Source organism: Mchenga conophoros, linkage group LG15 (genome assembly GCF_057382185.1).
Source record: "Mchenga conophoros isolate Kocher_MC1m ecotype Shallow Benthic linkage group LG15, M_conophoros_male_GT1.1, whole genome shotgun sequence".
In the NCBI taxonomy this organism is placed as follows: domain Eukaryota; kingdom Metazoa; phylum Chordata; class Actinopteri; order Cichliformes; family Cichlidae; genus Mchenga; species Mchenga conophoros.
The window spans coordinates 34,176,831-34,320,239 of NC_140540.1; the positions used below are offsets into that span (position 1 = coordinate 34,176,831).

Sequence of the window (143,409 nt, forward strand, 5' to 3'; positions counted from 1 at the left end):
CTGGGTGGGTTTCTTTGTACTTTGCCCAGTTGGGGTCCATTTAGTTCCCAGATTTTACCTATATAACACCGAGATGGGCTTACAAAATGGGGCCATTATGGAACCCGCGGACAATCCCACTTAAAACCCACTTTTTAGCCTATGTGGTACTCACATGGTACCCACAAAACAACTTGAAAGGTGGGGCCCGGGTGGGTTTCTGTGTACTTTGCCCAGTTGGGGCCCATTTAGTTCCCAGATTTTACCAATATAATACCGAGATGGGCTTATTAAATGGGGCCATTATGGAACCCGCGGACAATCCCACTTAAAACCCACTTTTTAGCCTATGTGGTGCCCACATGGTACCCACAAAAAACTTGAAAGATGGGGCCCAGGTGGGTTTCTGTGTACTTTGCCCAGTTGGGGCACATTTAGTTCCCAGATTTTACCAATATAACACCGAGATGGGCTTATTAAATGGGGCCATTATGGAACCCGCGGACAATCCCACTTAAAACCCACTTTTTAGCCTATGTGGTGCCCACATGGTACCCACAAAAAACTTGAAAGATGGGGCCCAGGTGGGTTTCTGTGTACTTTTCCCAGTTGGGGCCCATTTAGTTCCCAGATTTTCCTAACATAACACCTATATGGGCATTTAATATGGGGCCATTACGGAACCCGCGGACAATCCTATATGGGGCCCATTTTTCAGCCCATTTCCAAACCATATGGGCCCCACATATAAATGTTGGCTGGGATGTGTCTGTGAGCGCTAGGAGGGAGAAAAAGGGGAGTGGAAAGGTACGAGCAGTCATCGAGCAAAAACGGGAGCTGGAAGCAGAGGTGGGACCAAGTCATTGTTTTGCAAGTCTCAAGTAAGTCTCAAGTCTTTATCCTCAAGTCTCAAGTCAAGTCTCAAGTAATGTCAGGCAAGTCAGAGTCGAGTCTCAAGTCACTGGTGTAAAAGTCCGAGTCAAGTCACAAGTCTGAAACTTTGAATTTCAAGTCCTTTCGAGTCTTTAAAAAAAAAAAAAAAAACGAAAAAATAATGTTGCAGTTATGCTAAATGTAAATATTAGACCATGTAATTTTAAAATCTGTGTTTTTCTCAACACATGACAAAATAGTGAACTTAGAAAATATACACAAATTGTGAAATTGCACCTCTTTAAAATGCAGCTCAATTAAACCTAGCTCCAAGAATAATTTTCACCGACGGTTCTGAGATAAGCTGCATGTTATTCTTGGATGCGGTTGTAGGACCGGCTTTAAAATCGCATGACAAAAATATCATACACATTTAAAAAAACTGTATCACCAACGTAGCCTGGACAACATTTGCTAGTTAGATGAAGTCAGCTATCTCATCTTAGCATATTTATATGCATATTTATAATCATACGGTTCTTGGAGTGAGCGCATACGATCATGAAGTTTAGTAACTTCAGGTCACTGCAACAAGCCCAGGTACAGTTTACCGACGGATGGGTAGTAGTGGGATGGGTAGTAGTGGAAATAATTTCTGGTACGCGTTACAGAAATGTAGCAGTGACAATAATACTGTATGCTGTAATCGCACTGGGCAATTAGTGATACAAAAAACCTGTTTTATCCTGTGAATAAAAGTATATGTTTTTGTCAATGTACCATAATAACAGAAGCGAAACGCAATATTGTGTCAGGACAATTCACTATTTATGCACAATAAACAAAGGAGCATAGCGCGACAATTTCTGTTCAGCGCCAGACTTGCTTGTAACCTATATCACTAATTATGTTAAGAAAAATGACGCATTAACTACTACAGCAGACTGACCTTTGTGTAAATGCTTGGAGCAGACTAACCTGTGAGCTGGAGTGTTCTGGGACGTTATATTTGGTCTTTGAATGGCTGCAATCCAGTCGCCTCTTTGTTACTTCGGAAACACGGCTCGAACAATTTCTCTTCAACGACGTAATCCGATAACAACCGATCTCTTTACCCGTCGGCTTCCCGTGGCTGTCATTCGACCGGCTATTGCAGTTAATAATACAACAGCTTCTTGACATTTTTGTGTTTCTTTTTATCGCTGTATAACTGATTTTAATTGAAAGCCTGCGTGCGTTAGTACCGCTTGCCACGAGTTCCCAGAATCCTTTGCGGTTCTACCCGTGAATGACGTCACATTTTCAATCTCTATATAATATGCATGTTAAATTTTATATTTGGGGTAAAATATCAAGTCTTTTCAAGTAAACCGGTTCAAGTCCAATTCAAGTCCCAGGTCATTGGTGTAAAAGTCCAAGTCAAGTCACAAGTCTTAGAACATTTTTTCAAGTCAAGTCTAAAGTCATAAAATTAATGACTCGAGTCTGACTCGAGTCCAAGTCATGTGACTCGAGTCCACACCTCTGGCTGGAAGCATGTAAATATAATAATAACCACTGCAGCCAAGAAGAGTGCCTGACGAGCCCAGTTGTAAGTAAGCTATTAAGACTCGACTGTACACTGTGTTCGTGTTTTCCTCCGAAAACAACAAGTTCCGTTGGAGCAGCCTTTCAACGCCTCTCTCTGTCTGTCGCAAGAAAAGTTGACCCACACAACAAAGTAGAGCTATTTTTCGGCTACCAGCCGACAGGGACCCCGCCGTATTATGCTGGGCTTACACTGTGCGATTTTTTCAGTCGCGCGATTCAGCTCCTGCTCAAACTGTACGATTGACTCGCAGGAGTTAGAAGTTCATAGGTCACGATGCAGGGTCTCACACTATACGGCCCGATGCTCTGATGCGACCTGAGTGCTCACACTGTGTGTTATGGATAGGCGTAGCTTTGGGTCACGTGGTGTCTGTAATAGTGATTGCTATATCACCTGTTCACGGCCCGAGGGAAATTTTGTGAATGAGTGGGTGATGGGGGAAGTCGACTTTTGCTGACCGCTCAAGCTTAGAATGTTTTTGTTCACTGTTTTCTACGGATTTTAAGGATTTAACAACAAATAAAGGAGTTTTAACTTGGAACTTTGACTAACGTTTTAAACAGCGGGCGCGTCAACATTATTCCCCTATTCAGCTGCTCGGCGACTCAAAGGCTTGACAGTCGCCAACATTTGTCAGCAAAAAGTGCGACGGCAATGGACCGTCCCGCAATCAGCGCTGAATAAACGCCGATGCGAGCCCACACACCGCCGCCACTACACCCGTAAAAGCGGCTAGACCGACAGATAAGGAGAAGACGACGGTGGTATGTAAACTGTGTTTTTGTGCTGCGTATTGTTTGTTTGAACGCAGTTTGGATTCTGACCATACGAAGATGTTTTTGTGACACGCCCACCGCTACGTTTGCTGTTGGATTTGGTGTGTGTGAGTTGTGGCTCTGCAGGCGTTCAACTGAGTTTGAAGGAATTGCTGTTGCCTTTGTTTTGGATTTTGGCATGCTGCTTATGTTGAATGCTTAAAATGAGTGGATCACAGGCTGCATCTGTTGTTGGAAAAACTGAAAAGGATAAAAGAATAACTTCCCTCACTGAGAAAGCTCTTGCAAACAAAATTGAAACCATCCAAACAGATCGGAAAAGGCATGTAAACAAAATGAAAAGTGTTATTATGTCTATTAAAGAGCTAATGAAAGATGATAAAAATCATTCACAAGTCAAAAAACAGTTTGATGAGTTAACACACCTGTTTAAGGATGCCAGTGCATTGCATGAATCTTTACTTTCTCTAATCTCATTTGATGAGAAAGATAAACAAAATACATGGTTCTCAAGCATCTCTAAATACAATAAAGGGTTTATGGAGGATGTTAACATATGGCTTTCTGAAACTGATAAACATTCAGGGAGGCCATCATCTGACAAGGCACAGTCACAGGAAACTTCCCTGGGAGGAGAAGTGGAGGTTCGAGAGCACACTGGAAAAGAACCACAATTATCTCTTAATCCTCAGAATGATGTTAATGATGACGTGTTGCCATCCGACAGTGTGTCAAATCAAGGCAGTAGGTCAAGCTCAAGAGTATCATCTACTTCATCTGCATGTCTCAGGGCAGAAGCTGAAATGGCCGCCTTGCTCGCACGTCAACATATGCTGAAAGAAAAACACTCTCTTGAAGAACAAGAGGAACAATTGAGGAGAAAGAAAGAACAACTTCAGCTTGAAGCAGATATAGCTGCAACTGTTGCAAAGGTGAACGTGCTGAGAACTGGATCCACTAAGCGGAGCGTCGCTTCACGGAAATCTAATGGAATGGAATCATATTTTAAAACAAAGGGAAACAGCCTTGAAATTCTTAATGCTGATGCAGAGACTTTTGTTCCTCAGATGCTTACAGAAGGAAATGCAATCACTGGGAATGCAGAGCTTCAAGTAAAAACAGTGCAACAGAATATGAAAAGGGAAAGGCCTGCACCAGCTCTTATGGGGCTTTCTGACGCTTTTGGATCAATTCCACCTTTGCCTAAGCCACAAGCTGCTCTTCCAGTAGCCAATGAAAATCTGTTGTCCATTATGGAAAAACAAAATGAATTAACTTGTATGTTGGTCCATCAGCAAAGTCTTTCTTCACTGCCCAAAAGGGAGATTCAAACCTTTGATGGTGACCCTTTACATTTTCAGGCCTTTATGCGCTCGTTTGAACAGGTCATAGAAGCAAAGACTGGCGATGCTGGTGACTGCCTGCATTATCTTGCACAGTACACCAAGGGGCAGCCCAATGAACTTGTTAAAAGCTGCCAACATATGTCTGGAAGTGCTGGATATGTAAAGGCAAAGACTCTGCTGTATGAGCACTTTGGGAATGGACATGTGATTGCATCTGCCTATTTGAACAAAGTTCACTCATGGCCACTGATTAGATCGGAAGATGGAAAAGCTCTTCAGGCATATTGTTTGTTCTTACGTGGATGCTGCAATGCAATGGAAGAGATTGATGATCTCTCTGAATTAAATACACCTGCCAATATGCTTGCTGTGATTAGAAGACTGCCATATAAGTTAAAAGACAAATGGCGAACAGTAGCATATGACATTCAGGAGAGGCAACATCGCAGAGCCGCATTCATTGACATTGTTTCCTTCCTTGAGCGTCAAGTTAAAATTGTAACAGATCCCATCTTTGGAAATCTATGTGACGTTCCAGCAACACATCTAGCAGCCAAGGGCAGCAATGGAGGGAAATGTTCTCCACATCTAAAAGCTAAAGGAAGTAGCTTCGCCACAACAGTCTCTGACGTCGAGAGACAGAATCAGATAGAGGCTCAAGATCGTCACAGCACTGTGAAGGCTTGTTTTTTCTGCAAAGGCGGACACACACTGGAGTCGTGTGCTCTGCTTGATAAGAAACCTCATGATGAGAAGATTTCTTTTCTTAAAAAGAACCGCATTTGTTTTGGCTGTTTGTGTACTGGGCACATAAGCAAAGAATGCAGAAAACGCCTTTCATGTAAAATCTGTGGCCTCCGACATGCAAGTATACTCCATATTCACCACAAAGAGAAGAATGAAGTCAAACCTAATAATGAGGCAGATAACATTCCTGTTACGATCCAGACTAGTGGTCTTACTGGGGCTGGTGAACAGGACTGTAAGCTTGCCATTGTGCCAGTTAAAGTAAAATCAAAGAGAGGTCAAAGAATAGTGGAAACGTATGCCTTTCTGGACCATGGGAGTTCAGCATCCTTTTGTACAGTGGGTCTTATGGACAAGCTGAATATTGCTGGGAGGAAGACAAAGATTCTCCTGCGCACCATGGGACAGGAGAAAGTGGTGGACAGTTTCATTGTACCTGAACTTGAAGTTGCTGGATTGGACAGTGACATGTACTGTGATATGCCTAACCTCTTCACTCAGCATAAAATGCCTGTAGATGCTGGTAACATCCCAAATCAACAGGACCTGGATGACTGGCCACATTTGAAGCACGTTCATTTGCCAGAAATTAAGGCCAATGTTGAGCTTTTGATTGGCATGAATATGCCCAGAGCTCTAGAACCTTTGGAGGTCATCCGGAGTGTAGGTGATGGACCCTTTGCCATTAGGACTGTGCTCGGCTGGACTGTGAATGGGCCACTTAATCGAGAATGCTGTGGAAGGCCAGGATGTTTGGCAACAGTTACCGCCAACAGAGTTTCTGCTGTCATACTGGACAAGCTATGGAAACAGCAGTTCAAGATGGATTTTCCTGAGAGCAGCAATGATGAACAGATGGGGCTGTCAAAGGAAGACTTGAAGTTCCTGGAATTGGCCAGCAAGACGGTGACTTTGGGGGATTGGCACTACAGCATTGCCCTGCCACTAAAAGACCGAGACATAAGAATGCCTGACAACCGTGCAATTGAGCAACGAGCCTTAGGTTTGAAGAAAAGGTTCATCAGAGATAAAGACTTTCACAAAGACTACACTGCCTTCATGACAGATCTTATATCTAGAGGATATGCAAAGAGAGTCCCAGTCACAGAATTAGAGCGCCAGAAATGGGGAAGGATTAAACGCAACTTCGTTCCCGGAGATGTGGTCCTTATAGTGGATGATTCTGCACCTCGTGGTTCCTGGATCATTGGGAGAGTCACCGGAGCTGCACCAGATGAAAAGGGGCTTGTGCGTCAGGTCTGGATTAAGACCCCAACCAGCCATGTGTGCAGACCCATCACAAAGATATGCCTTCTTCAGGAGACTTCTGACCCATGATTATGACATTTTGACACAGTGTGACATAACTAACTTTGAATTGACTTTAATGTTATGAGATGTACATTACAGACTGACTATATTTAGGCTAAGTGCTGGTAACCTCTGGCCTATGACTGACTGACCATGTGCAGACAGAAGAGAAGACATGAGAAAATAACTTTGGTGGACTTTTTGAGTATGTTATGTTGTCTCACTGGGTGTCTGTGATATGATGACGTGTGTGTTGTGAGTTGTGGTGTTGGATGTGTAATTATTACTGTAAGAATGTAATAATTAGGGGCCGGAATGTTATGGATAGGCGTAGCTTTGGGTCACGTGGTGTCTGTAATAGTGATTGCTATATCACCTGTTCACGGCCCGAGGGAAATTTTGTGAATGAGTGGGTGATGGGGGAAGTCGACTTTTGCTGACCGCTCAAGCTTAGAATGTTTTTGTTCACTGTTTTCTACGGATTTTAAGGATTTAACAACAAATAAAGGAGTTTTAACTTGGAACTTTGACTAACGTTTTAAACAGCGGGCGCGTCAACATTATTCCCCTATTCAGCTGCTCGGCGACTCAAAGGCTTGACAGTCGCCAACACTGTGCGTCCATAAAAATGAAGGTTATAACAGAAATTCTGTCGCTCGCTCTCCCTCTCCGTCTTTCACTCACACAGACACACCACCACCATCAACTTTGCTAAATTGCTAATGAAAAACATTGGTCAGGCAGCTGTGATTGAGCAGCAGTGTCGATCCAACTATTTTCACGGTTGTTGTGGTCGTGATAATTTTGTGAGGCCACATCGAAAGGGCTCGGATGGTTCTACAGGTTGTGCCTCCATCGCTTGTGTCCAGATCACACGCTGCACTGCCGTGCTACGCCGTCTTTTTCGCTGACATTTGTGTTTGCGCGTGCGCAGTGTGGCAAACTGCGGTGACACCCTCACGACCAAGCGATTGATGATCGGGAGCTGGTCGTGAGGTGTCAATCGCTTCTCGTTACCCCACGTATACTATACGATGCACGACGCACGATGAAGGCCAAAATCGGGCCGATCACCAAAACGATCGCACGACTCAAAAATCGGCTCAAAATGGGCCAAAAATCGCACAGTGTGAGCCCAGCATTAGTCAGGTCCCTTTACTACAGTTCGGAGTCGCGGACCTTCAGTAATAGTAATAAATCACACAGCAATAGTACATTCACGTTGTTGTAAAAAGCATGATAATATTGTAGCGGGTCAGGGCTGTTCGGGGTTCTGCTTGTACAGTTATGTTTTGCGTATGTTGCCATGGTGACGGGTGACGCCCTCTCGCTGCGACGGTGTGTCCTTCCGGGGTCAGAGGGCGCCCTATGTGTGTTGTGGTTGCCGTGCTGAGCAGTTAGCTAGTGGCAGTGTGTTCTTCTGCAAATGTAATAAACGGCTGTGCTCCCTGGCTAGCTCACGGGAAGCAAGACCAAACGATACCTCCGTCTCCTCCTTGTCTGAACTCGCCACAATATATTAAGTAATCCAAAGTATTCAGAATACGTTACTGTCATTGAGTAACGTAACGGAATAGGTTACAGAATACATTTTGGGGCATGTATTCTGTATTCTGTAATGGAATACATTTTAAAAGTAACCTTCCCAACACTGCACTCGCACGCCTAGACCCCTTCGGGGGGGGGGGGGGACGTAACAACTTAACTTTAAAAAATGTTTAAAATACACAAAAGGAATATAATCTTGACACAGTGAAGACTTCATATTATGGTAGGTTCTGCAAATCACGTACTGAATTATTCTGAATTTATAAACAGCGAAACACTATTCTACTGAAACTGCCATCTGAAATGTCTTATAGAAGTTATAGTATATTATCTATAAACGTACCTGTCCGCTTGTTAATTACTTAATCACGTGGAGGCAAGGACCTCGCAGCACAAGCATACTCCCAATCTATTGTAAGATTGTGCTGTACATTATTATATATATAGTGTATTTTTTTTATTAGTAAAAAACGAAGTCACAAGCAAAAGGAGAAAACACCATGGCACATGTTTAAACAAGGAAAGTTTATTCATCTAATAAAATAGACATAACATTATTTTTTTTCACCCAAAAAACATATTCAAAGCACCATATCAGCCCGATATCACACAGTACTGTCACATGAAACAGAAGCTCTGCAGAGCGGCCAATCATAATGAAGCAGCTCATTATTTGTTCTTGATTTAAGCTGTTCTTCATATTTCTAGCCACCAGATCTCGCTAAAGAGGACAGTTTTGAAAAGCTTCGAGAAGCTTCAGTACTTCGGAACGCTTCATTTGGCCATCACCAGTATTATATCCAAGTCTTTCACTTTCCTGTTGCTAATAAAATTCTAATTCTTTGGTAATGATTTACTTCCAGACTAATGCCATTACCGTTTCTAACAGTGATGTGCGCACTCCTTGCGTAGCCTCAGATTTCACTTCCTGTTTACGTTCCGTAAATGACGTCACGTCGATAAGGTTAGAGAAACCGTTTCAAAACCTAAACAGCAGAGAAGTTGAAAAATATCCCATCATTACTGAAACACGTTCTGTCTCACTTGCAGACTGGAGCACCGGTGCGAGAGCGGGACCTTCGGTTTGAGCTGTATCGCTCAGATTTAAGAACGAAGCAAGCTACCCGGGCTGCTAAGCGAAGCTAACGCTAATATTTGAAAGCTAGGTATTTGAAAACGAAAACAATACAACTTCAAGACAGTGCCCAGTTTCTTTAAGGATGGAGAGCAAATACAACCTTAAGAGTCCAGGTAAGCCTGATCCCAAAACAACTTCTACAGCTTTCAGAACCCTAGGATAAATCCTACAGCTAAAATCCAACACTTTAATGTTTCTTAATTAGCTTAACTGTTATTAGCCTCCGTCCCAATCTAAATGTTTACACTGGCACCTTTATTTGGTATTTTTTCTGAGTTCTTTCTGTTGTGTGGGATGCTTTATTTATTTTTTTTAAACTCTTCGGTATTCAGAGCAAACCATCTGTCTGTTGAAACTGTACCGGCTGGCTCTGTCCCTGCACTTTTCGTGTTGCGGAGTTCTTTGACGTTACACACGTAATTAAGGACACGTCTGCGTGTTCAGCGTTGTCGTTAGCTGCTTGTGTAATATTAGTGATCATGGGGACGATTTAATCGGCTGATTTTGAAGGTTGACTTTAAGAAACATAGCGAGCATGCTGGTGGTGTGCAACCCACAGCAATAATACGTAATGTTTATTTAAAAAAAAAACGTTTTAAAACAGTATATGTATTTTTATGACTTTCACTTTCGTAAGAAGAAGATTTAAATGAGTCACGGAAATGGGAATGAAAAATATTGTGCACTTTGCAGTATATTGCACAAAGTCTTTAACGCTGAATATAAATCATGTCTTATGTCTGTTGTGATTATGATAGTTGCATTTTGCGTGCATGGCTCAAAGCTGTTCTGGCAGGGTCAAAACTTGGCCAGCTGTCCAAAACCTTTTCACTGATCCCTGATAATGAGTGTTTAGAGGTGAGCCTTATAGTTTCTCAGTTTTCACTGGGACAGAAATGAACTGAAATCAGAAACATCTTTATTTGTGCCCACAAACAAGGAATTGGACTCCAGTGTTCCAGGTTAACTGGTTTTTACGTTAACTCTCTATGTTCCGCAGATCAAATGGTCTTCTCACTTTGCCAGTGTGTCTTGCGGTTTCACAAGAAAGGGCAACATCTCCAGCTCGTACAAATGCCTATGTGTCTCAACATTAGCTTCAGGCAACAATTAAATTATCTCAATTAAAAAAAAAAAAAAAGAAACATAACTAACAAGCTGACATTTTCCTTATGACACCACCGATCTGCTTGAAGGACCCTCAGTCATGCATGCATCCTGTTCACCTGTCAGCTGTCTAACGTCTGCTGCTGATGTAGGAAACATGCCCACATTAACTGGTGTTAGACACAGTTTAGTGGGCAGCTGCGTCCTCAACATAATGTAATGTCATCACAATGGCTTGTTTCCTGAGTGCAGAGCTGCTGGAGATTGTGTTTCCCCTCAGAGTGACTGATCTGGGTTAAAAATGAGATTTAAAACGAGGAGCGATGAACACTGAGATAACTACAGAGCACTTCATAAGCGAACTTGTTGCTTTAATGAGAATTTGTTCTGCCACCGATTTGATCAAATGGACTAAATAGCATCCTCTCAAGATGTGAGTATGTTCAGGAAACTCACCCAGGTTTCCTAATAGACACATAGGTAATAGACACAGGCAATTGATGGTTATTTTGAAAAAGAAACCCTCTTTAAATCTCCACAATGCTGAGTAAGTGTATTTGTAATGTTTTAATACATCAGCAGGTTGTGGCATGAAGTGCTAAATGCACTTGTAAATGACCATTTCTGTGAAACTTTGGTTATTATGTTGATGGGTTTTCATGAATGGTAGGATGATCCATTGCAATGAATTATGGGACAGCATTGTTTCTTCTCCCTTCACAACAAATGACTGTAGAAAAGATGCATGACCTGGCTGCACTTCCTTCCATAGTACAAAAATGAAGTCAAAATTTCCCACTTGTGGGAGCTGCCGTATTGCACGTTTGGAGTCAGTCTGTGCAGTAGTGACTCGAGGTGGAATAGCTGTGTCACCTGCTGGATGTGACCGTGAACACGCCCCCCTTCACTTTTTACGTAGCCCATCTTCTCCAGGTTATCTGCTGATGGGTTTACTGCGACTAACGACTCGTTAAATTAAATACAACCACAAAGTTTTGTTAGTATAAGCTTCTAATGAAGTGTTATTTTTAGCTGGTGAACTGGTGACTCACTGGACTGACAAGCTGGAGTCAAACGCACTGTTTATATATTTACTTTTTCCTCCCTCGTCTCCTCATCGGCCAGGTATACAGAGCGATGCAGTCAACTTGCAAAGCAGTCCACGACATGCAATCGGCTGTATTTTATGCAATAAAATGGTGTCGTCTTTGTCCCAAGCACACCCAAACAATTTAAAACATGTGGTTGCTCCATCACACCGCAAACATAACCGGGTTTCTCACTATAGAATGATCAGGAATCCTGGCATCCATCAGCGTGTACATAGAAACAAAAATCTCCACATCAGTCTTGTTTGCTTACATTTCTGTACCGTCATAAGATGGTACTAAACATGCTCTAAATCTTTTAAACAATTAGAGCGTTAAACCTTTGACGGTTTTTGAGAGCAGGTCTTTATACCTGTAGCGCTTTAGGTCTCCTTTTTTAGCTAAATGCTATAATAGTAGTGACAGCGGTAGACGTGCGCACAGTCTGGAGATGCTTTTTCTTTTCATTCTCTTGTCTATGCCTTTCACGTCTTTGGTGTTAGCTTGTTATTATGTAACAGTGTCTCTTTTTATCCCTTTGGACCTGGTGTGAGTCATTCCTAGTGGCAAATAGTCAACATTTGTGTTGCATAAGATGATTTGGCATATAAGGATTATCACCTTGGGCCTGTTACTGGACTTCTGCAGAGACAGTTGTGTGGGAAAGGCTTTTCTTGTCATCTCTTCCTACTATGGGGGTAGTTGCAGTTCTGGAGGTAGAGCAGGTTATTTACTAAACGGATAGGTTGGTGGTTCAATCCCTGGCTGCTCCATTGTGCATGCCAAATCTGCTTGGGGCAAGATACTAACCCCATGTTGCTCTCTGATGCATCTATTGGAGTATGTGTCTGAATGTTGGATAGAAAGCGCTTTGAGTGTTCAGTTTGAGGAGAAAAGCATCTTACAAGAACCAGTTTATGTACCATTTAAGACAGAGCCAAAAATGGAAAATGAATATGAAACTCAGCAGGCAATAAGGAGCAGTGTAGTTCCTGTCAGTGTCTCCAGGCACAGATACGTTAAATGAGAGAATGTCATAATGAAATCCAAGAAAAACCATGTTAATTTCACTATCATTTTCGTTGTCATTGCATTGTCAACTCTAACTATCACCACCTTTGAATTCTATCTTATCTTATCTTCCCATCTTTAGCTTGCATGTAACAGAGCTTTTTTTTTTTTTTTTTTGGGAAGATAAATTTGAAAAAAGATAATTTTCCAGAAATTGTGTGGCGACATATCTGAATGAATGCAGTAGTAACTATAAATATAGCACTATGTTTTATGCTTTGTAGTGTTTTGGACTCAACGATATTGGCAAAAAATGAAATCATCATTGATCACAATTTCTTTGAGTGCCAATGCAATGGTAGTGCAAGAGGATTTTGTTGTTGGTCAGTTATTTAAGACCTGAGCAAATATGGAATTTATATTATAGTATTGGCCAAAAAAAAAAAAGTCGCCACCAAAAAAAGGTCACACACTCTAATATTTCATTAGACCGCCTTTAGCTTTGATTGCGACACGCATTCTCTGTGGCATTGTTTCAATAAGCTTCTGCAATGTCACAAGATTTATTTCTATCTAGTGCCCATCACTCTGGAACAAGGTAAATCTGGACTCACCAGACCACATGACCTTCTTCCATTGCTCCAGAGTCCAATCTTCATGCTCCCTAGCAAATTGAAGCCTTTTTTTCCGGGTTGCCTCACTGATTAGTGGTTTTCTTACGGCTACACAGCGGTTCAGTCACAATCCCTTGAGTTCCCTTTGCATTGTGTGTGTGGAAATGCTCTTACTTTCACTTTTAAACATAGTCCTGAGTTCTACTATTGTTTTTCTTTGATTTGATTTCACCAAATGTTTAAGTGATCGGCAATCACGATCATTCAGAATTTTTTTTCAGGCCACATTTCTTCCTCGAAGACGATGGGTCACCGCTATCCTTCCACTTTTTAATAATGCGTTGGACAGTTGTTAACCCAATTTTAGTAGTTTCTACAATCCCCTTAGATGTTTACTGTGCTTGAAGCATGACAATGATTTGACCCTTCTCAAACACACTAATATCTTTTCCACGACCCTGAGTTTTGTGTGTGTGTTATTGATATGTTGAACTGAGTAACGATATCCAATGATACTTAGCAAAAAATCATGCAAGTCTATGCTTCTGGGGTTAAACACCATTTATACACCACACCAACTGCCTTGCTTGCTATCTGGTAATGTGATAGTGTCGTTACCATTACAGTATTTGCATGCTACAGTGTTAAATAATAATGTTATACTTTTACTGGTTATAAATGAAAGTTTCTTATTTGTTTACCGTAACTACCATGTTAATAAGTAATTTCATTACAGCCAGAGTAAAAATGCTAAGCTAAAACATCAAACAACACAGTAAACAAAGCTTACTGGAAGATGTTGATGAAGCTGTTAATACCTCACTTTCATCATCATCATCCATACAGTTCTTAGAAACTGACATACCAAAGTTGGCTTTCAGGCTGTCAGCCTTTAGATATACATTACATTGCCAAAATTATTTACTCATCTGCCTTCAAACATGAACTTGAGCTGCATCCCAGTAGTAATCCAGGATTTAATACAATGTCGGTTCACCCTTTGTGGCTCTAACTGCTTCAACTCTTCTTTGGCAAATGTTTAGCTGGCTTAAGCACATTTACTCAGGGCCTTATTGATGTGATATTCTTCTGCTGCCACGGCTGTGTGTCTGTGAAAAAGGCGTTTGCTCTGTGTTGTGGTGTCCTGATGACACACAATTTCACGAGACTCAAACCTTAAATACTGATTCATAGACATTGTCCCCCATTAATGATGGACATTTCTAAGTCTAAGAAAACTAGCTTGTTATTTTTCATATTCTCCGCAAGTCAAAGTAAATAGTTTTTAAAGGTGAAATATAAAAGTAAAATCAGATGTAGTCATTTATACATTTGACTCCAGACGGCTGATAAATTTGCAAGAAAGAAAGATTAGGTCATTGTGTGTAGAGTTTTGAGGTGAAAAATGAATTGAATCGGTTTAGGAATAAGGGTGTAACATGACAAAACATGGTACAAGTGAAGTGGTGTAAATGCTTTCCAGATGTACTGTAGCTTTCCGTGCAGGTGGTAACCTTTTTTTTTCCTTTTTCTTTATTTCTTTTGATGGAAAGCGGTGAAGAGGCTGATGAAGGAGGCTGCTGAACTGAGGGATCCCACAGAGCACTATCATGCCCAACCACTAGAAGTAAGTTTGGCATTTTTATGCTATTACTTTACTCTATAGTCTAACAATGCATGACAATGAAAATATAAGCAGGCAATGCAGCTACTTTTACGCTACTTTTACACTACTAGGTACTACTAGTTTTGATAGCCTTCAAGTTACAGTGTGTACAATTTTCACCTATAGATATCAGTTGCAGTTTGTAGTGAGCTTGACTGCAGGTCAAAATTGGTGTGAAATCAAAGACGTGACCTGGGATTTTCAAACTGATAGAATATGGTTATTAAAGTTCTCCGAATTCTCTTTGAATTTTGTGACCTCACGGTCAGAAGTCAAGTTTTCTGAAAATCTTTTATATAAGATAACCCATACTTTTAGGCCTTTTATATCTCACTATATATCCCTGTCTTGTCTCAGCTGGGGTCCTCATTTAGTGTCACAATCCTCAAGCTAATACAAACACAAACACACTCCAGTAAGTTCATTGGATTTAATACTTAGTTTCACTTTCATAAGTGATAGATATACGCTGGCTATGACTTCTGAAAATATTTGTCTAGTGGTCAATAGAGATGTTTAGCTCTGCAAGTCACTTTTTATTTCTTAGCATATTTTTTTCTTATTTCAAATCAGCTGATAATATCAGATAATCAGCTGTATAAAGCCCTCTTGTTCCACAGTTGCGATAGGGATCATGTCTTTAGTGATATAATAGGCTACTGTGGCTTTAAGATGGTTTGTTTCGGGGCAGGAGGCTGGGAAGACGTCGCGGTCTGGGATACAGCACGCAGGTTCAAGCACTGTGGCGCTGTTGTAAATGGTGAAAATGATTGGTAGAGCTCGAACCTTTTGTCGGGACGCTTTTTCGTCATTCTCTACAGAATACATTATTCTGCTGCTCATCTGACACTTTGAATCCAAACCATCTCCAAATATTTGAGCCGTTGTTTTTCTTTTTACCAACCAGCTACTCTGCGATAGCTACTGTGTCCATCTGGTCGCTGCCTGCAGGTGAAGCGATGGGCGAGTTGTGTTCAATGAGAAATAGAGGCGGGGCAGAGTGACGTGTAGAGACAAGCCTGGACGAGAGAGACTGGCTCCACAAGTATAATTATAGCAAACGTAGACTATATCGATATAAATGATAGTGTCACATCTTATATGTCGTATCAAAGTATATGGATTTTTTTTTTTTTAAAACTTGATATTTCGCCCAGTCCTACCTTCTGTTGTCTTCTCAGACAGAAATATGTTCTTAAAATTAGGGCTGGGCCATATCACACCGTTCATGGTAATACCGGTATAATGTTGGGCAACGATAAGAAAATGAAATATCGTGATAGAATATGGGTAAAACGTGCATGCGCAGTGCCTTTGTTTTCATACGCACATGGCGGCGACGGAGAATGAGAAGGGCGAAAGCGGATCGTTGAATGAAACAGATGAACCAGAATTGGTTTGTAAAAATGCTGCAACTTCAGTGGTGTGGAACTGGTTTAGCTTTCATCCGTCAGATACACAACAAAGCACTATTTTTGGTAGAGCATGCTAGCGGGCCGTCGTTATTACCGTGTTGTTTGGAAAATACAGCACACTTTAAATCAATCCTTTGATTTTTCTGAAAATCGACAGTGTCCTTTATAATCCCGTGTGCCTTATGTATGAATTCTGGTTGTGTTTACTGACCTCGAAACGATTTTATGTACACGGCGCTCGAAAATCTGTCAAACGTTTTAGTACGACTTTGCTAAGCTACGAACCCGCACCGCTTGATGGATTGTCGGAGCATTACGGCTATCGTAGGCAGGAGCCTGGCGGAGTGATACGTACTGTGCTTCAACATAATGTTACCGTATTGTGTGTGTATAACCTCTTTTTAAGTTTTGTGGATATTATACATGGTTATGCTGAGGATATGTCGGCCTTTTGGTTAAACTGTCAGCAAGGAATTTGCATTTGCACTGTTAATTTTTTATATAACTTTAATGCACATAAAAAAACAGCTGCTTGTTTAAGTGAAAATACATTGATGTTTTTTTTTCTGCACCCATAAAGTTGTGGATTTGTAAAGTGTTTTGTCTAGTGTCAATTATATCGTCAGCTATGTCGTTATCGCAAATTTTCAAATATATATCGTGATAAATATTTTTGGTCATATTGCCCTGCTCTACTTAAAATGATATTTCCTTCTTTCTGCAGGACAATCTCTTTGAGTGGCACTTTTCTGTTCGTGGTCCTCCAGACTCTGATTTTGATGGTGGGGTTTACCACGGCAGGATCATACTTCCCCCAGAATACCCCATGAAACCTCCCAGCATCATCCTACTCACAGTAAGATGCAGATGAAGATCACATCTTAGCTGCATTTGATTATTCTCCTGATGCAGCAGATAATCAAAAAGCTGAAAAAGCAATTTTTAAGAACCGACAACTTTCCCAACCTTATACACTGACCATGTTTGGCTTCACACATAACTGCAAGGCACATTCTCTAAAATGAACATTATCAAAAATAAATATCGTTCTAGGCTTACCAGTGAGCATATGTATGGCCCTGATTCCATTCAAGCCCAGGCTTACACACCTGGAGGAACAAGCTAGAGCTCAATTTTCTTTTGAAACAGTCAGGGAGTTGAACGTAATAGGGGAAGAAGTGAGCTTCCAGAACAGTTCAGGTGTTAAGATTAAGGATGTTCCTGGCCAGGCAAAAATGAGACTGACTGACTAGTCTAAAACTATGAAGTTCAATTTTAAAATCGTTTCATGGAAATTTCAAAAACTAATAACAAAGGCATTGTAAACAATTTACCACATTCTTCAATAATGAATCATGCCGCTTAACTTTTCGTTTTGTGCGTTATCAACATTACACGTACATTATATTCAGCATTATACAACATTATACTTTAAACAGTTAAAACAAACCTGCTGCAACAGGGAAGCCCAAACCTCCCTCTTGCTGCCACCTCCAGCTTATCCGAGGAAACTTCAAGCCTTTCCCGGGCCGGCCGATAGATGTCGTAAGATCTAGAAATTTTTAACAATTAGATTCAATTGCTAGTAAGTAAGGTTGGGTGACTGGACGAATATATTGCCCATCGATGATAGACTGAGCCTTTCACCGATCGTTTTTACAAGACCAATTTATTTATTTGCCCGTGAGTAAGTTTGCTGATAATGTTGACTGAAGCTAGGGAGAAGCAGTCAACAGAAAAAATAATAGCGCCCATCAAAAAGTCTGCGCCTGCGTGAGTATATTGCCTTTTGTCGGTTATTGGACCGGCGAATGTCAGTTGGAAAATTTTTACATATCGCCCAACCTTAGCAGAAAGTCTGGTACCGACTAGTGACAACAGCGACCATTAATCAAACATTAGTAGAGTCAAGATGTAAAAGAGAACGAGGGACATTCAAGCTTCTCCCTTTATTGTGTTTTTCACTTTAATTAAAACATTGAATGCATAACTTTTAACATTTCATTTTTTTCTCTTATTTTAAAATCCAGCTCTAATTTTACTTATAAAACAGGGGGAATCGATTAACTCGCACACACAGTGGGGGAAATTTAATTTTATCCCATGCTGAATTCCTCTCATACAAAAAAGAATAGTTTCATATTTTAATGGTAATTTCATTTTAATGTTGAGAGATGGAATGTCAGTAAAAAAAATAAAAAATAATAATAAAAAAGTTGAAAATGGATTTGAATGTCATTGAGTGAAATAAGTATTTGACCACCAACCAGAATCCTCACGTTGGGAGGAAGTCCTGTGGTCAGGAAACCCAAATCAAGGCTGGACTAGGCTGCATGACCATAAGGAAGGCGCTTATTGAAAACGGATCAAATATTTATTTCAGTCAGTTATAGATCTTTATGTAATGTGTGGATTTTTGTTTATATGAAACAACCACAAAAATGAGACTGTCGAAATTTAAAAATTCACAAGATCAAATCATCCTTTTCCCACTATATTCAGGCAGCTGTGCGGTACATGTTTTAATGACTGATAAAAGTTAGAATTTGTTGTGAGAAAACTGTGTTCACATGTTTTCACTGACACCAGCTACTATTTTATTGGTTCTTTGTTGAACCAAATTTTTAATTAGATTTTTGTTTGAAAGCTCTGACATTTGCACAGTAGTAGCCTCATTTTTATTTGTTAATACTGCTCAAAACTTATGTCAGTTTGTGTTCATAGGTTTTGAGAAATATGTGCTGTGCCTCTGTTTTCCCATACGTACCAATACCACTTTCTTTTTATTCCCTTCCATTAGCCAAATGGGAGATTTGAAGTTGGGAAGAAGATTTGTCTGAGCATCTCTGGCCACCATCCCGAGACCTGGCAGCCCTCTTGGAGTAGTAAGTATAGGAGACAAGATCCCAGTTCTCCATACGTATCTTATTCCCTGAGGTAATCTAAGTATTTAGAGGTTGCATTTGGAAATAAGCTCCACAAAAGAATTTGTAGAGCTGTGAAATGAGATGTGTAGGAAAAGTACTGAAATGATCATCACTAATTAATAGCACTGATGTCTTGCATGCAAAACCATCCAGGTAAGCACTGATGCTCTAATGCTGTTAATTGGTACAGAAGTATTCCTGATTTCCTATTTTTGTTGTATGTTTGTCACACTTCAAAGTTTCAGATCATCAACCAATTTTAAATGTTAGACAAAGATGACACGAGTAAACACACTATGCAGTTTCTAAATGAAGGTGTTCATTATTAAGGAGGAAACAGAGGAACCCACCCGAGGGATTAATAAAGTTCTATCTTATCTTATCTTATCTTAACAATCCAAACCTACATGGCCCTGTGTGAGAAAGTGATTACCCGCTAAACCGAATAACTGTTTGTGCCACTTTTAGCAGCAACATCTGCAATCAAGCGTTTTCAGTAACTGGCAATGATTCTTTTACAGCTCTGCCCACTCATCTTTGCTGAATTGTCATAGTTCAGCCACATTGGAGGGTTTTCGAAAATACACCTTCTTTTTAAGGTCATGCAACTGCTCCTCAGTCAGATTCAGGTCAAAACTTTGAATGGGCCACTCCAAGGTTTTCACTGTGTCAGTAAGTCATTCAGAGATGGACTAGCTGGTCTGTTTTGGATCATTGCCTTGCTGCAGAACCCAGTTGCGCTTCAGCATTTTCTCAAGGTCATCAAGGCCGAGTTACATGAACAAATTGGAGTCTATTAGATAGATATGATAGAAACCACCACAGTGCAGTACCTGTAAAACCTACAGCATGCTCTAATCATTCTAAGAGAATATTATGGTCTACAGCACAGGTCTCGGACTCCAGGCCTCTAGGTGCCGGTGTCCTGCAGGTTTTAGATGTGTCCTTGATCTAACACAGCTGATTCAAATGGCTAAATTTCCTCCTCAACATGTCCTGAAGTTCTCCAGAGACCTGGTATTGAACTAATCATTTGATTGTGTTGACCTAGGGTGAGATCTGGAACCTGCAGGACACCGGCCCTCGAGGCCTGGAGTTTGACACCCCTGGTCTACAGTATCTAATGCTGCACTGAGGTCTAGGAGGACAAGCACAGAGACAAGTCCACTGTCAGAGGCCCTTATGATGATACATGTGTTTGGTTTTGCTGCTGGCGGCTGCAGTTTGTCCTGATGTGGTGTAGTGCGGTGTAGTTTTTGTGTGTGTCGGTGGCATATTGACTGCTGCTCTTATCTATCCGATCTTCACTGACGGGTCAAGATACCTCATTCTCCTGTGTCAGCGTTTACCACCAGTTCCCCTGTCATTCAGCAAAAGTTAGACATTTTTCTTCGTTTGAACTACAGCTGATTAGAGTCAGGTATAAGACCTTTTTTTTTTTTTTTTTTTTTTATTGTCCTGTGGTGTATCGTCCATTTTTAAAGGCATTCAGTGACTTATTATCCTCCACTATAAAGCTGCCCAGACTCCTTATAGTTGGAGATTTTAACATTAACGTAGACGACAACTCTGACCTCTTTGCCAGAAGCTTTACTGGCATCATGGATTCTTTTCATTTCACTCAGTTTGTGTCTAGTCCCACACATACCAAAGGACACAAACTGGACCTTGTTTTTACTTTGGGTTTAAATATTGATTCTATTTGTTCTGGGGACATTTTTACTTCTGATCATCACTGTATTACTTTTAACTTGTCTTTCTCCTGCTTGCCGTGTGGTCAGCACTCACACCTTAAATTCCTCTACTGCTGAGAAATTCTCTGATTCTTTTAAGTTGTTCTTATCCCCTTATGATCTTACAACAAATCTTTTTAATAATTACTGTCTTACTGAAATTAGCTCGTTTCCAAATTCTCCCTTCGCATAAATGAAACCATTCGCTGCTTAAAGCGTTCTTGTCGATAAGCTGAGCACATGGTCTAATAAAGGATCTTTCTTTCAACCGTTCAGTTAGAGATGCGAGAGTGCCTATTTCTCACATCTGGTTACAAAGAGCAGAGGTAATCCTCAGGTGTTATTTGATGCCATTAGTAATATTGTTACTCCTGCTCCACCTGCCACCCCAATCTCTTCAAATAAAGGTGAAAATTTTCTGTCTTGATAGAAAAATTGATAATAGAAGAATTACTATTTCTCCATCAACATTTACATTGTCTGTTCCTGCTCTAGCTCGGCCTGTTATTTTAGAGTTGAAAACTAAAGTAGACTTTTGGCCCCCAGACTCTGGAACTCTCTCCCCCTGAGTTTGAGATCTGTGCACTCGGTGCTTTCCTCTAAGAAAACTAAAATTAAAACTTTTTAGACTTGCATTTAGTGTCCTTAGATTGCTTGCTTGCCAAAGTCAGTATGTTAAATGCAAAGAGATCTTTTTCAGTACTGCATGAACTTTGTATGTGAAACATTTGTTTTCTAATATAAATGACAAAGCTCACTCCAGTAATCTGCTTCTGGCCTAAACAGTATTGCACTTTGGGTGCTGGTGTTGATAGATGAACTTGTGCTGAGGGTCTTGATATAAGAGTATTTTTATACACCTCGAGAGTAAAAACGAATAATTTATTACTACCAAGAACTCCTCATTAGTTTGTAACTGGCGTTTGGTCCGTTTGCTGAGTTCTGCTTTCATGTTACTTCTCAGCATGGAACTTTAATCAGTGGAAACTCAGTGGGAGATGCTGCATCTTCCTCAAAGCATTTCTCTCTACTGCCAACCTCTCTTAAGTAAGAAGAGTTTCAAATCAATAACAGAATTAAATCAAAGACAAAGGTTGCTCCTAACTTCTTTTTACCAACAAACTGTAGGTCACATGGCCAGCTATGCCTCAGAGATTTGACTTCCCCTGCTGGGTTTTTAAAGTGTTGGCTCTAAGTTGTGTCTGATCCTGTTTGCAATGACCACAGGAGGCCTGACTTGATAATTGAACAGTGCTTCCGATTGTCACAGACAGGCCAACTGTAGGGTTCCAGGTTTATGCTCACTACTCTTGGTGGCTGCTTTAGTTCATATGATATGCCTGCATATTTAATAAAGCATGCTTCAGATAATTAAACATTCCCTCTGATGTCTCTTTGGGAAATATTTAAATTTGTATTTTTTACATAGGCTGATTTATTTAGATATGGTATCGTTACTCATGAATATCTTGACAAATGTTTTTCCTCAAGCTGTTTTCTGGTCTGTCTGTACTTAATACTGTTTATTTTTTAAAATGTAAGCTGAAGTGTATTGTGTGTATTGTTTATAGCCCAGCTATTTTCACAAACTTTGGTCATAGGTTATACACACAGTTAGAGATAGCAGGTCATCAGAACTGAAGTATGACAGTTTGCACCAAAGTGACTTATTTCAATAGACTGGCTGCTGTTAAAATTTGCTGCTTCTTCTTGTCTTCGTCCTAGTGTCTTTTTCAGTCACTTAAATGAAATTTCTCTCTATTTCTATCTATTTCTCTATTGATCGATGGAGCAATAGATCATCGCCGTTTACGAATAGGAACATAGAAAAGAGAGACCTAATGTTTAACAATCCATATTTAACAGCTTTACTCTGGTGCAGTTGTGGATACTATATTGTTCTTACTTTGATTTTTTTTTTTTTTTTTTAATTTATTTTAAATTGTATTTTTGATGATTTTTCTTTTGGTTTTTTTGGTGGTCTGCGAGCAGATAGCCGCTAAAAAGAAGGGGTTTTGGGGGGATTACAGGAAGAGAGAAGTTGCAGAGAGGTGTGTAAGACTGGTCCCAAGTCTCAGTCACATTTTGGGGGGTTTAATAAATTTCACCAGATGTCTAGAAATGGGAGCTGCTCCATCCAAAGTGGGATGGATGTCGTCTCTCCTAATAAGATCAGGTTTTCCCCAGAAAGTTTCCCAATTATCTAAAAAGCCCACGTGATTTTTTTTGGACACCACTCAGACAGCCAGCAATTTGAGGACGAAATGCATCACTCCAGGTCCGACTGGGCAGAGGACCAGAGAAAACAACATAGTTTTTGCCAAAGTCACACACTGTTTCAATATAATTATAGTGAACTCTGACTGACACAACCCGATGTTATTGCTGCTGATATGAATGATAATTTTTTTTACCAAATCTACATTTACAAGCAAGATGTATTTAAAGAACAGACAGTTCAGAGAATAATTATAAACTGGACAATTAACAGGTTGTCATGGCCAAGTGAGGCTAACAATGAATATCAATAGTCAATACTCAATCAGCTTTATTCGCCACATGCAGGTTGTCCTGCAGTGGAATGGACCCGCCCCCCGACCTTACGTTGTGTTTTTCATTCACTTGCTATTTTCTCCTCATTGTTTACACACTCTCTCTCTCTTTTTTTTCTTCCAGTTCGCACTGCCCTCATAGCTATAATTGGATTCATGCCAACAAAAGGAGAGGGTGCCATTGGATCTCTCGATTATACTCCTGAAGAGAGAAGAGCCCTTGCCAAAAAGTAAGATTTAGTAGATACAAAAATCTTTTCAGTCTGTCCAGTTGAGAATGGTAATAAGGTGAGTATGGCATATTGCTGCATCTTGTATGAAATAATGTTACAACCTCAAGTAGCAGGCAAGCAGGAAGTGGATATGATCCTCATAAAATATTCAAACAGCCAAGTCCGTTCAAACATGTAATAGAAGCACCTGAGCTCGAGTCGACATGCCTCATTGCTAATTACTGGTCTATCACAATCTGAAAAGAACATTTCCAGGCCAGTCCTGGTATTGAAAGATGACAAGTTCATCGTTGCTGTGTGCTGCCAGTCTCCAGAGGACGCGTGAGCAGACACTCAATTTTCATATCACACTGTGTTTTCCTCAGAGAAAATGGTACAAAGCCAGCGATGGTAAAGTTCAAGCTAAAATTGCTCTTCTATTAGCAGATGAGATGAGTTTTTGATCATCCGGTTATTTCATTAGTTCATGGAGATGAAATGGATAGGAAAACACACTGTGTGATGAATACAAGGCTGCTTGTCTCCATGATGGCACCTCCACCCCTTCCCAACACACACACACACACACACACACACACACACACACACACACACACACACACACACACACACGCAGTGGCTGAGGCAGCACTAAAATGTTCATTTATTAAATGAAAATGTAAAATATTACTATTTAAGTACTTCACATTTACACTCATTTTGATTACATATTCAGAAATGACAACATCTGATCTTTAGACACTTTGTGAAAAGACAGTCTGCATGTAAGGACAGTTTGAAAAATAGTAAGGAAACTTAAACCTTAAACTTCAACCAGCTAGTTATTAACATAATGTTTGCTGGATTTAGTCCCTGTTCAGATACTGGCATCTCTGCAAACATAATGAACAAAAACCAATCTATTGCAAATACCTAATAAAGATGGCATCTGGGTACAAGTCAGTAGCAGCTCAGATTTGCACTTTAGTCACTGATAACATAAGACAGAAAAACCCTTTGACATCTAATGAAATAATGAACACTTCTACGTAGGGATGCCATTGTTAAAGTCTTAAGTCAAGAGATGCCTTTATGAATGTAAATGCAGAGGGTTTAGAACAAGTTACAAACCATTGGTTAAAGTCAAGTACAAGAACAGTAGAGGAATGGCATCATTAAACATCTTATTTATAGTTTAAAGAATCAAGATGGATCCTTTCATTTTCTTGTTCTGTCAACTTGAGTTCACAGTACTAACTCCTCTGCCAGTATTTTCTTGAAAGTAGTGCTGGACAGTGCTGCTGTGAAAGAAGTATCAAAGAATAAACAAGAGCACTCAGAGAGTGTAATTCCTCCTGAAGGGCAAGAGCTATACTAAAACTTTGTTTTATGATGTTTTTGTTAAAACATGCTGTTCCTCCGCTACTGCCTCGTTTGAATTTTGGACGAAAGGGATTCTGGGATATTGCATTTCGTCATTTCGATTTGATTGGAGACCAAAACAGCCAATCAGATTTGCATCCAAGTCTATGATTGGCTGGTTTTGTGGCACAACTATAACGGTGTACAGAAAGAGTTGAACACGCACGGGCAGAAATGTTGAGAGCGTGAGCAACACATTGCGAGCGAGCGCAAATGCAAAAACTGAGCGAGAGGGGCTGCTGTTGTGTGTGTGTGTGTGTGGATAATAGCAAACACTGAAATAAATTTTTTGCACGCAGCAATGAATTTTGTTCACTCAAATTTAGCTTTTCTTCGCTCAAAATAAATTTCTCCTTAAAATGCAACACTTGCACCTGCAAACTTTTTTTACGTGCGCTCAAAATTTTCTTAGGTGCGCTCAGAATAGTGGCACAAAAATAACGCCATAAAAACTCCCTGAAAAGCTTTCAGTTAATCCAAAATACTGCAGCGAGTACTGACAGGGACTAGCAAGAGAGAGCATATTTATTCTATATTGGCTCCCTGTTAAATCCTCTGTTAAAACTAAAAATCCTGCTCCTCACATACAAGGTCTTAAATAATCAGGCCCCATCTTATCTTAAAGACCTTATAGTACCATATCACCCCAGACACTATCTCTACTTTTAAGATTAGGCTTCAAACTTTCCTTTTTGCTACAGCATATAGTTAGGGCTGGATCAGGTGACCCAAGGTTAAGGTTACTTTATTTATACCCATAGGGAAATTTGCTTTACAGAAAAATAATAGCATTTGGCATCCCTTCACAAAACACACACACCTAATAAAACCTGACAAATGCACATTTTTTGTAATTAAATCAAATGAATCAAATCAAAACCATTCTTATTGAGTTCGGTGACAACAACAGGGACAAAGGTGTTTTTATAACGCTTTGTCCTGCATCTTGGAACTAGAAACCTCTGTCCAAGGAAAGACGCTGAAATTCACCCCATAGAGGATGGGAACCATTTTTAAGAACTGATCGAGCTGGGAGGCTAAACAGGGCTGTGACTCACCTATCAGATGACTGGACTGTCTCTGCACGGAGTGTTTCTTCTTCAGTAACCTTTTTTCACTCACTGTGTTTTTATACACCTCTCTGCATTTAATTATTACTTATTATTAATATGTGGCTCACTACCAGAGAATGTCTTTATCCTGTCTTCCGCCCCTTAATCCCAACCGGTCATTGCAGATGGCCGCCCCTCCCTGAGCCTGGTTCTGCTGGAGGTTTCTTCCTGTTAAAAAGAATTTTTTCCTTCCCCCTGTGGCCAAAGCGCTTGCTCATACGGGATCATTTGATTGTTGTTGTTTTTTCTGTTTTCTCTTTATTATTGCAGGGTCTTCGCCTTGCAATATAAAGCACCTTGAGGCAACTGTTGCAGTCTGGTGCTAAATAAGTAAAACTGAATTGAATGAAAAATAAGAAAATTATATCTTGAAAACTGTGAACACTTGTTTGCTGACAAACAGACAAACAACGCTTGTAAGCCAGTAGCAGACGTAACTGCTGCTATTCTTTCAGTATATGTCTTGGAATTTACAAATAAGCTCTTCCAGCTCTGTGAGCCGACATATGTGTTCTTGATTTATGTCTGAAAGGGTTCCAACTGTAGTTTTTGTGGAAAAACTATCAACCAACCACTGTGCCTATGTGGTCCCTGCTTTTGGAGACACAGGCTTCCCATTTACCATGTCATAGTCCAGTTATGCGAAGACTGGAGGCCAAAAAAGAACATTCGACATGCTGTGCAAAATTCCTCATGCCGAATAAGCCAAGCTTTTTCTTTGTACGTCTAAACTTGACTTGAATAGAATCTAATTACCACTTTTTTCCAGAGGAAGACTCTGATTTGGATCATTTAATACATAATGTATCCAAATTTATCTATGCCACCTTTTGCTTGAGGAGCTTTACAGTGATAATGTGCTGTTCCTGAGAGCATGAGTCATTCCACAACTTCACAGCTGTAATATGAGGCCATTAGTTGCTTCTAGGGATGATTAGCTATTCTAACACAATCCAATGAAATCCACTGAAACATCTTTTTCTGTACTGCTCATTTTTTTTCCACTGCATTAAGCGTCTCTGTTGATCGTGTTCCTAGTAATATCACACCAAACCTTGCTGTCAGGGCTGAGATGTTGGCCTAAAGGTGCACACAGTATTCTAAGCTCTTAACAGGGGCATGTCAATGTTAAAAAAAAATTTACAGCTGACGATACACACTGTGGCAGTCAACACGATATAGAAAGTCACTGTTACAAACACACTTGCAGTCACAGTGTAATCCCGGTACTGATGTTTGAAGCAGAGTTTTGTCTGTTTGTATGGGATGATGGGAATTGATACACAGCCCTAAAAAGTATGGGCAGCTCAATGTAAAAGTCTTTAGAACTGTATACTGTAATTGGTACCGAATGGGCGAAGCACCACATGGTGTTACATTTTTCTTTGGCACATACATCAAAGAGCCACACTGCATATGCTGCTGTGAGGGTTCTGGTTTTTCTTGCTTTGTTCATGTTGAGAACAGCAAGTTCTCTGACCATCATCCAACAAATCTGGATCTATGTCTTTGTACCAAACGCTGCTCACTGGCTGTATAACTATACACAGCTTTTTGCTCATATTCATCTCAAGATTCACCAACATAATTCTGCCTTTTGTTGTATTTTTTGTGGGGCAGTTTTTTACTTTTCTTTTTGGGATGTCAGTGGCAGATTTTGTTGTTGTTGTTGTGTTTGTTCCCCCTTAGCTGTAAAAAGCTGATAATGTAGTTCTGATAATGTAGTCACTTTTATTTGAAAGTTCTTAAGAAACTCAATGGTCAGGGCTGAAATTCTGGAGAAATTTGAAGTTCTTAAATTTAATGTGACCGTAAAGTTGGGGAAGCTTCACGGTCAGAAATTTGAAGCGCTGAAGAATTACAAAAGCATTGGTGTTTCTTAATAGGTTGGCTGTCTAATAAAAGTATGTCTCAGCTTAATGCTTGTTCTGTGTATAACCAACATGAGTTGGGAGTAATTGAGCTATTTAGTTTTTTGAGTTGATTGTTCTGTGTTCAGAGATTTGAGGCTGCCATGGGATTTTGTTTTTTGTAAAGTTGAATGTAAATTTTATTCTTCCAATAAAGTTTTGACAGGGATTTTTTTTTTTTTTTTTTTTAAATGGAATAACATTTTTAATCCTGTTCTGGACTCTTTGGTTCAAGCCTGTTTGAATTTCTAGCACTAGATTTGAACATGAATATCTCAGCCTAAAGTTTTAGTCAAAATGGACGAATCTATAATATGGGAGAGAAACATCAAAAATAGCTGTGTATTGGTAAACTATGTAAGAAAAAAATATGAGTAAGTATTTGATATTTGAAGCTTGAACATTTTATAGCAGCCATTATACAGGGTGGGCCATTTATATGGATACACCGTAATAAAATGGAAATGGTTGGTGAAATTAAAGTCCTGTTTGTGGCACATTAGTATATGTGAGGGGGCAAGCTCCTCAAGATGGGTGGTGACCATGGTGGCCATTTAGAAGTCGGCCATCTTGGATACAAAATTTTGTTTTTTCAATAGGAAGAGGGCCATGTGACACATCAAACTTATTGGTAATGTCACAAGAAAAACAATGGTGTGCTTGGTTTCAACGTATCGCCAACCATTCCCATTTTATTACGGTGTATCCATATAAATGGCCCACCCTTTATATCCAAACCTTGGATGACAACAATTTTAGGCAAATTGAAGATGGTTTAACAGAAAATGTTCTAAAACTTTAGTGATTTCAGATGTAGTGACTCAGGTTTTAAACTATTTTTGTTTTTGTGGTACAACTTGTCATATTTGCTACAGCCAGCTTGAAAGTTAAATGCCATTTTCTTAATTTGTGTGACTAGGAATTTCATGGTAAAAATGATTCTACATGTTTTATCTTGCAATATTGTGAACTTTGTTTATTTAGAAATTGCCGCCAGTTGTTTTGGGGTTTTTTGCCTTTTCTTATATTAGTGTGTCCTCAGATAGTCCAGCAGGAGCATTGGGCTTCTTTTCATATGTTTACGAGCCAATATTGAGACAATTTTTAATGCATCTATCGAAAATTACACACCTGATTTATTTTGGTGGTAAGAAACACCAGTGAAAATTTCAGGCCTTTATTTTTTATATATTCATGTTTAACATTGCAATGTGATTTCAATAGGTAAAAAAATTGTTTAAAAGTGGGCCATTTTTCCAAAAACAAGATACAGCTTAAATTATCTATGAAGCTAAACTTTCCCAACATGCATTATATATGTCCAAACTTTGAGCCAAACATTTTTATGCAAATTGGAAATGGTTGAGCAGACAATGTTCTAGTAACTGTCTGATTTGAGGCGTGCTGAGCTGCCCCTAACTACCATGACCCATACAGTGGTGAGTCAGTGGTCACAGACTTCCACAGGCTAGACAACAGCGCCCTGACTGCTGCTGGTATCGGGATGAAATCCTTGGATGGGTCCTGGGTTTATCCAGAGGATTCAATCCCCAGCCTCACTTGGCAAAAATGGTTATTCCAGGAATTGATACTATTCACTCTTCCCCATGCTTGTGTGACCTAAATCAAACAGAACACCTCTGGGACATTATTTTGTTGTCCATCTGAAGTTGCCGCGTTGTACCTGAGACCATCCAGGAGCTCAGTTATGCCCTGGTCCAGATCTGGGAGGAGATCGCCCAGGACACCACCCGTGATCTCATTAGGAGCATACCTTGATTTCATAGGGCATGTGTATCGGCATGTAGGTCCCATAGAGAGTACCGTTTTGAGTTCCTGCTGTAGTAGGTTGATCAGTCATGGAGTGAATTCAATTTTATTCACGATCATTATCTAGAAGGTTCCAAGTGTGAAACTCAAACAAGTCCTTGTGGCAAGATGACATCACCACATGCCACCTGTTCTCTGACAGGTCCCAGGACTTCTGCTGTGAGACCTGTGGCTGTACCATGCGCTCTGCCCTCCTGGATCTAACCCCCAATAGCAACCCTGGTGCTGAAGACCATACGGCTAAAGAACTGGCTCAGCAAATCAACTTTAAGGTACAAACTCTGGCTGTTACATGAGGCGGGTTAAATTCATAGTTCTTTTGTTTTATATTTTCTCTGTGCATGACAATTCATAACAAAGCTGATTTTGATAATAATTGTTTAACTCGTATCACAACTTTCCATAATTATATTGAGAATACTGGAACTCCACAGATTATATCCAGAGCCTTTATTTATTAGAACCACAGAGCAGATGGGCCAAAAGCACTGTTCATTGTGTTAACCGTTCATTATTGAACATTGGAATGGAAGCTAACATAATCCCACTACAAAGATTATAAAGTCAGTGCATAATTTAGCAAATACCTATTAAGATAGTTCTCACCAATGTTTTGCAGTAGCGCAATAGGCATGCCCCTTATTTTTACATTTCTTTTGTTTGAGAACTATGCAGGATGAGAATTAAAATTAAATATGAGCAGCTTGACCTTTAAAAATCCGCTACTGGAAGAATGTAGGATGAATATATAGATTTGAGGTCTGGCCCCATTACAACACGCAAGGCATGGTGTAGATTACATAAATTGACTGTGTTTATGCAGGCAGAGTCCAGTTTATCCAGAGAATCTAGTGAGAATGAAGGAGGAGAAAGTGAACCTTCAACCCACACCCAGGGACCCTCCTCTGCAAGCCAAGAAGCTGAAAAAGACCAGGCCGAACAGGTAGGTATCTTTTTTTTTTTTTTTTTTTTTACCACTCTTGTTTTACACATGACAGCACATAACCTGCAGCCAGCTCGCCACCTACAGAGTTATCCATCCCAGTGGTTTTGTTTTATTTTATTCTGCATGCATGATACATGCATAAAGTCGGCTAGGAAACCAGATGTTTACAGAGTTGAGTCCTCTGAATTGTCTCTTCTCCCTGTTGTTAATTCCTCCCACCAGACAAGCACAGACATGTGCTTGCTAAAAATAAAACAATGATGATTTGTTTTCTTCACATGAGTTTCAGCCCCACTCTGCCCAAATGAAGAGATTTGTTTAACCAGTGTCCAGTGTCTTACTCCCTTTGAAGACTTTTTCACCCTTTAAATTGCTTTACATTATGATCCCACAATCTTCCATAACTGTTGGCAGGTGATTCCAAAAACTGCCATGACTGGGAGTCTTTGAAGGTGAAACAACAATTTACCATAGGGATTGTACAGAGGGTATCATTCTTTTAACCTGAGTAAAACTCCATTGTAACTTATATTGAACACATAACAAAGTAGATTTTCGGCATAAAACTGGCTCCAAGTACCACATTTTAATTTATTTTTTGCATTACATTCATTTGCTAACTTTCATGTGTGTTCTGGAGCAGTTGTTTATCCAAGGAAGTACAAAATTTTAAGTCATAGTTTTAATAAATACATTTTGTCTATAATTTGCACTATTAGCACAGGTTGTGGCATCAGCACAAAACAGTGCCATCTCTCCCAGTATGTCATATCACATATAGAATAATATAATATATATAAACATTTGATATAGAGTAGTAGTATCGTATAGTTGAAAAAAAAAATGTCAGTTTAAAATTCAGTTTCGGCTAAAATGTATTCTCATGTTTCATAATTAAAAGTATTGTCAAATGTTTGCAAGAACAACTTTTGTATTTAGTCCAGTCCATTTTTAACATTTACGTAAAACATCACATAAAGCTGTCAGGTTATAATTCATGTTTTTCACGTAATCTAGCCATGCAATTCATCCATATTCCACTTATCCATTGTGGAGGGGCTGTCCCAGCTGTTATAAGGTGAGAGGCAGGGTACTACCCTGAATAGATCACCAGTCTGTGTCAAGACCAACACAGAAAGACAGCGCACGCACATTCACACCTATAGGTAATTTAGATTCTCCCCATTAACTGCATGTCTCTGAGAAAAGGCCCGTGGCCAGATAGTGAACTTCAACCCATTCAAACACTTCTTGCTGTGAGGTTATAGTGCTAATCACTGTGTCACTGTACTGTCCATCCAGTGTGTCATTTTAGACACTCGTGTTTAACATTGTAGAAGATGTGTCATGGTAGCTTAAAGCCTGTGATACCATGGCTTCTCTTCATAAGTTGTGATATGGGTGAGCTTTGTTGCCTAAGAGGATTGATTTTGGTGCCAGCTGCTACCCACAGAAGCACAGAGACTGAGTGTGAAGGAGTACTGTGGAGGGTCAACTTAGATCAGTGCTGCTGCGTTAGGATAAACTAAGGAGGGACATATCAAAAATAGTACTCACCATCTGCTGCTAGAATTGGGGAGGGGGGGGGGGTTAAAACTGCAGAATCAGACAGGCTGGCATTCCACACTGCCTCTATGCTGCTGATGATGATGATAAATGATCATCATCAATGCATCCAGACAAAAAAATGCAAAAAAACTATTTAAACATAAGAAAAAATCACAAAAAAAGAACAACATGGTATGCACGACTCAAGCAAAGACCAAAGCAAAAATGTGGATTATTAAACAGGCCATTAATTAGTACATTAATTAAAAATTTAATAACAAATTGATTTTTTTCTGCTTTACAGAAACCTGGTTAGACGAGGAGGATTATGTTAGTTTAAATGAACCACGAGTTATACTAATTTTCCGAATCTTCGAAGCACAGGCTGAGGCGGTGTGGCGGCACTCCAGCTTATTAATCAGACTCAGAGTTTTAATATATTTGAAGGCCTGTTGAAAACCAGTTTTATTTGTGATCATCTATCGTCCACCTGGGCCTTACACAGTTTCTGTCTGATTTCTCAGACTTGTTATCTGATTTAGTGCTCGTCTCAGATAAAATAATTACTGTTGGTGATTTTAACATTCATGTAGATGCTAAAAACATTTATTCTATTATTAGACTCAATTGGCTTTTATCAAAATGTAGAAGAACCCACTCTCCACTTTAATCACACTTCTAGATCTTTTTATGATATATAGCAGAGAAACTGAGTATTTAATAACATTTCCTGAAAACCTTTTGTCTGATTTTTTTTTTTCCCTAATAACATTTTAATTTATAATAATGTATTACACAGTAGGGCTGCTCAATTAATCGAATTTTAATCACGATTACGATCTGGGCTTTCAACGATCATTAAAAGTGACTGAGCCGATTATTAGCACCTCCCTCGTGCTTTACTCTCGCGCTGCTCCGTGTGGCAAAACGAGCGCACCTCTTGTTTCGAACACACGTCACAACAATTAAGAGGACCCGAGGGAAGCTCAGAAAGCTAAGCAGAAGTTATTTGGAGAGGAGAGTGACTGCCGTTGGTTGAAAAGAGGTAAAAAAAAACTTCAGTGGTTTGGAAACATTATGGGTTCGCGGAGTCAGACGTGGATCAAGTAGACAGTGTGTAAACTTTGCTACGGTGTCGTAGCTGCACCACAGAGCAACACTGCAAAGTTCACTAAACATAGATGTTTACATTTTTCATTTATTTCTTATATTGCAAACATTTGCACTGTTATCAGTATTTCTCACACTATTTTATATTATTTTTTAAAGTCATTATTCAATACATTGTTATTGTTAACCCTTTAAAGCCGGTGTTCTGACAAACCACCCTACTTTGGCAAAATGTCCTACTGTATGTAATTTATGCACATTTCTGCTGCCAAACAATAATTCCAGCACAAATTTAAGTAGGTATGACGGTTTGCCACTTAACTTTGCCCATCAGAGTATGTTTGTAGCTGATATTCATAAAGCCAGTTCGGTTTGACACTTTTTTTTTTACCCATTAAAGTGTGCTTGTAGGTCACATTCACATAGGTAGCATGTTTTGGCACGTAATTCTTCCCGTCAGAGTATGCGTCTACTTTATAATAACAACGGTAGCATGTTTTGGCACGTAATTCTTCCCGTCAGAATTATGCTTCTTGCTCTTATTAACAAAGGTAGCATGTTTTGGCACGTAATTCTTCCTGTCAGAGTATGCTTCTACTTTATAATAACAAAGGTAGCATGTTTTGGCACGTAATTCTTCCTGTCAGAGTATGCTTCTACTTTATAATAACAAAGGTAGCATGGTTTGGCACTTGTTTGTAGAAGCAGTCTGCATGCCAAGGTGCTTAAGTTATACAGCTGTCACCACTGAAGTGATTGGAACACCTGACTATATAAACTTTGACAATGAACTCACTCCATTATAGTTACAGTATATATTTACTGAATATATTTACAGATACATATATTTGACGTTTATTATAGATCAACAGAACACAGGGAGAAAGAACTGAAAAAGAAACAGTGTACAAATTATGCACATTTGTCGCACAGGTACTTGACCAGGCTGCTCTCATATTGAGCACATCCAAAATGTGCCCATCTGGAACAAAACTCGCACTGCACCTGAAGAGGGAGAAGGGGGGGGGGTGTAAGTGTGTTAACCAACATTATGAATTTGATGAGAAAATAATTACTACAGTGGCTTGCAAAAGTATTCGGCCCCCGTGAACTTTTCCACATTTTGTCAGATTGCATTCACAAACATGAATCAATTTTATTGGAATTCCACATGAAAGACCAATGTCTCTACCAGTCTCTAGCTGGTAGAGACAGACCCTAAAAGACTGGCAGCTGTAATTGCAGATAAAGGTGATTCTACAAAGTATTGACTCAGGGGGATGAATAATTACCCCACTTTTCAGTTATTCATTTGTAAAAATTGTTTGGAATCATGTATGATTGTTGTTCCACTTCTCACGTGTACACCACTTTGTATTGGTCTTTCACGTGGAATTCCAATTAAAATTGATTTGTGTTTGTGGCTGTAATGTGACAAAATGTGGAAAAGTTCAAGGGGGCCGAATACTATTGCAAGCCACTGTATATTGCATTTGTGGTTTGTTTGTTTTACCATTTCAATCATACTGGAGTCTGGATCGGCTTCCAGCATGGAACAAACCACACAGTAGTCATCAGCATTACCTAGAAACACACTGACATTAAACCTAACAGTTTTAAACAAAACTGAAAGTGCTATTGCAATACAAAAGCACATGACTCAACTTACTTTGATGTTCTAGCAGTTCGCAAGCAATTTCAGTGCGGTGCAGCCCAATGGCTTCTGGAGTGGACAGCACCCTAGTAACCTCTCCACTCAGAAGGTAGTGTTCGGCAAACTGTAAAATATGTTACAGTAATTGCAATTGATTAACTTAATTCTAGTTTAATACATTAAATACAATTGCTTATTAAATACCTTCAACACTAAAACTCCACAACTGCTGGAGTCCATCTGCTTGTTGTGTGGCAGAGTCTCCATTTTCCAATCCACTCGGGACTCTTCCTTTCCTTTCATCTTCAGAAAATTCCTAATAAAAACAAAACAAGTTTTTAAAATGTAGCCAGCATTTTGCTCTAAATAAAAAGAAAAACCCCCCCACAAACCAAACAACCTAAAACAGATAATTAATGAATGATGAATACCTCCAGTTACGCATAACTTTCCTTTCATAACAACCTTCATTTCCAAGAGGGTCTAACAGCAGTACAGATTGTGAGGAGATTTTGACAACCTAAAATAAAAATTGTATTTAGTAGAATATGTGTATTACACTCACTTAAGTAAACATAATCAATTGTAAACATTTTCAAAATAAGAATATGCTGCTAAAAAGAACAGTAAAACAAAATAGAGAAAAAACACATGAGGTGTGAACATGTATCAGAATCAGAATCAGAATACTTTATTGATCCCTGGGGGAAATTATTTTTTGTTACAGTGCTCCATTTTAAACCAACATTAAGACAAGACAGACAATACGCTAACTAAGAATAGTACAATATATACATACATACATACATAAGTCACTTATAAATAAATATTTGGAAAAGAAACATGTGTAGTTGTAGCAGTAAACAGTGTGTTAAGTGGATGCGTTGTACAGGGAGATGGCCACAGGCAGGAATGATTTCCTGTGTCGTTCAGTGGTGCTTTTCGGTAATCTCAGTCTCTCACTGAACGAGCTCCTGTGACTGACCAGCATGTCATGGAGTGGGTGGGAGGTGTTATCCAACATTGTCTTTATCTTGGACAGCATCCGCCTCTCCGACACCACCTTGAGGGAGTCCAGCTCCATCCCCACAACATTGCTGGCCTTACGGATCAGTTTATTAAGTCTGTTGGCATCTGCGACCCTCAAGTATCCAGTGTGCACCAGAGTTCAGTGGGCACAACCAAATGTCCTCAGCCGGAAACAACATCTGTGGAATATTTTTAAGTTTATAAAGGTTTAGATTTATTTACATAACATACACTATATAACCAATATAACATCTACATTACCTTGCTGACACATTTAAACTTCCCAGAAAACAGAGAGGTTGCAACAACGCAAGACAACTGATACACGGGTTTCTGAAAAAATGCAAGATTATTATTATTATTATTTTTTTTTTAAATGATTACAAAATTTTATAAAATACCTTTGTGAAATAACTGGCATACGTTCTTACTTGCCTTTTGTTTCTTAATGAGGCAGTGCAGGTATGCATCAATGACCTGTTTGGATTAAAAGAAGATTATTTTTACAGACCACCACTAGGACCAAAAATGATTATTTCACTTACCTCATCAGAAAGCCACCCACTATCCTCCAGTGTGCGAAAAGAAGAGTCATACAATTTGTATGGCCCAACGACTGCCTCCACACGCCCGGTGTCTTTTGCAGCCCAAAGCCACTTCACTAAAAAACAAAATATGATAAGTTTCTTTAGTAATAACAATTGCCATTTGAAAATCACGGTCAATGGCCAACGGGCCACAAGCAGACAAGGGCCAACGGGCCAACAACATAAACATGCCAGAGGGGAGTAGCTTTATGTAAATCAGAAATTAGCCAAAATTGGACCAACAGGTCAAAATTAGCAAGAGGGGAGAAAAAAATAAAACATTCTATCCATCTGACTAGCCAAACAGGCAACAATTGACCAACCGGTCAGAATGAGATTTTTAGCTATGCCACCTTTTTCTTGCGTGCTGGGTTTCTGGGGGGTCACTGGTACAAGCTCTTCTGGTGCTTGGACTGATTTTACCTGAGCTATTTTTGGTGCAAACTGAATGACCGAGGATCTGTTATTTTGCAGCGCTTCATGTTGATGCTGAGGACTGCAAGGCCACATCTCAGAAGATGGGCTACTCTCAACAGGTTCAGCTGGAGTTGAGACTTGGACAGGGTGGCTTGTTCTATAGGGTTTAATGTGGTCAATACTGTATAGACTTTTTAAAGTATTTCCCTCCAGTGTTTTTCAGTCTAACACATTTTCCACTGAAGTCATCAATTGTGTAGGGACCTGAAAAATCCGGTTCAAGTCTTCCTCCTTTTCGCCCACGTTTCCTCATATTTAGAAGCAGAATTTGATCCCCTACATTGTACACAACAATTTTGTACTTTTTCAGGGCCCGCTTGGCATATGCAACCTTTTGCTTGTCTTGTGACTTCGCAATGTTTTCTTGTGCAGTTTCTTTAACTGCATGTTGTGCTTCACTTTCAGACTGTACATAGTCACTGTACCTTTTGTCGTCTGGCAGAATGATGTTGGAAATCTAAAATTTTGTAGATATTAGCAATTAAAACAAGATGATATCATATTCATAAAGACATTAGTGGGTTTTTTTCTTAAATGGTTTCAATTCTTAGTTCTAACATAGAAAGAATTTGACAAACACTCACCGGCACTTGAACAGGCACTTCTGATGGAAATACTGCCTCTCTTCCATACATCAGAAAAAAAGGTGTGTATTTTGTTGTGGTGTGTACTTTTGACCGAAGTGAAAACAGGGTGGGCTCTAGATACAGATCCCAGTTATTCTGCTGGTCATTCACCAGTTTTCGGAGGGCTCTAAATGCAGGCATAGAAATATGTAAACACAGTAAGTAAGACAAAGTTTAATTAGAAGTAAAGAAATTAATAAATTATTAAGTAACAATTAAGTTTGAATAACATAAGTAATGTTATTAAAAACTGATAGATAAAAATTAGGCATACCTTTTTATGTTGTCATTGGTCTTTTCATCTAGACCATTCGTCTGTGGATGGTATGCTGCTGTGACACTTCTTTCAATTTGCAATAACTTGCAAAGATCAGAGTTGAGCTTCAACAGATAAGGACAAGGTTATACTGCTTATACAAGCACACAAGAAAAAAAATCTTTGACCCCAGTGAAGTAAAGTTAAAAAATGTAACTGAAAATTATTTAACACTTACTTCATTCACAAACTCTCTGCCTTGGTCTGACAAAATCCTTTTGGGGCAGCCATGTCTATATATAATGGAGCACAAGTGCTGGGCTACCTCAGATGCAGATTTCGTTTTTAATGGGAAAGCTTCAACCCATTTTGAAAAGTAGTCAGTTGCAGTAAGTATATACTGGAAGCCGCTTGAAGTTTTAGGAAGAGGTCCAGTAAGATCTATACCAATAAGTTCCCACACTTCAGACACCTATCAAGGACAAATTAATAATTTGAATAACAATTTGTATAATGTACACATTAACATTGATGGTTAAAATTAGTTGGCAAACCCTCCTGCCTTTATGAATATGAGCTACAAGCATAGTTTGATGGGTAAACGGGGCATAATATTTACCTGAATACACTGCAACGGTTGCACAGCAGTCAGTGGTTTCCCAACTTTTTGACACTGGTCACATTCCTGAATCTTTAAGGTAAAAATATTTATGGAGTTCACGTAAATGTTCAACATTCTCATTTGTAAAAAACAAAAACACTTAATGACATATTCTCTAACGAACAAACTATTTAGCAACAATAGTTTGTGTGCGTGTCTTCAAATCTCTGCCAGGCCTACGGGTTATTACTGTAATATCACTAATTAACCATATTTATTTATATTTTTAACTGATATCAAAAAATGTGCTTATTTTAAACACTATTTAACAACAGTACAAACAGTTAATACATACCCATGTTTTAATGTCAACTGTCATACCAAACCAGTAAAATCTGGAACACACTGCATTAAGCGTTTTGTGTGTGCCAGTGTGTCCTCCAATTGGAGATGAATGAAACTCATGAAATATCTTCCTGGCATCATCCATGGTTTTTACTACTCTTCTGGTTCCAACAAAGAGTTCTCCATCTGCAGTAAAACAATATATATTTAGAAATTAATTTAACCACATATATGAGTTGTTAGTATTAACAGTAAATTACTGACCCTTTTGTTTGAATTTTGAGGCATATCTTCTGAGGTTTTGCCTCTGAGCCTTGTCATATCCTGAAGGGTAGGAGCCCGCAGAAATGAACGCGTAAATCTCTTCCCACTTCTTCTCCATATCTACGAATGTCAGTAAACATTTTCTTATGAGCTTCAATATGTGCAGTTGACAATGCAAATAATTTAACTTATTAAATAACGAAATTACCGAAATAGCCTTAAAACACCGAAGCTGCGGACTCAAAAGTGTTGTGCAAATACCATGTGTCCGGTAACTTGACAGCAGACTTCACCGAATCTGCAAATTCGACAGTTTTGTGCAGAAAGCAGATAGCGACTTCACTTTAATATTGACAAACAATCACAAAGGCTTAAAAAATCAAGTATCAACGTCAATAAAAAGTACTAATACTTACTACTTACCTATTCTCCTGCAAATATGACAATGGAGTAGCGTGAAATCACAGCCGGATGCGCTTAGCTTCCCTTTTTGTGTTGTGCGCATGCGCGCACATGCTCAGGAACTACGGGTAGGACGGTTTACGGGGTAGGAGAAATTCCCAGAACACCGGTCAGAGCAGCACGCTCTGTTTTGTGTAACTATTTTTAAATCCCTGTAGAACCGGAACCGCTAAGCTAGCGCAATAATTTTTTTGCATATGAAACCGGAGGAGTTGTACTTACATCTTATGCCATCAGCTTGTCCTCGGTCACGGTTTCCTTCCACATAAAGCTTTGCAAAAATTGCATAAAAAGCGCTTGCAGGAACAAAAACATAATATTCCAGAAACAGCTTTGCCATCTGATCAGCTGTTCGTAACACTTCCCACATTGAAATAGACGTCAGCGCGAACTATCGCATGTCCACCATTTCCTGCCAGAAACCGGAAGTGACGTCATCTTCGCGGAACATGTAGTTTTTTTTACTTGTAGGCCTTAAAAACCTATACTGGTGTTTTTATAAGTCATGTTTGACTTTTCTGAATAGTTGCTGGGATGCTTAGAACTCATATTGCACTGCTGGAAATAGTTTATTTTGATGCACCTGCTGTTTTCTTTGCAAATTTGAATCATAGGATTGTTTTTTTTTGTTTTTCCTGCACTATATAAAAATTGCTTTATCTCCAAAATAAAACTATGAAGACACTCAAAATAAATTTCCTGTTGTTGTAAACTATTTTTTGCATTTAAAGTTTTGAGGGACAAACCTCTTAAATTTCTCCAAGTAGAAATATATGTAAAAAACAAAAATGATTTTCAATTTTTTTGTAGTTTATTGCACTTTTTTTCAATTAATGTAGTTACTATGGACTTAATGCATACATATTATTAAAATATGGGCTATAACAGTTGTATTGATGTATAGCAACTTGAAATGCTCCCAATGGCACTATAACATGTAAAAAAATAATATAAGCTCTGGCGGACTTGGTTCTATAGTAGGTCGTAAGGGTTAAATAAATATCGTCAAATAATCGAGATCTCAATTTCAGTGAAAATCGTGATTATCATTTTTGCCATAATCGAGCAGCCCTATTACACAGCAGTGGGGATAAATTCATCCACTGTCTTCTACAATGACATGTGCAGCACGGTTACTTGAACGTTAGTCCAACAGAGGTCGATTATCTTGTTAATAATTTTATTTCTTCACTGCATATGACTCTGGATACTGTAGCTCCTGTGAAAAAGAGAGCCTCAAATTAAAACTACTTTCAACTCTCTGGTATAACTCTCTAACGCGCACCTTAAAGGTGATGACTTCAAATCAAATCAAATCACTTTTATTGTCACATCACATGTGCAGGTACATTGGTACAGCACATGTGAGTGAAATTCTTGTGTGCGAGCTTCACAAGCAACAGAGTTGTGCAAAATACAATAATGTAAACAAAAAATACAAGAATGGCTACATCTGAAACTAATAAATATATGTACTTCTGGATGTGTATACTAAATATTTTTCTACGTGTGTGTGTGTGTGTGTGTGTGTGTGTGTGTGTGTACACATATTTTACAAATTAAATAGAGTAAACAATAAATAAAATATATAAAATAAAATATACAGAGTGAGACATGTGCAAAACAGTGGCATTACTGTACAGTATGGAGTGCATAATGTTAAAGTTCCAGTAGTGAAGCTGAGGTGTCTATGACGTGTTCAGCAGTCTGATGGCCTGATGGAAAAAGCTGTCTCTCAGTCTGCTGGTACGGGACCGGATGCTGCAGAACCTCCTTCCTGATGGAAGCAGTCTGAACAGTTTATGGCTGGGGTGACTGGAGTCCTTGATGATCCTCCCCGCTTTCCTCAGGCACCGCTTCCTGTAGATGTCTTGGAGGGAGGGAAGCTCACCTCCAATTATCCGTTCAGAGCACCGCACTACTCGCTGGAGAGCTTTGCAGTTGTAGGCGGTGCTGTTGCCATACCAGGTGGTGATGCATCCAGTGAGGATGCTCTCAATGGCACAGCGATAGAAGGTCCTGAGGATGCGGGACCTTCTATCTATTTGGAGTCTTCTCCCACCCCCATTCTCTGCGGCCTGCTGGAGCGGGGGGGCTAGTAGGAGGAGTTGGCCGTCCGACTGCGGTCTGGGGTGTGGGGCCTCCCTGCTGCTGCGGAGTCGGGGTGGTCTGCCTCTCCCCACCGCAGGGAAAAGGGTAACACCACCTGGGTCTGGGTGCAATTCCCCCCTCCAGGGGCAAGGGTACCTAGACCCGGTTTGTAGGGTACGCTTGGGGAGTGTGATTGTGTGTACAGCGTCTCTTTATGTCTGTCTCCACGTTGGTTGAGTGTGGAGTGAGTGCATATGAGAGCATGAGGGTGGGAATGGATGTTTGTGTCTGTGTGTGCCTGTATGTCTGTGTCTATATGTCAGGTTGGGTATCAGATGCCACCTCTCTGGGGACACCTCAGGCCCTCCAAGGTTTGGAGGCCTATCTCCACCCACCACCACTTCCCCTGCCGATGGCGGACTCCCTCAGGTGTCGGTGTGTTGGTGGTTCTCTGTGTCTGGGGGTGGGCGTCCGGGTACACACCGGCTCACTCCTTGGCGGCCGCTTGTCGGGGCCTGGGGCCTGGGGCTCGCTCGGGCCCCTTTGGAGGTGGGGTGCCCCCGGCCTCTCGGCCTAGGGCTCGGTCACTCAGGCGCAGCTGGGGGCCGGCGGAGCTCACGGGCGCGTCACTGCAACCCCCCCCTGGCTTCTGCTCCGCGGCTGCTGAGTGAGCCCTCATCTGGGACTCTCCTCAGCTCTTACTGGGACAGTGGCGCGGCTGCCCCTCTGTTGGTCTTCCATGGTCTCTTGTGTTCTGGGGGCCTCTGGATGTCTGGAGTTTTGATCTCCTCCATACCCGCTTCACACCCTGGAGGACGGGGCTGTGGCCCCCCCACACTCCCTAGCAGATCATTACATGGAGAAACCTTTGGAATGCAAGCATGCTGATCCACACAGGTATGCACACATGGGTATTCACAGACGCGGACTAAAGCTTTCTTGGCTGCTGCCTCAAAGCACACTGTGCGCTGTCTATCTTGCGTGCTGCACAATATCGTTTATTACTTAGTAAATACTGATATCTATGACTAGCTAGTTTATTGTGATGGTGCTTTGCTTTCTCTATTATTATGTTGCTCTTTGTTGTTTGCTGTCTCCTCTGTTTGTTTGTTTGTTTGTTTGTTTGTTTTTTCTCCATACAGGTGACCCAGGAGTTTTTTTTTTTTTTTTTTGTCTCTCTTCCCCCCCCTTCTCACCGTCTCTTCTCCCCTTGGGTTTTCTTTCTTTCTCTCCCCCTCTCTCTCTCATTCATTCCCCCTGTCCTATTTATTAAAAAAAAAAAAAAAAAGATGTCTTGGAGGGAGGGAAGCTCACCTCCAATTATCCGTTCAGAGCACCGCACTACTCGCTGGAGAGCTTTGCAGTTGTAGGCGGTGCTGTTGCCATACCAGGTGGTGATGCATCCAGTGAGGATGCTCTCAATGGCACAGCGATAGAAGGTCCTGAGGATGCGGGGGCTCATGCCGAATCTTTTCAGTCTCCTGAGAAAGAAGAGGCGCTGCTGCGCCTTCTTCACTGTTTTGTTTGTGTGTACTGACCACGTAAGATCCTCAGCCAGGTGTACGCCAAGGAACCGGAAGCTGCTCACTCTCTCCACAGCAGCGCCGTTGATGGTGATGGGGGTGTGTACTTCTGCACCTCCGGAAGTCCACTATCAACTCCTTTGTCTTTGCGACGTTGAGGGTGAGATGGTTGTCTTGACACCAGTGGGTCAGGGCGCTGACCTCCTCCCTGTAAGCCGTCTCATCACTGTTGGTGATAAGACCCACCACTGTAGTGTCGTCCGCAAACTTCACAATGATGTTGGAGTTGTTAGTGGCCGTGCAGTCGTAGGTGTAGAGTGAGTACAGGAGAGGGCTCAGTACACACCCCTGTGGAGCACCAGTGTTCAGTGTGACGGGGGATGAGGTGATGCTGCCCAGTCTGACCACCTGGCGTCTGTCAGACAGGAAGCTAAGGATCCAGCTGCAGAGGGAGCTGCTCAGTCCTAGATCCTGCAGTTTCCTGTCCAGCTTCGAGGGAACGATGGTATTGAATGCTGAGCTGTAATCTACAAACAGCATTCTCACATACGTGTCTCTCTTCTCCAGGTGTGACAGGGCAGTATGTAGTGTCAGGGCTATGGCATCATCAGTGGACCTGTTGTGGCAGTATGCGAACTGTAAAAAGTCCAGTGAGTCGGGTAGTGCAGAGCAGATGAAGTCCCTGACCAGCTTCTCGAAGCATTTGCTTACGATGGGGGTCAGGGCTACAGGTCGCCAGTCGTTCAATGAGGAGATGGTGGAGGATTTGGGTACAGGGACGATGGTGGCCATTTTGAAGCAGGCTGGGACTACAGACAGAGAGAGGGAAAGGTTGAAGATGTGCGTGAACACTCCAGCCAGCTGAGCCGCGCATGACTTGAGGACGCGGCCGGGAATCCCGTCCGGACCAGTAGCTTTGCGCGCGTTCACCTTCCTGAAGCACTTCCGCACATCCTCCTCAGACACAGTGTGCGCACTGACGTCATCCGCGGTGCGCACACTGTCCGGTCTCATGGTGTTCGCTGTGTCGAATCTAGCGTAGAATACGTTTAGATCCTCACACAGAGAGGCCGTGGTCTGCGGTGTGCTGGTTTTCCCTCTAAAGTCTGTGATCGTGTTTAGTCCCTGCCACATACTCCGAGGGTTGTCAAACTGTTGCTCCACCCTGTCCCTGTACTCACGTTTGGCTGCTTTGATCGTCTTCCGGAGTTGGTAATGTGCGTGTTTGTAGTCCGATGTGTTCGCGGAGGCAAAGGCGGTGCTCCGTGCCGCCAGTGCCGCGCGAACATCTCCGTTAATCCAGGGTTTTTGATTTGGGAAGGATTTAACTGTTCTGGATGGGACGACATCTTCCACGCATTTCCTGATAAATCCACAGACTGAGTCTGTGTATTCATCAATGTCCCTAGCAGCCACGTGAAACATTTCCCAGTCCGCGTGATCAAAACAGTCCCGCAGCGCAGACTCCGAATGGTCCGTCCAACAGTGCACCGCCCTCCGGGTTGGAGCTTCCTGTTTCAGCTTCTGCCTGTAGGCGGGCAGGAGCAGGATGGAGCGGTGATCTGATTGGCCGAATGGGGCGCGGGGGAGGGCTTTGTACACATCCCGGAAAGAGGTGTAGCAGTGGTCGAGTAGCCGATCTCCACGAGTGTTAAAATGGATGTGTTGGTGGAGTTTGGGTGAGACTTTCTTCAGGTTTCCCTTATTAAAGTCTCCGGCTGTGATAAACGCCGCCTCTGGGTGTGCGGTTTCCTTGCTGCTGATCGCGCTGTACAGTTCCCTGAGTGCACGGTCAGTTTCGGCTTGTGGGGGAATGTAAATAGCCGTAATAATCACTGCTGTAAATTCCCTCGGTAGCCAGAATGGCCGGCACTTAATCATCAGGTACTCCAGGTCCGGTGAGCAGAAGGATTTGACCGGGTGCACGTTCGCATAATCACACCAGCTGTTGTTGATCATGAAACACACACCACCGCCTCTGCTTTTCCCAGTAAGATCCTGTGACCTGTCCGCGCGGTGCACGGAGAACCCCGGTAGTTGTATTCCGGAGTCCGGTACCTTGTCTGATAGCCAGGTTTCTGTGAGGCAGATCACGCAGCAGTCCCGCATCTCTCGCTGGAATGAGATCCGTGCCCGAAGCTCGCACAGCTTGTTCTCCAGAGACTGCACATTAGCCAGTAATAAACTGGGTAACGGTGGTCTGTTAGTGCGCCGTCTCAGTCGAACCAGAACGCCAGATCTTCTCCCTCTGCGTCTGCGTTTGCGGCCTCCAGGGCCAGAGAACAAAGGCGTCTCAGGTGAGATGAATGGGGGGTCTGCAAACGGAGCGTCCGTGTTGCAAAACTTGAACTCCGGAAAGTTATAAGAAAGACCGTCTTTTATGTCCAGTAAGGTTTGTCGGTCGTACACAAGGAGACAAGTGCTGCTCGTGAAAAAATGAAGGAAAAGTAAAATTAAACACAGAAAAAAGCTGTTGCTTGGGGGAGCTCGCGACAAGGCTGCCATACTCGGCGCCATCTTGTTCTTGTTCAACTTGTAGGCTGGAGAGGAAATGGCGTGTCACAAATCTGGCAGATCATCATTTAGCCTGGAGAAATAGTTTGTTGCTTTATAAGAAAGCCCTCCATAAAGCTAGAACATCTTACTATTCATCACTGATTGAAGAAAATAAGAACAACCCTAGGTTTCTCTTCAGCACTGTAGCCAGGCTGTCAAAAAGTCAGAGCTCTGTTGAATCAACCATTCCTTTAACGTTAACTAGTAATGACTTCATGAACTTCTTCACAAATAAAATTTTTACCATTAGAGAAAAAAGGACTCATAATAATCTCACAGAGATAACATTATGTACAACTACTTTCAGTACCATTAATATTCATTTAGTCTTTTTCTCCAATTGATCTTTCTGAGTTAACTCAGGGAATTACTCCCTCCCAGCCATCATCATTTCTTTTAGATCCCATTCCTGCTCAAAAAATGTTCTAACATTAATTAGTGCTTCAGTCTTTAATGTAATCAACCTATTAATTGGCTACGTACTCCAGGTCTTCAAGCTGGCAGTAGTTAAACTGTTAACTATAGCATCTTGATGCATGCTCAATCATCCAGGCAAGGAAATCCCTAAAACTTGATTCTGTTCATCTGGATGTAGCGTATTCAGTGGGAGAAACGTTTTGCCACTCATCCAGGTGACTTCTTCAGTCTCAGCTGACTGCAGGTTTCCCCAACCTTACAGTACCTTTGAACAATGACTGAAAGTAGCCCACTGTGAGCAATCTTGGAGTGTTTTTGACTACAATATGTCCTTCAACGCACATATTAAACAAATATGTAAGACTGCTTTCTTCCATTTGTGCAAGATCTCTAAAATTAGAAATGTCCTGTCTCAGAGTGACGCTGAAAAACTAGCTGATGCATTTATTACTTCCAGGCTGGACGACTGTAATTCATTATTATCAGGATGTCCAAAAACTCCCTGAAAAGCCTTCAGTTAATCCAAAATGCTGCAGCAAGAGTCCTGACAGGGACTAGAAAGAGAGAGCAGATTTCTCCTGTTTTGGCTTCCCTTCATTGGCTTCCTGTTAAATCCAGAATTGAATTCAAAATCCTGCTCCTCACATACAAGGTCTTAAATAATCAGGCCTCATCTTATCTAAATGACCTTTATAGCACTATATCACCCCACTAGAGCACTTGGCTCTCACACTGCAGGCTTACTTGTTGTGCCTACAGTATTTGAAAGTAGAATGGGAGGGAGAGCCTTCAGTTTTCAGGCCTGTCTTCTATGGAACCAGCTTCCAGTTTGGATTCAGGAGACAGACACTATCTCTAATGTAGGATTACGCTTCAAAATTTCCTTTTTGCTAAACCATGTAGTTTCAGCATGGAGGAGGAAGTGTGATGTCTGGGGCTGTTTTGCTTGATCCAGGGTTGGTGATTTATTCAGAGTGAGAGGCACCCTGAACCAAAACAGCTACCACTGCGTTCTGCAGCGCCATGTAATACCCTCTGGTATGTGCCTAGTTGATCAGGATTCCATCCTACAGCAAGACAAGGACCCAAAATATAAGTCCAAGCTATGTCAGACCTACCTCAGTAAACAAGAACAAGATGGTAAGCTTAAAAACACGGAGTAGCCAGCACAGTCTCCAGACTTAAACCCTGGTTTGGGATGAACTGGACAGAACAGTGAAAGCAAAGTAACCTACAAGTGCCGCACGTTTATGGGAACTTCAGCAACAGATATGAGAAGAACTTTGTGAAGAATATTAATGCCACAGGTGTGTTCAGCTCTTATATCTTCCAAAGGGGACTACTTTGATGAGTCAAAAGTTTAGAATACATTTTGGTCTATAAATTGATTCCATGATTTCTTATTTAACTCTAATTGCTTATTTGTACTATGTTTTCATTTCAATGTGCAATGAGAATAAAACTGCGTAATTGTCAATACAAAATTAAAAAATTGGCGTGTTCTAAAACTTTTCTGTTAGTGTATATTGATCTACTACAATTCTACTCAATACAATCTAAGATTTGCTTCAAAATGCTGTTAATTTTTTTCCTTTACAAATGTATAATTTATAATATCAGCACATATTTAGTTTATCATAATAGAAGATAATTTTTTGTGTTCATTGTAGCCAAACTCTAGATGTTATTGTTCTCAGTTTAATTTTTTTTCCTGCTAGACAGCTGAATTCTATATAGCAGTAATCAGCTTGAAGCTCATAAATTAATTTAAGCAGCAGTCATGTCCAAGCTGTCCTGCTGTTCACATTTCGTGATGATGTCCTTGTCTGATATAATCAGCATGAATCCGTTTTAATGGCATCTGCTGTCCTGTGTGATTGGCTGTCTTAAAAAGTGTGCGTACAAAATAAAGCAACTTGGCGATTAAAGTCACTAGGTTATTAACAGGAAATTACAGCACACCTAAAGCTGCTTTAGTTCTGTGTAAACTAATAACATTTCTGCTTTGGTCTTTGTCATATTTGTGTGTTTAGGTGCATACATGTGTAGGTGTCTACTGTGCACTCTCCCATGTCCCTAACTGGAAAGCATTTTAAAAGCTCCTTGTAAATTTATACAGTGCCCATCACAACTACAGTCACCTCGATGTGCTTTATATTGTAAGGTAGACCCTATAATAATACATACAGAGAGAAACCCAACAATCAGATGACCCCCTATGAGCAAGCACTTTGGCGACAGTGGGAAGGAAAAACTCCCTTTTAACAGGAAGAAACCTCCGACAGAACCAGGCTCAGGGAGGGGCGGGGCCATCTGCCGCGACCGGTTGGGGTGAGAGAAAGAAGACAGGATGAAGGACGGAACAGATCAACCAGGTCACCAGTCTTTGTCAAGGCCAACGCAGAAAGACAGACAACCATTCGCACTCACATTCACACCTATTGGCAATTTAGATTCACCCTATTGACTGCATGTCTCAGAGAAAAAGCCCGTGGCCAGTGTATTTCAACCCATTCAAACCCTTCTTGCTGTGAGGCGATAGTGCTAACTGCTGTGTCACTGTACTGTCCTTAGTGTATTATTTCAAACATTCATTTTTAACATTGTAGTCTGCTGCTGCGACCGACCAAAGCTGCTTGACCTAAAGGACAGGCAAAATTTAGCTCCTAAAAGTGGTTCAAAGCATTTTAAAGACAGAAGAACAAAAGCTTAAAAGCTTAGTAGAAAAAGTCTATAAAATAAGTGAGTTTCAGACATTTACTGAGGAAACAGCCAAACAGCCAAAAATGTAACTAATGAGATGACTAATGTCCTTGTCTTAGTGATGCTTACACTGAGATCCTCTTCCACAGGTAGAGGCTTCTCAGTCCACAAGAGCGGAAGCACTTCAGACACCTACAACCTCCACAAGTTCCGATCGTCCTCTCAGCCCCAGGCAACGTCGCGCCCAACAGACCCAAAGAGAGTCAGCAGCCAGCAGAGCAGTTTTCACACCAATTCATCAGCCTCAGGATGAAAGCCACACAGGCTCTGCAGTTCTCATTGTGGTGCTCACTCTGGCTTTGGCTGCACTCATCTTCCGCAGGATCTACCTTGCACATGAGTACAAGTTTGACTATGATTTGTGACCTTCCTCCTGAGTCAACCGCTCGTACTACCAACTCCACAGAACTTTAATTAGCTAAAGCAGAACCAGAGGTGAGGCAGTGGCTAACAGTGACTACAGCTGTCCTCTCTGCCTGTCCACAGAGGGTTCAGCCTCCACTTAGGGGGAACTTTCATTCCTCTAATCGCTAGAACACCTCCAGGGTGTCTTTAATTTAATGTGAATTTTACTTTCCAGAGCATCTTGAATTTTTGTGAATGGGAAACTTCATTGTTTGTGACCTGTTAAACCACACACACACAACATGTCCCCTTCCATAGAAATTGTCTTACAGCTGCTGACTGTTTCCAATATTGAAATAACAGAGTAACGTAAAATGACAACAACATAGGATCAGGGGCAGTTGTTGTCTCATACTAATTATTTGATCAAGAAAGCATCTGCACAAATTACATGTGCTATTATGACTTTATCATGTGTTTTATCTTCCTGCAAGGTCAGCTTGGTCACAGTGCACAGGGCTCTGTTTTAATGGTTTAAGGCTAACAACAAGCACAAAGTTAATGTGGACAATTGTTTTAATTGCACGGGGGCATTCAGACCAATCTGAATAGCAGAAGCTGCAGCTGCATCACCGTGTGTCCTGCTACTTTTAGGTGACTGTGGGGATTTAATAGACTGATGTAGAAGCTTTCCGTACACTGTAAAACATCAGTAGTTCAAACAAGGACCAAGACAAATATTAAAAAACTAAATTTCATAAATTAATCTAAATACAGTACAACAGAGCTTTAGGTTAAAAAGAGTGGACTATAACGCAGTCTATTCCTTTATAGGTATAGTGTCTTTTACAGATACCTGTACCGATATCCTGTGCTATAATCACTGTCATTTTTGTCTGTGTATTTATTTGAAAAGAATACAAAAAGAGTATTTAAAATGTTTAAACTGAGATTTTTTTCTTGATTTCCCCCAAATACAATACATTTATACTCATCTTATACAAAGTTGTCTGTGAAGATCCAATTAATACTGAATTATCAGTGCATCTAAAGATTTTGTTAGCAACTTGTGCTACTGATAAGATGATAACCCTTAGCTAAGGTACTGCATATTCCAGCAAGAAAATACTAAACAAAACAACCAAATAGTAAATATTAGAAAGGATATCTGCAGTAAAAGTTCAGGTATATAACTAAAGGCAGAGGAACTTGTGCTTGTATTGCACACTAGTGCACAGGATTTTGGTAATGTGCACCAGAATTGGTGAAGGCATGTGTAGAAATTAGCAACACTTGCTTTCAGTAAGTATTTTAAGTCAATCACAATATTAATTATTCAGCACAACAATGGTAAACCACATTCTTCACAAGTTGTCATAGCACTATAGCTCCATAGTAAAAGCCTCGAGTGTTATGTTTCTTCACTGTCATCATTGGATGTTGTCTTTGTACTATTTTCATTTAAATATAGGGTTTAAATTAATTGTTACTTTTTTGGAAATGGGGTTAAAAATTGATGAATCCTTTCAAAGTGAGGTTTAGGATTATGCTTTCTTTTCCACTAAACTTTAACCCTTTAAAGCCTAAAAGAATTGTCCGAAAATTTGTTGAACAATCTGGGAAATATGATATACTAGATGTTAAGGGGTCAAAGGTCTTTTAGTGGCTGAAGTGTCTAATGTCTTGTACACAGAAACATTTAAGACACATTTCCATCAGAACGCTACCTGCTTTGTGCTGAAGCATTTGTTATATGTTGTGCTGCCACCAAAATAGAGCCTGGAGTGTAAAGCTTCCTAGTAATCCTGTGTGACTGATCCAGTATCAGCTAAATGCATGTTTACTGAAGAACATGATCAGGGTAGACAGCTTTGTTAATCTTATTACCATAGCAATGTTTATTGATGATGTCATTTTAAGGATTACTTGCTCAAACAAGACAGTGTCTTCATAAACGTCTGCCAAACGTGCAACCAAGTGCTTACTTCCAACACAAGTATAACTGCCTGGACTCTTCACCTATCACACCAACATCACACTTTGTTTCCAACACAAACTCGCTTTTCTGTGGATTTGTAATTCCATTTGTTTCAGTATCTTTCCTCTTTCGGTACTTCTGTCACCCCAGCTGTTTCATGGTGTTCATAGCACATGTCTTTGCATTCATTTTTTGTTTGCCTTGCATTCTCTGAAGTTATTTTTCCCAGTTTTTAGACTCAGAAACTGTCTCAAGCATTTAGTATTTACCCTTTTTGATTCAACTTAGATTTAGAATTTTATCAGTCTCGTGACACTCAGAGGAACATGGAAGCAATTTAAATGTATTCTTTGCACATCAAAGGTGACAGCTTTCTGATACGTAGAACGTCTTGGCTGCATACAGATAGGTCAAAGGAAGTTGCAACAGTCTACAGGAACAAATTTGCCTCTGTAGTCTTTTTCTTCTTCAAGCAGCATCGGATACCTGCATATGTCCAGGTATTACATGTAGACATTCAAGATTTTATTATTTTTTTTATCAGTGTGCATTTTGTCAGAATTTCTTTATGACAGTCTCCTCTGTCTTTATTCCCATAGCTCTTGTACTTGGATATAAACAGAAAATAAATCAATTTCAGATGAAGGAATGTGTTTGCCATGTGCCAAGTTTTATTCTGTCTTTTCCTTATTTATTACCTTATTTAGCCCCTCACAGCCCATTGTTCATCAGGGGGCTAGTTTCAGTTATTGTGCAAATGTACTGTTCATAAGGTTGGGGAAACCTGCAGTAGCTGAGACTGAAGAATCAACAGATTCAACAGAATCAACCTTTTGGGATTTTCTTACCTGAATGATCGAGCATGCATCAAGTCAAACTCTGATGATCAAGTTGACCTCTTGCAGTTGTGTGCAGGGCCTGGATCCCAGAATGTGTGACAATCAATAGATGCTCTCTCATTGTTTCACTGCCTGTTAAACTTGTTACAGTTTCCTTTGGGCATATTATCTTGCTTTTCAGGCTCTTCATGCTCAAATTGCAAGATTTTGATTAAAAACGAATCAGGGCCTTCAGGACAAAGTTGTTTGATCAATGCAACGTGTCTAAATGCTTCATTCAAAACACGTCAACACCAAGTTTGTTTTTTCATTCGATAGCCATACCCTACATTTAAGAATTAAAATGGCATTATTTTATGAACATTATTTTTACACAGAAAAAATTAAAGCCAGATGACTATCAAAGTGTACAGTAAAGCCACCCACACCTTTTAAAAGCTCACCCAATATCCACTTTTTGAAGTTTTCCACAGTGAATGATCAAAGGACATATCAGATATCTAGTTTTTAGTCTTCTAAAGACATTGAATTGATGCTGTTTTTGTAGTGAAGCTATGATGCATGCCATGATGATGGTCAAAGTATGTTATAGATTAAAATCAGAAAGAACCAATCAGCTAAGTAAAGAGAAATGACAGGCCATGATTACTTTCAGAAAATTTACTTTTTTTTTCCAGCTTTATTTGATAGACACAGGGAAGAAACGACAGAGAGAGAAGGGGAAAGGGTCGGACTTGAACCGGTGGACCGGCCGCTCTCATCCATATGGCACGTGATCGCCCCCTGAGCTAGAGTGCAATTTTTATTTTTAAGGGGAAAAAAATCACACTGAGGATGCCAAAGTCATGTATAAAATATGAAACGCTTGGTGTTAAGGTAAGGAATTACAAAAGGGTAAATTGAACTCCTCTATGTTCAACACTGTGTCTGTGACGGTTCTCGGTCATCCAGGTCATCGTAGTCTAAGGAGCTTGGAAAGAAAAGCGACCGCACGTTTCACCTCTCATCGGAGAAGCTTCTTCCACAATGGTATACTGCAAACTCGGCTCTCTTTGCCCGAGAGATGTCCAGTGTTGAATCATTTCTTTCAGTATTACATACAGTATTTCTTTCACAGTGTTGCATCCCCTTCCTCGAGCCTTCATACAACCTTATCAAACCTTGTCATATAAAGATGTAAAAGTAATTACAGAGACTGTTCAAATTTCTGTCAACATATGAAAATTAAAAATACAGATACCAATGTTAGAATAAACAGCTGTACTATCCTGATTTTATTCAATGTGTTTTTGGGTCCAACTCCTGCTATCATGGACTTTTGTAGGCTTTTCTTTTTCACATTTGAACAACATCAAAAGTTGTTTAAGGAGGACAGCCTCCATTTTTACTGTGCTTGTTTTTATTGCCTAATTGTAAAATCTACTCTTGCCAAGTAGCAGTAGCAGCAGCAGTAGTGAACCCGGGCGGGCTTAAAGAAAATCATCATCTGTTTGTTTCTCCAAACACTTGATAGGATAATGCATTCTAATCATTTAAGAGCACATCGTCCTCAACACCCACAAAGACTGCTCGAAAATTTGGTGCTGAGTTGACGTCAGATTATCTGGGAAGAAATTTACTGTAGAGAATCATGTCCTGACTGACAGTAGAGGATTTTGGCGAAACCTCTGATTTTATAATGTATATATCTCCTATTGTAAACTGAAAATGATATCGCAAATGCCGGACAGTCATACATACAGCTGACTGGAATTAATCTAAGGAGTGTAGCTCGCAAATATTGTTTTTCATTGTTATTTTTTTTTTAATATTAATACAACGATCACTCCCAGCTCGTCAGGCGTTCATTATGTTTATGTGCTTGTTTATATATTTGATTATTTCATGTGACGCTACATGTGGTCCTGAAGCTGCGCGCTCCTATCCACGAAAAGCACCTCTGGAGTTTGATGACCAATCACGGCGCTTTTCAGTCTTCACCATCAGTCTCTCTCTGCGAAGCAACTGGCGCACTCCTTCACCACAGTCTCTAGACTCAAGCTCGATTGTCTTCCTGCTTTAGACAGAAACATGGTACGGCTCACGGAGGGTGCTGCGCGTGGAAGGAAAACGTCGCTAATCGACTCTCAGCTGGACTTCTAACTCATCATGCCGCGTTACACCAGGGTCCTGCTTCTAGTTTTGTGTGTGAGTCTGATCGGGGAATGCCGGAAACACAGAAGTAGGAAAAAACGGTGGTCGGCACCGGCCGGGACTCATAAGCCAGCAAAGTAAGTTCTCTGTTTCGTTGTATTTTAAAGTAAAAGAAAAAGAAAAACAACAACAACAACAACAACAACAACAAAAACCCCAAATGAAATGAAACAGCAATGTGACGTAAATCTTTTTGCACGTCTAGATAATTCACTCGTGGTTCATCCATCATATTAAAACATTAGTGTGGCACTGAACAGCATATTTAAGTCTTTAGTCTTTCTTTCTACGAACACACAGAATCACAGCATTCAAGTGTAAATTCCCCGTGGCTAAATACATTTTACCAATTTGCAGTCCGGTTCATTTTTGAATGGTAACTAATTGTGTGTTTATGCAACCAAACCGTGCGTAAAAAGCAGCCACAGAACAGCAATCCGCTGTCCTCGAGCTTCGTGAAATCATCTACAGCAAAGAAAACCATGCTTGGAGATACAGCGTGTTATACAGATGTTATTTTAGTTATCAGGACTTCTGTGAAGGGAGCAGGAACGGGTCCGTGGGGGGCAAGAATTTTAGGAATTATCATTCTGCCTGTTATTTAGCTGCTATCGTTCGCTGATTGTCAGCTCTCTACCAGGAGCACTCCATGACTCTATATCCTGGATTTAATCTCTTTGGCTAACAAGCTGTGCAAGTTACTGATGCTGATCGTGTAACGTCGGATTACAGACTCACGTTTCCTTTAGTTTCTTCCGTAATAATTCAGTTTTCCTTTTCATTGTTGATCTGTTGCTGATTATTCCTGATTTCACATGTGTCATAGTTCCTGTTTCCCCCAGTTTTTGTGTGTTCTTGATTCAGTTCTGAGTTCTGATGTTATGATTTCTTTCCAGCTTCTCATTTTAAGTCTCCCCCTATGTTTAGTATTATGCCCCATTGTTCATAGTTGACTTATGGATATTTCTAGTTTCTAGTCTCAGCTAGTTCCCCCTCATGTCCAGTTTGTCTTAATCACATCTTTGTGTTTTTTCCTTCCAAGCATCCCTCTTGTATATCAGCATTCTCTCTGGCTGTTTACATGTCAAGTCTACGTTCTGCACTTCCTGTCTTAATTTACCACCAGTCCCTGGTCTTGTGTGCCTTGTGCTCAGCTTAGTTTCAGTCTTGTTTCTCAGATTTAGCTCGTGTTTTCTTGTGTGTTCCAGCTCCAGTTAATTATGTCACATGTGTACTTAATCCCCCAGTTTCCCTCAGTTCCTGGTCGTGTCATAAACCGTCATGCTATGTGTCTCCCCTGTGTCTCCCCTGTGTCTCCCCTGTGTCCCTTTTGCCCATCCAGTAGTTTCTCAGGGTATTTTAATACTCGTTTTTTAATTTTATTTTTGCTGTACCTCAAACTGGGCTCTTACAGTGTTTGTGGATCATAATTATTTGGACACTTGCTAACTGCTTTTCTTCCTTCATTTTATATGTAAATAGAGTTGGTTGCAACTCATAAGGGTCACCATTCATACATGATCCATTCATACCACAAGTGACAGCAACTTAGTATAGTGTGTTATTTTGTCACCAAAATTCAGAAATGTGCATCCATCAACCTTTGCATTGCATTTAACTGTGTGACTTTAACTTGCAACAACTCACCTCCCACAAGATTTAAGAGTAAAATGTCTTTATTAATTGAGCTATTTATATGTATTAGATTTATTGTGTTATATTTTGTAACTTTGCAATATATTGTGTGATTTAATTTAGTTGACTTTTATTAATGCACAAAGTTCCTAAATATTTTTCATTTGAATATAAATATATGTCTTATAGGGAACTTGCTGGAACACCTGACACTGTTGTTATTGTAAGGCCAGGCTCTGAGACCAGGATGGAGGACAGGTGTGTAACACATTTGTCTTTTATGCCCAACATTCCAATGTTGCAATTAATTGTTCACATTTGTTTTTAACTGTGACCACAATCTTTCCATAATAATAATTATAATTATAAATGTATTCATCACACTCAATCACAATTACATTTGTAAATTTCAAGAAAAAATATTTGCAAATTAATTACGGGTCATAAAAGCAAAGTTTGAAAAGATATTAGATATTATTTTATTTTATTTATTGTTGTTTGGATAGTGTAATGGTTGTTTGTTCCTAACAGAATTATCATTGTGACCATTAATAAAACAACAGCAGTCTTTCTAGTTTAAGGGTGACAACGTCCGCATTAGTAAACAGCACACGACTTTTAGAGTCTCATGTGGTACTACTTCTTGATTTCATCTTTACTTTCTTTGTCCTTTCTTTAGTCAGAGTTAGGAAAGCTGATGGTTTGGCCTAGTATAGACAAATTATCACATTAGGAAGTTGAGGTTTCTAGGCAACCAGGGTGACAGGTTCAGCTCACACATGTAGGCAGAGGTCATTTAGTTTTAAATCATAAAGGTAATAAGTAATAATAAGCTGGTTACACAACTGAACTATTGACTTATTTTGTCACAGAGCAGTCTCCTTCTAATTAAGCCCAAATGTTCAGCTGTGAATCATCATCATGTTGGGTTCATAGAAAATGTGGTATGTGTTTTGCAATGAGTGAGGATTGTGGATGTTGTTCACCACTGCTAAATTGAAAGAGCAATATGAAGGAATCATTTACTGACGAATATGAGGAGTAAGAATGATTTGAGTCATGGGCACCTGACAGTTTTTGCTTTTAGCAAACGTTCACTACTTCTTAATCCTATCTTTTAGTTCCCCTTTTTTTCTCTGTCTGGTTTTTGTCATCAGTCCTCTATCAAAGAAAGTTGTGGATGGAACTAAAAGCCGGAAGGTAAAGACCAGCCACCTCCTGCGCATTGATGAACACGATTTCACCATGAGGCCCGCATTTGCAGGTAAGCTCCAATAGCTGCTAATTTCCATCATGATAAGAGTAATGTGTTCTTGATTTCTTTAAAGACATGTGTTTTCTGAGAAATATAGAAAACCTACAGAGGCAACTGGATATGTCAGCTCAGCGCTTCACTAACATAGTCTCCCAGTCTATTTCTCCAAATTTTGTTCAACCTAAAGTCAATGTTGATACCACTCTGACTCTTTCCTTCTTGACTGACCCTTGTAACCCTTAGTTTAAAAAAGATTCATTCCATGATCACTTGTGCTCTTTAACACGTGACTCCTGTGAGACTCTCGTGCAGTCATTTAAATGAGGAAGAAGTCAAAGTGTGCACCAGCTGTTGCAGTCCCTTCTGGCTTTAAAAGTAGCGACTGCAGTGTAACTAATGAAAGAAGTGTTTAGTGTTTGAACTGCTTCTAAAATGTATATCAGAGTGTGACAGTACACAAGGTTTATCGTCAGCAGTGTATAAGGAGAGCCAATAAGGTTTCTGTGCTTATAATTAAAGCACCTGCACTGCTCCCATTGGACTGTGGTGAGACACATTTAATAGATGAACAGTAGCAGACAGTTTGGTGAAATATTTGGAATATTTCATATGACATCAATCTGCAATGTATTTATGTAGCTCCACCTTCATGACTGTCTACAAAACAGGGCAGATACACTTGTATGGATTGGTTCTATTTGTAGTATTGAGACGGTCTGGTTTTTATGTCACCAATGTCACTCTGAGGAACTCTGCAGTGGGATTTCTTTCTGGTTTTACTGTGTGTTACATTTTCATTGTCTGTGAACTGCCAAGGTTTGCATAAATGTCATCATTAGACATGGAGCATGAGGTTTGGAGTGGACATCTACGTGCACGACAATTTCTTTAGGAATGTGCGGCCCCATCAGCGGGGACTTTATGTTCCACAGGCAATGCAATGCACTTAATATGCATGTGTTGCAAAGACTTCAAAGAAGTATAACAGGAATGATTATTCCTCCAGCTGTCTGTGTCTATGTTCGCAGCAGAGTAAAATCACTGCTTAATGCACAGGCCTAGTTGTCTAATCTAAGCACAGTCAACCAACAGTGGATTTACAGTTGTTAATCCACACAGAGTTCAGCATGGAATGGACAAAGTGTTTTCTCTCTCTATTCTGGTGAACGGACAAGATAATAATTCAAGCTCTCAAAACTAAGGCTGACTAGGAAAAATTACAGCTGCAATCTTAGATATGTGAAAAAATAAAAAGCAGTTTATTAGTATTTAAAAATGAACTCATGCTTCAGAATCAATCACATTATGTATGTAGGGAGACACTCCTTAAAATCCGCACTGCACCATTTGAATAGATAGAAACAAAGGAAAGATTGATGGAGGGGTTTGGTTTTTTGGTTTGGGTTTGGTCAATTTAGCACACAAAAGAACTAGATAAATAGCAGCCCCACATGTGCTGAGGCACAGGATTAAGATAAGATAAGATAAGATAAGATAAGATAACCTTTATTAGTCCCACACGTGGGAAATTTGTTTTGTCACAGCAGGAAGTGGACAGTGCAAAAGTTATGAGGCAAAAATTAGAATACAATAAGAATAAATACAGTACACAGCTGTACAGAATAGAATAAAATAAAATACTATATACAGTAGAATAAAATAAATATACAATAAGATAAAAATAGAATACAAATACAAATACTATATACAACTGAGTAAAAATACAACGATGACAGAAAGGATTATTGCACTTAGTATTATTGCATATGTATGGATGTGTGTGCTTGATCAGTTAAAGTCTTTGTTGTGGAGTCTGACAGCAGTGGGGAGGAAAGACCTGCGAAATCTCTCCGTCCCACACCGTGGGTGCCGCAGTCTCCCACTGAAGGAGCTGCTCAGTGCTGTCACAGTCTGCTGCATGGGGTGGGAGATGTTGTCCATCAGGGATGACAGCTTAGCCGCCGTTCTCCTGTCACTCACCACCTCCACTGGGTCCAGAGGGCATCCTAGAACAGAGCTGGCCCTTCGGATCACCCTGTTCAGCAGGGGTCAATAATAGTGGGACACCCCCACTAGGGCTTAAATACCTTGGACTCTCCAACAATTGCCCTTAAATCTGAAGAAGCTTTTTGGATACGAGGTGAAATGTCTTCAAGAAACTTAAAGAAGTCCAGTCGCTTTTCTTTCCAAGGTCCTTAGAGCTCCATAGGCCATACAGCAAAAGTATTTTTCCCTATGACATGAGCTGAAATTTACTGATGATAATGGAGAAATGAAAACGAAAGGCTCATCCCAAGAAACAAACTTGTAAAAGCATATGCGTTACTACTACTAATAAAATCTGTTTAATAATTTTACTCTAGAATGAGCAAATGTTAGTCTACTAGTTGACTAGACTTTCCTTATCTTTACAAAAAAGATTACACAGTTGTATGACTCCAATCTAACAGCAACAGTAACTGAAAACGTATATATGTTTATGTATTTTTAAAATTTTAAACAAAAGTTAAACTAACAGGAAATGCAAACCCTGGTTCCCCTGGGTGAAAACCTATCACGCCAACACTGTGGCACATTTTGTACATACTGTTTTGTGATCTCAAACATGTATTTGTGACAAATATACCAAAAAATAAGAAATCAAACACATTTCCACAGCACGAATGTAGCATGATGGATCCATAGTGATGATGCACTTTTGATTTGTGGGCAAATCCACACATAGGACACTTCATGCAACTATCTCATCAGTCTATAAATGTTTGGAAGAAGAACGGATACCTGCTTTACATTCTCAGTAATTTATTGAACATGAAAACTTGTATTCGTCCTCTGGATAGACCACCGCTATTTCCTTGTCACTCTGTTTGGCTCAAAATGGACTTTGACTGTAGCCAGAAATTAGGCAATCCTGCTCCAAAAGCACTGCTAGCTGAGGCTTTTTCTCTGCAGGCATCTAGTGTTATGTCAGCTGAAGGGGCGTGTCTTCAGGAGGAGTTATAGTGAGTCCAGAACGTGACATGTGACATATGATGTGAGTAAGAGAGGGGAGAACACTGACAGCTGGAGCTGGGCACGAGTTACTATCCCTTCTTCCAGGTAGCAGCTTTGCTGTGCAACCAGTTATGTAAGGCTGACTCTCTCACTGCTGCAGAGATTAACAACACCACAGCAGCCAATGTGACTTTCATACAGAAACGACAGACTGCTGTGTGAATTTGTTTCTATCTGTTATGAGCCTGCTAGGATACTCTTCCATATCCCTCTAAATCCCAGACTGGCCTTAAATATAATCATCTCATCAGCTAAACAACACAGAGGAACAAACATGAGAATGCTGTGTTCTGCCTAACTCAACCTTTCATGTGAAATTACCAGTTATTACTACTGGCTTTAACGGGATACTCCAGCCTGTTATTCTAGGATTGTGTAAGGAATGCACTGAAAGCAAGTTTGCAGATCATAAGAGTGACTGCATCACATCTGATGTCACATTTCTATTGAAATCAAAGAAGATCTTAGCACACTTAGTTTGTGTCATCAGAAACAAACAGTTAGACACTTACCCATTCATGAGACAATATGCTATAGTTATGAAAGCCAAAAGTTCTTGTCTGTTGTGGAATTTCAGCTGCTCAACACTTTGGGGCCCTCACTGGCTTCTTTTTTTTTAAATTTCAAAATGTACCCAATAATTTCAGTGGGAACTGTAGGCAGGCATGCTGTTTTGCCATGGGGCCATGTTGTTGGATGTCCAGTTTGTCATCATCTTACTGATATAAGCATGGAAAAAAATGCCTGTGCATAGTTCAGTTTTATTGTTGCCTTTACAGATGTGCAAGTTACCAAATGTGCATTAGTGCACCATAGACCTTACCCCTCAGGATTCGGTGTCCATCGTTTTCAACATGTCTTCGTTTAGGTCAGACCAGAGTCTGGCCAAAAGGAAGACATTTTCAGGACAGTGTTCAACTTTGAGATCTTGTGTTTTCCTGCTGGAGTTTAAACTTGCATTTGTGGATGCAGTGACAAACTGTGTTCATAAGCAATAGTTTATAGAAGAGTTTCTGAGTCAATATAGATCTAGGTCGCTTCTTAAAGCTGTTGTCAAGGCTCCACTGTGTGGTGTTGAGAGTAGGGCCCAAATGCAGGATTCACAAAGCAAGATTTAAAATTCAAAAGGAGCTTTACTGCTGAGAACTTCAAAGTAAACATAACATAAAGCAGGAACAAATAATCTGACGAGAGGCACCTAACTGGAGGCACACAGCGAGAGACACAGCTTGAGGGTGGACGTGACAAATAACAGAAGCAAACCGAGGCTTTAAATAAACAAGAGGTGATTATGTCAGAGTGCCAACACCTGCAAACACAGCTGAATTGAATCTGACTAATTAAACAAGGGGAAGCAAAACCAAATATAATGCACACAAGATGAGGGACTGTCAAAATAAAACTAACACTGCAACCAAGACTATGACATAGAAACTGGACACAGTTTAACAGGGACCATGGAGACAAGACAGAAAGATACAGGGACATTATGGGGGAACAAGAAAGGTAAATAAAAAAGGAGACAAGACTGACATGTCACAGGAGACAGTGACGACAAAACAAAAAGACGAAGCTGGGACAGACTGGACACGACAGATATATAACATAATAAAATAAGAAACCAAAATCTTAAAACAGAACTCAGATGCACTACAAAATATTATACTCAAAACTAAATATTACAAAATTTGACCATAAGTCATCTTTTAAATCCAAAAGAAAGAAGAATGAGTCTACAACAAAAACTTAAAACACTGGATCAGCGACCCTGGACCATGACAGCAGTGCTACCTGCTAGCCAATTATTTCAGCTTGACCTTTATGCACAGATTTTTCTTGATTCTCTAAGAATTTGTACTATAGATGATGAAATCTAGTTTTTTTGCAGTTTGGCAATGAGAAATACTATTATTTACTGGTTAAACTTTTTGTATAGGCCTTGTTCAGTCTTTTGAATTATGATGAACTATTACTATTAATTACTTACTTATTAAGGTCAAGGTGAACTTAATAAGGTAGCATGTTTCCTGGGCTTGTAATCATTGTCTTAGCATCTTTGAAATATGTTAACAACAAATTTAAAATTTGTTTGCAGGATTTCAAATGTCAGTGACAATCTGGTTACTTTTACCATTTTATTATTTCAGTTGAATATAGAGAATATTAGAAAATCATCTGTACCTCTTTTTATTTACAGTATGCACAGGGTTCTAACTTTTTGGATAAAGTTTCAAAAGCAATGTGATTTTAATAGATGTCTTCACTATTATTAATTTGTAAATAGCTTTTTAAGTGTGCTTATTCCTCTGTGCACAGATATGCGCCTGCACAGTTTCTATCCTTGGGCAATAAAGACTAAAGACAATAATGAAAGTACTTTAGGTTCTACTTATTCTCATTGTCTTATTTCCAGTGTTGTAATATACTATTTACAGAGGTGGGAGGTAATGAAGTATTTGAACTGTACTGTAATTTTTACTTTTACTCCCTTAATTTTTTAAGAAGTATCTGTAATTTCTACTCCTTACATTTTCAAAACAGACTTGTTACCTTTGGTTTAATGTGTTATTTTAACTTTAAAAATCACGGTGATTTGAGCCTAAACAGTAACACAGAAGACAGTCCCGTTCATGTATTAATCACCAAGGGTGAAAGGGATGTGCCATAGTCAGAGGTTAAAGTGGGCCAGTGTTTATTTATTCATTTATTATCATTGTTATTATTTTATTTTATTTTTTGGCACAATACCAGAACAACTGCATGTTTCCATAAACTGCAGTTGCAGTACCAGCTAGTCTTATAGAAGAAGAGTGAACATAAAGTGGCAGGTAATTTCAAATGGGTCATTGCATTTTTTCATGTTGAGAAGGTAGACTGTGCTATTGAAAGGTTGCATGAAAATACTTTGCAGGTTACTGCACAATAAACAGGTTAGTTTGCTGTACTGTGACAGATTCAAAGTAAAGAATAGTGTGTCGGACTGGTGCACAGCAGTTGTGGTGCTCATGGTCAGTTAGGTACATAAAGGCTAGCAGTGATTAAGTTGAAGTTAAACTGATGATGTTGAGATTCATTCAGTAAATTCAGAATCAGAATACTTTGATAATTCCTAAGGAAATTATGTGGGTTACTGTTGCTCCAAGATAACAACAGTAACAGACTGAACTAATGAAATAATACAATATATTACAGTAAGAAATATAAGAAATAGCTCTAATATATATACAAATAGCTCAATTATAAATATCCAGAATATTACAGAGATTAAATATATAACAGACATTTACTCTAAACTGTAAAACGTTGTTATTTGTTATTTTACTGTAGAACATATGCAAAAGAGTGTGTAACTATTGCACTGTGTACTGTGCATTAGATGGAGGAGTTGTACAGAGATATTCACATGCAGGAATGATTTCCTGTGATGTTAAGTGGTGCATTATGGGTAATCTAAGTCTCCCACTGAACATGCTCCTGTGACTGGCCAGCACATCATGGAGTGAGTCGGAGGTATTGTCCAACATTGTCCTTGTCTTGGACAACATCTGCGTCTCCGAGTCCAGCTCCGTCCCCACAACATTACTGGCCTTGTCGTCAGTTTATTGAGTCTGTTGGCATCTGCAACCCTCAACCTGCTGCTCCAGCATGCAACAGCATAGAGGATGGCAGCGGCCACAACAGACTGATAGAAAATCCTGAGCACTGTCCAAAAGATGTTCAAAGTCCTCAGAGACGACTCTGGCCCTTCCTGTAGAGTGCAGTGGTGTTTTTAACCCAGTCCAGTTCATTATCTATGTGTACTTATCTATCTAGTATTTATAGTCCTCCACAATGTCTACATCGATCCCCTGGATTAAAACAGGGGTCACGGGTTTCCTGGTCCTCCTAAAGTCTGCAGTCAAGTCTTTGGTCATTGTCACATTGAGCTGCAGATGATTCTGCTCGTGCTATCTTCAGAAAACTTCTGAAGATGGCAGGTCTCTGTGCAGTGGCTGAAGTCTGTGGTGTAGTGGGTGAAGAGGAAGGGGGAGAGGATGGTCCCTTGTGGTGCCCTTGTGTTGCTGATAACCTTGTCAGAAACACAGTGTTGAAGATGCACACATTGTGGTTTTCCTGTTAGATAATCAACAATCCAGGACACAAGAGACACATCCACCTACATCGCTGTCAGCTTATCACCCAGAAGGATTAGTCTGATGGCATTGAATGCACTGGAAAAGTCGAAAAACATGACCCTCACAGTGCTCGCTGGCTGGTCCAGATGGGTGTAGACACGACTGAGTAGGTAGATGATGGTGTCCTCAGCTCCTCTGAAGTGAAGGGGATCCTGATGTGGTCTGACTATAGCTCGCTGGTCAAGGATGAGTCTTTCCAAGGTCTTCATGATGTGGGAAGTCAGTGCCACAGGCCTGTAATCCTGGGACCACTGGAACATGGCGTCTTTGGTACAGGGACAAGGCATGACATCTTCCACAGCACTGGGACCCTCTGCAGACTCATACTCAACATGAACAGTTTATGAAAGACTCGACAAAGCCTTGAGAACATGAGGACTCACCCCGTCTGGTCAGCAAACTTGCCTGAGTGGAGTCTCCTCATTTGCCTCTGAACCTGGTCGTTAGTGTGATAGGTGGGGGAGGGGTGTCAGGACTCAAAAAGGAGGCAACGATGCAGTGTTGAGAGGGAGGGAGAGACAGTGGTGTGGCTACAGGCAAGTCAGTAGGGGGCTGAGCATTCACTGCAGTGTTGAATCTGTTGAAAAGCACATTCTACTCGTTGGCTCTGTCCTCACCACCCCCAGCTCCCCTGCTGTTGGATGGCTTGAATCCAGTGATTGTCTTTGTAACAAACCCACAGCAGACTCGGGTGCACCTTCATGCTTTGCAGCATCATTTATTTGCTGGTTGCTGTATACACACAGTTGGCTGCAGCTCTCTTTCGCTGCCAGCCACACACACTGACAACAACAACAGTACTGCAGGGCCCAGTACCATATTTAAGTGATTGCGGATGCCGTGCAGGTATGTCCACCTTCCCTGCATGACACCGCAGGCTATGCCCCACCACAGTCTTCATGCCACTCCACACCTCTCTCATGCTGTTCTGCTGTTCTGTTATTCAACCTTACCAGCTGTAGAGTGTATAATATAAAGCATAAGCAGTGTACTGTCCGTGTAGAGGATGGAAATCAGCCAGGACACCTCATGAAACATCTGCTCATATCTTGTTCAGTTCAGTTGTGTAAATCCTCAAAGAGCACTGAACATCCCTGTCCCTTTCACAGCTGGGGTTCCGTTCTGCCAAGACGAGCCATCGGAGTCTAACCACTAAATACATCTGTCTAACTTCTGTTCATCAATAAATCAATTCATTCTTTTAATTACATGTTCTTATTGAACTGATTTTAACAAATCTGCTTTAACCTCTTCCCTGCTCATTTTCCTGTTTATAGGCAAAATCAGCCACTACAACGCAGGCAACAGAAAACAGAGCTATGTTTTTATTTTGTTCCACTTAACTGATTCAAGCTGAGGAACTGTATTAGAATTAAAATTTAGACTGAAATAAAGTTGGTATTCTTATATACTAATGTTATTTTATCATGGCATTAATATAGCAAAGGATTCAGTTAGTTTTGCATAAAAATAGGTGGTAAAAATGTTCTTCAAGGAGCTACTTTACTTTCTTACTCTGAGCTACTTTACTTTCTTACTCTGAGTACATTTCAGAGCTGATAGTTTTTCATACTTGAGTAAAGAAGTTGAATTAGTACTTCAACTTTTTACTGGAGTATTTTTAACACTAGTATCTGCTTAAGTACAGAATGTATGTACTTTTGGCACCACTTCAGATTTGTTTGTTTATATCTGAAGGTCCAGCTGTCCCTGTTGGGGTGGACGTTCAGGTGGAGAGTTTGGACAGCATATCAGAGGTAGACATGGTAAGTATTTTAAATGCATTAAATGTAAATTTGCATTACACAAAATGTAGCTTAACAAGTATTTGGATAAAGTACCTGTAAGGCTGAATGTTTAATTGACACTGAAGTTTAAGAGACATGCAAAACTGACTGTGTTATCAGACATGTGACCCCATTCATTTAGAATACTGGAATAGTGATTATGGAAACTGCTGGTTCTTGTAGTGCACCCAGCATCTCGTCATCTAAATTTGTGGCACAAACACAAAACAGTGCCAGTGACTTGGACATCAAAATTTCCAGAGCTGGTAGGAGACTGCTGTAGTAATGTCCAGATGTCTGGAGCTATATAAAAAAGTGGTTTCATTACTGCAATGAAGGAAGTGTGAAACACAACAGGTTATGGCAATAATCCCAACAGTCCACTTGGTACCTCAATTAGACACACAGCATAAGTATCATGTGCAGCCGGGGGCAAATTTTCAACCATGCCATAATCTTGCTAAGCAGTTCTTAGTGCCTAAAAATGAAACTAATCACACAACATAACACAAATTTAACACAAACACACAAACTGTCCCGTCTCACCAACTTAACGTGTTACAATGTGGACTTTAAACAGAGGGTCATTATCTGTGAGCACCCAAGCTTAACATGACTTGTGTGTCAAGCCTTGGAATTGGGGTAGATTTTATCTGCCTGTGCTTAATAAATATAGCATTGTCCAAGTCTAATTTATGAGAGACCATGGCTAAAATATGCTACGTGTAGGTAGAACAGGGGTGGCATTTTTACTCTTACATAAACTGCTGATCAGTAAAACATCCTTCAATAACTACTCCTTCATTAGGCTTAAGGTACTGGCTCAAAATGGGTATGTTTTAAATTTTTGTAATTAATTGTAATAAAAATTAATTAGGTGACACTAACACTTTGTGACAACCAACCTTGCTTTGGGGTTGGTTGTCCCCAGAGTTATCAATGAGATATCAGTAAAAATTGTGATTTTTTTTTTTTTCTGATATCATCTGAGAGCCCAGCTTTGGCACACACATTGACACATCAAAGCCATTCTTCCTTGGGCCAGCTACTGATATAAGGCTCAACACAAACCAAGCTGTTCTGTTCAGTGGAGGTGGGAGGAGCCAGGCACTCCTGTAACCCAGATAAGGTTGGAAGACAAACTTTGGGCAAACTCAAATTCCTGAAGATATCTCTATTTATTGGGTAGATGCCACTTACCCTGAACGATACTGGATGTTGGTAGGGGGTGCAGCTATTGGGAAGGAAATGGCCACAATCCTTAGAATAACATTTGGCAGCATCCAGGCATCACGGGCAGAGTTGACATACTTTTTAAAAGATCCATATTTTGACCCGTCCATGGGATTGAGTTTACGTGAGCAATCTGGAGGGAATAAAGGATATGATGCCGCCCCCCCCCCCCCCCCCCCCCCACCTTCTGCTTCGTTCCACAAGTTATTCAATTCAGATCTGTATTTCAACATGATCTGCTCCTGGTTGTCAAAGAACATGCCAGAATTCTCCCTGTTGAAACTTGTAGTGCGTGCCAAGCTTGTGGTCTGTGGTGATCAAATGGCAAGAGTAGGGCAGTGTTTGAGGAAGCGACTAAACCAGTCTGCCTCGGCTTGACTGGTTTTACTCCAGGGCTTTGAGATTGTGACTTTCTGTGCCACTGCAATGTTGTATACACACTTATGGACTTTTTGTTGGTGCAAAGTCATATTAAATATCAGAGGCCTTAATGATGGAGCTTTCCAGTAGTTTTTCTTGATTAGTGCCGACAAACTGACAATTGTTTATGTGCCAACTTGCACATATGAAATGGTTTAATTCCCTTCTTCTCGGTAGATGTTTTTTGGTAGTAACAGGTCAGTGTTCTGTAGTTCAATTCAATATTATTTATATAGCACCAAACTGATCCTAACCATGGCTTTACCTTATTATTAAGTGTCTAATACTGCCAAAGCTCTTAATAACAAAAACCAAAAACACACACAACAACACGTGAAATTACTCTGAATACCTCCTCAACTCGGTCTATTTTTGTTTTACAAAATGATCGCTGTAAAATGGACAGCTCGTAATGGTTAAATATGTGATATCAACAAAGTTTCACAGTGCCTTCTAGTGTGGCAGTAATAAACAACGTGCCAACCAGCCCAAATCTGTCCTACACACTGAAAACAGTCTGAAGTACACAAGGCAAAAACTGTTTGTCAGGATTAATTTCAGCTGTATCTTTGGAGGTGTGTGACTTTAAACTGCTGTGCAGAAAGTATTGTTGGTATTTGCAAAGAGAACATGGACAACTGTGTGTAAGAAATGGAAACTGGATTTTTTTTAAACTGACCATATTGCACAAGCATTTCTGTAAATTAGTTACTCAACTGCTAATTGTGCCAGTTTTCAATGCTAAAAAGGCACGTCTTAATTTTTGAGCTTGATATTGCAGCAGTTACTGCTGTGTGGAAGAGGCATTGCAAAGGTTTAAGAGTGCATGCTTAGAAGAGTTAGACATCTCTCCAATTTATTTGGAATGTCAGATGAAGATGTTATAAAAGAAAATGGATTACCAAACTTCCTGATTTTAAATTTTCTCATTTAACTTAGAGATGACCTCCAACCAAAACAATACCAGCAGCAGTAAAACTTGTCCTGGTGGTAAATTTCATTGTTTGTGACCTTATGCTAAATAATGCGGCTCTTGGCATGTCATTTTGAACTAAAACTGACCGCGCTTGTGTGTCACTTCACAATTTTAAGAAACGGAGTCATTTTAGTCTCTGGGCCAGGGACAAGTTACTGCCCCAAGTGGAGTTTAAGTATCTCAGAGTCTTATTCATGAGTCAGGGAAGAAGGAAGTGGGAGAATAACAGATGGATTGGGACTATGGCTACTGTGATGCAGATGCTGCATTGGTCCGCTGTGATAAAGAGCATAATAACAAAGATTTACCAGTCAGTCTGCACTCTGATCCCTCAGCTGTGATCATACCTGGGTACTACCTGGGTGAGGTGTTTTGGGCATGTCCTACTAGAATAAGGGCACGGGACAGACCCAGGACATGCTGAAGGAATTCAATTTCTCAGCTAGCCTGGGAATGCCTCTGTGAGCGGGAGATGAGCGGGAGGAGGTGACTGGGGAGAGGGAGGTCTGGGTGTCCTTGCAACCCAGCCTGGATGAGTGGAAGAACATGAATGGATGGATGTAGTCACTGTCTGTCGTGTTTCATGTATATCACTGAACCCACTGTTAGACAACATAATATACTGTATATTTCTGGCCAGAGTTTACTTTTCATTGCTTAATGCAAGCCATTCAGTGTGCTTTAATGACAGCCATAAAGACAGAAAACATGCTCTGTAATACTCCAGCAGTTGCTGTCTAACACTCACTGTTATTAGGTAGCATTAGACACTAAATTATACCAGACTGTAGCAACAAAAACCCTCAGCACAGTATTCAGTGACATGAGAAAATGTGCTATTTTGTTTCTGTTAAATCCAATTTTTAATAAATAAAAGACAGAAAATTCAATTTATTCTTACAAAGCAGTTTTGCTTTTGACAGAGATATATAAAAAAAAACCATGAAGCAAAATTTTACATGACCCAGTATACCAGTATATGGGTTATTAAAACCATGAACTTGAAATATGCAAGAATACATACTTTAGATCTTTAAAGGTGGAATCATCTCTGATTAGTAGACATAAGTTATTAATCATGTGAAAGTCTCAGACATGCCCTTAAACTGGTCTTATGCAACATCAAAGGTACTTGTTCACTTGGTGCCAAGAGTACATGTTGCTACAGTCATTAGTCATTATAAATCCGTTGTTATATAATTGTAATACTATGAGAACAGGACAAAAGATTATCTGTGGTGTGGAGGGGGGCATGCACGGGCGTAACCATTCCTGCCTGCAGAGCAACGTAGAGGATGAAGGAGGAAAAAAACGAGGGTATTCTAGGACCAAATGAAGCCTGTGGACTGTACTTGGTTAACATATGTTCAGCATTTTGGCTTACTGTACATTTATCTATAAACAACTTCAATAATCCAGCAGCCACTGGCTGCAGTGATGTAATCCCAGGAAAAATTAAATAAATTAGGGATAGCAAGACCCTTTCATTCCGATGCTGTCTTCTTTCTCCCATTATCTCAGGACTTCACCATGACTCTGTACCTGAGGCACTACTGGAAAGATGAAAGGCTGGCATTCCCAAGCGCTACAAACAAAAGCATGACCTTTGATGGTCGCCTGGTGAAGAAAATATGGGTACCTGATGTGTTCTTTGTCCATTCCAAGAGGTCCTTCATCCACGACACCACTACTGACAACATCATGTTAAGGGTCTTCCCAGATGGTCATGTTCTATACAGTCTGAGGTGAAGACAGGAAACAAATGCCTTGCAAGAAAGGGCCCCCTGTCTAGAGTTACTAAGGTTTATATTCTGCTTTAATTCCACAGAGTAACAGTTACTGCAGCTTGCAACATGGATTTTAGTCGTTTCCCTCTGGACTCACAGACATGTACACTGGAGCTGGAGAGTTGTAAGTATTCTTAGACCATGAGACTCCTTCTTGTGCTGCTATGCAGTGGGGGAGATAATAATTTTATCTGCTAAATCTCTAAGTTCACTCACAAAGAAATTAACAGTTTGAGAATGTCAACCAAAAATCCAAACCAAAAGTGGAGACTGGCTAGGCACCTCCATGATGTTAATTTGCTTCTTCTTTAGCCACTCCTTTGTTGCCTTGTGGTGTGGTTTAGGTGACTGTCATGCTAGAAGGACGGTGTCATCCAAGATTTGCGGTGTCAATGCAGTGAAGTCGTCATCTACCTTAGCAGAAAAAAGTCACGCAACATGATGTTTCCACATCTGTGTTTAACTGTGGGGAGGAGACTTTGGGTCATTCCCAGCATTTCTCTTTGCAAACACGGTTGATACCAAAGAACTCGATTTTGGTTTTATCTGACCACAGCGCTTTCTCCCCCGCCTTCTCTGAATCGTTTAGATGTTCATGGCCAAATTAAGGTGGGTCTACACAGATGCCTTCTTGAGCGGGGGGACCTTTTAGGTGCTGTAAAATTTCAGTCCATTACAGTGTAGTGTATTATACTAATGGTATTCTTGCTGACTGTGATCCCAACTGCCTTCAGATCGTTAACAGACTCCTCCCGTGTAGTTTTAGGCCGATCCACCACCTTTGTCATAATCGTCTTCACCCCATAAAGTAAAATCTTGCATTGAGCTCCACTCTTCCATTTTCAAATAATTGCATCAACAAGTGTCACCTTCGCACCGAGTTTCTTGCTGATGGTCTTGTAGCCCTCTATAACATCATGCAGAGCTACAGCCTTGTTCTTCATATCCTTTGACAGCTCTTTGGTCTTGCCAGCTTTTTGGTTGATATTCTGTCTTTCTTCATTAAAAAGACACCATAAAAATTAGAGACTGTTTATTTTTGTGTAAATGAGCAAACCTACAACAAAAAGGGGCTTTGGTTACTAAATTATGAATTGATTATTAGTATTAGTATTAGTTTAGTTCTTATTTGAAACTCAGCCATCAGCAGAATACAAGCTTTTATTGAATTTATGAATTTGCTCTGTTTGCTTATCCAGGTCCAGCTATGTTCATTCAGATGACTGCTGTTTCCATTCCTACTTTCTGTCCTGCAGATGCTTACACAGATGAGGACCTGATGCTTTATTGGAAAAGTGGCGATGAGTCCCTGAGCACAGATGACAGGATTTCTCTGTCTCAGTTCCTGATTCAGAAGTTTCACACTACCTCCAGGCTGGCTTTCTACAGCAGCACAGGTTGAGAAGGAAAACAAACCCAGATTTCACTTACACATACATATTTTGTGTAATATTAGATTGGTCACTATTACAACTGCTCCACAAAAACCAAAGATTTAGGGGAAATAATCTGAAGTTGTTGTAAACTACCATATATGAAAGTCCCGTTTTAGCATCAACATTATGATTATCTGGGAGAGATTCTAGAGTTAATTTCATATTTAATCAGTAAACTAAGCCAAACTAAGTTGGGAGAGGTTTACATATTTCCTCTGATGTCTGCTGATGGCTCAGCCAGATCCAGCTATTACAGTCAGAAGTCATCCTGCTGACTGAGCTGAACCTCAGTGGGGCAAGTAAAAAAAAAAAATCCCAAAACATGTTCATAGAGTGGAGGGAAAAAACTCTTTGATTCCTTGCTAAATTTGTCAGTTTGAAGACTTACAAAGAAATTAAAAAATATCTTATTTTTATGGTAGTTTCATTTAATGAAGAGCCAGAATATCAACAGAAAGATAAATAAACAGTGCAACACAATGCAAACATAACAAAGTTATAAATTAATTCGGATGTCTCTGAGTAAAATACATAGGTAAGTAATAAGTAGATTTCTGGTTCCCACAGGTAGGCTGTGTGCCCATGTGGCAAACAGATTAGAGTGGCTATCCATCAGTACATTAGTACAAGTGCATTTGCCTTGTCAAACCTAAAAATAGAAATTTATATGTTAAAACTTACCAAAGTAGAGCAATTTTCATCTCAGACAGTTCTGTCAAAAAGTCCTAGTCTATCAATTGATATGTACATCTGGCCCTTACATTACTGCCATCTTGTGGCCACAGTCAGATATTGCAGCTGGAAGCTGTGCATATTTCATCTCGTAGCAAAGTGTGTGTCTCTTAGGGCATGTCCATCTCCCAGTAACAATGACTGGAGCTGGCTAGGCTGAGAGGCCAGCAGCTTTATTCTGGTGGTTTGCACATGTGCATTGTGGATAAATCTCTGGTCCTTGAGAGAGGAGCACGCGAGGCTCAGCTTTTAGTTCAATTAAGTTTTATTTCTATAGTCCAAAATCCCAACAACAGTTGCCTCAAGGAACTTAAGACTTTTGCTGCTCTTAGATCAATTTCAATGTGTTATGGAAACTCAGCTAGCATTAGCAAGTAAATAAGATTCAGTGATTTAGCAGCAGAACAGATAAGTTTGCAGTTGCTAACCACCTTCATTCAATTCAATTCAATTTCATTTATACAGCACCAAATCACAATAACAGTCGCCTCAAGGCGCTTTGCATTGTAAGGTAGACCCTTCAATAATACATATAGAGAAAAACCCAACAATCATATGACCCCCTATGAGCAAGCACTTTGGTGACAGTGGGAAGGAAAAGCTCCCTTTTAACAGGAAGAAACCTCCAGCAGAACCAGGCTCAGGGAGGGGCGGGGCCATCTGCTGCCACTAGTTCTTTCTTAAAAGTAGAGATAGTGTCCGTCTCCTGAATCCAAACTGGAAGCTGGTTCCATAGAAGAGGAGCCTGAAAACTGAAGGCTCTGAGTTCCATTCTACTTCTAAATAACCACCATGCCTAACATGTATGATGCAGAGAAGATGGACTGTGATAAAGTTGCTAATAATCATCTCTGCTTGCCTTTCTGTAAACGCCACCACACAACACTGCAATCAATCAATTAATTACAGAAACTCCTCTTTTCAACTTGTTATGTTTATAAAGCACATGAGAAGAAGCAATTTCTTCCATTCCAACCTAAGGAAAGATCAAATAGCTTTCAAGAGCTTTTAATTGTTAATTGATTGTTAATTTCCTCATGTTCTGTCATTTTACCTTGTTTTTTCTGCTTTACCTCTAACACATAAAGCGAAAAGTATATTGTGTTTTACTTATTCCTCACTTATTCTATCTCCAGGTTGGTACAACCGTCTGTACATCAACTTCACGCTGCGGCGTCACATCTTCTTTTTTCTACTGCAGACCTACTTCCCTGCTACTCTAATGGTGATGCTGTCCTGGGTGTCCTTCTGGATTGACCGCAGGGCTGTCCCTGCCAGAGTCTCATTAGGTAAGAGGATCTGCATCATTGTAACTGTTGCCTGCTAAAACTGAATATGTTTCCTAAGGACATCAGATGTGAAAATGTGAAAATGGAAATCAGTTAGCTCTTTTTGGCCATTAAAATGACCTTCTGTTGTAGTTCATTGACTGCTGCGCTAACAAGACCTTGTATGCTCTTCAGGTATAACTACGGTGCTCACCATGTCCACCATCATTACTGGAGTGAATGCTTCCATGCCCAGGGTCTCCTACATCAAAGCTGTGGACATTTACCTCTGGGTCAGTTTTGTCTTCGTCTTCCTGTCTGTGCTAGAATACGCTGCCGTAAACTACCTGACAACTTTGAGGGATGGGAAAGACCGCAAACTCAGAGAAAAGGTTAAGGAACAGGTACAGGCACCTTTTTCAAAACTCACACATCTCAAACAGTGATCAAACCTTTTTAATTATGATTCCTTTTGTCTATTTCACCTAGTCCCAGACACTCCCTTGCACATGTGGCATGCCCCATACCAAGACCATGATGCTTGATGGGACATACAGTGAGGAAGATGCCAACAGTCTGGCGGGATACACAAGAGCCTCGATGGTTGCCGAGGACATATCAGATAAACAGGAACAGATGGTAGTGCATCTGTCTTTGGACAACGAGTCCACTGGCACCAAGAAGAAGGGCATCCGTGGCTTCCGGATCATTCAGAACACCCACACCATTGACACATATTCTCGTATGATTTTCCCAGGCTCATATATCCTCTTCAACCTGATCTACTGGTGTGTGTACTGTTGAGAATTTTAGCTCAAATTGTAGTAGTGAAAGAAAATTACTGTGAAACCATTCTGTGGGACGTAAGCCTGAGGTTTACCTGTTCAAGTTTGCCAGGATGGCCTATCAAAGACATCTGGGAGTGAATACTACCCATTTCATTGTTGGACTGGACATTCGATATAGCTTATTTTTTAATTTTTATTAATGAATCCTTTATTTATCCAGGTAAAAATCTCACTGAGATTCAAAACTCATTTCCAAGAAAGACCTGGCATCATGGCAGCAAAAGACCTGTTCCTGCCTCACAAGCTAATATGTACCCAAGTCACGCTGAGAGAAAACTCATGGGGCTGGTTGCACATTCACTCTAATACAGCGGTCCCCAGCCCCCGAGCCACAGTCCGGTGCCGTGAGCCGTTTGGTACCGGGCCGCAAGAGTTGAGGCTCGGGTGTGAAATTTATGGTCTTCAGGGCTTTTATCGGTTTTTATTGTTATTTTTTATAGTTAACTCGGTTTCCCTGGGTCTTTTCCCGTGTGTTATGAATAAATCTTTTTTTTTGGTACCGGTACTGGTTTTATTTTGTTGTATTTATCTGCAACACCTTAAAGGCCAGTCCATGAAAATATTGTCAGACATAAACCGGTCCGTGGCGCAAAAAAGGTCGGGGACCGCTGCTCTAATAAACAGGTTAATCATGAGCCTAAAAAGCTTGCTACAGCACCCTAAGGGTAACAGTGGTGATACTTTTAGCTCTTTCACAAAGATGTCAGTTTCCTGGATACATTCTTGTTTGCATCTTGTTCTGTTTTATGGTAACTTCAGCAGAAAGTTTCATCTACAATCTCTCACCACTGAATTTTGTCCTTGTTGGTCTTTCAGTAATATACAGTTTCACCTTAATAAATAGAACTTAGCTCAGTTTACAAGTTTACAAATAATCTAAGTGGTTTATTCCACCTCAAATGTTCATTTGGACTTTTTAAAACAGACTGTTTTCACAGCAGATATTTTGGCTTGTAAAGATTAAGTACAGGTGTAACACATACCATGAAAAACTATTTTTATTCCATTTAGGTGAGCAAATTTCAGACCTCTGCCATTCATGCTGGCTCACATATAAACCTTAACTCAACTACCTGATGGAACTGCACTATCTGCAGTTAAGGTACTTTCACTTGTGATTATCAGATATGTCAGATTGTCTGACATGAGTGAAGTTTGATGGACTGATATTCTATTCAATTTTATTTTGTTCACTCTGTCTAACATGTGTAACTTAGTTGTTTACTATTAGTAGCAACGGTCTATCCCTTTGTTACCAAGTCAACATGATAACTGGGGTAACTCTTGCTAAGAACTCTTGCAATATACTCTGTGGGTAATAATATGGTTGTTTTCTGTTTCTATTAAATTCAATTCTACTGTATTTATATAATCCCAAATTACAAAAACAGTTGCCCCAAGGCATGTTATGTTGTTGGGTATAGACCCTGCAAAAAAATCTGTTTTCTATTTTTTTCAATTTGTCAAGGTTTTTCACATTATTTTTCACAGTTTGATCTGTAAAACATATAAGCACATTTTCTGCAATGGTTTAGTATTACTGACCAGTGAATCAGTGAGCAGCTAGGTCCCAATATTTAAATATCATTTGTGGAAAGAAACATTTATTCATTTTCTTGTGATTTGTTGGAGTTGCTCTTCATTTAGATGGAAGTTTAACCTGCAGATTTTGCACAACAAAAGTACTTTTGGACAGTTAAATCTAGCCTGTCTCTCTGCAACCAGCCCCTGTCCAGGCTTCCTGGAATAACACACTTCAACCTGAACCTCTCAACTGTCATGACTAAAAAGATTAAGAGAATATAATTTGGCTGCTATTGCCTCTGTAGTCATTGGATTTGACTGAGTCATGTATCTGAATTTGTCCAAAGCAGTTGGAACTTTAAAAGTACTTTAAAAGTACAATTCATTACTGTTGCTGAACAAAGTATTTTGATTATCTATTTATAGGATTTTTAAATTCACCACATTTTATTTGTTTAATGTTTTATTATTTATTTGCACCAGTATTGGATCCATGTGTCATTGCAGGCAAGTTGCAGGAAACAGGGCTTACACAGGAACTGGTTGGTGAATGCTGCAAGACATGGAATATAATATCTTCCTATATGTATTTTTCTTAGAAAGAACTTTAAAACATAGAAAGCTTTACCAGTGATGTAATCAACTTGAACCGCCTTAAGTGAACATTGTTTTCATGTACATATTTTGACAAGATAGATTTTTTGTTTTTAATTAATTTCAGAGCAATGATTGACATTAATCATGTAGGTAACTAGAAGTTAACATTAGACTGATTGTGCTATGATGTGTGTGAATTCATCCATCACAACACTACTGTATTTTAAGCAGATAGTTCCTACAAAGATACAGTGAGTAAATTATTGAACACTTCACCAATTTTTTAAGTAAATATGTCTCTAAGGTGCTACTAACATGAAATTCTCACTAGATGCCTGTAACAACCCATCCAATCCTTACATGCAAAGAAATCCAATAATATGTGTCCATAAATTATGCATAATCATGAGAAATGACACGTGGGAAAAGTATTGAACACATGAACAATGGGAGGTGCAAGAAAGCCACGTAAAGTGATGACACCAGCTGAAATCTATCAGTTATTAGAAAGCAATCCTGCCACCTATTGCAAATTAAGATATTAAGAAATTACAGATACGCTTCCCAACCCCCTGAGCCACGGTCGCCCGATAGTCTGGACAAATGAGACCAAAATTGAACTTTTTGGATGCCATAGTACACATCATGTTTTGAGATCAACAGGCAATGCATATACCCCCCCAGTTTGGAGGTGGGAACATCACGGCGTGGGGATGTTTTTTATCATACGGCATTGGCACGCTTCACATAACTGAAGGAAGAATGAATGGAAGCTGGATATCTCAGGAAGACAATATTTTCTTTTTCTGAAACCAGCTGAGTTTCCTTGACTGTGTGTTTGGGATCAAAGCTGCTAGAATGATCCAGTCAATAACCTGACCTGAATCCAACTGAAATCCTATGGCGAGAACTAAAGCTCAGAGTTCACAGAAAGGGCCCGCAGAACCTTCAGGATTTGAAGACTGTTTGTATGAAAGAAACTCACCTGAGCAATACATGCAACTTTTCACCTCCTGTTTCTCCATACAGGAGGCGCCTTGAAGCTGTCATCACCACCAACAGCTTTTATAAATACATTTCAGTAACCATGTTCAATACTTTTTCCCTGTGTCATTTTTCATTTTACACATAATTTATGACATCTGTGGTTTGATTTCTTTAGCTCAATTCAATTCAATTTTATTTATATAGCGCCAAATCACAACAACAGTCACCTCAAGGCGCTTTATATTGTAAGGTAGACCCTACAATAATAGGGTCTACCTTATTATTGTCTACCTTGTGTGGATTGAAATGTGTTATTACCAGCATCTGGTGAAAATTGTATGTCAATAGCACTTTCAGAAATATATTTACTTAGTAAACTCATGACTTGTTCAATAGTTATTTTACGTGCTGTATACATTTCTGACAGATATACAGTTTGACAGATTAGTTCTTTTATTTATTTACATAATTGGTTTAGCTTAGCATAAAGCAAAGGTACGTAAAATAGCAAACCTAGTTCAAGTTGGTGTTTGTACATTTTTATTCTGGTACTCCACTCCAGGGTACTTTTGCATGATTCACACATAAAGAAAAATCCTCATTTATAGTGGGGTAAAAAACATTTAAGTTTGCTCATTTACAACAGGCTCTAAAATGTATGGTAGTTTAATTTTATCAGCTGATGTGCACGTCATTGAGTAAAATAAGTATTTGATTCTCAAGCAAAACATGACTCATTAATTGGTGGAAAAACCCTTGTTGGCAAGTACAGTGTTAAGATGTTGCTTGTAGTTGGTGACTAGGTTTGTACTTATCTCAGGATTTTGGCCACTCCCCTTTACAGAAACTCTCTAAACAAGGGTGGCTGTGGCACAAGACGTACTAGTTGCAAGCAATGTGGTTCGATCCCTTGTTACTCCAGTCTATATGCCAAAGTACCCTTGGGTAAGATACTGAACCCAGAGTCCTCCAATGGGGTTAAGAGTGGGAGGGATCATTGTAGTTGCATCATACAATTTTTTTTCTTCAAAGATGGTGGGTTGAGTTGAAGCCAAAAAAAATCTATTTTGGTTTTATTCTGACCACAGCACATTCTCCCAAGCCTTCTCTAAATCCTTTAAATGGTGTCTTACAAACTTAAGATAGGCCTACACGTCTGCATTTTTGCATAGGGGCACCTTGTGAGCACAGCAAAATTTCAAACCATTATCGCATAGTGTGTTACCAGTTGTGTTCTTGGTAACTGTGGTTCCAACTGCCTTCAGATAATCAACAAGCTTCTCCTGTGTAGTTTGGGGCTGATCCACCACTGTAGAGGCTGAGCCCACGCTTGAAGCCACTGAGATGTTCGTTGGCTGGGGTGACGCGATGCCACTGTTATGAATGAAACTTATCACAGTCCGATAACTCCAGCCGTACTTATCTTGTTCGTTTAGAATCTGTATTCCACTTCCATCAGTTGCATTTGTTGTCAACAGTTCTCTTTATCCAACACCATTTATCATAAACCGTTTGCTCCTTCTGAACAACAACACACCTGCCGCTAATTACGTGTGTCTACCCTAAATACATTCCCGTCAACACACCATATCGTAAAACACAAAAGGTAACCCCTAATGGCATACATAATGTACCAACACAAAAAATGGCTCCACTTTCTCATGATCACCCTCAACCCACGAGCCAAGACTTTGCATAGAGAGCAAGACTGAGTGCAGCTGACGGTCATTTTATATTTTTCTATTCCTCAATAATGGCATCAACAGTTGTCACCTTCTCACCAAACTTCTTGTTGATGGTCTTGTAGCCTGTTCTAGCATTTTGCAAGTCTATAGTCCTGTTCATGGTGCCCTTTGACAGCTCTTTGGTGGAGCGGTTAGAATGGAAATTGAAGGAACCTGATTTTGTAGACAGGTGTACTTCATACATAGTTGACATCAGGAATATCTTTACTTGATTGATTGGTTGTAATTTGTGGAATTTTGGTTGATATTCTCTCTCCATTAAAATAAAACTTCCATAAAATTAGAGACTGTTTATTTGTTTGTAAGTGAGTGAACCTATAAATACAGCAGGTAATGAAATCATTATTTCCCCCACTGTCGGAGAATTGTATGTACACTGTTTATAACACATTTCAGTTTCTGTTCCTTGAAACCTGAAAATGTGAGCCAGAAATAGTAAGGTAAACATATACTTTTATATATATTTACTTGTATATATTTATACTTACCTGGCAGGGGAGATACCATGATCACGAAGGTGGCTCACCCAGCACTGCGGTTGTGCTGACCCCTGTGAATTCCCCAAATGCGGGAATCTCAACTGCATAATTTGTGGTAGTGGAGGACTGCGTTCGCGCTCTCCCCTCACTTTTTTTTAAACAAATTTCCCACGCATGGGACTAATAAAGGTTATCTTATCTTATATACTTATATTGTTACCTCAGAACTTGAAACATTGGTCACACTTAATTTGAACCTATCTAGGACGGGGAGATACATCTAGGTCCCCTTTGATTAGTACTCGGACTGTTAAAACTACATTTGCTGTAGTCTGTTCATTTTGTCTTCTTTTGTTCAACTTAACATTATGATAATGAGCGTTGTCTGTTTGTGAATGGATTTACTTAGTTTTGCTTTACCAGTCTGTAGAGAGTGGCAATTCTTTCTAATACACTGTTAACTTCTCAGTGTTTTCACCTTGTCTTGGAAGAAGTTCTGTGAAGTAGCAGTACAGAGGTGATATCAATTTTCAGGTGATTGTAATGAAAACAATTTTGGAATCAATATTTTTAATAAAATGTGACATGAAAGAATGAAGTAGCAGGGAGAAAAAAGTATAAGTATCTGAGAACTGTACTTGAATACAGAGCTTGAATAAATTACTGATACACAATGCATCACTGATCCCATTGCAAGGCTGATCATATCAAAACATAGACACTAACATTTATATTCTTTCCAGACTCTAACACTGCTTTGTTTGAGCTCAATTGCATGACTGTTTTTTGTTTTTGTTTTGTTTTTTGTTTTTTTATTATCATTTCTGTATTTGATCTTATCAACTTTTCTTTTCTTTCTTTCTTTCTTTTTTTCTTTTTCTTTTCCTTTTTTCCCCCCAATAACACACAAAAATGTTTTTAATGAAAAAGGCAAGCACCCTTACAGTCAGTTTCCAGACGGATGCCACTTATTCCTTGATCTTTGGAAAATTATTTAGAATGTAATGCTTTTGCAGCAATTTTTTTTTAAAATTGTGTGAAAGATAAACTTTAAAGTCTTTCTTTCACACATTATACTGATGCCTAATTTATAGCTATGGATAATCAGTCTAACCATAACATTCAGTCTCAGGATTTGTTAATTCATCATTACCTGAGAGGCCTGAAAATCAGAATCAGAATCAGAATCAGAATACTTTATTCATCCCGAGGGAAATTAGGGGTTACAGCAGGCAGCACGCTAATGGCGCATGCGCACTCACAAAGTAAAGCAGGTTTATTTCAAAAAAACAAAAGAAAACAAAAGCATAGCTCCCAGGAATACTGTATAAGATGCAGTCTTCCTGTGTGACCCACTTTGAACTTTAATCCATGTTTCAGAGAGTACTGTGTGCTCACCTAATCCTCCAATACACAAATCACATCAGATTTACCCTTGCTACCACTACTTAAATCACATTCCTGTAGTAGGGCAACTTCTGTTCAGTTCAGTTTTATTCATACAGAACCAAAGCACAAATGCAGTTGCCTCAAGGTGACAATTGATTGCACACTCTCGTCTGTGTTGTTTATTAATGTAGCCGCTGCTTGGGGTTAATACTGACTCACGCTCCACAATGTCTGGCCATAATTTATACCCACCAGCCTTAAGGACTTATTGTCCTAAGAGGACATCTGTGCTGTACGTAGGGTACATTTGCAAATATTTAGAAAAAATGAAAAGAAAAAAACCAAACATGATAAAGTTTTACAAATTCCTGTATGCACAAAGGCACTGGGTTTGGGTGGTTTGTTCAGATTTGAGTATGAAATGATGTGATTTTAACTAAGCATAACGTAGATGTTTTTGTTTGCTTTGTTTTGTTTTTAAATAAAAACATTGCACAGTAGAAATGACTAACAATCTTTATTTGATACCCTTATGTAGAAACTGGGAAACAAAATGGTTATGAATTACATGATTGCTGTCTCGGACTGTAGTGATGTGTCATGTCATTAAAAGTATCTGCATGACCTGATACCACCGCGAGCTCAAGATCAACACAAGCTTTCAGGGGGGCTTTCAGGTGGTGAGAGCTTTCAGTGGGCTAAACTAGATTAACCCCAGTGTAATAACAATTACACTGAGTTCTCTTCCCAGTAATTAATGACTAATCTGCCTTTCCCTCCTTTATCAATCCCAGCTTTAACTCTTCCACCTTTACTTCCTCCCTTTGCAATCCCACTTCAACCCCAAGCCTTTCAAGTTCAACCTGCAACACATCCATCAACCCCCTCCTTCATACTATACTTGGCACATCTGTCACTATTCCCTCTGTCACTATTACCAGTTATTAAGGAGGGAGGAGGGTCATGAGGAACAAGCAAAGCCACATGAATAGCCTTACACACTGTAACCTATGCAGTCCATGACCTCCCCTTCAAGACCCTACTTGTGTGAGTGGCATGTTGTATGTCCAGAACCACTGGACCATATAGCATGTACAGTTATGTGCAAAATAATAGCAATGTATTTAAAACAACAGAGGAAAAGTTCCACGTTACTTCCATAGCATTTAGCATTCCAGCAGCATTTATTTCCATGTATACAAAGGAACTGGGAGCCGTGCACATTCAATCCCAAATGAAAACATGAACAATTTTGTCTGTTCTTCTCTTCTTCTTTTTTTAACTGAAAATGAAGAAAAACAATGGGTTGTTTAAAAAAATTTAATTTACAAACTGGAATATTTACAGTATAAACTGAAAATAAAATGAGGATTTTGCTTTTCCTTTAAGCACTGATTATTTAGTTGTATAACCATTATTTCTGGTCACTGCTTTGCATCTGTGTGGCATGTAGTCAACTAACATTTAACACCTAGAAACAGAAATTGCAGCCCAGGCTGACTGGACTACAATCCACAGATCTTCTGCATTTTTGGGTTTTGCATCAAAAACAGAATTTTAGAGGTCATTCCACAAATTCTCAATCGGATTGAGGTCAGGAGAAGGGGCTGGCCACTTCGCGACATCAGTCTTTTCGGTCTGCAGCCAGGATGTTGCCCGCTTGCTGGTGTGTTTGGGGTCATTGTCCTGCTGAAACACCCATTTTAAGGGGATTTCTTCCTCAACATAAGTAGAGATGGACCGATCCGATATTACGTATCGGTCCAATACTGACCTAAATTACTGGATTGGATATCGGAGAGAAATAAAAAATGTAATCCGATCAATTCAATATCACAAAAGCACCTCACAAAACTTGCAACATAGCAACCCAGCTCATAACCTTAGCATGTCGGAGGAGTATGCATCTCGTGATAGAGCGTCTGTGGCGTGTGAGACCTGGTCTGGTTCAGCATTTGGAGCCTCGCTACGTGCTTCCAAACCGGCATTTAATCTACGAGAAAGTTATCCCAGAGAAGTAAAGCAAGTGTGTAAGCTCATCTCAGAATGTTTGAGTTGGCAATTTGTCTTAATTTTGTCTTTGTCTTAAACTTTTTGGCTTAAAGTGACAAACTCCAACGATCTCAAACATCCTACTCATCATCCTCGTCTACATTTTCATGATCATAATTTTTGCGCATATGATTGATTATTACCGAGTTATGTAATATCATAATTTCATCATATTCATGAAAATAGAAAATTAACTTTTATTACTTCCGTTACAATTTCCTGAGGCATAAATCATTTGACACAGGGGCCATAAAACATTGGTTTGACACGAAGTAGGTAATTTCTCTCTCTTCCATCTATATAATAATAAATATAAAAATATACAAGACATCCAAACAAAGTTCATTTTATTTTTATATTTAAACAGTAACAAAAGTCAGCAGCGGACCAGCTTTCTCCTGCCACTGATGCGTGTCCACAGGGTTCGAGCTGTCTGGGCAATGATCAGTCCACGGGGCAGGCGGAGGCTCTTCAAAGGCTCCCTGATACAGGCCAGCACTCCTGGATGTGTGGGCTGCCCCAAGTACTCGTGGGAAATGTAGTTTATTCTCCTCAGCTGTTCGCCATAATAATTCCTGAGGTCGCAGAGCTCCTCAGCTGCTGTGTCAGAGATGATGGAGGTCTGGGAAGGAGAGCTAGGCACAGTGATATAGGTGGATGGACAGGGAACATGCCCTGTGGCTGCTGCTGTGTGAGCACAAGCTTTCCTTCGCATTCTCTGAGGGGTGCTGGATTTGCAACTGGAACAAGGTTTATCTGAATGTGACGGTGTTTTCTGACAATCACTGATTCCTACATGATGTACTCTGTTCATTTCAACATCCGCCTCAATTATATGTTGAAATACGACAGGTTTATTCTTCTTTTCCTCTGCCTTCCCATATCTGTCCGGTCTCGCCATCTGCTTGTTTGTCTGGCTGACTGGCTTCAGGTCTTGTCTTCTCGATACGTTCCTCTTTTCTTTAAATATTATCTGTTTAGGTTGTGGGGGACAGCTGTCCTCCACAACAGTGGAGTCTAAGGTCATATTGACATCCTCTTCATTCACTTTAACAGCTGAGGTGTCCTGTAAACATGAAATTCAATGTTAGTGAAGTCTTCATTCTGGAATAAGCCACTGGATGTACACAAAGAGGTGAATGTGTCAAAATAGAGAAACTTAAAGTATCATGTTCATAAAGTGTATACAGCAACAGAATATTTAACCTACAAGTAACCAGGAATGTGTTAGTTTGATGAAATGTTAGCGAGAGCTTGGTGAAACATGCTTCTTAGTGTAAAATCTGAATATTTAAGATTTTACACTAAGCCCAACAGGCGTGGGCGAGAAAATATAATCAAGATAACCTTTATTATGCCCAAGGGGCAATTTGCTTTGTAGCCAGCTGCATAAATAACACATCCACCCAAAATTACATAACAGAATTTCAAAAATGAATAGTGGTAGGGACGAATGAGAATTTAAATCTGTTTGTTCTGCAACGAGGCAAGAAATACCTCCTCCCTGAAGGCAACAGCTGATACTCTTAAAAAAAACAAAAAACAAACAGAGGGTGTCATAGCACCCTGAATCCGTTCTGACTTCAGGGTCGCCCTCCCTTTATGCATGAGGGCAAGATCATTTAGCTGCCACTTTGCTACACAATTTAAAAATGAGCTCCAGCCTTTTCTTATTTTTCAGGCTAAGAGACCCAAACCAGCAGATTAAAGAAAATGAAAACAGACTCAATAAAACAAGAACATTTTCATAAAAAATATTATCCACATTAAAACCACTTAGTTTCCGATACAAATACATACGCTGGTGAGTCTTTGCACATATGGTGTCTGTAATCACATCAAATTTAAACTTTTAATTAAGTATGGTGCCCAGATATTTATATTTCTCTATCCCCTCAATTTCTTGCCCAGGAATACAAACAGGGTTAGATGACATTTTTTATTTAGAAAAAAATCAACAACCATTTCCTTTATTTTAAACACATTAATGTCAAGAAAAGACTGTCCACACCATGCTTACAAAGTCATCTACAACTGGGCCACAGTCACAATCTGTATCGTGGAGCAGAGAGAGACGATAACGGAGTCGTCTGCAAACTTGATTATATGTCCGTCCTGGTAGAGGCTCTGACACTCATTTGTATAAAGAACCAAAGTGGAGAAAGGACACACGCTTGGGGGGAAACAGTGGAAGATAAAAGCACATCTGATAAAATATTGTTGACTCTCACTTTCTGAGGTCTATCTGTTAAAAAGTCAATAAGCCAAGAAATCAGTCCAGAATCAACATTAAATGTACGGATGAGATGTCTTGCTAAAATATGGGGCTGAAGACAAAAAGCAGGCAATAAAAGTTTGCTACACCATCCATGTGCTTCAAAACCATATAGAGCAAGGTGCACACAGCATCCTCTACCCTACCTATTACCTGTTCTATAGGGGGTGAGGAGGTGTAATTTATCCTGAGTAGCATGCAAAAGCTCATGTTTTACAAGCTTCTCAAAAGTTTTCATCACCATGGAAGTCAAAGCAACAGGCTGAAAATCAGGATTTTAAAAATGCGGTAACAAGTAACAGTGTTCATAGCACCATGCATACACAAGCAACTGTGAACAGAGTAGGGAATGATGAACTGTACTTTGTAAACTTGTCCTCTGGGCAGGTGAGAGAGGGCTATGGGAGATGTGTCTTGATTTTCTTGGACACAGTGGCATCTCCACAGCTCTGAACTGATCTCTTTCCCTCTTTGGATTTGCCCTTGCCACTGGAGACTTTTACCTGCAGGTCATTAACAAAAGTGCTTTATCCGAATAGGTTCACACCGATGTGGAATGTATGAGTCGACACTAGAAGGGGAGGACATGCAACAATCCAGGACAGAATCTGATTCAGTGCCAAAACAGGAAACCGTGAGATCTCAGAACGGTACTGCTGTAAAGATCTAATTTACAACCCCATTTCCAAAAAAGTTAGAAAAGATCCTCTGCATTCAAGTATTAAGTATTTCAAGTCTGAGGAGTTGTAGCTTTCTATATCAGTGTGATTTGTCCACCATCATTGTTTATATAAACACAGATCCCTCCTCCCGTTAAACGGGAAAATCCACTTGTTAGCTTTAATGTTCGGGTGTGTAGAGCACTGTAAAGCAAAGAGGACTGTGCAGAGGAGAGCATATTTTAGTTGGCTAGTTCTGTGAGTGTAGCTGTTGAATTGAAGAGTACATTGACAAGTAGTTTTACTTAGTTTATTCATAAAAAAAATTAATTATCTTTTCTGAAGCAATTATATTTTTTTTGCTAATTTTTTTTTTTTTTGATAATGCTTGGAAACTCCAGGAAGAGAAGCAGCTGAACATTTTTACTGCAACCAATTTTTAGGACTATTTACATGTGGCATAAATAATACATGCAGAAGTTTATGTCCCGAACAGAAGTAATGAAAGTCATGCATTTTTCTGTGTACCCTGTACCCATACCATTGACCTGTTTAACCCTTTTATAACCCATTTATATTAAATAGCTTTATTTCCAATTCAATTCAGTTTTATTTATACAGCGCCAAATCACAACAACAGCACACTTTATATTGTAAGGTAGACCCTACAATAATACGGATGACCTGATATCGTCGTGTTGGTGTTGTTCCCACATCATCACAATAAATGTTGTTCCGGGTTCAACATTGCAAGTGACCAATCACATAGTTGTGACGTCATGCTTTTGCGACTACAACACGAGGATATCAAATCGTGCCAATAATACAGTACATACAGAGAAAAACCCAACAATCATATGACCCCCTATGAGCGAGCACTTTGGCGACAGTGGGAAGGAAAAACTCCCTTTTAACAGGAAGCAGGAAACAGGAAAACCTCCGGCAGAACCAGGCACAGGGAGGGGCGGGGCCATCTGCTGCGATAGGTTAGGGTGAGAGAAGTAAGACAGGGATCTAAAAGTGTTTATTTTGACTAGAGTGTCCTTATGACATTTTTATTCACTTAGAGCTTTTAAATAGAACATAAATGGTTTATTAGGCTCTTTTGGATTAGTTACTAATAAAAAAATATTCCAAACAGTACAGTGCAGTCTGCTCACTCTGATCTGTTTGTGCTGGCACTCAGTCTGATTGTAGCTGTAATATCTTACAAATTGGAAATGTTTGTTCAAACCTGTTGCAAACAAAGACAGTGTGATGTACTAACTAAAGTGAGTGTTTTAAAATTCAGGCCTAACTACACCCAACTGTGACATGAAAACAGATGTGATTTGTAACTTACTTTGTAGTTAGGGTTAGGTGTTATACTAAAAAACTCTCCTAAATGATGGTAACAGAAGAATATGTTTTTTCCTTCAAACTTACCAAAGCAGTTCCGGCCCCTGCATCTCTCATCTTCACGCTCAGTGTGTGTGTCGGGTTCTTCAGCAGAGAAGCTTTGCGGCCCAGCTTCATGTAGAAGTAGGTGGTGTAAGGTGTGAAGCTGAAATCCTCTCTGAGGTCAACACATTGGGAAGAACTCTGTGTCAGACAGACTTAATGGTCACAGGATCAGAGCTTTATCTTTAATCCCATGAACTAGAGACTTACACAGCCTGATGGTTTGCCACAGTCAGTCAGGTCAAGTTAAGGTGAGTTTAAAGCTTTATTCAAAGAAAGTAAAAGTGAAAAGCATGTCTGGCCTTTAACTTCAGCTACTCCTCTCTATAGACTAAATATGGTCCGATTTCCAACACAATGTATTTGCAGAGGCTGTGTGATTTGAGGGAAACTTCTCAATGCATTTTTGTTCTTTACATTGTGACAGGTCTGATCCTAATTAGAAAAGCTAGAATGGATATTCTGAAAAGGGCCTGATGTTTTGAGTTCAATTTAATTTATTCTGCATTTCCTAGGCCCCACATCTGCAACAGTTGCTAGCTCGAAGGCTAACCTAGTGTAGAGGAAGAAAATGGTATCCAAACTTGGTTAGCAGTTTGGAGGCACTTCATTGACACCAGTGGGTTTTCTTTGCATTTCTTTGCATGAAATCAACATCTTTTTCTGACGTGTCAGAAAAGAGAGATGTGTCACACAAAGATGTTCTCTTTTAGACCAAGAAGCACTCCAAGAGCACCAACCTCTGCCCAGGCAGCTCACTCTCTTCTCCTCAGTATTTACTTTTAGGGGTACATTATATTTGCATTTTGTTGTCTTTGTTCTTTTTAAATGTATTTTAAGAAGATTGCAGTGCAGTAACAATAATGCATTTGGGGGTTAACTTTAAAGAAGTGCACATGTGAAATGTAAAAGTGATGTCAGAGATCAAATGTGACATATTTGGATCTAACTGTAATGCGATATTTAGAATCCTTATATACCAGTATCATTTCCTGTGCCAATACAATCAGAGGAAGCCAAATTTTAATGGATCGTTAAGCCAAGCCTTCTCTAAACCCCATCCAAGGTTTTATCAGAATTCATTCAAAACTTTTCCAGCTATCATCTCTACAGACAGGCTGACACACAGACATACACACACTGGTCAATTAATGAACAAAAACAGAACAATAAACAAAGTCATCTTGAAAAACTGTAGTGAATTGATACTTAATAAATAAAATTGAATTAAGCTAAATCCACAGAAAGAAACGAAGCATGAATCACCTGAGGTATCCCTGCAGGAGCAGGTGAACAATCACAACTTCAGCCTGTCGCCGAGACAGCGTGGTGGTCTGAATCATCTTCCTGTGCTTTGCAGGGCCTTTCCCCATCCATGCATCCACCAGTTTCAGTGGGGTCAGTTTCTCATCCATGGAGGCTGCAAGCTCCACAATCTGCACCACTTGCCTGGCATGTTGGGTAATGTCCACAGTGGGGTAATCTGGAGGGGGGTGTTAAAAGTGAGGTGATGGATTTAGGGCATATGATCGATATGGCTGACACATAAAGCAATAAATTTCCTCACCACCCACACCTTTTGCTTGACTGCAAGTGTCACACATCTGGTTGCATCCTTCATCATCCCACACTTCATCAAAGTGAACTGCCATGAGAGAGCGCCGACACCTTCACAAAGCAGATATTACATTTAAGAATATATATTACATTTAAGACTGTGCAAATTGGGCAGCCCGCACTGACATCCTGTGCTACCTGTTAACATTCTGGCAGTAATCTACCATCTGTAGCAATTTCTGCTGACCAACATTCTCCATCACCACCATGGTGCTGATCCTGAAGATATCAGCGAAGCCGAAATAGACAATGCAGTCAGCCGGAGAGTCATCTCGACCTGGAGACACAACGGAAACACTTAACATTGGAATAATAACCGTGAGTAATGCTAGAACGGTATTGCTTATGCTACCAATAGAAATTATAGGCCGTCTACCTGCCCGTCCACTCTCTTGGTAGTAGTTCTCAATGGACTTGCTGATGGTGTGGTGGATGACAAACCTGACGTCAGGCTTGTCAATGCCCATGCCAAATGCCACAGTGGCTACCACAACCTAAACACACAAAAACGAAAAAAACAACTCATGTGTTTTACAGATGCATTATTCAGTGAGCTGTTTACAAGCATGGAATGGAATTTTTTTTCCAATCAGAGGTATTGCCCCTCTCTATGTATGGGGGAACTTCAGTGCTGATTTTGAACAAAATTGATATGATTTTTAGTTCGGATCACATTATTTATATAATATTTACAATCTTTTTTAATCAAGTCCAGATGGAAGGTTAAGTAGATAAATTAAAGTGAAATCAAAGGCCAATTGTGGAAAAATTGTTAAATTACGTTTGCTACCACCTCTGTACAGTAGGACAGCTTTGGACAATCCCAGAAGATTTGGAAGAGACCTGCAGATTTATTACTGCTCGTTCTCTGGCATGTCCCAGACCTTTAGAGGTACTGACATCCACTTATTGAGTGTAAATAAATATTTCTTATAAAGATTTTAGTCCTACTGTATTCAAAAGAGTAATGAGCTATCTTTTAATAATTTTCTAAGCAAATTAGCTCTAGAGTTTGTGACCTAAGCCTACATGTTATCTTGACCTGGATAAAGGCTGATATCAGGCTATTAAACTCAATTGTTTAGGAAAGTGGTGTCAATTTTATATATATATATATATATATATATATATATATATATATATATGGAAAAAAAAGACGTCCCCACCCCCCACCCCTCCCCCCAGTGGCCCTAATCCTCTTCCGTACATTGGTTATTATGATGAACTCCTCTCAGTTTCAACGTGTTTCAAGCAGATCATCGCATGGATTACTTCCAGCTGTTTACCACCTACAATGATAGGATCTCCATTTAAAAGTGACTGCTAAGAGGGAACTGGCTCTGGACTTTGTAATCCCATTTTTCCAGGTCGTTTGTGGCTTTGGATGCGCTGCTGTAGATCACGGAGCTGGAGTCATAAAACACCCTGAGTTTTCCTGGATAGTGTCTGATGATGAACTCATTTTTCCTTGAGTGTCATTCTGATTGCATTATATGCTTTTCTTTTAAGTGCAATCTAAATCCCAAAGTGCTGTTTAAAGAACACTCCTTCCACTCTACTTGATCTCCATTTTTTCCATGCAAACCACCTCCTTAGTTCCATATTCCAGGAAATAAGCTATGCTCACATCCCCCTTGAGCTCCTTTGTAATTTATAGTTCATTTTCTGACTTTGCCATGTTGATTTCTCCCTTTAATCAGAATCAGAATACTTTATTAATCCCGAAGGAAATTCCTATTATCCCCTTTTATGCTATTTAAATCTACATTTTAAGCTATGACTTAATTATTTATTTTGGGGAGCACTGACTGTAGTTTAAGCTGCTGCCATCTACAACACTACAGAAGTCCAGAAATCCACTAAAACCCTTTTTAGAAGAATATTTTAAATCCAAAAATTAGTTTTAATAATATCTAAAAGCTATGTGCTGAACCATTTATTGCAATTAAATAAAAAAATATATTAAAATTTTTTTGTGGAATCACTCCAGGCAATATTAACCATGAGCAGAAAATCTTGACCCAATTCTTATAGAAAATCTCAGCAGAAATGCAGCTGTGCATATGTTTCTTTACTGACCTGAATTTTGTTGGAGGTCCATTTGCGGTGAACCCGGGACTTGTCCTCAGAGTCCATGTTTGCATGGTAAGGATATGCCAAGATGTCTCTTTTCTGGAGTTCTGCTGACACCAACTCTGCATCCTTCTGAGAGAATACATACACAATTCCTGTGGCATGTATGAACAAAGCAGAAAATATTCATACATGATTATTACGTATAGAAATATTCACATTATAATTGTCTATTCTAGCATGACTAAAAATACTTTGCAGAATTGAGGATATTAACCTTTTTTAGCCATTTTCCACTAGTGCCCACTCAGCTCGGATTGGCTCAAATCAACTCAATTTTAAGGGTTTTCCATTAGGTGGTAATAAGTGGTAACCAGGTACTTTTTTAGTACCTATTCGGTAAGGCTTCCAAGCAATCTGAGACAATCAGAAAATGGAACAAACTGGATGACGCCAATTGGCCAGTCAGTGGTGTCACTGGGGTCATGAGAGTGACTCCCTCTCAAAAATCAAAACCACTATTTTTGAAACCCAGCACTGAGGGAAATGGCTACACAAAAACCAATACCATGGTCCGCAAGTTTAACAGTAAGCCGTAGGCTGAGCAGAAGGTATACCATCGCCTCAGCGTCCTTCACTGTTTGTGTAGTATACAAAACCACGTTGCTATAACAACCCATGCATGTACTCAATTTTAATGGAAAATCACCAAAACAGAAGAGAATCAAATTGAGTCGGCACTAGTGGAAAAATGGCATTAGTAATGTTTTATATATGCAGCAGTCTTGTTTGTCATAGTACCTGATTGGTCCTTGTATTTACTCTTGATCAGAGCAGCTATGTCATTTACTGATGCTTCACTGACAGAATCCTTTATACGAACCTGAGAAGGAAATGAAACACGTGTTAAGTGTGTATGAAGATGGGGAGCATAGTAAAAAGAAGTTTATGAACCCTAACTCTTAACTTCTAGAGCACAGGTGTCGAAATCCAGGCCTCGAGGGTCAGTTTCCTGCAGGTTTTAGATGTGTCCTTGATCCAACACAGCTGATCTGAATTAAATGGCTAAATTACCTCCTCAACATGTCTTGAAGTTCTCCAGAGGCCTGGTAATGAACTAATCATTTGATTGAGGTGTGTTGAAATAGGGCGATATCTAAAACCTGCAGGACACTGGCCCTCGAGGCCTGGAGTTCACCACCCCTTTTCTAGAGAATTCCTCTACAGCCTTTTCGAACTTTGTGTATTCATAGAGTATCTTCTGTCAGTAAGAGTTGTTAGATCAATGCATGATCCAAACCATGTCTTGTTGAGAATTTGTATAACTTAACTTCTATAAAGGGCACTTCTACAGTCCAAAGTTATAGTCAAGGGGCTGAAAATGGAGCCAAAAACTACAGGCACTTCAGGCTGGTTTTAAAAGCCAGCAAAATACCAATAGAGTCCCATGTTAAAAAATACTAGCTCTACATTTTGATTGAAATTGTGTTAAGCGTTGGAGTTATCTGACAGAGTTGGTCACATTAGTGTTAGCCCAATTTAGCAGACATAACTAATGTAACTATACTCAGCTCACACATTTGATGTGTGAGAAAGCAAGTTGTATAAAGCTCTTTGAATGCTCGGAGCAGAAATCCTTCCTTGCTGTTTGGCATTTTCTTTTATGTGCAGGTTCAAATACACATAATAAATAAATGTCTTTGTGATTATTACATCGTATCATGTCATCATCATGTTTATTTGACAAGGTTTTAACCGTTAAAATGAAGTCGATTTGATTTAGTTATTAAATCAAACCAAAAGTAACATCAATTTATTCAATACAGTGTTAATATCTGAAATGGGACCCGCAGTAAAAAAGGTTAAGAACCTCTGCTCTATTTAATGATTATACAGTGGAGGTGACAGTTATTAACTCTGAGAAAAGATAAAGAGCTGACTTCATAAGCACATTTATTTTTTATCTTTCTATCATTATTCAGAGAGTTTGCCTTCCACCTGATATATTAGGTAGATTCAAAGACAGATGATGTCAAGCACACCACACAGTAACTGTGTGATCCGACTGTGAATAAGCAGCACACTATTTTGTCCCAAATTCACAGGGAAGAAAGAGACTGACAGATTGGTTCAGAGACTTTCAACATCCAACCACATCTAAAATATTGTTTTTCTTATATTATCCTGCATTTTCTTTTTTTATTTTACTGGCCTTTTAAAATCAGCAATGGTCCACAGACTAAAGCAGGGGTGTTGAACTCCAGTGCCAGAACTTCAAGACACGTTGAGGAGGTAATTTAGCCATTTAAATCAGCTGTGTTGGATCTAAAACCTGCAGGACACCGGCCCTCGAGGTCTGGAGTTCGACACCTTTGGACTAAAGTGTTTTTCAGTGGCTAATGTAATGTACATACTGACGTTATACCTTGGAATAACAATAGTGGTCTATTCAGCATATTTTTCCAACAGTTTAGCATATGTCCTGCTACCACCATAAATCAGTTTATGTTTGAGTATGAGGGATAATCATTTTGTGTTGGTTTCAAACTGGATATCGAGATTCATGTAAGTCTACTGTGACATCCCCGCCCGGTGATGCTGGTGTCTGTCCTGCCAAGCATGTGACAATGACATTGTATTGACTGTTGTTAATCAATTGTTTATTTTAAACTGATGCATTTTCATGTTTGCAATAACTATTCATTTGATATATCATAAACCTCTTGGCATGTCAGTCTGTATGAGATCAAATTGCTTTTTGGACATCTCATAAATCCTGTTCTGTACGGTGACAACAAAACTGGATTTTATTTCCAGAATATTTTTTATGTAGATTTTTAGGAAAAAAATCATAAATAAACATTTCAGGGTAGAAATGTTTCATTATAGCATAAAGTGAATGACTCGGAAATACTATATTGGCTGTCACCCATTGGTTTGTCTTGACATGTCTTTGACAGCATAATAGACAGAAATGTCTTCAGTTTCCTTTGTCACCCATTTAAATAAAGTCAATGTAATTTCTAATAATTATTTTAATTTAAAAATAAAAACAAATCTGTTGTTTTTGGTTTTCTTTTTTTTTTTTCCCCAGGTCATTTTTTTAAACTGTGTTATGGGCACTGATCACGAAGGGATGGGCAGGATGTATACTATTGATTGACAGCTGGTGTGTCACGTTTGCTACAAGTTAAATATGAGCATATTTGTTGAAGATGGCCACCACTCCTTCAATGGACTATACTGAAAGTTAAAGACGTATTAAGGTATAAAGGTGGGGGATTCTAATTTCAATCTAATATACAGAAATTAACAATTTCTTCACAGAGTTCGTAGCTGTTGCGGCTTAGCAAACTACCAGCCAATCAGACAACGGTATTGCCTGTTGCTAGGGTAAAAATGTACATTTCTAAACACATATTTTTATATTAAAACATTTGACTGGCTAAGTGGATTTTTGAGTGCAGTGACAGTGCTTACTTCATAGTAGAGATTAGTTCGATTGAAGGAAGCAGTGAGCGTGATTGCCTGTGGCACACACAGGATCTTCTCGCAGTCTTTCAGGACACTACTGGTTGCTGTGGCTGTGAGGCCAAGGAGGGGCACTTTGGGGAACTGCCTCTTCAGGATGCCTAGCATCTTATAATCTGAACGACAAGCACACAGGTGAACCAGTATGTAGCACATCATAGCGACGGGGGGGGGGTGGGGGGGGGGGGGGGGGGTGCTTACTAAATATGATCTGAGGTCAGAATACTCACCTGGTCTGAAGTCATGACCCCATTGGCTGCAACAGTGCACCTCATCAACAGCAATACGATTCAGGAGGTTTGCTTTGTAGGCTTTCTCCAGACGAGACATTAGGAGCTTGCTCTTAGCAATTTTCTCTGGAGTCACGTACACCAGCTTGAAGGGGGCCTTTGGATCTGTCATTCCAGCCATGACCGTCTTAGCATGCTCCTGCGAATGATGGAAACAAAAAACAAGCTGCAGTTTAGTGCCAGAAACATAAAGCTCTGCAGTTGTTGTGGATCATTACAGATGATCCATCCATGTTGTTTAGATGCCCTAAAGCCATCTCAGTCTTCATTTCTTGTCCACAGCAGAAGTGTGTGTAATGTCACTAAACGATTCTTGGACACACTGGTGAACAGTGAGTGCAGTTCCCATGGTTATTTCATTGTTGCTTAAAGCAAAATGAAGACATGGATACAAAATTAAAAGCGGTTGTCAAGAAAGTCAGTTTACTCATCAGATATGAACAGCAGTCATGGAATATACAGAATGAATGATTTTGGATGATCTCTCACATTAGTTTTGTAAACCAGTGAAAACAAGATCACAGCTCCTTGAGGCAACTATTGTTGTGATTGTGGCTGTACAAATCAAATGTTACTGAATTGAATAGAAGATAGTACCTGTACGTGTAGTTTTATTTCCTCCCTAAAACTCTGTTTTGCTAGTCTGTGCATTCACACACACATTTGCAAGTTCACTTTCATGAGACATACTATTAAACTATCAACACATGTGTATGTGTGAATTTTTGACAGATGTGTACATCTGTCAAAAGCTATGGCTCAGGCTGTCACAAAAGAAGGCTACCTGGAGGGAGAGTGGGTATGACCTCTAGTTTTTTTCCACTCTATATCTTTGGAATCACAACACATAACACAGTTGGCTAGCAGATTTTTTTCCTTTCCAAAAATCTGCACCCTTTCAGTAAAACAAACACATAGTTACAACTTGTATCCAAAATGTGGATTACAAAAGGCAATTCTTTTCTTTCCGCACACACGCATAATCCTCAAATAATCTTTTTCTACATGGCAGGCAGTTCTTACTCTGCTACTGGATGCATTGAGCATGACTGCCGACACGTCAATAGTCTTCAGGTACATCAACTGGTCCTCCATCAGGGATACAAGTGGAGTGATGACCAGTGTAAAGCCTGATAAATGATAAAAGTAAAAGAAATAAGTCGTAAGAAGAATAGCATAAAACTGGAAGGACAGATGTTTTGTTCCAAAACTCTGCATGTGTGTCTCACTGTACCATTAGAACAGATTGCAGGAAGCTGATAGCAGAGACTCTTCCCTCTTCCTGTGGGCATGACCAGGAACAGGTCCTTGCCTGACATGGTCAGGTTGATGGCTTTCAGCTGCAAAGGTCTGAAGTTAGAGAGATGGAATGTGGCCTTCAGGTGCTGCTCCACGTTGCTGGACCATGGAAAATCTATAAAGCATGATATTACTGCATGTCAACACAGTGCACAGACGTGGCATATTTCTACAACTAGTTGTCTAGTCTGTCTGTCGAGTACCTGTGCCATCATATCGTTGCATTTCCTGCTTGCTCATCGCTGGCTTGGCTTCAGATGCCTTTGAGGCAGAAGAAGACAAAGGCTGTGCAGTGTCACAGGCCTCCTCCAGCTGCTGCAGCAGGGCATTCTTCCGAGAAGTGAGCTCAGCCTTTTTCTGCAGGATCTCTGCGAGCTGCAGTTCCACTGTGTCCAGCTCGGCCTCGATCGAGTCCAGCTCGACCTGCATATCTAAACAGCAACACCAGGAACATTGGTAGCAGGCTCCAAGCACTTATTTGTTGTGTCTTTGGACCCCAAACAGTTCAGCAATGCCCAGATAATAACTACTCTTGGGCAATCAATTCTGGTTTGTTCAAAATCACTCATCCATTCAGCTTGCGCATGTCCAGAAGTGGCCACCAACTAATTAAGTCTGTAATTTTTTTTTATTTGCATGGTTTTCTTTTGCTATTCTTACTGCATAAAGTTTTTAACTAACATCAGCTCTTTTCATAAATATAAACCCATAAAACACCAGTTTGTTTGTACAATGCCCTTGTTGGAAGACAACCTCAAAAATGACAATTTCCTATATTTGCAGTGCTAATGGATTTCTTATATTGTTAATAGTAGAGTTTAAGACATGTCCTCGATTAACAACAACATATATTATTATTTTTGTGCACGTAAAGCAAAAGTTGATAAAACTCCCACTCAGCTTATTCATGGCCAAAAGTGGCCACCTCCTGTTTACATTCATAAAATACAATAAATAAATATATATATATATATATATATATATATATTTGAGTGAGAAAGGTGATATCTCCGTGAATCGCTACCTTATCGTGGTGGAGGGGTTTGTGTGTCCCAGGGATCCCAGGGGCTATGTTGTCTGGGGGCTTTTGCCCCCTGGTAGGGTCTCCCATGGCAAATTGGTCCTGGGTGAGGGACCAGACAAAGAGCGATTCAGAAGACCCTTATGAAGAGAACATCGAGGGAACAGTTTACCCTGCCCGGGATAGGGTTACCGGGGCTCCGCCCTGGAGCCAAGCCCGGGGAGGGTGCCCGAGGGCAAGCGTCTGGTGGCCGGGCCTTAGTCCATGGGGCACGGCCAGGCACAGCCCGAAGAGGAGACATGGGCCCATCCTCCCGCAGGCCCACCACCCGCAGGAGGCACCATAGGGGTCGGGTGCATTGTGTGCCGGGTGGCGGCCAGGAGCGGAGGCCCTGGCAGACTGATCCCCGGCTGCCAAGACTGGCAATAGGGACATGGAATGTCACCTTTCTGGTGGGGAAGGAGCCTGAGTTAGTGCGTGAGGTTGAGAGGTACCGGCTAGATATAGTCGGGCTCACATCTACGCATGGCTTGGGCTCTGGAACCAGTCTCCAGGAGAGGGGCTGGACTCTGTCTCAGTCTGGAGTTGCCCCTGGTGAGAGGCGGTGGGCTGGGGTGGGTATTCTAATATCCCCTTGGCTTGCTGCCAGTACGTTGGGGTTTTTCCCGGTGGATGAGAGGGTTTGTTCCCTGCGCCTTAGGGTCGGGGAACGGGTCCTGACTGTCATCTGCGCTTATGCGCCGAGTGGCAGTTCAGAGTACCCAGCCTTCTTAGAGTCCCTGGGGGGGTGCTGGAGGGTGCTCCACCTGGAGACTCTGTTGTCCTCCTGGGAGACTTCAATGCTCACGTGGGTAACGACAGCGAGACCTGGAGGGGCGTGATTGGGTGGAACGGCCTCCCTGATCTGAACCCAAGCGGTGTTTTGTTATTGGACTTCTGTGCAAATCACAGTTTGGCCATAACAAACACCTTGTTCGAACATAAGAGTGTCCATAAGTGCACGTGACACCAGGACGCTCTAGGCTGTAGGTAAATGATTGATTTTGTAATCGTATCACCAGACCTGCGACCATATGTTCTGGACACTCGGGTAAAGAGAGGGGCTGAGCTGTCAACTGATCACCACCTGGTGGTGAGTTGGATCAGGTGGCGGGGGAGGACGCTGGACAGACCCGGTGCACCTAAACGCGTAGTGAGGGTGTGCTGGGAACATCTAGCAGAGGCCCCAGTCCGCGAGATCTTCAACGCACACCTCCGGCAGAGCTTCAACAGCATTCCGAGGGAGACTGGAGACATTGAGTCCGAATGGACCATGTTCAGCGTCTCCTATGCCGAAGCTGCTTCATTGAGCTGCGGCCGCAAGGTGGTTGGTGCCTGCCGTGGTGGTAATCCCCGAACCAAATGGTGGACACCAGAGGTGAAGGGAGCCACCAGGCTGAAGAAGGAGTCCTATCGGGCTTGGTTAGCCTGTGGGACTCCGGAGGCAGCCGACAGGTATCGACAGGCCAAGTGGAATGCGGCTCGGGCAGTGGCTGAAGCAAAAACTCGGGTGTGGGAGGAGTTCGGAGAGACCATGGAAAAAGACTTTCGGACTGCCTCAAAGAGATTCTGGCAAACCGTCAGGAATCTCAGGAGGGGAAAGCGGTGCTCTACCCGCACTGTGTATAGTGCTGGCGGAGCGCTGCTGACATCGACTGAGAAAATTGTCAGGCGGTGGAAGGAATACTTCTCCTTAATCCCACTGACACGTCTTCCGAGGAGGAAGCAGAGTCTGGGGATGAGGGGAATGACCCGCCAATTTCCGGGGGCGAGGTCACTGAGGCAGTTAAACAACTCCTTGGTGGCAGAGCCCCTGGCGTTGATGAGGTCCGCCCCGAGTACCTGAAGGCTCTGGACGTTGTAGGGCTGTACTGGTTGACACGCCTCTACAATGTTGCGTGGAGATCAGGGGCAGTACCCCTGGACTGGCAGACCGGGGTGGTGGTCCCCATCTTTAAGAAGGGGGACCGGAGGGTGTGTTCCAACTACAGGGGGATCACACTCCTCAGCCTCCCTGGGAAAGTCTATGCCAAGGTGCTGGAAAGGAGAGTTCGTCCGCTAGTCGAACCTCGGATACAGGAGGAACAATGCGGTTTTCGCCCTGGTCGCAGAACACTGGACCAGCTCTTTATCCTCTCAGGGATACTTGAGGGTGCATGGGAGTTTGCCCAACCAGTCTACATGTGTTTTGTGGGCTTGGAGAAGGCATTCGACCGTGTCCCTCGGGGTGTCCTGTGGGAGGTGTTGCGGGAGTATGGGGTGTCTGGCCCATTGCTACGGGCCATTCGATCCCTATACAACCGTTGCAAGAGCTTGGTTCGCATTGCCGGCAATAAGTCGGACTCATTCCCGGTGGGTGATGGGCTCCGCCAGGGCTGCCCTTTGTCACCGGTTCTGTTCATAATTTTTATGGACAGGATTTCTAGGTGCAGCCAAGTGGCAGAGGGCTTTCACTTTGGTGGCCTCAGAATCTCATCTCTGCTTTTTGCGGATGATGTGGTTCTGTTGGCTTCATCGGGTGGGGGCCTCCAGCTCGCACTGGAACGGTTCGCAGCTGAGTGTGAAGCAGCGGGAATGAGGATCAGCACCTCCAAATCTGAGGCCATGGTTCTCAGCCGGAAAAGGGTGGAGTGCCCACTCCGGGTCGGGGATGAGTTCCTGCCCCAAGTGGAGGAGTTCAAGTATCTCGGGGTCTTGTTCGCGAGTGATGGGAGAAGGGAGCCGGAGATCGACAGACGGATTGGGGCTGCAGCTGCAGTAATGCGGACGCTGCACCGGTCCGTCGTGGTGAAGAGGGAGCTGAGTGTAAAAGCGAAGCTCTCAATTTACCGGTCGATCTACGTCCCTACCCTCACCTATGGCCACGAGCTGTGGGTAGTGACCGAAAGAACGAGATCGCAGATACAAGCGGCAGAAATGAGCTTCCTCCGAAGGGTGGCTGGCCTCTCCCTTAGAGATAGGGTGAGAGGTTCGGCCATCCGGGAGGGGCTCAGAGTAGAGCCGCTGCTGCTCCACATCGAAAGGAGCCAGCTGAGGTGGTTCGGGCATCTGACAAGGATGCCTCCTGAGTGAGGTGTTCCGGGCATGTCCCATCGGGAGGAGGCCCCGGGGCAGACCCAGGACACGCTGGAGAGATTATATCTCTCGGCTGGCCTGGGAACGCCTTGGTGTTCCCCCGGATAAGCTGGAGGAGGTGGCTGGGGAGAGGGAGGTCTGGGCCTCTCTGCTTAGGCTGCTGCCCCCGCGACCCGGCCTCGGATAAAGCGGATGAAGATGGATGGATGGATGGATGAAACTTTGTCTGACTTGAGTTTTTAAATTAGCACCAGTCCTAGTCATAAAATTCAGAATTTTGACCCTTTCAAAACCAGTTACATCACATCATTCTGATGATTTACAAAGAGATAAAAGGATAAAATAATGATTTTTTACCAAATAATACAAGCAATCTGATTTATTTTCTAACCATGATTGCAGTTAAATGTATATCAATAATTAACCTTTTACGATTATATATGAGTCATTACTTTTTTGAAAAGAAAAAAAAAAAAAAACCTCCCACTCAGCTTGTTAGTGGACAAATGTGGCCACCACCTGTTTACGTTCACAAAATGTTATAAAATTAATACATATTAAAACAGTTTCCACTCGATTTCTCAAATTGGCATCATTCCTTGTCATTAAAACCAAAAAAAAAAAAATTTACCCTCTAAATGCTAGTTAGGTTGTCTATTACCAGTAACTTTTTTTTTTAGAAAAAAAAAAAAGAAAAAGAAAAAAAGAGGATAACGTTCTCATTTTGTCACCATATAATTGTTTTCAGTCAGCGTTAAAGGTCAGTACCAGTAACAATGATTTATTTTTACTTTTTTGCATTTACTTTCAGTCTTCTTCAGTCACCTTTCTCACTCACTATGTGTTAAAAGACCTCTCTGCACTGAATCATACTTGCTATTAATCTCTGGCTCTCTTCCACAGCATGTCTTTTATCCTGCCTTCCTTCTCTCACCCCAACTGGTCGCGGCAGATGGCCGCCTCCCCCCAACCCTGGTTCTACCAGGGTCTGATTTTATCTTTAGCGGTGCACTTTTTGGTCCTACCTGCTTTAATTCATTCACCCTTTAGCTGACCCAAGGAGATCGGAAGAGAGCCTTTGTTAAAACACAGTCATCTAAATTAAAAATAAAAGGCATAAAGGATTCAACCAAAATAGAATCTAAATAAAGAAACATCTTTATGACAGTGTGACTGACAGTGACGTCTTGAAAACCAAAGGAGCACTTTCATTACTGTGTTGGCTATATCTGCGATACGTTATGTACCGTCAGCTCCTTTCATAGAGACAGAAATGTGCAGCATGTTCTCTCAGTGGACTGGTGTTGTTAGAGTGGGCAGAGTAGACAGCCAGGTCTCACACCTACACAGTAACAAGAGCCCTGAGAATCACACCCCCGCAGTTAATGATCTTATTCCTTCACCTCCCTCTGGAGTTGTGGCAGTGTTATCGTCTCCAGTCGCCATGCTAACAACATTGTCTCCAATACAAAAGCTATCACAGCTATTTTATCACATGTATGCATATCAGTACTGTTCATTGTTCACTGCTCCACAAAAAACTCAGCAAACAATTAATTGGAAAAATATTAAAAAGTATAAACAGAAATACTTACCTGTATTCATATTTCACAGTCTGATGTGCTCAGGAGGAAATCAGCTTTCAGGCTGTCACAGACATAAACCATATAAAAAATAAACTTTTAAAAACAGTCAACTTCATGATTTTGTATGATAATATGTATGACCGGAAACAACGGTACAAAGTCGACAGAAAAGGTCGTCTTTCTACATCTATAAGTTTCATTTTTATTTGCCAGTGAGATATCTGAATGTAAAGCGGACTGCATTTTTATCAGTGGTGTTCAGACCATTTTGTTTCTATTTATTTCTGTGAATGAGTACTTGGAGTAATTTCTTTTTTAAAATTTATTACTCGTGTTAAAATTCGGGGAAACGTTCATGTTGTAATTTCTTAAGCAGACGATTTACTTCTAAATGTAATTAAAAATTCAGAATCAGAACTACAGCTAAAGTTACTCCATATTACTGAGACTTAGCCAGCCACGTGAAATTCATTACGCTGTCCAGGCTTAATAGGCATAGACTAATATTAATCCCACAAACCTGTTACAGCAGCACAAAGGTCTGGACGTAAAATTAAATTAAATTACATTACATTAAATAGGTAAAAAATAATAAATGAGAAAAATAGTGAAAACGCCAAAAGACTCATGGTTACTACATGCAGTAAAAGACACTATGTCACAGATTTTTTTTATATGCACATAAAGTGCATATAATGAATATTAATAAAGGTAACATGCTAGACTCTAAAGCGGTGCACCTGTTTGATCGCATTGTAGCTAGCTGCTAGTTTGTTATGGTAATGAGCATCAGGAGCCTGGAGAGTGCTGTTCAGTAACTCAGTCTCCTCTAGCTCAAAGGAACCACCGTCATTCATTCACTTTCACTTTCTTGGTGAATTTAGCCTCTGCGACAAAACTTCGAAACGCACAAATTTCAATCGACTAACCATTGAAAAAACACTGTATCCACGACCACGTCTTCCCGTTGGAGCAGCTACTCAGTTGCTACAACAGACAGACTGACAAAAAGAAACTCGGAAGCATATGCATCAGAGAAGACTCGGGACATTTTCGCCCCGAGCTTAATCCACTAGGCTGTCTGCAAATACCTTCTCCTGCTGGACGATTTACACCCTTTATCAACTATAACCAGTTTTAATATATTACACATTTTAAATACATGAAGTCGGCGTTTAATAGGTAAACTGGAAAGTCTGGGTGAAAACAAAGCAATCAGGCAGTTACACATTTCTACATTGTTTGCCTGACAGACCAAACGCAGGCGTTAAAACAAGCGCGCAAAATGTGGTACATTCAAGATGAGCAAATGTGTTGTTACGTTCCACTATTTTGCAACATATTCTGCTATGTGCAATCCAGATGTTGTGTTATAATAGAGCAGGGTAGCTACGTGGTATATGTGTCCTAGTGAAGGTTATGTTATTAACTATAATCTTAATGAACGAAAGTTGCCAAGATGAATGCGTCATGGACGCTGTTCCGGAAGATGTCAGCGAGAGAAGGTGTGTTTCCGGAAGACGTGGCTGTTGCTGCAGTGGCAGCTGTCATCCAAAATTATTCTGAGAAGAGCTTTTTTGTTCTGCTTCTGTCTCATCCAGCTACATTATCAAGATGATTTCTCTAACGGACTCCCAAAGTAAGAGCTGTGTTTTTGAGTGTATCCGTAGGTTCCTGCTGTCTGAGCTAACCCTAGTTTGAGCTGCAGTGCTCAAAGTGCTAACTAGCACTGTCAGTACAAGAAAGTTACCTTTCATTTTTCTCTCATGACATTCAGTGGCACAAATAGCCAGCAGCTTTCCCCCCGATAATATCCGCTGTAGCCACTAGAACGACCAGAGTTACGTGCAAGTACATTATTAAGCGCTCTGACAACTTTACCATTCAGCGTGAGCAGCGGAGCTCCTTTGGAAGCCCTGCTGTGATTCTTATTGTGGATATTTCTGCCATCCTTGTTTGCATATGTGTTATTGGAGTACTTCCGTGTGCTTTAATTTGAAATAAGTCTGTTAGAGTTATGACTATGTGCAGGATTACATTCTGACATGCCGAGCATAGCTTCTGTCAATGTGTCCGTAACGAGATGTAAACCAATTGGTTTGCTTTCGACGTAGAAAAACGTGTAACAAAATATTATCTCTTCATGTTATCTTAAGATTTAAATGTCAGACTCTGATGGTTTGTGTGTCCTTCAGAGATTGGAATGGGATTAACAGGCTTCGGCGTGTTTTTCCTCTTCTTCGGGATGATCCTGTTCTTTGACAAAGCACTTCTGGCTATTGGAAATGTGAGTAACCTGTTGTTGTTGTTCCAAAGGATGTCTAAAAGTGCAACTTCTGATTACGCAGATGCATTACTGTGTGACACGTGACAATTATTATTAATTATAATCTGTTAGTGTGATCCAGCTGTGTTTAGTTTCACATAAACATAGCAACAGCATCATTAATAGCATCAAAGTGCCTCACTTTCTCAGCAGTGTCACATTTGCATTATTTCAGTTACACAGGAAATATAACTAAAATAAAATGTCTCAGTTATGAACTTGCAGGCCACTCTTCTGTGGAACCAGCTCCTAGTTTGGATTTGGGAGACAGACAACCTCTCTATGTATATTAGGCTGAAAACTTTAGTCTCTGATAAACAGCATAGTTAGGGCTGGATCAGGTGACCATAAATCTTTGAGGCTCCCCATGATGCACTGAGTGCTTCTTCTTCACTTTCCTTTTTTTAGGTCCATTTAGTTATTAGTTATTAAAATCTGACTTTCTTCCACAGCATGTCTTCCTCCTCTCAGCCCCAAACAGTCGCAGCAGATGGCCGCCCCGCCCTGCTGGGGGTTTCTTCCTGTTCCCAGGCAAATTTTCCTTCCCACTGTCACCAAAGTGCTTGCTCATAGGGGATCATCTGATTGTTGGGGCTTGTCTGTATCATTGTAGGGTCTTAACCTTATGGTATAGAGCACCCTAAAGTAACTCTTGTGTGATATGGCACTATATATACATAAAATTAAACTGAATTGAATCCAAAATCCCTCATAGATATTCAGCTGACTGCAATTATGATTCACGTGATTTTAACACATATAAACCTTCCAGTGAGCCCAATCGTCCCATGAAAGGGGGTAATGTTATCATGAAAAAGACCATTCCCATTTGGACAATAATGTTTCATGTCACAGGATTGCTATTACTGCTAAACATAAGAGAAGCACCCAATCACCTCACCATAGAGGTCAAAGGTTCAAGCATGATCTCTTGGTTTTTTTTAGCTGTTGAAAATGTATTCACTTCTGCGTGTCTCACTTTTTGCGATGCTGACGGCCTCTATTTGCTTTATAGTGCTCTGAATATCCACTGTAACACTAATATCAATATCTGTCGTCATAGAACTAATGATGGACTATTATTGGAAGAGCTGCTCTTTGCCTTTGCTACCAAACTAAATCAGTTATGTGCCAGACTGCAATTCATACTTTCTAATCTATTTAATGACATATTTCCCATAGATCTGAATGTAAATGGCAGTTAGGCAGTGTACGGATACACTGTCCAGTTGAGCAGTCTTTGTGACAGAGGGTCCTGCCACATGGGCTGCAGCAATAAACCATCTTTTAAGATGGTTTATTGCTGCAGGTCTCTTAGACCTTTTCTTCCTGCTAACGTGAAACAAATTCAGAATAAACAGGACCTGCTTGGAATTTTTTATACATCATGCCGGGAGTATTGCTTGAAGGCTTTTACTCTAACACTGGATAGATGGACTTGACACGTTCAAAATCATGACATTCATCATTTTTGTCGTTAGCAATATGGCTGCTTGTAAAAAGGATTGCATTTTGGATTTTTCTGTAGTGCTGCACAGTGTTAAAAATGTTCCTTCTAATATTCTCTGTAAGCACAGAAAATATACCCTACCAGTCAAAACGTTTAGAACAACAACATTCCAGTTATTTATTGGAATTCAAGTCATTCGAGGTACAAAGGTAAGTTATGAACTGCCAGGTTAAAAAAAAAAAAAAGCTAAGGTTACCCAAAACTGAAAAAGTAATGCACATTTCAGAATTGCAGATGGCATTTTTCAGGAAACACAAAATGGGTTAACCATTTAAAGCTGTTCGGATCAAGCCTTGAAAGCTGGTGCTACAAATTTTTACAGGTGTTCCAACTTTTCTAGATCACTCACAGCACCCTCTGTCTGCATAAAAGCAGTGTTGGAGTGTGTTGCTACAAAAATGGTGAGGAAAAAGGCAATTAACAATGGAAGAGAGACAGACCATCATAAAATTTAGGTCTTTCCTACAGAGAAATTGCAAAGAAAGTCAAGGTGTCAGTGAGTATAGTTTCAAAAAGACATCAAAAGACACTCAGAAACAAACTCTAACAGGAAGAGGTCTGGCAGACCCAAAACTGAATCAGAGGACAAGTTTCTTAACCGCTTGCATGCATTTGGTTTGTGGCAACTCTACTGGCTACACAATTATCATTTAAAACCAATAAAATTAAACTCCAGTGTTTTTTCCTTCATTCATACTAGTGCAAATAATTGCTTTCTTTCAGTCTGTTTGGTATTTATATGATGCCAATGACAACACTGGATACTTGATTGCGTGTGCTTGCAGTTTTGAACCCTTCTCTAATACTCTTTTTTTTGTCTCTGCAGATTCTCTTTGTTGCTGGACTCTCCTTTGTCATCGGCCTTGAGAGGACCTTCCGCTTCTTTTTCCAGAAGCACAAGATGAAGGCCACCAGTTTCTTCCTGGGAGGAGTGTTTGTGGTGTTGATTGGCTGGCCCATTATTGGAGTTTTGCTCGAGATCTATGGTTTTTTTCTCTTATTCAGGTAAGATGAATACAAAAGGCACACAACAGATTCAGTAGACTGACAGTTATCTTGTTTAAAGAGCCCACGAAACACTGAAACCTGAGATACAGTAAACTTATTCTTTACATGAAAGAAGCAGGATGACTTGAGAGATCTGATTGAAACTTGGGCTCAGTCCTGAAAAGCCCTAAATTTTATATATTAAATTGCACTTTGGAAAGCACTGTTTTCATCAAAGTTGCAGTGTGTTTAAAGACTTAAAGTGGACATGAAACACTACATGGAGTACTATGCTTTAAAAAACTGCCATGGATTTCGCACTGTCTGTCTTATTTCTGGATTTAAGAAATAACTGCTCAAAGTCTTTAAAACAAGTTTAGCACCATCCTGAGTCTGCACAGAACATGACATCACCGGGTTGGGTTGATTAATTGTGGTCTATAGACTTACTGTCACGATCAGGCGAGCCATTTATTATGGTTGAGAACAAAGCATGAACATTTAAAAAAATATATATATACACTGTAAAAGCTAAATTCCTAACAAACTGAAAACCTGGAACACTGGGAATACCTGGAGACACTTTGGAAATATTGAGAGAACGAGGAGACGCGAGGGAGCATTAACAGACGCAGCCAACTGTTGTTGCAATTTGGCACTATATACATGAAATTGAATTAAATATCCTAGGAGCCACACATAGGCGAGCAGTCTGAGAGTGAAGAGCTCTGTTGGGTTAATATGGTACTTTGAGATTATTAAGATAAGATGGGGACTGAATATTCAAGAGCTTGTATGTGGTGAGAAGGATTTTAAATTCGATTCTGGATTCATCAGGGAACCAGTGATAAGAAGCCAATACAGGAGAAATTTGCTCTTTCTAGTCCCTGTCAGTATTTTCACTGTAGCATTTTGGTTCAACTGAAGCTTTTCAGTTCAGGCGTTTTTAGGATAGTGCTAATATGTGGTAGATATCATTTTAGCCAGTGTTGTTTAGAAAATGTTTTCAAAATAGACTTGACAAGGGAAAGTCTGTCAATTCCAAAATTATCACCGGATAATTAAGATGGAACCAAGAGATGCAGATAATGCTTAAAGACGAAGACCAAGCCCAGTTCTGAGGAGCCTTGAGAGCTAGCAACAACTTGGTGTTAATAATCGACCTGTGGGATGATTCTTTCCATCTTCATTATAAAAACATTTATGCATAAAAGTTGGTCATCTGGTCTGGTTCATACGGAAGAGGATTAGGCTACTGGGGGGGAAAAGTGAGCACGTCTTTTTTTTTTTTTCTTCTTTTCCAGAATTCTGAGAAAAAATAATCCTGATGGGAAAAAAAGTCAGAATTCTGACTAAAAAAGACATGCACGTGTTCAAATAATGTAATAATCAAAAAATACTTTTTTTCATGAATTGTCTTTGGCTTCTCCCCTCTGTCTTACTCTCCTTTCTTTAATCACATCCAGGGGCTTCTTTCCAGTGGTTGTAGGCTTTATCAGGAGAATACCAGTCCTTGGCTCCATCCTAAACCTGCCCTTTATCAGTGCAGTGAGTATTACCCAGCTCCACACCTGCTGTGCAGCTTTTGTTTAAACACAGCATGGTTTCTTCATTAATCATCATATTCAAACACCTCAAGCACAACAGATTAACCAGACTGCCCAAATAAATGCCATGGTTATTTAACTGAAAATCAATTTAGCATACACACGAGCTCAGCATACACAGCTAGGATGGAAGCAGTTTGGAAAATTAAATGTAGTTTTGTGTGTTTAGCTTGTCTTACACATTGCTTTGTGGCTAATAAACATACCCCTACCATGCTGTTGTGTTGGAAGCTTTGTTTTGAGGTGAGCATCTGTCTTTATTTTTTTTTTTTTTCTTAAGCCTTCGTAAGGCTCTGAGGACAATCAGCAGTCGTGGTCAGTCACTGCCGATTTTCCTTTGCATGTTAACTTATCTAACACGCTTTGAGTCTCATCTTTTTGGAGCAGGTAATTGTCTTTTGTTTTTTTAACCTTTAAGGCACACACCACAGGCATGTCATCTGAAGACTGATATATCTTAAGATGACATGTTGTACATCCAGTCAGCCAAGCCATCCATCCATCCATCGTCTTTTACTTCTCCAGTTCAGGGTTGCAGTGGCAAGAGTCGGTGGCCTGTTCAGGCTGGTGACCCTGGACAGGCCACCAGCCTATTGCAGAGATAGCACTGAGAGACATTGACAGTCACACTTGTAGCCAATTGAGAATCACCAGTGAAGTTTACCTGCTTGTCTTTGGACTGTGATAGGAAGCTTGAGTACCCGGAGAGAACCTGCAAATCCCACGCAGAATGGCCCCAGTGGATTTTAACAGTAAGGCTGCACCATGCAAAATGCAGTGAAATATGAATTGTACAAACTGCAGACAAAAGGATTTAAAAAGTTGGTCTGCAATGACCCACTGAATATTTTAACAAGCTAAACAGCCAGCTTCTATGGAAGATTAGCTGCCACAATTTCCCACTATCATGTTGGCTAACCTGACAAAATCTTGTAGTTATGGGCATATGTGCATACATTTTCTTCTTTTTTAACAGTATCATGCATAAAAGAAGTGGATATAGCCTTCAGATCTAAAAAGGAAGTCAGTTCCTTAAATGACATTAACCTGCTCTCTCTCCATTGGTATTTAATAGTCCACCTATAGCAGGTGCTGTAGGGGTTCAGTGCAATAAGGACTGGGCAGCAGTCAAAGGCAGAGGTCCCGTTGGCTCTAGGGAAGGGGTCTCGAAGTCCAGTTCTTGAGGGCTGGTGTCCTAAATCTTTTCCATGTGTCCCTGTTGCAACACGCCTGTATACAATTAGTAGGTCACTAGCAAGACTGTATAGAACAGGGGCGGGCAGTTCCAGACCTCGAGGGCCGGTGTCCTCATTTTAGATGTGTCCTTGATCCAGCACAGCTGATTCAAATGGCTCAATTACCTCCTCAACGTATATCTTTTCCTCAACATAAGTTCTCCAGAGGCCTGGTAATGAACTAATCACTTGATTAGTTCATTACCAGGCCTCTGGAGAACTTCAAGACATGTTGAGAAGGTAATTTATCCATTTAAATCAGCTGTGTTGGATCAAGGACACATCTAAAACTTGCAGGACACTGGCCCTCGAGGCCTGGAGTCTGACACCTGTGGGTTAGGGGTTGCCATTTCAGCATGCAGTCAAGTTCTATACTCTTGCTAATGACCTACTAATTTTATTCAGGTGTGTTGCAACAGGGACACATGGAAACGTTTGAGGACACCGGCCCTCAAGGACTGGAGTTTGAGACCCCTACTCTAGGCACATGGAGTGTCACCTCTTTTGTGGGGAAGGCGTCTGACTAAGTGCTTTTGGTTAGAGATACAGGTTAGATATACTCATCAGGCTCACATCAGCACATATAGCTCAGGTTCTGAAAAGTGTTTCCTGGAGAGGGGCTAGACTCTGTTCCACTTTGGAGTTTCCCCTAGTGGGAGGTGGGTTTGGTATATACTAGGCTGCCTGTTTTACCCTGGTGGACGAAAGGGTTTCCCTGCACCATCAGGTTGTGTGCGATTATGTACTGAAAGTATAGTATTCAGACTTGTTAGACTCGTCTTTTTTGTTTGTTTAAACAGAAAGTAGTGCACACAACCTCGTTGCAAACAGGTTATAAAAATGACCTGAAATTTTGAGACTGTGCCTTGTCAGCTGTGGTGTGTCCCTTTAGGTCATGCATGCTTCACTTTAAAGTGTTGCAGGATAATCGCAAACACTGCAGTTCAGCCGCTCCTACATTTATCTGTGCCAAACATTCTCCACATGAGTCCTGAATGCCAACAAGTTGTCACTTAACACGGTTTCTTTCTTTTCTTTCAGTATGCGGACAAAGTGGGCGAGAGCAACACTATGGTATAACAGTGACTTTTTGTAACCAGAGAAAGTTGTTTGATTATAGGTTTTATAAAGCATCACAATCTCCCATGGTGCTGAGTAAAAGCACCTAAATATACAGATCAGATTCAGATTTCCACATTCAAGCAGACAAGGACTGTTTTTGTCTGTAACTTCAGTGGTCAGCACTACCAATCACAGATTCATCACTGTATCGCACCATCAGTTTCTTACTGTCAACACTAAAGTCTCTACAATAAATGTTTCAAATGCCATCGATCCCTTCGCCATTGACTGCATCTTGCGTTTAAAAGGAGGATAGAAGACTCCCTCAAGGCCCGACTTTATCTACATGATGTTCTTAATCTGTGGAACTGTCAGATAAAACTACCCAGTGCAAGGACAAGAAGTGGAAGTGCATCCTGCCATGTTTGCCACGTTTGTGCCTGTGCTTTAACCTAATTTGCACAAAAGCTTTTAAATCCAGGATTTTGTTTACAGTTACACCCCCGTTCAGCTGTTGGAATATTTACTTTGTCCATTTCTTTGTGATTGTGTTCAGTGTTGGCTAGAAGTGTTTCTGTATAAATTATTTTTTAAATATGATCGCTTGACTTTATCTGTTATGAGTGGCAGTCTGTCTACTCGTTCGTTGGGATAGACACAGTTCTCGAGTTAAGTGTTCAAAGACAATGTTCATGCAACACACAAGTTAAGGACACATTGGATCTTGATGAATTAATATTCAAATTGTAAATCCTTACTGACGCACAAAATAGTTTTATACCAAAATCATATACTGTTTGAGAGCTAGGATTTAAAATTACAACAAAAGTTTAAATTATTTTCTGCCTTTTTTTTTTTAGCTTTTATGATTTACTTGTTTTTTGTTTTTTGTTTTTTTTTAATAACCGGTAGTAGGAAATGTTGTTGGGTGACTGCTATTAGACATTTAAACAGAAGATGACATGCTACTAACTATAGGCATCAGACCTGTGATATTAGATGTTGCTAAATAAATAAGAGAAGGCTACAAAGCCAAACAGGATTATTATCAATAAAAACTTCTGTGTGGAACTGAAAAAATACTATTACAAAATAAAAAAGGAAACAACTTTCCCCAGCTGGGCCAGATAAAGCTAAGGCACCACAAGTGTGGCACAACTATGTGCATTTTTTTTTTTTGACAGTGTTGTGGAGGGTCTTCAAAGAGTACTCAAATAGTTTGCAGTAAATATTGAATAATATTTTTGCCATCCGTCTTACTTTTTATAATCTTTTCCTGTTTGCTTCCACCAAAGGGGACAGCATGTGGAATAGGCTCAAGCCCCCAAAACACTGAGTTGGATAAGCGAGTAGGTTTGTAAAATTCTTTCGCCTGTGAGGCTTTTTCAGTGTTTTCAGTGTTGACATGACAGTGATCAAAAAAAGCAACACTTGAATCTATTCTAAGGTTTTTGGGCCTAATTCACTAATATGTGTGAACAAATATTCTTAGCTGAAATAGGTGTGCATAAAAAGTTACTCTCATGTTTATGAGATGTGCACATAAGAATCATTCAACAGCCCATGCCCGCAGTCAGTATACTGATTTATCTAAGGTAACACTTTAGATAACTAACTAACTAACAGCTCTAAAGCTTAACCTAGACTAAAATGTAGCGTATGTTCAATGACTTTGTCACCATTATACACCATAGATGGGGGTAAGTAATTCATTTTATAAAGGTATAAGAACACACAAGACATAAGAGGGCCACACCAATAACTAAACTCAAGCCTGCTCAGTATTTATTTCATTATAAATTTTTAATTGTTTAATTTAGATTTCACGAGTAAAAATGCCAACATTTAATCATTATTTGATCAATATTTCCAAAACAATTGTGAACAAAATGAGTGAGAAAGATCGAGGCTATTTTGGGCTTGAAAATGTGTATTAAAGTCAGATTGAATGTCTTCAGTATCTCAGTGTATGGATTTGTTAAACTTTATCTCTGAAAAATGTTTGTTTACATAAAAAGGTTGAACGAAGAGAGCCAGCATCTTCTGAGCAAGGTTCCCTACATGTGGAAAGTTCTTGCCTCTCAGAGGAAAATAGAAATCCAGCACTCAGACTAAATGGAAGATTGTTCTGCTACTAATAAATCAAAAATCAAAATATTTTGATTCAGCGTTCTCGCCTGATGATGGTAACTATTTTAGTTACAACACCTCAACTCTTGGAAAGGGCACCTGCTAATATGCTTCTTTTTTCTCAGGGTATATTTGTGTTGCCCATCAAGTACTCTGATAAATTCCCCATCAGATATATATTTTTTGCAGTTTTGTAGGAACCTGCAATTTTTATTTCACCCAACATTTGTCTGGCCTCACATATACCAAAGGAAACACACTGGACCTGGTTTTTACTTTTATTATTTACATTTAATAAGGACTGTATTTGTTCTGGGGACATCTTTATTTGTGATCATCATGTTACTGTGTGGTTAGCGCTCGCGTCTTACATTCCTGTGCGGCTGTGAAATTCCCTGCTTTTGAACAGTCTTATTCCTTCACAATGACCAACAGTGGTTTTACGATCTTCTTTCCATTTCAGATAACATATATCGTGTTACAGTGAGGTCAGCTCCTGTTTCAAAATCTTTACTTTAGACAAATGACAGGATTTGCAGTTTAAAGTGTTCTTGTCAAAAAGTGGAGCATTTGTTGAACTCAACTCATTTATACATTCACCTGCTTCGATTAAAGGATGATGCATTATAGAAAGATTTTGACATGTTTAATTGTATAGTTAGCACTTTTTTGGCTAAGTGCCTACTCATTTTAAGAATCCCGCCACTTAAAAAGCAAACAAAAACAAGCTTAACAAGTTTCTCTCATTTACAGGCCAATCTAAAATTATTTTTTATGCAAAGATGTTAGAGAAGGGTGTGGCTAAAAGCTTACAGCTGTTTTGGACAAATACAGCTTTCTGGATCATTTTCAGTCCGTCTTTAATCAAGCTCATTTAACTGGAACAGGTCTTCCTCCTTTGATCCAATGATGAAGAAGAATGTTCTGTTTTGTTTGACCTGACCTCTGCCCTTTGAACTGCTGACTACTACATGCGTGGTGCTTGTATCTGGGTCTGCTTTGGATTGGTTCTCCTTATATCTGTCTGAACAGTCCTTTCCTGTGTTGTTTCCCAGTACAGGTCCTCTTCCACCTCTCTTGCCTATAATGTGCCATAACGTTCCACCTGGGGGCTTTTATTGTATTTGTTAAATCTTCTCCCTTTTCAGCACATTTTGAGCACCTTTAAGAACTTTTTTTTTATCACTGATATGATGATGTTTCTCCAGTCTAGAAAAAAAAGTGCTATATTAAAAAAAAACCCAACATTTTAACTTTGACACCGATGCAGCCCGAGCAGATCCCTGTGATCAGAGAACTAAAGCTTTTACCACAGTGACTCTGGAACTCTTTCCCACTGAGCCTGTGACCTGTGGACTCATCTGTGCTGTTTTTTTACAAAGCAGCTAAAAAACAAAAACTTTTGGGGGAAACCTTTTGTCCCTTTTTGTTTTTTACTGTTTTTGTTCTGAAGCTCTTTGTGATATTTATCTTGGAAAGAATTATATAAATAAAAATGTTCTTAACTAAATGAAAAAGCTGGTCTTGATTGTTCCATCCCTGCATGTGTAAAGTTTGGTTAAAAAGTCCTTGTTGTAATGCAGCTTTGCTAAACAAGGTTTGTCTATTCCCACTCTGCGTCAGTCAAGTTCTTGCATTTCTTAATTCAGATTGCAGTAAATAAATACTTAGAAGACTGGGGTTAGGCTAAATGGTGATTTTAAATTGCCCATAGGTTTGAATGTGAATTTGAATGGTGGTTTGTCTCTCTGTATTAGCCCTGCAGCAGACTGGCAACCTGTCTATGGGTGCACCCTGCCTCTCGCCCTGAGACAGCTTGGATAGACTAAAGATTTTATATATACAGTGGGGCAAAAAAGTATTTAGTCAGCCACCGATTGTGCAAGTTTCCCCACCTAAAATGATGACAGAGGTCGGTAATTTGCACCAGAGGTACACTTCAACTGTGAGAGACAGAATGTGAAAAAAAAAAAAAATCCATGAATTCACATGGTAGGATTTGTAAAGAATTTATTCGTAAATCAGGGTGGAAAATAAGTATTTGGTCAATAACAAAAATACAACTCAATACTTTGTAACATAACCTTTGTTGGCAATAACAGAGGTCAAACGTTTACTATAGGTCTTTACCAGGTTTGCACACACAGTAGCTGGTATTTTGGCCCATTCCTCCATGCAGATCTTCTCGAGAGCAGTGATGTTTTGGGGCTGTCGCCGAGCAACACGGACTTTCAACTCCCGCCACAGATTTTCTATGGGGTTGAGGTCTGGAGACTGGCTAGGCCACTCCAGGACTTTCAAATGCTTCTTACGGAGCCACTCCTTTGTTGCCCGGGCGGTGTGTTTTGGATCATTGTCATGTTGGAAGACCCAGCCTCGTTTCATCTTCAAAGTTCTCACTGATGGAAGGAGGTTTTGGCTCAAAATCTCACGATACATGGCCCCATTCATTCTGTCCTTAACACGGATCAGTCGTCCTGTCCCCTTGGCAGAAAAACAGCCCCATAGCATGATGTTTCCAACCCCATGCTTCACAGTAGGTATGGTGTTCTTGGGATGCAACTCAGTATTCTTCTTCCTCCAAACACGACGAGTTGAGTTTATACCAAAAAGTTCTACTTTGGTTTCATCTGACCACATGACATTCTCCCAATCCTCTGCTGTATCATCCATGTGCTCTCTGGCAAACTTCAGACGGGCCTGGACATGCACTGGCTTCAGCAGCGGAACACGTCTGGCACTGCGGGATTTGATTCCCTGCCGTTGTAGTGTGTTACTGATGGTGACCTTTGTTACTTTGGTCCCAGCTCTCTGCAGGTCATTCACCAGGTCCCCCCGTGTGGTTCTGGGATCTTTGCTCACCGTTCTCATGATCATTTTGACCCCACGGGATGAGATCTTGCGTGGAGCCCCAGATCGAGGGAGATTATCAGTGGTCTTGTATGTCTTCCATTTTCTGATGATTGCTCCCACAGTTGATTTTTTCACACCAAGCTGCTTGCCTATTGTAGATTCACTCTTCCCAGTCTGGTGCAGGTCTACAATACTTTTCCTGGTGTCCTTCGAAAGCTCTTTGGTCTTGGCCATGGTGGAGTTTGGAGTCTGACTGTTTGAGGCTGTGGACAGGTGTCTTTTATACAGATGATGAGTTCAAACAGGTGCCATTCATACAGGTAACGAGTGGGGGACAGAAAAGCTTCTTACAGAAGACGTTACAGGTCTGTGAGAGCCAGAGATTTTCCTTGTTTGAGGTGACCAAATACTTATTTTCCACCCTAATTTACGAATAAATTCTTTACAAATCCTACCATGTGAATTCATGGATTTTTTTTTCACATTCTGTCTCTCACAGTTGAAGTGTACCTCTGGTGCAAATTACTGACCTCTGTCATCATTTTAAGTGGGGGAACTTGCACAATCGGTGGCTGACTAAATACTTTTTTGCCCCACTGTATCTCCTAAACACAAACACCAAATCATGCACACTGCTCATAAGTAGATGAAGATGAACACACGCACAAAAAAACTACAAATAGGCAAATTAATTAAATGGCCTATTTTATTTTTAAAATGTCCACTAATTAATATTAAAATATGAGCAGTTTAGAAAAGAAAGAATTCAAAATGATGAGTACTAATGTCAAGATAAAAGCAACACTCCTGTACATCACAAGGTAAATGCAGTGTCAAATGAACACCAGTAAAACCAAAAACAACAAGGACAAACAAGGAACAAAAGAAAAGAATAGCCCTTTATTGTTGTTGTACATGTACAATGAAATTCTGGGTGTCCACACCAACTGTGCTGAAACAAAAAAGAAATAGTAGACAGCAGGAAGAAATATAAAACAGGAGAAATAAATACAATCAAGTGGGATATAAAGTATACAAAACAAGAGAATGTATCCAAAAATGAGAGAGAGAATAGGCCCACATTACAAAACAAGATGCAAAATGCTTGGAAGTGGTGCAAAGAGAAGACCGAATAGAGTGGCCTGTGTGTGATTGGCCTGAGTGATGGGGGCTACTCAAACCATGGCTCAGATTGGTGAGGTGGGTGGGGTAGTGTTGTTGACGATCTGAATGGACCAGAGGAAGAAGCTGTTTGTGAGTCTCACTGACTTGAGGAGCCGACCACACCACTGCTGTGTCATCTGCAAACTTCACTATGAGGTTATTGCTGAAATTGGCTTTGCAGTCATGTGTGAGCAGAGTTTAGAGAAATGAGCTGAGGACTCAGCCCTGAGGGGAGCCAGTGTTGTAGATAAAGGATGGATAAACATGTGATGGTGTTGATCCTAACAGATTGAGGTGTGTTAGTATTGAGTTTTTGCAGTATCATCCTTAACTCTGCTGATATCCCACTGAAAGATGAGTCATCCAGGGCTCATTTTCTGGGAAAATCATCACCTGCACCAACTCTCTGTGGCTTTGGAGTTTGCCCATTCTCTGACCCAGGCTAAGGAGACGCTCCAAGCCCTGTTCATCACCTCCACATTCCCAATTCCTCCACCTCGCAGCAGTAGCAGCAGGAAATCCTTTCCACATCACAGTAGCAGTGGACAAGCCTTCCCACGTTGCAGCAGCAGCAGCAGTGACCCAACTCCTTGAGTCCCTCCTCGTTCACATCACCGCCACAGCTAAATCTCACCTCCTGCAGTTCTCGGCCCAACCATTCTTATGGATTTAACCACCATCCTTCTGATCAGCAGATGACCTGCTGAGCTACAGCCACCCCATGAGTGTAACCGTATTAAAAAATGCACACAAATGCTTGGTGGCATCTTTGAGTAACCAGCTACAATGTGGGAAATAGGGCAGTTAGTGATATTCTTCTATTACTGACAGTGAACATCACTCATTCACTCCTGTAGGCTGTGGACTGTTCCTTTCATTAGTGGATATGTTGCCTTTTGATTCATTAAATGAACTCACATCTCTCCGTATACTGCTCCAGTAAGCAAGGTGCAAACATTAAAAATTACCACAGAGGAGAATATTGCTGTTGTTATGAACATCCAGGGTGCTCCACATTTCATATTAATGGCCTGCAGCTCCGACTAATTTTGAAAAACCACCCTGGGGAGCAGGAAGTGTTTAGAGAAGCTTGATTCAATTCACAGGTATTTTACAACAGACTTCAGCTGTCTGTGAAAGGAACTGGATCGATTAGTGGCACAATTCATTCACTCTCCTAACCGCCCCCTTTCCATCAAACTTGCATGACCTATTGCTGGCAGCATCTTGACAGAGCATAGAAGGTTCACAGAGGATATAAGTAGAGGCAGAGGAAACACCACCAGCAGCTACCCTGAACCTTCTACTCTCTCATCGTCTCTGCAGGCGCCAGGCTTACAGGACCTGTGATACCATGAAGGTAGGTGGAAGGCATGAAACGTTTGCAGTATTTTGGTGGAAGGAATTTATTTATTTATTTTTCTTTTAAAACAGGTTTCATTGGAAATTTTTTTTAAAATATCTGGGCTTTTTGCATCCTCAAAAAAGTGAAATGCATTCTTTCTTGAAAATGTCATTTAGGAAAATGTTATCTTAACTAAACATTTTAATATCTCACTTTCTAAAAGATGAATCAATCAGAAATATCAAAGTAATTTTGGAGATGTCCTCACTAAAAGTTCACTTTTTTCTTTGTATTCACAGATATATTGCATATACACGTTTTTCACTGAGGCTTCACAGTTACTGAGTTAATTATTAAAAGATTTCTTCAAGTGAATATAAAGGCACATATCTGAGTGAGTCGGTCTGTGAGGAAGATGAAGGATGCTGATGACATGATTTGATCATTTCTTTTTTGCTGACAGGGTTTGAAGACTGTCACAATAGCGTATGTACTCACACTTTTATTACTGGCAACATTTATCTCCCAGTCACGGAGCACGCCAAAGGTACGGCTGGTTTGATTTAATTTTTTTCCCCTGTTGAACTGCTTTGTTACAAGATTACCAAAACAATTATTCATATTCTGACAGTATTCTAAAGTCATAAAAATATCTCCAGCTTTGATCTTCAAATACTATTTCTTCTATAAAGGGCTCATTCCAGCGAAGAAACTGGACCCCGCAGGCTATGCTGTACCTCAAGGGCACCCGTATGTATCTAGCTACTGACATAATAGGAACAGGGTGACGATAAACATTTACTGTCACCATTTATCTATTTATTTAGTTAGTTATGTAAATAAACCATAAAGTTGTTTTTAAAAACATTTTTTCAGAGGGAAGAAGGTTCATCTCAGAGGACCGAAAAGAAGGAGATGTCTACGACACTCTTCACCTAGGTACAATAAAGTATCCTGTAAAATGTAATAACAAATCCATCCATCCATCCATTCGCTTCCGCTTGTCCTTTTCAGGGTCGCGGGGGGCGCTGGAGCCTATCCCAGCTGTCATAGGGCGAGAGGCAGGGTACACCCTGGACAGGTCGCCAGTCTGTCGCAGGGCTAACACACAGGGACAGACAACCATTTGCACTCACATTCACTCGCACATTCACACCTAGTGACAATTTGGATTATCCAATTAACCTATCCCCACAAGCTGCATGTCTTTGGACGGTGGGAGGAAGCCGGAGTACCCGGAGAGAACCCACGCAAACACGGGGAGAACATGCAAACTCCACACAGAAAGACCCCGGCCTGATGGTGGAATTGAACTCAGGACCTTCTTGCTGTGCGGCAACAGTGCTAACCACCGTGCCACCGTGCTGCCCTTTGTATAATAAGTAATAACAAATGAATAATTTTTTTTAAAAAAAGTAAAGAACCTTTAGTCATCATTGGTGATAACCATAACTAATTTGAAAGCAAAATAGCCTCTTGAAAAAAATGAAAATGGTTTTGGATATGTGTTGGGGGGGGGGGGGGGGGAAACATTTTGATTGCACAGGGCTTATGGTAAACACTGATGGTGACTTAGACCTCACAGAGTTAACTTTCATTATTTAAAAGAATGACAAAAAAAAAAAAAAAAAAAAAAAAAAAACTTTCCATGTTTATACACAGTAAGTGGTTTTCATGGCGGACCTTGACCTGCAATCACCTTCAGGACTGTGTGTTGTGTTTTCTTGATTGTCAGAGACTCGTAGTCACAACACAGAGAAGCTGACTGTGGACCAGGCTGCTACTGTTCTGCTTAATTTCCTACAGCAAGCTAGAGAGGGAGGTGAGAGCAGAATCTGGACCTATGGGTTCTATATACACGTTTTTCAAATGTATGTTTTTCATGCTTTGAGCATCACAAGATGCCATGATGGCCACTTCAGCTGTTTTTGAGAGAAGGTAGATATTTCTAGAGCTGACTGGGTAACTCATATACTGTACACTGTCATAGTGCAACTCCGACCAAATATACAAAAAAAAAATGATTAACTGTCCTTTAATATCTCTGTGAGAAAACAGATGATTTAGGTGTTAGAGTTCAAGTTGTGGGAACTATGGTACTTGTCAGCATGGCTGTGTCATTGCAGTTTTATGAAGGTTTTTTGCAACACAAATTTGCCTTTATGCCCTAATAAAGAAAAGAGATTGAATTTTTTTTTTTTTTAATTTGTTCCAGTTCGAATAAACTTCAGATTGTAGTGAAAAGGCAATAAGAAAAAAAAAAAAAAAAAAAAAATCTCAAATCTTGTGGCATTTAGTTCAAAATGTGTGTTTTGTTCTTCTTTTTGCTCAATTTCAATTCCATACTTTCTTTTACCGTTCCTCTCTTCTAGCTGATGAAAACGCAGATGAGGTGTATATCCAGGAGCTACCAGTGTGGAAGAGGGAATATTTCTAATGTTTGTATCATTGCCAGACAACCTCTGATTTGTTCTGTGTGGGGGAAAAGGAAGCTGTAAATATAAAATTCTCTAAATATGAAATGTGATGTTTTAATAAAAAGAATTTAATTGAAACTGTTTGGGGCAAATTTTCTACTTTTATGGGCAGTGTTATTTTTCAGGTATATAATCAATCCCTGTAAAACAAAATCAAGAAGCTCCAGATTTCAAAAATATGAATCAAGAATTTAAACAGAACTGAAATTAGGTTACTTGGAAATTCAAGGAAAGATAAGTGTAAACGTGATGATAAATAATAAAATAGAGTACATCAGAATTTTTGCAATATTAGACCACAAGATTACCTTGGAAAACTCAAAACATATACAAACCATTTCAGTCCAGAGTGAAGCAAAGCGTCTTTTGAATCAAATCACGTCATGTAGCTTGTTCCCTTATATTGCCATATTTAAACTACTGTGTAGAGGTGTGTGGTAACACCAAAGTGCACTGTAAAAATTGTGTACTTTAAAAAAAAAAAAAAAAAAAAGGGCAATAAGTAGTCGTTAGATTTTGCCCATCACTTTCTTATGTGAAGTGGTAGTTGCATCATCCTAGTGATTCCAAATGTCACTTGTGCAACAAGTCCAATCACAAAAAGTCAGTGGATACTGAGACGCATAGTTTACAGATGTAACCAAATTTTTGCAAAGTCAAATGCTGCAGACCTTCCAACCTCAACTTTTCGGCCTTCAGATTAGCTCAGTGGTCCCTTTGTTCAGTGTAAAGTCCACGTCTGTGTTATACTTCCTGTTTTACTTTGACAGTCCCTCGTCTCATCTCATCGTTTTTGGTTTTGCTTTCTCTAATCTGAAAAATAGTCTTCTAAAATTAAAAGGCTACAGTGTCAAATTCATTGCTCATTCTAAATTGCTCCTAAAGCGCAACCCTCTATCGCTTCATGCAAACAAACGAATGGAAAGCCTGTGACAGACACTTTGTTCTACTCAAGTTTATTTTAAATAACTGTAATGTTCAGTTAGCATTTTTCAGACTCTGCTTGACTAAAGTTATTTTGGCGAGCTAGCATTTGAAGACAGATGATAAACTTAGATTTAACCTTTCTACAAACTTTATAAAAAGTTTGTTATGCAGGGTGGACTTTATTGCCTGGCAGCAGAATAAGTGTAACAATTGTTAACAAAAGGTGATGATGTGGGGGGGGGGGGGGGGGGGGGGGGTCGTCATTACTGTGGTGTAGACTGTGGGGCTAACCAGGCAGTGACCCCCCCCCCACCGCACACATTTGTCTGTCAAGTCCATCCAACTGTAAAGGCCATAGCTACTCTGGAGCATTTCAGTTTCTTGACTCTCCTGGTTGCTGCTTCTTCCCCTCTGGCACAGCATTGAGCACAAATGGAGATTTGATATTCATCCGGTCCCTCTCGGCCTCCTCATCTTCATCATAGGGTTCATCATCGTCATCCTCAACATCACTGTGGTGGGGCGTGGAATGGATAGAGGCAGAAGGAGAGGGTGGAACCGAGTAGGGCCGGGGATACCGGAAACCCTCCGTCTGTGGAGACAAATGAGCCCAGTCACTGTAAGTCAGTGATTCCTAAACAGATCTGTGAATTTTGCTACACTAATCTAAAGTTGAAGTAGATCGTTAATTATGATTAGTGTGTGAACTCTTACCAGGTGAGCAGAGGAGCCTAATAAAGTAAAAAGGAAGCTGGCAGGCTGGCCTAGAACCATGAAATGCTCATTTTTATCTGATAATCGCTTAGAAACATTGGATTTAAAAAGCACTCTTAAATACTTAGGAAATTCTTGTTACAGCAGTTGACTTCATCAAGAAAAGAAAACAAACAACAACAAAATGTATATAGTTGTAGTATTTCAGACTCCCAGTTTGCATCCAGTCACAGAACTAACCTTCCTAATCTGTTTATTCAGTCTGTTGGCATCACCAGCTCCACTCCGCTCTCCACAAGAAACTGACAGAAATTCTCCAGAAGTATCTCAGCTCCCTTAGGAAATAGAGGATGCTCACCCCCTTCTTGTATACAGCCTCTGTGTTGGTCTTCCAATTCAGCCTTTTAATGTAGAAGTATCTGGATGTCAACTCCTGCACCACAGCGGCATCTTGTCCTACGATAGACACGGGACGTGTAGCCACCATCTTCGTTTAGATATCCATCACCTTTCTGGTCTTTTCCCACATTCAGAAGCAGAGGATTTCTCTGCTCCAAAAAAATGATCCACCAGTCCTGTGTACTCCTCTTGTTCCCAACATATCCAATCACTACAAAAATCAGTATTTCTGGCGATGTCATGAGCCAGATTTTTACGTCTGATTTTAAGTGGGATGTGTACAAGGACAACAAGAATGGACGCAGCAAGTTCCCCTTGGAGTTGCTGTATTGAACATTAGACAAACTATCTCACATACCGCAGTTTGTCAGTTAGACTGTGATACATGAGATCCTGAGATGTTTACTAACATTTCCTGTATGTCTCTCTTAATCTGACTGAATTGTGTTAAACTTGATAAATAAAACAAGATGACCCTCAGCAAGCATCTAGATGGAAGCAAGGCTTATGTAGAGACCAAATATGAGAGTCGACAATGCAATCAATCTACCTGCCACAATCTGAAGAGGGTCAAGTGATGTTTTCATGGACCATAACAAGTCTCTCAGACTTTCTCACATGTGATGTGAGGGCCGCTGATCATTAGGATCCGATGGCATCAACTTGTTTGGTACAAGAACCACACAGAATTTAGTAACGCCAGTACATTTCTCATGCTTTCAATTAGGTTGTAAATGTAACACAGGATCACAGCTAGCTAGCAAAGGTCCTAGCCTCATGAGAACTGAGGGGAAAGGAAGAATTAAAAAAAAATGTAAAAAAATGAAGTTTTTCTGTTTAACATTTTTTTGTCATTTCCTGCCTCTTTGGGCAAAAAGAGGCCAGCCAAACACACGAGAAAGGCCAGGATGTCCTCTGAGCACAAAAGGGGATCAGACATAATCCCCACAAACAGTAAACTCTTTAAATCACTTCACAAAGCTCTACTTTCTCCTCAACACTTACTCTACATAAAGTTTTGTGCACAACTATGATCAAAATCCCTTGTAAAGGATTCCTTACCTTCAGAGGGGCCATGGGATCCATCTTGAACTTGTCTGGGAAAGCTCTACTAAGGGCCAGGTGACGTGCATGTATGTAGAACTGTCAAACAAGCCAGAAATACATTAAGAACTGAACAAACATTTCAATGAAAGATTTGCAATGTGGGCGTCTGAACTACCACCTCTAATTAATCTTGACCATAAGAATACATCCTTCAGTAACGACGAAAGTAGTTTTAAAGTTGGTGCATGCTTTGTTCTACATATGGACCAATTATGAAATCTTGTATGCTTGTTTTGCAATCATCTTGGAGGTCAGCACGTTATCCTGTTAAAGGAGAGGGTGAACTATATAGCAGATCAATACATGGCACATTGTACCACAGTTCACAGGAGCCACAGCATGGTAGCCCTATATTTGACTTGTGTAAGTGGAATAGCCTAGCACAACCAAAGTTGGCAGCTTGCTGTTCACTGTTGTATACCTGTATCTGGTAAACGGCAAAAGCAGTAATGAAATTGATTATTTATTGGCTGAACCAGAATATAGTTCAGTAGTAGACTCCCGTTTTCTCTGATTGTGTCCTGTTCTGACTTTAATCAAGTAACTATTCAGGGCTTCAGAATCAGAAACCGACCCGTCCCAGGTATCTCCAGTCCAGAAGGTCAGACAGCCTCTCAGTTCGGTTGCGCTGGATGATACGCTGCCGCCGAGACTGCTGGCAGAAACTGAACATGAACTGAGTTAGCTGGTTGCAGGACTCCTCAGCAGAACGGAAGCGTCGGTCCACTATATAGATACCTGACAGAGAGGAGGAGGGGGGAAAGAACATAATCCATAAGGATGAACACACATAATTCACAGTGTTTGTGCACCCATGAGTGTGAATGCACTCACACACCATATGCAGCAGGGTCCGACACGTGCTCCTCCATGAAGCAACCAAAACCTGACAAATTGGTGGTCACACTAGGAATGCCCATTACAGTACACTCACCTGGAGAACAGAAGACAGAAGCCCTAAACAATATGCACAGGGGAAGTATAAAGCATTTGTGTAGAAACATGTATGCCTGGCTACAACATGAGGATGGTCAGTCTACCAGGTGTGTAGCCCCATGGTTCATAGTAGGAAGGGAACACTCCAAGGTTACAACCACGGACAAAATCCTCGTAGTCCATTGGCAGCAGAGGACTAGTCGAGGACAAGAACTCCGGGTGGAAAACAACCTGAGAGGGTGACACACAGATAAGAGTTGCCCATGTCCTTATTTGGCAGCATAGCACAAATTAAAACATAAAAGTTAAGCCAGTTTGTTTGTTTTTAATAACTACAAGTTAATAGATTAAAGACCAACTGTGTAGTCACAGTAGATCTCTCCACATTTTAGATATATATTTTAAAAATTAATATCTATCTCCATCAATAGAGAGATCGAGAGATCTTATCACACCTGACATGGCTGACATAATGTTTTGTTTACCTTGACACGGTCGTTCCTGGAGTTGAAGAGGCCAACACGTCTGATGTTGGACAGGATGGGATCTGCTGAGTCGTCCAGCATGTTGTGAGTGGTTACTGGAGGGAGGCTGTGCCTCTGCAAGCCAAGAGGTTAAAGTATGCGATTAGGATAGATAAACATAAAAGTGAGGAATTCAATTGACCCCTGAGTGATTTTAAAAAGTGCCTGGTGACCAGGCCCTTAGGCAATGGGGTCCAGTCAGATGCAGCCCAAAGAAGCTACACTGGCTTCCCTCCAGTAGGTCCACCACCTGCAGGTTAGGGTTAGAAGGCGCTATAGGCATTGGGTACATTGTGTGACAGGCGATGTTCAAAGGCAAAGGCTCTACAGGAGGGCGGTGGTCCAGTCTCCAGATACCAGGGCTGGCTATTAGGAAATAAAACATCACATCTCTGGTGGAATTGAAGCCTGAGCTTGTGAGAGGTTGAGAGATATCAACTAGATATAGTCAGGATCTGGAACCATCCTTGGCAGGAGCTGGACTCTGTTCTAGTCCAGAGCTGCCCTAAGATGTTAGGAGGAATCTGGTATCAGGCATCGAAACCAGAGGAGAAGATACGGACCCATCATCTCATGTGGAATGTGAGATTTCTTCACAGTAACGTGGATGAATTGGTGGCCCTGGCATCAGTGGGCATCTTATCCGTCCAATTAACCACACTAACACCAAAAAGTAAGACAGTCCATGTTTATCTGCATCTAATCCAGGCTGACCAAGGAGAGCAGAAATAAGACAGGGGGGGGGGTCTGGCTGTGTTTCTGAATGATAAGTGTCCAGAGTTACACCATCTAACTATCAAAAAGACACTCTGCAGTAAGGACATTGAGCTGGTAAGCTAGTAGAATGAGGCCGTATTATCTACTGTGGGAGTGTACATATGTTATCGTGATAACATGTCTTCCTTCTCTCGCCCCAACCAGTTGCAGCAGATGGCCCCGCCCCTCCCTGAGCCTGGTTCTGCCGGAGGTTTCTTCCTGTTAAAAGGGAGTTTTTCCTTCCCACTGTCGCCAAAGTGCTCATAGGGGGTCATATGATTGTTGGGTTTTACTCTGCATGTATTATTGTAGGGTCTACCTTACAGCAACTGTTGTGATTTGGTGCTGTATGAACTTCAATTGAAGATTGAATAACTGCATGTGCCGCACTCTCTGCTAATACTGCGACAGCCTGCGATGTTATCCACACTGTTAACAGCAGACTACAAAAGGACCCACAAATTAAATGAACAGAGCAAGATGACAATTTAAAAAAATAAAATTGTATTATGTTATATGAAATTCAAAATAAAATATTCCAGCATAGCTTTAACATTTGAGTCAAAATGAAAGTTATATCTTTAATGTTGTTGAAATAAGTTATCCTGAAATTTGTATGTGCCTAAATGTAATAGTGGCGCAACCATAAACATGGCCCTTTATGTAGTAAAAAGGTCGTTTCTGTCTGGTTGAAAAGATCCCAATTTCCACATCATTTTACAGATATTAACATTTTCTTATCAAGAGTGTCACCTTAGGTGTAAAGATTTCAGCTGAACACAGTTTGTCTTGGGAAACAATACACTGGTACAATTTACTGATATTAATCTTTCTAAGTCATCATCAATAAGGACTAATGGTAGTCAGTTACTTGAAAGAGGGGAAGTAGAATTAAAGATTATTTCACGCACACACGCACGCACACACGCACACCTGTGTGGCGTAGATGGCTCTCTTCATAATGGTGAAGTCATCTCGGTCCAAAATGTTGTTGAGATCAGGGATCTGCCCTCTAATGAAAGAAGACATACATACATCATCATCATCGATCTGCAAATTTACACAACACTTTGATATCAACATCAAATACCTCAGCAAGTAGAAATACTTACTTTAACAGAGCATCATACAGCTTTTTACCAAATTTCTCCTTAACAGCATGAGCTGTATCCCTGTTAAAAGCAAAGGAAATCTATCACCACTGCAGTTGTTAGTTTGAAGCACCAACAGTAACAGAAAATCATTATTATTTAGAGTTTAAGAGTTAAAGCAGGGAAGGAGCAAAGTTCCTAAGTTGCATTTTTGCTGAACCATGCCCACCTTGGCAACCACTCATGAGGAAGTACACATTTTTTAAATCAATGTTGGATAATGACGAGTCTTTCAGTACAGCTTCCTAATGGAGGTAAACACTTTGTTCAGGCTGCAGTTAAATCAGGTTTGTGTTTCAAATCAGATCAATACCAGGCTGTCTCAAACTGTCTGCTATTTACAAGTGAAGATTGGATTTGTCTGATGTGTCGTGGCTGCCCAGAAAGGTCGATAAGCCCAAGCTTGAAGCAATAAATGTTGTGCAGGTGATCACCACAAACAGGTGGCGAACAGCTACACGAGAAGTTCAGGGAACTTGAGCATCAGTAGCGCCTAAAAATAAATTCTCCTAACAACACTCCTTTGTCTCATTCATTAGTGCACTTTCTTCCTTATTACCTGTTGGCATACAGCCTCTGCTTTTGCATGGCAACAACAACATGGCAGAGACAACTTAGAAGGCCCTGCAATTCCCAGGCTCCATTTCAGATTTCATTCATGTGCCGTTCTTTATAGCCTTCTTCTAAATTGGGAGGCAGATGCACTACAACCTGTGGGATTTACAATTTTGCCAAAAACTGCAGCTCCCCAAGTGATCAGTGAGGGAGAAAAATCCCAACAGATTTCCAGATCCCCCCCCCGGGTATTGTTCATCACATTTAGAGTATATAATGAAAAAAAAAAAATGGATGTACTGTACAGAATTATTTAATTGCTACAAGTAATCAGCAAAGCAGGACGTACCAAAGCTGTTTACGTACTGCCTGCCCCTTCAGTGACTCCACATTGAAGTTGTTAGTTTTCGCTGGCATGATGAAGAAAACTACGACCGTCACATCGTTTCGGTGGACCTGCAGAGACGGTGACGATAGGTTTCCATTAGATGTGTACAACACAACACTACCAAAAAGGCACAAAACAAACACGGCCTCACCCGCAGCAGATAGTTCAGTCTGGACAGTGATTCAAGGAAAATATCTGCTCCTTTGTTTGAGAACTCATAGCGCCCAGCAATGAAGAAGATGAGGGTTTTATCCAAGTTGAAGTCCAGGTGACTACCGAGATAATAAAGATTAATAAAATGAAATTTTCGATTCATTTTATGAAGTACAACAAACTTCGAGAGCTGCCAGGACTACTTTTTAATAAAGCAACAAACCCATAGAAGTGTCCCCTGATAAACTCCTGGATTTGGGCCTTCTTGGTGGAGTGCAGGTTTTGAAACTCATGCATGGCTGAGAACTTCTTCACATTCAGCCCATTTGGGGTGACCACATCTGTACCAACAAAGGAAAAGATGGTTTTATTCATTTTCCGTTGACAGCGGTATCAAAATTACTTTGTGTTTAGCTTCAACATTTTATTTCAAACTTGAAGGTATTTTTGCCATCAATCCCTGAAATACAGTTGTGTGACTGTGTGAACATCATACAGAAACTGATTACTTCAAGTTACTGTTGCTAGTTATCACTACAAATGAGTCAATCATGATATGTATTTATCTACAGGACTGTAGTGTGATTTGTAAAAACATTTCTTGCATGACTGTGTTGCATGGATCGTCAGAAAACCAATAGACAACGTAAAACTACGTTCTTGTGGAGATAGTATAGTGAAAAATTTCCACCTGGTTTCCTGTGCAGCATGTGGTTGGCCTCCACAGCAGTGATCTGAGAGACTGTCGTGAAGACGTGAGCACAGTGAACTGCTGCTCTCTCTAAGCAGTATCGGTGGTAGATCTGCCTCTCACCAGCCTCCTTGTCAATGTTAAACTGCCACACACAATTTTTAAAAACAGAAAAAACAAAAACATTCATTTTACTTTACAAAACATGTTTAATTATCAAGCATTTTTTTTTAAACCTGCCCAGAGCAGCAGAATATTTTTCTGAATGCCTTTTTTTACCAAATATATTTGCTGTAACAAGAGGAGCCTACAGAGGGTCTACTTTTCTCATCTGAATGTTTTTGTTGCAATTATTTTAAAAAAGAAAATATTATTCATATTATCGCTTGTGGATATAATGCTGGAGTGGACAGAGGGTGAAGACTAGGCAAAAGACAGGAGAAGTGGAAGAATAGAAGGGACAAAAAAAAAAAGAGGGAGAGATAGATGCAAACAGACGTGCTTCCTCTGTAACAAAGTACACCAACGATACAACACCTAAAAGACAAAACAGAGGGAGGTACACAAACAAATACAGAGTTATGCTGTGTGTGGATGCGAGCGTGCATACATGTTTAAATGAGCAAGAGAGGACACGAGTGTCCGAGTATGAGCGTTTGTCATGAAACATACTGGGAAAATGAGGATGAGACTGCACCAGTTTAGTTCACCGCATCCTCATTAATCCTACAAGGCAAGATCTCGACTACCCTCGTGGGACCACAAAAAGGTTTGGTTATAACAGCATGTATAATTATCAATTTCAGGCATAGTTGAGCATAAACAAGAGCATAATAAAATATTGCATTTCATTTATTCAATTAAATGAATTTAAAAAAAAATCTCTTTTAAAGTTCATTTACAGTTTGTAAGTCTGGAAATGATCCTGCTTTGTTTTACCACATTGGCTGCATTTTCTGACTCTCAGTTAACAAGATTCCATCGACAGAATAAGTGATGGTCCTAAGAATCATCTGTCAATTATCCATTCGGTCAAGGAGTAACCTTTAGCTCCACATTGACCTTTAGCTTGTGTGGCCAATTACAAACATTGCATTGACATCTCCAAATGTAGCTCAACATTACTAATGATGCTCTAAGTAGTCCTAAAAGAGCTAAACCTTTAAATATGAGCATAAATCTTATGGCTGGTCATTGTAGGCAGAGAGGCGCGAGTGTGATTTGCACGCGTATTTTGTGATGGACGTGGGGTGCCAGGAGACAGACTCTTAAGAACTTTGCTTTTTGTTCTGTTTTCATAGGTACACTGCAATAGGCCTCAGCATGCTGTGGGCTTCTCTTCTTCGCTCACTTTTTGCATTTCATATTGTAGTGTAAAGGCCGTGCAATATGAAATATAAAAGTGATTACTATTGTGATTTGATAATATAAATAAGATGCCTACTGTAGTGCCCCTATGTTTACAAACACTGATGTTTTTCCCCTTCTATTAGGGTCAAAAGGATTTAAGTACTACCCAATTCAACTATCTGAAATTTATTTATAATGAATCTAATATGCACATTGTAGGCAACATATCAGCTGTAAAGATCAAGCTCTGATTCACAATAAAACATTGACAAATTTCCCTGCCTGTATTATTAACTAGAGTCATAAGAAGGGAATGGCTTGGTGTCCATGACAGTTATAGGCCAACTACAAACAGTGTTACTATGTGTCTGTTTGCTGTAAGGCAGTTCTCTTGTTCTCTCACCTTGTCCAGGTTGTTGTAAAAGTCAGTGTTCCCAGCACAAAGGTATCTTCCCAGCAGGGTGGCATGTGTTGTGAATACTGTCGCCATTGGAATTTTGCGTGAGCGAGAGAGAATAAGTCCAGGACCTGCCTGCCATTCATGGAAGTGACTGATGACATTAGGTTTGTCTCCAAGGTGGTCTGTCAACTAAAAACACAAAAGAAAGCTGCCATGTTTACTTATGCCAACCATCTCAGTGATGCATATTGAGATTTATTTATTTTTATAAATCCAAAACTCAGCATAGGAGCCAACAAGACAATTAGGTTCACTTATAATGCACCTCTTTGAAGAACCATGCAATAAGGGAGCCCAAAATGAGCGAGTCATTGGCTTCTCGGTCATGGAAGGGCAGACCAATGTTGCAGGTGTCCCAAAGGTCCCCTTTCCAGCGGTCCAGGTTCCAGGCTGCTGAGCCTATGTCAAACAGGATTACGTAGGGGCTGCCCTCAATCAGCCAGCGACCAAAATGAACCTGCATTAAAAACAAGTTCAGCTTTATTAGGGACACTTTCAGATTTAAGTGCCTCTGTGCTTCTATCCCAGGATATGCATTCAGTTTCATGGCAACAGTTTTAGCCTGAGGTTAGCCTAACCCTAACCCTACTTAGGGCGTAGGTGGTATGAAGATTCTGGTTATATCCACTTTGCTAAGAGAAATTTTGGATGCATGCATTTGAAGTATAAAGTGATCACTATATTGTGTTGTTTTTTTGCATGACAGCAATATACAGCCAAGTTGTGTTCTTACAAACACATTTTCTATCTGCTCTTAAAGTTAGACAATATAACTTAGGGATCATTTTAAACATCTCCAAGGAGCCTTGCAGCTTTAGTGTAGCTTTTTACTAAAGTCATGCTAATTGTTATTTCCTTAAATGTATTCTGACAGTCTGATCTGCAACTGTCTCATCAGCATATGTGCACCCTCTAGTGGTCAAACACGCATTTGGCATCTGAGCCTCCTGCGTAACTACCATTCAGTGACCATCCTCATCCAGCAATCACATCATTCCCATCATACACAGCGTACATCCAGGGCAGCCCAAACTGTATGACAGTGATATTCATCATTTCACAATGATGAATAACTAATTTCATGGGTGAGAACCCCCAGACCCACTAGTCCCCTTTATGGTTAAGCAAATTGTATGCCTGTCAACTCAGTAGGTTTTGGTGTGTCAACTGGTACACAGATAATCTTTCCTCTCCCATCCCTCACCTGGCAGCCGTTGTGGATGAGGGCATCCATGGCCTTCCTGATGGCAGGATTTGGTGGCTCACAGCTCTCCACCTGAGTCTTGAAGTTGTGCTCGAAGTATGGTCCCATCATGTAGTAGTTGTCTCCCCATTCATCCACAGTGATCTTAGCCTTGGTCTGGATGACTGTGTAGATTCCCCCAACTATAGTGACACACAGGGCAAGTGAAAAGACCTGAAGTCACTGCAAAAGGTTTCAAACTTTTGACTTGACTTGTCTTTTAAAAATTCTTGTAAAAAGTCCAATAGGAACCAGTCTGTATGTTCACAGACTCCTAACACATTACTACAGTAATCTGTGGAGGGGGGAGAAAAAAAAAAAAAAAAAAAAAAGACTGTCAGTGTTTGAAAGAAAAGGGTAAAAACTTTTAACTGTTGCAAGCCAATAGTGCTACAATTTGCCACTTTTCCTAACCAGTCTGGTTAAGAAATGGCGTTAAAGATCGCCGTTTAATTAGTCAGAAAAAAAGGGGGTGGGGGGCGCCTTCAACACCCCTTCTGAGTGGCGGAAAAAAGGGCAGTTTTCCCGGTCTTTGAACGCCGCTTTTTTCTGCCACCCACAAAAACTGCGTTCATTGCGCAGCTACGTGACGTAAAAAGCGATCTGTCGGAGTCAACGCCATTTTTACGTTAATTCTTAATCCAGTTATTTATTTTGAACTTTAACTATTTGATGCAGAACACCTGATTATTCTGTAAATAGTTTTAAATGGTTATATAAAAACGCCTGAGGCCTTGCTACATTTTTAGGAAAGTAGTTTCTATATAACTTTGTTTGCAAAACTTGTGCATAATTTCTTTTACATTTACAATTTCTTTTGCTTTTCAAGTTCTGAAAATGATTTGTCAAACATGTTTGTAGTTTTTGCAGTTAAAAAAAAAAGAAAAAAAAAAAAGAAGTGTAACTTTTCCTAACCTCATATTATTTGTGTGTTGATTTTAGAGGTAATACAGTACGTCAAAATGAAAAGAAAAACCCCCCAAATCAAACAAGGAGTGCTGACAAGAATTATTTTAAACAAGGCAAGGTAAACAGTTTTAAAAATGTGAAATATACAAGGTAAAATCAAAAGTATTGAAAAAATGGCCAATTAAACCCCAGAGGGTTAAGTTTCTGAGTATCATTGGGGTGAATTTGCTGGAATGTCAACTGAAAGACTGAAAACTGTTTTGAGTGCTTTCTGACTTGCTAATGCCCTCTCTGCAGAATGACTGATTTCAAATTGCTCAAGAAGCAGCCTTATAACCGGTTACAGACTGATGGGCAACAAAAATTGCTTCCTCATAATTTTGATTTCCATCTTCATTGGCATTAGGTGAACAGACACCTGAATGATAATTAAACTACTGCTACTTCTATAGCTGTTCACATTTCCAGATCAGTTAATCAAATGCATTTAGTAGCAGCAACTGGCTGCTTTTCAGTCTCCTAATTCCTATGGAAGTATGAAAGATGTTCCTAGTTTTTCTATACAGTGTTTTTGCTTTTGGTTTACTTTTGTTAAATAACCTCTTATTATGTGCAGAGACATAATCCAGATTGTCATTTAAAAATACACAAAAATGGAAAGAAAGACACAAAACATACCTACATACATTATCATCAGCTGTTCAGTCATTTAGTCAAACACTAAATCACTGAAAATAGTCAGGGGCCATCAATTGCTTTAACAGATCTTTTATACAAACCCATTTTGACCAGGAGCTGATATTGCACTGGTGCCATTTGTAGCAGACACAAAATTTCTGGTTTGTAGGGGTCAAAGCACATGTGGTAATGTTTTTCAGTCTCACTAGGCAGCATAAAGACAAATACTGATATTATCACCAAAACATTCAGTGGAGAATGACGTCTGAGCTGCATCAGAGAGCAGGGATCATATAAACAGTAAAGCCAGAGAAAACAGCAGAGTGCCTGATAACCTCTGAACCTTAATGTTCAAATTAATATTTACATTTTTAGATTCATTAATTTGAAATTAAAGGTAATTAAACACAACATGAAACAATGTGCTATTGTCACATCTTTTAAAAAAAAAAGTTGCAGTTTCCATATCCAACTTCAATCCAAACTGCCAGTAAGAGTGAATAAACAGGCAGCAGAAATCTTCACTATGCATAAAATGTTCTCAGTGATTCGAGGCAAAAGCCACAATTAGTACTGTAACACGACACCTGCTGTCCACATGCAAACCAATTCAACATTCAGTCATTTTATCTTTTTTGTGTTTAGGACACTACATGAGCATCAGCTTAATGTTTAACTCGTCAGAGGGAGCACACTCAGTGCAATATTTGCTCTTCAAGGGGCAAAGAGTGACTCTTTCATAAAATATTACTAATATTAACAGACAGAGGGGGTTTTTTTAAACAGGAAATTGTCACATGGCATGTATTAGAGATACAAATTAAAGTGATGTTTAAACTGAAATACTGATACTTTAAAGATACACATTTGTTACTGTTCATTATGGTTTCACAAGTTTTTTTTAATTCCTTTGATTCACAGATATTTATACATTCTGTATATTGTTTTTCTAGCCACAAGAGTAATTTAAAAAAAAAAACAAATATATACACACGCACACTGAAATATATTGACTCAAACACATTAATATGAGCTAACTGATTCAAATGAAATAAATACTACAATGATACATCCAGTATTTTACTGTATAAAATGGAAATAGAAGTAATACAGTTCTGATGAAACTGACCTTTGTTGGTGACCTCCCAGGAGACTTCGAAGAGCAGCAGGTCCTCCACAGGCAGCTCGTCCTCCTCCCAGGCCGGCAGCACCCCGGTCAGGGATGTCATGGAAAGCGAACGGGACAGAGGCATCTTACAGTTTCTGGGGGTCCAACAAACGTCACTGTTGGGAAGAAGCTCCGCTTAATCTCAATGTAGGACCTTCGAACCTGTTGTGGCTAGAGGCCAGAAAGAGCTTTCCTCTCCGAAGGCAAAGATGAGACTTATTAAAAAAAGAAAAAGAAAAAAAAAGTCACGAGGGCAAAGCACTTCCACCCCGCCTACCTTCCATAATCATGTCAGGGTGAAAGGTTTGGTTTTGGGGTTGTGTGTGATAAAAACAAACTGCAGCTGTGTGCTCAGTCTTACTATTCATTTATTTATCTCTCTGAGGAGTGAAGGCCTAAAGTGATCAATCCGCTTTAGGCTGACTCCATGTTAGCTTAAAAGTGTTGTTTTTAGAGCAGATACTAAAAAACACCTTTACATTCCACTCAATACAACCAAATAAGGATTCTACAAACTACTGAACATCTACAGGGAAATTTCCTCGCTCACGCAAAAAACAGAATAAGGCCTGTTTTCACCCCTTAGTAGTGTCAAACTCCAGAAAAGTCAGACATTATATCAGCGGAAGCTGTTCACTCCTGAGTCAACTATATTAGCTAGCATGCACATGTGCTCCGTGAGGAACCACCCTGCTGCTGCTTAACAAGGCAGAGTTGATTAGCAAAGGTGCAGCAGCTTGTGCCAATCTGACACTTCTCTCCTTAAACCTTACCAAAAAAAACTCACCCCAACTACTTTTATCTAATTAAGACTATTTTTGTAATGGTTTGTACTAAGGAATGATTTTGTAATCTGAATTTCTAAAACCAATAAAAGCAAAAATCAAAATTTGCAAAATAATTTGTATCTAACTGAGACTCTTTGCAGGCCTCAATGAGCTCTTACACTGGCTGACTGATTTATGTAGCTTTTTTTCATCTTTGTGACCAGTCAAAGTGCTTTAGTCTACCAGCCACATCTAACCATACATCTATGCGGACTTCCTGGTGAGAACATACCCCTAGGCAGCAGTTTTTGATATGGGCAACATGGGCGGTTCCCCAGGGCAGCATCATGGCATCTGCAAAAAAAAAAAAAAGAAAGAAAGTTGCTCGCCCTTCTGTTTGCAAGGTGCGCCTGCTGCTTACAGGAGGAGAGGGGCGGGCCGGCTGGAGCGGCATCTAACGACCAGCTTGCAAAATAAAACAAAATAAAAACAAACCAACAAACTAGGGCTTTCAATGTAAACGCCGTTGTCACGATTAATGCTATTAAAATTTTCAACGCAATTAATCCATTTGGAGCGCAGAATGACTCAAAATCCCTGAAATGTCTCTGTCAATGCATTTCGGGCACTTTGTCCAAAGTTTTGTCCATTCTGTGCTGCAGATGGTTTGATTGCGTTAAAATTTTTTATCTTGATGACGGCATTAACGCGTTAACGTTGGCAGCCCTACAACAAGCCCCTAGGGTTTGATTAGAGCGTGGAATATTCTTCTTATGAGGGAAACTGATAATCACTGCACTGCAAAAAGCTATGTGCTTTACAGATAACTGGGAAACTTTCTGGGAAAAGTCTGGTGTTGTTAGGTGAGGCAGCATCCATCCCACTTTGAATGGAGTGCTTTCATTTCCACCCAATATGTAACTATCCAGAGTTGGGACCATGAAGCAGAGCTGCAGTCTTACACACCTCTGTGCAACTTCTTTCCTCTTCCATGTACAAAGATAGGCAGAGCCTTCGGCTTTTAGACGCCTCTGTATGGAAAAAAAATAAACTGTGACAAAGCACACAGTTGGGACTGGATCAGGTAACCCTGAATACTCTGTTAGTTAAGCTGTAATAGGCCTAGGCTGCTAGGGGCTTCCCATGATGCAGTTACTGTTTCCTTTTCACTCACCTCTGCATTTAATCATTAGTTATTATTCATCTCTGGCTCTCTTCTGGCTGTCCCTCCCCGAGCGTTGTTCTGCTGGAGGTTTCTTCCTGTTAAAATTGAGTTTTTCCTTCCCACTGTCGCCAAAGTGCTTGTTCATAGGGGTTCATCTGATTGTTTTTCTCAATATTATTATAGGTCTTTACCCTACAATATAGAGCACCTTGAGGCTATATAAGCAAAACTGAATTGAAAATTGAATTCTATTGCACACACTGTAGTTGATTGCATAGAACTGGTTCAGTGACAACTCATGACTTTATATTGACTAAGTAAATGTTGCGGAAACTTTTACCTGGTCTCATTTCAGTAAAAATATAAATCTGATGCATGGGGCACTACCGCCACCAACTGGTGTGGAGTGTATATACAATTTTTGATGTGATAATTAGGTATTAAACATGTTACTGTCATGGTCCGTGTGAGTGGCTGTGTGTTTTTCCGCAGAGCTGGAGTTCCCACCTCTGGGCGCAGCTTCCTCATTCCAATCATGATCTGCGCCTGTTGGCAATTTGGGGCTGCCTGCATATAAGACCAGCGCTCTCAACACACACTCAAACACATCCTGCTATAGCAACACCCTTTTAACACATGTTCTTCGTTCTTATTCAGATATTTATTAGTAAGTGAGTTATGTGTATGTATATATTGTATATATTGTGCAGACAATACTTCTTGTATTGTCTGTTTTTGTTACTGTTTGGACTGGAGCACTGTAACCAACATAATTTCCCCTAGGGATCAATTCAATAAGTCTTCGCCAGACCAACAAGTTATTCCTGTGCATCATCGTATTTGGTGTATGCTTCCCTGGTATTTGTCTGTGGTTTTCAGGAATCGTCTGGTACATCTTTTCACTCTCAACATTACTCACCACTTCTGAACGCTTGTCTGCTCAGTAATCATGATCACAGCCCAAGCTCTGTTAGATATCCATTTACCCGCCTGCCTTCCTCCCTGCTCCTTCTCAAAGGATTCACGATAAACACTCCCTCTGGACACTCGGATTCTGGACACCTGGATCACTTCGACTGCCTTCCTCTCACGCCAGCCTCCACCTACAAAATCTGTAAGACACTTCCAGGTTACTTACTCTTCTTACCTGACCAATCGCTGCCATCTCTGTGTGTTCAAGCGCCACTGACCCTCACCTGAGCCACAATCCTCTCCCTGAGTTGTCTCTCTAGCTCCTGCTATGACGATTTACAGCCCCTTTGGTTTTCACAGCTCATAGTTCACGTTTCTACTTCATAGTTCACAGCTCATTTTCAGATGTTTTGTTCAAAATGATCTTGTTCAGATGTTATTTACTGTCAAGATTCAAGAAGATTATTGTCATATACACCACAAAACACAAGTGGTTATGCAGAGCAATGAAATTCTTACTTTGCAGGTTCCCTTCACACAACTAAATAACAACTAACTAAAATAAAGAATAAGTTTAAGTCTGAGCATACAAAATAATAAAGTAAAACAAGTGCTTATGTAGCTTATGTGTGGGTGTAGTCAGAATCTAAAGTGCCAGTAGTTGCAACACTGTCACAGTGGTAATATATACAGAATGTGCTATATTAAAATGTTTAGACTGTATGAAGTTGTGTTATGTTAGATATAGATGTAAAAAATTACAATTTAACAGGTCAAAGATAATCACAGTTCAAGCGTAAGTCAGTGATTCAGTAGCCTGATTGTGAGGTAGTCACACTCGAACGTCAAGGAAGGTGGTAGGGAAGCAGACTATGCAGACATTTTGGGTTTCCAAGGTGAGCAATTTATTTGCAGTGAACTTAATTTAATGTATAACTTAACAAAACTTTCCCCAAATCAATTCATTTAACAAACCTCAACATAACATGGCTCTGGTGACAAAGCTCACCTCTCCTCTCTCCTGCATCTGGTAGAGACTGGCTTTAAATAGGGCCATCAATTTCCCTCCAATTGCCCAGCCAGTACCACTCACTCAACTGAGGGATCTAAAACTCTACTCAGGTTATCTAAAAACACAAAACCTCTACACACTTCTAATATGCACATTTACACAACTAAATGGCAGTATTAACAAAAGGAAAAACATTCAACAAATCCCTTTAAACATTAACACAAACAAAAGGAAGCATCTCTCTGGAAAAAGAAACCCCTCCACATGGTTTGACCTGATGATGTCATGTGTGACATGATCAGGACTTTAAAATGAGGAAATGCCAAGCGGGCGTTTCCCCACACCTGACACTCATGATGACTGAAAAGACAAACAGAGTAAGTATGAACAAATGACTTAATCTGTAACATAATAAAGTATAAAGAAACATAACTTAGTATTTGTCTTAATTTGCAGAATGTTTGATTTGCCGGCAACAAAACGCTTACACAAACAAACCCGGGATAGTGAGTGAAGCAATGTTACTTGACAAATAGCAAATCATAGCAAATACATAGAAACAGAATAATGTGTACAATGTGCAAAAAAAAGGTAAACACATATGGGACAAATGGAGAGAATTACAACTGCTTCTCCACTTTGTCACACTGATAGCCTGTGGATTGTCCTTGCTTTCACACACCTGTAGCAGGCAGATGACAGGAGTGTGAACAGTGTGTGCTGTGGGTGTGTGTGGTCCTTGATGATGTTACGTGCGCTTTTTCTGACCTGAGTGTTGCAAATGTCCCTCATACATTTTATTTTATTTATTGTTTATTTATTTATTTATTTATTTATTTATTGGGGGGGTCCCCCTCTCTTTTCTGGTATTGTAAATAATGAAAAAAAAAATATTTATTTATTTAAAAGAAAGTAGGTGGGTGATGATAAAGACAGTACTTCTTGGAGTATGCATGGAATGGATTCACCTCAAACCCAGGCCCTCCGACTTGAGAAAGGGGGGGGGGGGGTGTGACCTATCCTGCAGCCAGACACCAGGGGGCGATAGAGATGTTTTGGCTTCATTTTGGGGGAGCTGTTAGGTCGTCCCTATTTTCTACAGTCATCCATACAGTTATGTGTGGTTTTTTTTATGTTTAAATGACTCGGGTCCCTGTTAAGTGTTTAACAAAAAATAAAAGAAAGAAAGAAGGATGACATACAAGAGCTGGACAAAAAAATGAGTAAGATAAGATAAGATAGAACTTTATTAATCCCTCGGGTGGGTTCCTCTGGGAAATTCGACTTCCAAAAAGCACAGCACCGACAGAAGTTACAGTTACAGAATTGTTATATATATATATATATACACACACACACACACACACACACACACACATATATATATATATATATATATATATATATATATATATATAAATACAGAGACAAATATAAATAAAATATACAAAGGGGATAAATAGGAATAAAAAATAAAATACAAGTGAATTGCACATTTCAAGTATTGAGTCTATTGCACTGTTGACTATTTACAAAAAGTATTGCACAAGGTATTGTACAGTGAGGTGAAGAGGCACTACAGCTTAGTTGTTCCCCCCTCCTTTGTCCTCCTGTTTCCCCTCCCTCTCCCCTCCAGAGAGGAGTTAAACAGTCTGATGGCGTGTGGGACAAAGGAGTTTTTAAGTCTGTTAGTTCTTGTCTTGGGGAGAAGCAACCTGTCACTGAACAGACTCTTCTGGTTGTTAATGGCCGTGTGCAGAGGATGCCTGGCATTGTCCATAATGTCCATCAGTTTCTTTAATGTCCTTTTCTCTGCCACTGTCACCAGAGTGTCCAGCTTCATGCCGACCACAGAGCTAGCCTTCCTGATCAGTTTCTCCAGCCTGGATGAGTCCCTCTTTGCTGTGCTGCTCCCCCAGCACACCACAGCATAGAAAAGTACTCCAGCAACCACCGACTGGTAAAACATCCTCAGGAGCTTCCTGCAGATGTTAAAAGACCTCAGCCTCCTGAGGAAGTACAGTCGGCTTTGGGCTTTTTTATACAGGTGCTCTGTGTTGCATGACCAGTCCAGTTTATTGTCCACCCACAGCCCGAGGTACTTGTACTTGTTGATCACCTCCACCTCCTCCCCCTCTATCTGAACCGGCAGTGGACCTTCTCTGGACCTCCCGAAGTCCACAACCAGTTCCTTAGTCTTTGAGGTGTTGAGTTGCAGGTGGTTTGTGTGACTCCATGCGACAAAGTTCCTCACCAGACTTCTGTACTCCTCTTCCTGATCATCCCAGATACACCCCATGATGGCCGTGTCATCTGCAAACTTCTGAATATGGCATAATTCAGAGTTGTAGCAGAAGTCAGAGGTGTACAGGGTGAAGAGAAGAGGGGACATCACAGTTCCCTGTGGTGCTCCTGTGCTGCTGACCACAGTGTCAGACGTGATGTCCTTCAGCCTGACGTACTGTGGTCTGTCGGTGAGGTAGTCGGAGATCCAAGCCACCAGGCAGGGGTCCACCTCCATCCTGTTCAGTTTTTCCTGAAGCATACAGGGCCGGATGGTATTAAAGGCACTGGAAAAGTCAAGAAACAGGATCCTGACCGTGCCTTTTCCCCCATCCAGGTGTGAGTGGGCTCTGTGTAGGAGGTACAGGATGGCATCCTCCACTCCGACACCCGCCTTGTATGCAAACTGTAGTGGGTCCTGGGCATGTTGTACCTGTGGTCGGAGGAAGTTGAGGAAGAGCCGCTCTAGAGTCTTCATAAGATGTGACGTCAGTGCCACCGGTCGGAAGTCATTCAGCTCATTGGGCCGGTTCTTTTTGGGGACCGGGACGATGCAGGAGTAGCAAAGTAGCAAATACACACTTTGAAACCCCTTCACGAAGCTGCTAGTGATCAAGATCACTTTAAAAAAATTACAAAAGACTCACTTGAAGCAAAATATAAAGAAATTATGGGTGTCTAAAGACTTTTGCACTGTACTAGTTGTACAGCATTCAACACGGAGAATGAAAAAACTAGAATATTTTTATAGCGACGACTCATTCCACATTCCCGCTCCAGCTTTTTGATTGACTGCAGATGGGATTAAAAACTGAACTGCAACATTACTCAACAGCTTCATCGCTTTTTTGATTTAAGTGTTTGGTTTTTTTATGCAGCATAGTGATTTGTACTGAATGATGTTCTCAGCATTTCGTAGAAGCGCTGATAAATGACTTAAGCAGCATCAATCAGCTCTACAATTTACAGGACAGAGATGCACGCACTGTGATTGGCTGGCAGCCAAGCGGCGCAGGCGGTCACCTGGTGGAGACATAAAACAGGTTTGAATGGAGGGAAGGCTCAGTAGACAAACAATTTTTGGATCTGGTGTTGAAAGATGAGACTACTGGCTTTGGCTGTGGTTTGCGCTCTCATTGCTATCCAGGATGGACGGAGTGTGGGAGCAGCTCTGCAAGGAGTCGACCCTGCACAGAGAACACATGCAACAGGTGGCTACTGAAGTCTAATATTTTTTATTTGTTATTTATTACAGCATTATGCTATTCATTTAGCACTATTAGTACAGACAGGAAACGTGTCGCCTCAAGAGTTGCAGCCAGTTAGGTTTTTATAGGCTTTGTGAATTTGGAATTTACACTAAAAATAAAGGGTTTGAAAAAATGTAGTTTCACGTCTCAGAATACAGGCTAGAAGGGTACAAAAAATCATGAAATTCTCAGCCCTAAATTGAATCAAAATGTTTGAATCATTCAGAAGCTGAGCCTGCTATAGGTATACGGATTCTAATGTATATACTTTTTGTTCCTACTAATCTGCTGCACTTTTAGGTTGTCTTGCATTCAGTTTTCTGTCTACTTCATGCCAAAGCAGCTTGATGGGGTTTATGTCTGCAGTTTGTGCCTGTTTCCTTCTCGTAATACTTTGGCACACTATCTTGTTG

At 40.3% G+C, this 143,409-nt stretch overlaps 8 protein-coding genes and 1 pseudogene across 17 annotated transcripts in view; 6 read left to right on the forward strand and 3 right to left on the reverse strand.

Moving 5' to 3' along the window:
* Positions 1-9,000: 9,000 nt before the first annotated feature.
* On the forward strand, positions 9,001-52,135 carry ube2j1 (ubiquitin-conjugating enzyme E2, J1). 2 transcript variants are annotated; one of them, XM_085246126.1, is made up of 9 exons: positions 9,001-9,135; positions 9,222-9,422; positions 14,683-14,756; positions 16,935-17,066; positions 19,011-19,095; positions 23,547-23,652; positions 30,051-30,180; positions 30,732-30,851; positions 49,253-52,135. In XM_085246126.1, the coding sequence occupies exons 2-9, from the start codon at positions 9,392-9,394 to the stop codon at positions 49,526-49,528; spliced, it is 954 nt and encodes a 317-aa protein (XP_085102252.1). In that variant the 5' UTR covers positions 9,001-9,135; positions 9,222-9,391; the 3' UTR covers positions 49,529-52,135. The 2 variants fall into 2 exon arrangements, with proteins under 2 accessions (XP_085102252.1, XP_085102251.1); XM_085246125.1 differs by having other exon boundaries at positions 9,113-9,422.
* On the reverse strand, positions 34,387-39,459 carry LOC146558722 (uncharacterized). The gene is made up of 7 exons (XM_085246128.1): positions 39,352-39,459; positions 39,124-39,273; positions 38,761-38,832; positions 35,371-35,482; positions 35,182-35,290; positions 35,026-35,096; positions 34,387-34,517 (listed from the first exon to the last, which is right to left on the reverse strand). Exons 4-7 carry the CDS (start codon positions 35,467-35,469, stop codon positions 34,425-34,427), a joined length of 372 nt encoding a protein of 123 aa, XP_085102254.1. The 5' UTR covers positions 35,470-35,482; positions 38,761-38,832; positions 39,124-39,273; positions 39,352-39,459; the 3' UTR covers positions 34,387-34,424.
* Positions 52,136-54,343: 2,208 nt separating the features above from the next.
* LOC146558723 (gamma-aminobutyric acid receptor subunit rho-2-like) lies at positions 54,344-82,352 on the forward strand. The gene is made up of 10 exons (XM_085246405.1): positions 54,344-54,595; positions 56,343-56,411; positions 57,311-57,417; positions 66,336-66,403; positions 70,575-70,798; positions 70,882-70,964; positions 72,097-72,237; positions 74,145-74,297; positions 74,472-74,680; positions 74,766-82,352. The coding sequence occupies exons 1-10, from the start codon at positions 54,474-54,476 to the stop codon at positions 75,078-75,080; spliced, it is 1,491 nt and encodes a 496-aa protein (XP_085102531.1). The 5' UTR covers positions 54,344-54,473; the 3' UTR covers positions 75,081-82,352.
* Positions 80,458-80,603, forward strand: LOC146558724 (U1 spliceosomal RNA; annotated as a pseudogene).
* Positions 82,227-103,853, reverse strand: recql (RecQ helicase-like). 2 transcript variants are annotated; one of them, XM_085246403.1, is made up of 16 exons: positions 103,732-103,853; positions 102,812-102,863; positions 97,285-97,512; positions 97,017-97,196; positions 96,806-96,912; positions 95,723-95,921; positions 95,442-95,608; positions 92,763-92,844; positions 91,968-92,116; positions 90,265-90,382; positions 90,027-90,165; positions 89,848-89,939; positions 89,538-89,754; positions 88,257-88,386; positions 86,536-86,675; positions 84,829-84,963 (listed from the first exon to the last, which is right to left on the reverse strand). In XM_085246403.1, the coding sequence occupies exons 2-15, from the start codon at positions 102,819-102,821 to the stop codon at positions 86,571-86,573; spliced, it is 1,923 nt and encodes a 640-aa protein (XP_085102529.1). In that variant the 5' UTR covers positions 102,822-102,863; positions 103,732-103,853; the 3' UTR covers positions 84,829-84,963; positions 86,536-86,570. The 2 variants fall into 2 exon arrangements, with proteins under 2 accessions (XP_085102528.1, XP_085102529.1); XM_085246402.1 differs by lacking the exon at positions 86,536-86,675 and having other exon boundaries at positions 82,227-84,963.
* A 356-nt stretch (positions 103,854-104,209) lies between these two features.
* golt1ba (golgi transport 1Ba) lies at positions 104,210-112,129 on the forward strand. 3 transcript variants are annotated; one of them, XM_085247280.1, is made up of 6 exons: positions 104,210-104,441; positions 104,998-105,089; positions 107,465-107,643; positions 109,092-109,173; positions 109,513-109,547; positions 111,509-112,129. In XM_085247280.1, the coding sequence occupies exons 1-5, from the start codon at positions 104,417-104,419 to the stop codon at positions 109,519-109,521; spliced, it is 387 nt and encodes a 128-aa protein (XP_085103406.1). In that variant the 5' UTR covers positions 104,210-104,416; the 3' UTR covers positions 109,522-109,547; positions 111,509-112,129. The 3 variants fall into 3 exon arrangements, 2 of the variants coding, with proteins under 2 accessions (XP_085103406.1, XP_085103405.1); XR_014888607.1 differs by lacking the exon at positions 109,513-109,547 and adding an exon at positions 109,921-109,984 and having other exon boundaries at positions 104,211-104,441; XM_085247279.1 differs by lacking the exon at positions 109,513-109,547 and having other exon boundaries at positions 104,249-104,441.
* A 6,847-nt stretch (positions 112,130-118,976) lies between these two features.
* On the forward strand, positions 118,977-121,570 carry spx (spexin hormone). Of its 2 annotated transcripts, XM_085246726.1 has the most exons (6): positions 118,977-119,036; positions 119,485-119,568; positions 119,714-119,771; positions 119,898-119,960; positions 120,757-120,843; positions 121,394-121,570. In XM_085246726.1, exons 1-6 carry the CDS (start codon positions 119,031-119,033, stop codon positions 121,456-121,458), a joined length of 363 nt encoding a protein of 120 aa, XP_085102852.1. In that variant the 5' UTR covers positions 118,977-119,030; the 3' UTR covers positions 121,459-121,570. The 2 variants fall into 2 exon arrangements, with proteins under 2 accessions (XP_085102852.1, XP_085102851.1); XM_085246725.1 differs by lacking the exon at positions 121,394-121,570 and having other exon boundaries at positions 120,757-121,253.
* Positions 121,571-122,662: 1,092 nt separating this feature from the next.
* Positions 122,663-136,572, reverse strand: gys2 (glycogen synthase 2). 5 transcript variants are annotated; one of them, XR_014888547.1, is made up of 18 exons: positions 135,569-136,310; positions 132,814-132,995; positions 131,875-132,066; positions 131,553-131,738; positions 129,800-129,944; positions 129,332-129,449; positions 129,107-129,227; positions 128,917-129,023; positions 127,974-128,033; positions 127,795-127,873; positions 126,067-126,180; positions 125,686-125,812; positions 125,484-125,579; positions 125,220-125,383; positions 124,601-124,681; positions 123,380-123,595; positions 123,140-123,189; positions 122,953-123,017 (listed from the first exon to the last, which is right to left on the reverse strand). XR_014888547.1 is itself a non-coding variant. In XM_085246724.1 (17 exons), exons 2-17 carry the CDS (start codon positions 135,690-135,692, stop codon positions 122,799-122,801), a joined length of 2,115 nt encoding a protein of 704 aa, XP_085102850.1. In that variant the 5' UTR covers positions 135,693-135,822; positions 136,554-136,572; the 3' UTR covers positions 122,663-122,798. The 5 variants fall into 5 exon arrangements, 2 of the variants coding, with proteins under 2 accessions (XP_085102850.1, XP_085102848.1); XM_085246724.1 differs by lacking the exons at positions 123,140-123,189; positions 123,380-123,595 and adding an exon at positions 136,554-136,572 and having other exon boundaries at positions 122,663-123,017; positions 135,569-135,822; XR_014888546.1 differs by lacking the exon at positions 123,140-123,189 and having other exon boundaries at positions 122,878-123,017; positions 123,498-123,595.
* A 2,762-nt stretch (positions 136,573-139,334) lies between these two features.
* The window catches only part of kiss2 (kisspeptin 2), a 5,343-nt gene continuing 1,268 nt past the window's right edge, over positions 139,335-143,409 (forward strand). The window contains exons 1-2 of the mRNA XM_085247895.1: positions 139,335-139,840; positions 142,716-142,957. Coding sequence (XP_085104021.1) covers positions 142,846-142,957 — 112 coding nt within the window. The 5' untranslated portion in view covers positions 139,335-139,840; positions 142,716-142,845. The remainder of the gene's footprint in view (positions 139,841-142,715; positions 142,958-143,409) is intronic.

Coding starts and splice junctions, on each gene's coding strand:
- recql (XM_085246402.1), bottom strand. Junction 88,387..89,537: donor CTCCTGCAGGGATACCTCAG/GTGATTCATGCT, acceptor TGTTGACCTCAG/AGAGGATTTCAGCTTCACAC. Junction 84,964..88,256: donor CAGGGGCCGGAACTGCTTTG/GTAAGTTTGAAG, acceptor TCATGTTTACAG/GACACCTCAGCTGTTAAAGT.
- ube2j1 (XM_085246126.1), top strand. CDS start 9,392: ATGGAGAGCAAATACAACCTTAAGAGTCCAG. Junction 23,653..30,050: donor AGAAGAGCCCTTGCCAAAAA/GTAAGATTTAGT, acceptor GTTCTCTGACAG/GTCCCAGGACTTCTGCTGTG. Junction 30,181..30,731: donor CTCAGCAAATCAACTTTAAG/GTACAAACTCTG, acceptor GTGTTTATGCAG/GCAGAGTCCAGTTTATCCAG.
- spx (XM_085246725.1), top strand. Junction 119,772..119,897: donor GCTGTACCTCAAGGGCACCC/GTATGTATCTAG, acceptor ACATTTTTTCAG/AGGGAAGAAGGTTCATCTCA. Junction 119,961..120,756: donor CTACGACACTCTTCACCTAG/GTACAATAAAGT, acceptor CTTGATTGTCAG/AGACTCGTAGTCACAACACA.
- golt1ba (XM_085247279.1), top strand. CDS start 104,417: ATGATTTCTCTAACGGACTCCCAAA. Junction 104,442..104,997: donor TTCTCTAACGGACTCCCAAA/GTAAGAGCTGTG, acceptor TGTGTCCTTCAG/AGATTGGAATGGGATTAACA. Junction 109,174..111,508: donor ACCTGCCCTTTATCAGTGCA/GTGAGTATTACC, acceptor CTTTTCTTTCAG/TATGCGGACAAAGTGGGCGA.
- gys2 (XM_085246724.1), bottom strand. CDS start 135,692: ATGCCTCTGTCCCGTTCGCTTTCCATGACATCCCTGACCGGGGTGCTG. Junction 132,996..135,568: donor CTGGGAGGTCACCAACAAAG/GTCAGTTTCATC, acceptor GTGTCACTATAG/TTGGGGGAATCTACACAGTC. Junction 125,813..126,066: donor CCAGGAACGACCGTGTCAAG/GTAAACAAAACA, acceptor TCACCCTCTCAG/GTTGTTTTCCACCCGGAGTT.
- LOC146558722 (XM_085246128.1), bottom strand. CDS start 35,469: ATGAAAGGAAAGGAAGAGTCCCGAGTGGATTGGAAAATGGAGACTCTG. Junction 35,291..35,370: donor GTGGAGTTTTAGTGTTGAAG/GTATTTAATAAG, acceptor CATATTTTACAG/TTTGCCGAACACTACCTTCT. Junction 34,518..35,025: donor ACTCCAGTATGATTGAAATG/GTAAAACAAACA, acceptor CTCCCTCTTCAG/GTGCAGTGCGAGTTTTGTTC.
- LOC146558723 (XM_085246405.1), top strand. CDS start 54,474: ATGCCGCGTTACACCAGGGTCCTGCTTCTAGTTTTGTGTGTGAGTCTG. Junction 70,799..70,881: donor CATGTTCTATACAGTCTGAG/GTGAAGACAGGA, acceptor TTAATTCCACAG/AGTAACAGTTACTGCAGCTT. Junction 74,298..74,471: donor CCCTGCCAGAGTCTCATTAG/GTAAGAGGATCT, acceptor TATGCTCTTCAG/GTATAACTACGGTGCTCACC.